The sequence below is a fragment of the Antennarius striatus genome, chromosome 16 (genome assembly GCF_040054535.1).
Source record: "Antennarius striatus isolate MH-2024 chromosome 16, ASM4005453v1, whole genome shotgun sequence".
Lineage (NCBI taxonomy): Eukaryota > Metazoa > Chordata > Actinopteri > Lophiiformes > Antennariidae > Antennarius > Antennarius striatus.
The window spans coordinates 9,160,232-9,270,132 of NC_090791.1; the positions used below are offsets into that span (position 1 = coordinate 9,160,232).

General features: G+C 39.5%; 4 protein-coding genes across 11 annotated transcripts; 3 read left to right on the top strand and 1 right to left on the bottom strand.

The window, feature by feature from the left end:
- The first annotated feature begins 23,864 nt into the window (after positions 1 to 23,864).
- b9d1 (B9 protein domain 1) lies at positions 23,865 to 27,005 on the top strand. 4 transcript variants are annotated; one of them, XM_068336887.1, is made up of 8 exons: positions 23,865 to 24,074; positions 24,233 to 24,301; positions 24,720 to 24,831; positions 24,992 to 25,088; positions 25,244 to 25,306; positions 25,604 to 25,671; positions 26,021 to 26,086; positions 26,548 to 26,687. In XM_068336887.1, exons 1-7 carry the CDS (start codon positions 24,012 to 24,014, stop codon positions 26,041 to 26,043), a joined length of 495 nt encoding a protein of 164 aa, XP_068192988.1. In that variant the 5' UTR covers positions 23,865 to 24,011; the 3' UTR covers positions 26,044 to 26,086; positions 26,548 to 26,687. The 4 variants fall into 4 exon arrangements, with proteins under 4 accessions (XP_068192988.1, XP_068192985.1, XP_068192987.1 ...); XM_068336884.1 differs by lacking the exon at positions 26,021 to 26,086 and having other exon boundaries at positions 26,548 to 27,005; XM_068336886.1 differs by lacking the exon at positions 26,548 to 26,687 and having other exon boundaries at positions 25,920 to 26,037.
- A 102-nt stretch (positions 27,006 to 27,107) lies between these two features.
- On the bottom strand, positions 27,108 to 51,612 carry epn2 (epsin 2). 4 transcript variants are annotated; one of them, XM_068337105.1, is made up of 10 exons: positions 51,555 to 51,612; positions 40,900 to 41,639; positions 38,881 to 39,035; positions 34,960 to 35,072; positions 34,315 to 34,419; positions 33,737 to 33,857; positions 33,118 to 33,270; positions 32,597 to 32,689; positions 30,881 to 31,105; positions 27,108 to 30,292 (listed from the first exon to the last, which is right to left on the bottom strand). In XM_068337105.1, exons 2-10 carry the CDS (start codon positions 41,328 to 41,330, stop codon positions 29,949 to 29,951), a joined length of 1,740 nt encoding a protein of 579 aa, XP_068193206.1. In that variant the 5' UTR covers positions 41,331 to 41,639; positions 51,555 to 51,612; the 3' UTR covers positions 27,108 to 29,948. The 4 variants fall into 4 exon arrangements, with proteins under 4 accessions (XP_068193206.1, XP_068193207.1, XP_068193205.1 ...); XM_068337106.1 differs by lacking the exon at positions 51,555 to 51,612 and adding an exon at positions 51,366 to 51,547 and having other exon boundaries at positions 32,660 to 32,689; XM_068337104.1 differs by lacking the exon at positions 51,555 to 51,612 and adding an exon at positions 51,366 to 51,547.
- A 7,710-nt stretch (positions 51,613 to 59,322) lies between these two features.
- On the top strand, positions 59,323 to 87,140 carry grapa (GRB2 related adaptor protein a). Its single transcript, XM_068337896.1, has 5 exons — positions 59,323 to 59,682; positions 65,813 to 65,910; positions 66,967 to 67,086; positions 75,309 to 75,477; positions 85,709 to 87,140. Exons 1-5 carry the CDS (start codon positions 59,605 to 59,607, stop codon positions 85,892 to 85,894), a joined length of 651 nt encoding a protein of 216 aa, XP_068193997.1. The 5' UTR covers positions 59,323 to 59,604; the 3' UTR covers positions 85,895 to 87,140.
- A 3,669-nt stretch (positions 87,141 to 90,809) lies between these two features.
- LOC137610350 (serine-rich adhesin for platelets-like) lies at positions 90,810 to 103,876 on the top strand. Of its 2 annotated transcripts, XM_068337941.1 has the most exons (5): positions 90,810 to 91,479; positions 92,872 to 93,039; positions 95,811 to 95,935; positions 97,284 to 99,774; positions 100,988 to 103,876. In XM_068337941.1, the coding sequence occupies exons 1-5, from the start codon at positions 91,027 to 91,029 to the stop codon at positions 101,504 to 101,506; spliced, it is 3,756 nt and encodes a 1,251-aa protein (XP_068194042.1). In that variant the 5' UTR covers positions 90,810 to 91,026; the 3' UTR covers positions 101,507 to 103,876. The 2 variants fall into 2 exon arrangements, with proteins under 2 accessions (XP_068194042.1, XP_068194043.1); XM_068337942.1 differs by lacking the exons at positions 90,810 to 91,479; positions 95,811 to 95,935 and having other exon boundaries at positions 92,884 to 93,039.
- The last annotated feature ends 6,025 nt before the right edge of the window (positions 103,877 to 109,901 follow it).

Sequence of the window (109,901 nt, forward strand, 5' to 3'; positions counted from 1 at the left end):
TTTAACCTTACGCTGCGTCTCCCTGTACTCCTGTGTACTACCCTCAGTCCTCTCAGTGTCCTACGTCTTCTTAGCTAACGTCTTTCTCTGTATACACTCCTGTACCCCCTCATTCCACCACCAAGTCTCCTCATCTGCTTTCCTTCCAGATGAAACACCAAGTATTCTCCTACCTGTCTCCCTGATTACATTAGCTGTAGTTGTCCAGTCATCTGGAAGCACCTCCTGACCACCCAGAACCTGTCTTAACTCCCTCCTAAAAGTCACGCAACACTCTTCCTTTTTCAGCTTCCACCATTTCGTCCTCTGCTCTGCCTTTGCCCTCTTCATCTTCCTCACCACCAGAATCATCCTACACACCATCATCCTATGCTGTTGGGCTAAACTCTCACCTATCAGTACTTTGTAGTCAAGATTTCATTCAGATTACACCGTCTACACAAGATATAGTCTACCTGTGTACTCCTACCTCCACTCTTGCAAGTCACCCTATGTTCCTGCCTCTTCTGGAAGAAAGTATTCACTATGGCCGTTTCCATCCTTTTTTTAAAGTCAACCACCATCTGTCCTTCTGCATTCCTCTCCTGGATACCAAACCTGACCATCACCTCCTCATCACCTCTGTTTCCTGCACCAACATTTCCATTGAAGTCTACACCAATGACAACTCTCTCACTTCTAGGCATGCTCTGCATCACTTCATCAAAGTCTAACCAGAATTTCTCCTTCTCCTCCAGCTCACATCCTGCCTGTGGAGCATACCTCCTAACAACACTGACCATCACACCTTCTATTTCTTGCTTCAGACTCTTCCTATCTACGACATGATAGAACAACTTGAACCCTGCTCCTAAACTTCTACCCTTGCTACCTTTCCATCTGGTCTCCTGGACACACAGTATGTCTACCTTCCACCTCTGCAGGGCAAAGAGAAACTGTCACGATCAGCTGCAGAGACAGAGATAGCACTGGAGGACAACTGATGGTCAGGTCCAATTACCAAGAAAAATACTCCTTCAGGCAGATGACTGGGTAAACACTGGTCTCTGACAGGTGTGTGTGTGTGTGTGTGTGTGTGTGTGTGTGTGTGTGTGTGTGTGTGTGTGTGTGTGTGTGTGTGTGTGTGTGTGTGTGTGTGTGTGTGTGTGTGTCTGTGTGTGTGTGTGTGTGTGTGTGTGTGTGTGTGAGTGCGCGTGCGTGCGTGCGTGCGTCTGTTGGCCAATAGGAGAACGAACATTTTGCTCGTGATTTTAATTTATTGCTCATATACTGCCAGTATGGCTTCAAACAGTTAGCATAACACCCTCCAACATATAAATGCTCTCTGTTAAATAAATCATTTGTTATTCAGAACGTAGCTCAAAACTGTTTTTCTCTAGCAGAGAGAGAAGAATAGGGCCGCTGAAGTTGTACCAATCCAACCTCGTCTCTGATGAATTATGTTGGGTTTTTTGCTTTTTGCTCCTGTCAACTATTCAGGCTCACATCTCACTGCCTAGTAGTGGTAAATGTTACACATGTAATTTGAGTGGTAGGTTTGTTTTCCTCAAAGAACAATTTCCTACTGCCAAACATATAAACAGAATCTGTCTTGCTGCTGGCAGTGTTTGCTTATTGTGCGCCTTGGGGTCTTTGCTAAAGAAAAAAAAAAAAAGCAGCATAACTTCACTCTGTCCGTTTCAGCGCAGAGATTCATATGTGACTACCTCAGGGCCACACAACATATCATTTCAGCACAGACATTGCCGTATGCAGAAGAAAGCATGTCATGCAACAAATATTCTTCTGCAGGATATACCGTAATAGGAAACTTGTCAACAAGAGAAGCCTTTTACAACATTATGCTCTCTAATTTGAATAACTTTGATGAAGCTTGTTTTCAATCATTGCCCTAACATAGAATTAAGAAGGAGATATAGTGCTTGGTTTGTTCATCCATCCATCCACAAAAGTTTTTTTTGTTTGCGGGCCAAATGCTCCTACTCTGTGATGTGATAAGCTTCCAATGAGAGAGAGAGGAAATAAGAGAAATGAATGGTTTGCAGTGAGGGAGAAGTTCAGTGGGAAGTCTCCCAGCACCCTGAGTTTATAGCAGCATAACTAGGAGCCAACCTAAGCCAACCTTAACTACAGGTTTTACAGAAAGGGAACATTTCAAACCTTCTGTTAAAAGTAGAGAAGGATCAGACTGAAAGATAGCTCCACAAGAAATGAGCCTCATGACTGATAGGTTCTGGCTCCCACTCCATTTTTGGAAAATCTAGGAACTGCAGCATAACCCCGCATCCTAGAAGCGTAATGTTCTGGTTGGGTAATAGAGTATTATGAGTTCTTGAAGCTGTTATGGCGCCCGATGCTTTTATTGTTGTATCGATTTATCAATTAATCTAATGCCTGATACTTTTATTGCACAATTAAGGGTTGAGGGCACTTAAAAAATGTTTCCATAGTAGCCTTAATTTTAGGACTTCAGAAATCTAGAGAGAAAGATGATTCCTTTGTGCATTTTGTCATATCACTCTTTGATATATACCTATACCATAAGGAGGCCACATCGATCCAATAGCACAGTGATGCTAAATGTGTTAGCCTGCACTATTATCTGTTGTTCTGATTAAGATTCTCTCTGTACCCCCAGCTGCATTGTGTTTGTTCTCTGGTCATGGATGAGTCTTACTTCCTCAGCTTGGAAACATTAATGTAGTATTTATAGAATATCAACGTGCAATTAACCATTTAACTACTGTATCTCTCACTTTACGACTGGTTTTTCCTTCCTTTTTAACGTCCTTCAAAATACAGTGGCAGCTGTCATGGCTACTTCAGGATTTGTTGTGCAAATAGTCACACACACACACACGCGCGCACTCATATGTGTCCAAGAAACAGGGGCTGGTGATGTAATTAGGGTTTCTAGGTGACCTGTCATTGAAACCTAACGCCTCAGCTTAGAGTCGAGCTAGAAAGATGCGGTCACTCAGCTGTCCATAATAGACGATGTGTAACTAATTATGTGTGTTGGTGTGCAAACGGTTTACATATAGTTAAGTGTGTGTGTGTGTGTGTGTGTGTGTGTGTGTGTGGGTGTGTGTGTGTGTGTGTGTGTGTGTGTGTGTGTGTGTGTGTGTGTGTGTGTGTGTGTGTGTGTGTGTGTGTGTGTGTGTGTGTGTGTGTGTGAGTGTGTGTGTGTATGGACCACCAAAAAGAAGAATCAAAGTCTGCGGGAATAATTTTAATAAATAAATATCTTACTGTCCGATAGAATGAGAGGTCAGAAGGGTCATTCATTGATATCTGTGACACAGAATAATTACAGGGATGGGAATGTGTAATCTACTGAGAAAATAGGAGGGATAATCCATCCATTCATGCCATTTTAGACAAGACAACGGCTTGTCTACAGCCACTTATCTGCTTAGCGGGTCACGGTTAAAGAGTGCGCAAAAGAATAAGACTCCATCCATGGCCAATGTATAAGAGGCACAAAACCTGGAAACTGGGAGACAGCTAGTTAGTGCTCATCTAAGATAAGTAACAAGTAAGACCTGATTCATTCATACTCGTAATTCTCCTAAAGCTTTTTGCTTAGCTAACTAAGCTAAGCAACGTCTCCTTGTGACCTGTATGTGATCCCTAACAATGGTGTAATACCAATCACACAAAAACAAGATTAGTATTGATCTTCTCACTTCAGTCTCTGCTATAAAGCAATTAGGCATGCTTTTCAAATGTTGACTAAATAGTTAAAGCATAGTAATCCCACACTACCAGCGTTTAATATAAGGCCAGGCCATGTTGCATTAATTCAGCAGTGACAAAAAGTTAAGCTGACTGTCAGTGAGATGACTGTCATTGTATCACAAATTTTCAGCAACATCAGGAGACATGATTGCTGACTCAGACATAAATATTTATGCAGACTTGGTCTCAAATACAGCAGCTGCTACCCTCTCTGTCTGTGTTGCCTGCTGTGAATTTAACATGCGAATGGCAAGGTCATGAAGAGAGGTCACATCTGAATATAGATTATTAAAGAAGTGATTGGTTCCAGGTTGTTGGGTGGACCTTTTTATCTTATCCATCTTCTAAATGTCATTGGGGTGCAAACACATGAAGATGAAAAGTTAAATTCCTTGAATATTGCAAGTGCAGATAAAATATAGATCTGCTTTGAAATTAAAATCATGCTATAAATATTCAATGAAGTTGCCACCATGCATTCAACGTCTAGGACTGTATTTAGCACAGAGTGAAATCATACTGGATGATGGTGAGAGTCCAACCAATGCTCACATTATGAGACAAGCTGTGATTATTCTATTTTCTATATTTTTAGATGGATGTCTATGTATTTCAGTCATGCATCTCTCATCACAGCTACACATAGCAGCTTCATAACAGTGTGCTCCTGTCAGATTAGGACCCAGCACACTAGGAAATCGGTGCTTTGTTCTCCCTGCTGTCGATGACAGTGATTACATAACTTGCCCTCCCTTACATAAGTGTCATTAATCAGCAGTAAAATTCTGTCAAACTGCTAAACTATTCAAATACAATTATTTCCCTTCTGAAGAGATTGTGAATAGGGTTATGACACAGATCTGTGAATAGGGTTATGACACTTTTTTTGCATGTTAAATTGGAATATGTAGAGTAATTATTAACTAAACACGGAAGTTAATTAAGCTACAGGTAGGTAACAGGTAGAAACACTAAAAAAGCACAACTTTTCAAAACTGAAGGGGACAATTGTCTATCTCGATGCATTCATTCTTCATTGCTTTAAATTTGGTTTGATCTCATTTGCTGAAAATGACAGCAGCGACAATGCGGATCACTCAGACTGAAGGAATCAAATTGTCCAGCCTCACACCACATGTTAATAGCCACTTCTAAGCAATATTGTCAATGTTAGAAATGACCAGCTGGCCTTGAAAACATTATGGACAAAAGTAAACAGCAAAGTCTATTTGGATTTCATTTGCATGTCAAATGACTAAATTTTGCTCCCTAAACTTCAGTAACATTGGAAACATTTTCATTTAAAGCCCTGACACAGTAGACCCTGCAGAAATATGATGTGATAGAGTTATTAACACAGATGGAGTGTAAATTGAATCATCGTTTTTATTAGTTAAATCCTCATTTCTAATATAATGGACTTATTTACACATAAACTATGCTCTTATCTGAATGAAATAAAGCTTTAAAATGCAAATGTAAATATATATTCATAAGTTCAGATAAAAAAAATAAAACTTGACAACTTCAAACAATAAATTTATTATCTATAACTCAGGCCCTGTGGCACAGTGAGTAGCACTGGTGCAAGGAGGTTACAGATTCAATTCAATTTATGGATTTTTTTTGTGTTTGCATGTTCTCACCATGTCTGTGTGGGTTCTCCAGCTTCCTCCAGCTATCAAAAACGTTCAATTCAGGAGAATTGCTCACCTTTTAAATTGTCCTTAGGTGTGAGTATGTGCATGATTGGTTGTCTTCCATGTGGCCCTGAGCTGGCATTTCATCCAGGGTCTACCCCGCCTCTCGCCTACAGTCAGCTGGGATAGACTCCAGCAACACCCATGACCCATCCTTTCAGGCATTTGACAAACTGAAGAATAAACAGTTCTTGATTTGCACCAGCATGTTGCAGTTCTCAGGAGGGAATAAAGGAAAAAGCATCTGTCATGAAATGCTCTCATTAGATTCAGGTTTGGGAGTTTTTAGACTCAATTCTCTGGCAGAAATCCCTTCAGAGAGTCTGTTGCTGTGGGGATTTGTGAATTTGGGACTTTCTCACGATGTCAATCTCTTCCTCCATATATCTTACTTAAAAAAATCCTCTTATCCACTCTTTTTTTTTCTCCTTGCAGCACTCCTCTCTTGCACAACCATAAACTAAGTCCATTTTATCTGGTCCTTTGGTCATCCAAGGTAAGGAACAGTCTTTCACTGTTGATCGATCAACAGATCGATCGATCGATCCCAGTGGTTGGGAGGTGAGATGACACCTCCCACTGTCAGCTCACACTCCGGAGGATATCTTGGTGGGAGCGGAAATCGAACCGCCGATGGCTGGACGTTGTCTGGTCTTCAAGAGGTCTGCTCTACCGCCCCTCAGCAGTGGCTCGACCGAGGTGTGGCTAGATAGATAGACAGACAGACAGACAGACATGGGTATTATTGGTTGTACTGTCCGTCCTTCCACCTCAGAATCCACCTGTAAGCTCTAATCAACGTGTTCATGAAGCTCACTCCCCAGTGCCTCTATGTTAAAATATCTTCAAAGGTGGTCATGGTCTAAATGCCAAAACCCAAACCATTCCATACTTTTTTGTAATAATAAACATTTCAAACAAGCAGAAAAAGGGTTGTGGTGTTCCTTTTAGGTCAAGGTTAAAGAAAAGAAACCTGCAAATCATTTATGTAATCTTGTTGAGACACAAATAAAGCCTTAGTACAGTTTGAACTGAGTTTCATTCAAAATCTGAGAGAGCTAAAGAGTGGCAACTCTCTCATGTAATCAGATGTCTGTACTCTTTGTTACAGAAGTGTAAAGTGCAATCTGCACTTTAAACAACAATTCTGGGGTCGGGGTTGGGGCTCTTTGGGTGCAAGAGGGTTGGAGAAAAATGCATCTGAAACTAATAGAAGGCTAGAGAAAATTGAATGAATACAAAGGTGAAGTGATATCTCTTCTTCTATTTTCAATTTACCGGACAAAATGTTAAACATAACGGCCTGCATGTCCAACTGCATATTGTTTCCAAAGGGAAACAATATGCAGTTGGAAAACTGGAAACCTTTTATTTAAGAAACAAACAAACAAACAAACAGATGAAGGATAGATGTACATGCGTGAGGGACAAGAAATCGAGTCAGGGTGGAAATGTTTTGGAGGGGAAAACAATGTGCTGTTGTCGCTATGGAGAACAGAACATTCTCTTTGGTCTGAAAGGATATCACACACAGAGGAGCAGTGAAATGTGCATCTGTGTGTGTGTGTGTGTGTGCGTGCGTGTGCGTGTGTGTGTGTGTGCGAGAGAGAGAGAGAGAGAGAGAGAGAGGGAGAAGGGGGTCAGTGATAGAGAAAGGGTGAGAGAGAGAGTGTCTGCTCACTTCTGCCATCATGCAAGAATCCTTTGCAATATGGGTCAGCTTAACCCTCCCATAAACCCAGCAGCATGTGACTGTATATTAAATTTCATGGTATTGTGTTTGACTCAAGAAAATAGCTCCACATATGAACTTAAGCAACTTTCCAGAGATTACCATCACCATATTTACACATGACAGCATTAAAGGGTCAACATTTTATGCCCCACGAAAAATACACTGCAGAGTAAATAAAAATGTCCCCTTTAATATGTCTCTCACCTATATTTATCGTATTGTACATATTCCTGCTGTCATACTTTGTAAATTATACATGCACATGAACATATGTCTGCTGGAAGAGTGACTGATGTTTTCCAAGCAAATAGCCAGCTGCTGTATGAAACCTAAACTGCATGCAGTCATTATTTTGGTCATTTTGAAAGGAATGACTGAGAAAAAAACCCCCTAAGGAGCCATATTGTTGGTTTGATGAGGTTAATATGAATTCAGTCTTTTTTTTTTTGTCCTGACATTCCAGTGGTCTTAGGGTTTACAGGTTTCACAGAAGAGTTTTGGGATGCAGAAATGCAGAAATAAATGCAGATTTATGCAGATTTAAACCAGACAAAAAAATTTTTATAGAAAATTGTTCGCACGTGTGAAATGTGTAATATGATTATAAACACTTAAATTTATGACACAGACACAGTTGTTTCACATGTGCAGCATTGATGTAATAGATACTAATCCACACCCACTTGAATTTGTCTGCCCTCAAACCAGTCCTGAATTCTTTTGTCTAACAGCTGCAAATGCTATGATCTCTCACCCGGGGCATGCACACACACACACACACACACACACGCACACACACACACACACACACACGCTACTTATCCAGTCTGGCACTTTTATTCTGAATTATAAAGAAAGACATGTCTGACTGATGTGACAGAAATATTCTTATGAGATCCATTACAATACATGCTAAGTCCTTCAAGATAGAGAAATGTATCGCCTTTCATATCTAATTAGATACACTGGGAACTTACACACACACACACTAGAAGAAGTGAATGATTGTAAGCGTCCTCATCAACAAGAAAAATCGATAGAACAGGCTGTGTAGTAAATCCATTACCAGTTGAGCACTCTAAGAACAATATACATTCTCCTAAGCATATCTTTCTTTAATTCCAATGTTTTGTTGGTAAAGCACAAAATCGAAAATATTAAAATCGTCTATCAGCTTATAAATACACTTTGTACACTCAGACTTCAAATGCAGGGCTGTAAATTTGTATGGAAAATATTAAAATAACACCTGAGTTACTTTCCTTGTCAAGGTATGGTTATGATTAGAAAGGTTCATCAACTAACAGAAGTAATTGGACAAAAGGTTTTATTTGGATATGATGATAATCAATAAAGACACCAAGACAAACAGGCGACCTATTCCTACCACCGTAGCTGAGAAATGACTATTGGCACCCAAGTTTCACTTCTTGGATTCAGTTTAAACCAAATATCAGATAGTTTAAGCAGCTCCAGTATCTAAGGTAATACACTTTACTGTCTTAAACAGCCCTAGTTTGGTCATGTTTAATTCATGAGGCTCCATTAGTGCGTCTGGACTGCACAGCAGTGATGATATGGATCCACACTGCTAAAAACAATCTCTCTGTCTCTCTCTCGCTCTCTGTGTCTCTTTGTCTCTCTCACAGACACACACACACACGCACGCACGCACGCACACACACACACACACACACACACACACACACACACACACACACACACACACACACACAAAAGCAAGCAAAGCTGCAGAAATAAACATTAAGACAACTTTCCTGACCCTGACTGGGCAGATCAAAAGACAGTACAGTATTTGCCTATTGTAGTACTTTTTATTTTATTGTTTAAAAGTTGGTCTGAGACATCAGCATAGTACTCATTAAAGTTTGCTCTGGACATTGACTCTCCAATCCTGCTACTGATTTCATCTCCACTTCTAATACCACTTTGCTCAGGGAATCATGAATACCTGCAGTGATTTAGCACCAGTCTCTTGTTAATGCTCACTCTCCCCCCAACTCTTTTAACGGATAAGACTCCAGGTTGTTGTAGGGTACATGTCATGTCCATATTGTCAGTTGACATGGCATGGCTTTGGGGTTGTCCGTCTTAACAATTGTATCCATTTAAAGAAAATTTTCATCCACTGGGTTGTGCAAAACAGGTAGGCGTGGGTTTGTTCTTTGCAGCATATTAAGTTTCTATTATGCAATGATGAATCATTGATGTGCTCACATCACCTATTAGTGCCTGCTCAGCTTGTAACCTTGATGGAGGTCACACCAAAAAAGTAGATACCAATTAATTTTACCTAATGGAAAACCAAAGATAAGTTGATCTGAAGCAGGAGCATGAGGTGAAAATGCAGTATCAGTGATACTAACTGAGAGAGAGAGACCACTTTTTGCGTTCACATCAGTATAGCAATTACATGATTTTGTAAAAATAAGATGGAATGGGGACCTTGGCCAAACAAAATATATCATAAGTTACGATGCGCTCCATGACAGCAGAAGTCACGCAGTTGTTGACATCGGGGTGAATCCATATCAACACCATTATATAAACATACAGCTTGCGACAACATAACAAGCCAACATTATCACATTTATTTTTCACAAAATCATCTGAAATCATGTCATTATTATCAGATACAGAAGAGCTGTATATTTATATAATGGCGCTGATATGTCTACGATTGCGTCGCTTCCGCTGTCGTGGAGTACATCGTAAATTATGATATATTTTGTTTGGCCAAGGTCCCCATTGATCATGAAAAAATAATAATGCCACCAAAATGTTTGTTTAATTATGTACTTCAAATAATACCCCAGTTTCATTTCAATTTTCCTGTCCCTTTAAATGACAAACACGGGATTTGCTTTCAATAAATGTTAATGTAGAGCTCACAAACATAATAACTTATTTTGTATTTGTATACAGCATAAACAACCATCGACTTCTTGCGATTTATGAGAAGTCCTTTTCATATTCAAGCCAAAATGCCACATAATATTTGACAAATGATTTTTGAAAACTGTAACGCGAAATCACTCCAGACCAAACAGGCCTGTATTTACAGTGCAGTCTGCTTGTGACTTCAGTGACAGCAGGGAGAAAGAGAGAGGCAACCTATCCTGTCAGCAAGGTCAAGGTTGTTTAGTTGTTTAACAGGGATTTAGACACCATAGTGCCCCCCCCCTACTCTAGTTACATCATCCTTACTTCTTTATCTCCTTTATCCTCCACACTGTCGCCTTTACCTTTTTCCTCCTCTAAACTCACTCGCAGCAGAACCAGGGGCCCACCGCCAAGAAAGGCAGACTGGGCGAATGTTTGGGGCTGGCACATTTTTTTCAATGACAGCTATAAACCCACTTAAGTCTCCCATGAAGCGGCCCGCCACCACCCTTAATCCTCCTAAGTGGGGTCTCTCTTACACAGCTGCATGTCATTAGTTTGGACACATCATCAAGTGAACTGTCATACATACAACATGAGTCCAGTGGAGCGAACACACGTGTCTGTTCATCGGTAATGGAAGAGATGCAGGAGGACGGGAAATGACACCAGGTAAACACAACTTAATTACACCAAGGACCAGTCCAGTTTACATTCTGCTCTCTTCTTCTTCTCCTTTCGGCTTTTCCCTTCAGGGGTCGCCACAGCGAATCAGTTGCCTCCATCTAACCCTGTCTTCTGCATCCGCTTCCCTCACACCAACTACCTTCATGTACTCTTTCACTACATCCATAAGCCTCCTCTTTGGTCTTTCCTACATCCATAAACCTCCCATTTGGTCTCCCCCAACCTCTTTGGTCTTCTACATGCTGCTCTATATGCAGGAAAATGCGATTCCGCTAGTTGGGTGGCTATAAGGCACCTTAAATATATTGATCTAATGAGTCTAACGATATCAGCTATGAAAGAGCAAGTCCAAAGTAAACGAACAGCAGACTAGTGAATCACAGTGGACTACAGACTAGTATAGTATAGATGGCTAGCTAAACATTAACCACTACTGTTAAGATGGCGGATGAAATATTTTTAACTCGTGGTTAATTTGTTACACTGTTACACATTTTATATACTGAATGTGTATACATACATATATGTATATATATACACACACACACACACACACACACACACACACACACACACACACACACACACACACACACACACACACACACACACACACACACACACACACACACAATACAGATTAAAATATAAAAAGCAGATTTTGAGAAACAGTGTTGATTTGAAGTCATATCCATGCCCACCTGGGAAACCCTTAGTCCAATATTCAGTGGCTCCTTCCAGCAAGTCCAACAGTTCATTATGCTCACCAGCGTGTTGCTAACACTGTTTGTCAGTGATAATTCTTTGGCACTTCATCACTTTTAGTGACCACTTTCACCTGCAAGCAGTTGTGTTATGAATTACTAATACAGTACTGACAGCAGCAACTCTGATAAATTTTCTTCAACGGATATTAATTGAATATTGTGAGAACTGCATATACAACATGCTTTATGTCAGCATTATCCCTGTGGTAGACCCTGTGGTAGGGAAGGCTGAACATCATACACACAAATAAACAAATAAAATCATGACATCCAAGCTTGTGCAAACATTTGAGTCATTAAAACTGCACCAGCTTTTATTTATTTATTTACTTACTTATTTGTTTGTTAAATGTTAAATTTTATGAGGAGCCTTTTCTTCTGAGGTCCCTGCATTTAACAATGTAGTTGACAATATTAGCAATTCACAATCCTGCTTTACGTTGCCTCCTATGGTAGGATTTAACTTTTATTTGGATCACTGGGTCATAACAAGCTTACTGCTGGCTGCACAGTGAGATACAGCATTACAATCATGTTTCTACAATGCAATCATCCCTTGTTAAATACATAAAATTACACATGAATGCGGTGAATCATTGCTGTTTTGACCAGAGTCTGTGATTGTACCCAGTGTCATAATTACTGTTCAATACAGAGAATATGCCTCTAGGCTGTAAGTATCGCATACATCAATACACAGGAGTACAAGAGACAGTACAACAACTAGGGGGTTAGAGCATTCAACCGGGTTGATACAACTCACTTTTGCGGCATCTGTTATACTGTAACGTGAATCATCTAGTGTACTACTTTAGCTGCAGGCTTGTATGAAGAAGTTGTGCATATATCTGTATCTAGGCCACAGGTTAGACTGCGAGGAAGCAGAGGGCAGATTTGGGCGTGATGAGAAACAAAATTCCCAATTTGTTGTGGAAGTACTGAATGTATTTCTGTTTGTGTGTGAAAGACTGAGGAATAGGCGAAGTAGGGATGAAGGAAGGGATGAGCAGGGCAAGCTTTAAAGCCGTCGTTGTTATTCAGGGTAAAAACATAAATATTCATCTGCAGAATTACCCTGAACTGGATTCACCATCTCTCTCTTTCTCTCTATCAGTGATGCAGAGCTGTGAGGCAGACGACTTCTCTCTTCCTCTTTCATGATGTCGGTACTGTGGAATTACAGATATCAGTAATACATTGCACACACACACATGCACACAAACTGGTGTTGTTTAAGTAAGGTTCTGCACTCTGGTGGCGTGTGTATGTGTGTGACAGTGTTGAAAATGTGTTCTGGTTACACTGTAAGTTCAAATGCACATGAAAAAGACATGAAGAAGAAAAAGAGGAAGAGGAGGAGGGGTGGAAAGGATTGGGGTGAGTTTGTTGCTATGCAACGAGACAGTGCTGAGCACAACCAACCACTCTGCAATGAGTTTATGCATGCTTGCGCTCATACTCATACATACACGTGCATGCTCCCACGCACATGCAGAAACTGTGGCAAACTGCACAGATGCAAACACACAAGCAGTCCCCTGTTGATTCCCACCAAGAGCTCAGACAGATTTACATATTTTTTTATCTATGTGATGCTCACGTCATTCGAGAATCTCTTACTTTCCCCCTCAATTCCACATACATTTTCTGAAACTGGTTTATCAGAGATCAAATCCTTTTATAAATTCAGTCAGAGTAATTCCCTTTTCTTTGGTAATAATAATAACTTCCTTCTAGTGATAATGGTATAGACAAATGACCAAAACATTAGTAAATTCAGTGTCATTCAATTCTAATGTGCTTAAGCTGGTTAAATCATACAAATGCATGAGTGATACTTCGTATTCATTTCTATCCGAACCCACATCCCAAGGTGTTCCTGGCATGGTAAGTACCTTTTGCATGCATTTGCATGTTTCAAGGAATCTCATCTTCAGCGTGAGCATCAACTGTGAGAAGTATATGTGCATATCTAACCCCTTTTTCATTGCTGTCCACTACCTGTTTTACCATCATGAAGCCATTCTTATGGTTTTGTAAGATGACATCATAAATATCTAAATACGGAATAAAGTCACATGTAGGTGCTTGTGAGAATGTTTGAATCACAAACAACTCAAAGCTACGTATTGATGTGGGCTTGTTTTGCTTTCGTGGTCATTTCAGCCTCCACTTCCTGTGGTGGGACTTTCCATGAAGACTTACAAATAGACTGATATCAGCAGGAGCAATTATCTATAATAATGCCACAATACCCAATGGGCTAAGACAATCTCCAGTAGAAAGAGTTTTGTGTTCTCTGGGTGTAAGTTAGAAGTAGATAGCTGTGGGTCAGAAAGATGGGTGTGGCCACTGTAGATGTAGTCAGATATACACTGTATATCTGGAAACTGTCATCTATTTTAAATAGAGACAGTAGAACATATCATACCACTTTAAGCTCCAGTTTATTTAGCAATATTATCGTTTATTATTTCACAGGAGCAAATTTTACATGAGTTCTACGGATTTAAACGTTATGGATCTGGGACACCACTTGACTCCAGATAATACTCTGGTATGTGGTGGATCTTAAGGGTATACTGTCATGTAATTTTAGTCCAAGCTTTGTAAGCCTTATCCATGAAATTAAAATCCAAAATCATGTAAATGAAACTATGGAAGTCAGTCAACCAAAGGCTTAGAGGCTCTATTTGTATCGTAGCGCTTCATTAAACATTGTTATGGATAAAGAGTCAGTGATATATGTGTGAAGTTATCTTTTTTCAAACCCTCTCTGTAATGTAACAAATGCTCAGTGTCAACGGGGTATTTGTAGACAATGACAATGAGAGGAATGCAGATAAGTGAGTCCTAATTTCCATTTAATCTGTCCTGTAATTTGCTGAGCAGCACGGTTTGATGCCAGCTATCATGTGGAGTGTTATTTGCTAGCATAGGCTCTTGCAGTCATGCTTCACCAACACTTGTTCTTGCTGTCTGCATCTGGTGGCTATGATCAGTTTGGATTTTCCCCCGCTCCTCTCTATCATCCTTCTCTTTTTGTTAAATGTGTCACATTTCCCCCAAACCATTTTTTTCCCCTCTCCAGCCCTTGGCCTCTTCTTCCTCTCCTTCATCCATTATCATCCTCGCCCCCGCCCTTCACGTCTCTCCTCCAGCATCTACAAAGTAGCAGATAGAAGTCTACTGCATCTCTGCAGCTCTTGAAATATAGATTGTACTGCCCGTGGGACCCTGCCTGCTGCTTTGTACAGTTCTAAGATGCAGTCAAACAGCATCTTAGCAGTGTGGTGCTACGGACGTGGGATCCCTCACACAGTCACCCATAATGTTACGTTCACCCAGACATGTAATATCATTAATTCTTTGATGTTTTCCATTTAATATGCTTTGCACACTTGGTGTTGTGAATTTGGTGTGACCCAGAGAATTTGCTAATATGTTCATCACCTCCTTGATATGCTTATGTGATCACCGATATCAGTAAGAAACTCTTTAAAAAAAAGAATTCTTGTTGTCTGCAGCATTTATAAATTTATGCAGAATGATAACATTTGGCAAGTAGTAGTCAACATTCTTTTTATAGGTAAGGAGAGGTTAACAGTTTGATAATGGTGACTGTGAGGTTAGAATAAAATGTTCAAGAATCATCAAAGTCAGGAGGATTCAAGCTAGTATTCATTAGCATCTGAGCAAAGTTCCAGAGCAGGCCATGAATTATTTGTTACGATATCAGTCAGAAGGGATGAGCAGAGCCACTGCCTTATCGACCAGAACTAAAAATATTGTAAGGGTACTAACAATTTGCCAATTTAAACAATTAAGCTGAAAAAGTTAGAAATTAATCTCGTAACAAATATGTCACCAAGTCCCACTTACGTTGTCTGGAGGAGGGTGTATTCACATTTGTTTGGAACGTCTAAACGTGCACATGAAAAACGTGTTTTGTTGTGTCTCAACACTTGAGTCTTCTTTTTTCTGACTTTGTTACTTTCTGCATCTGTTTGTCTTTCCAACTGGACTGATTGTCTCGTCCACTTTCCTCTTCTTATTCCATTTTACCAGAGTTACAGTAAATATGATCCAGATCCTGAAAACATCTTAAGCACTTTTCAGTCCATCGGTTTATAATGGAAAAGAAAATCTGCCCACAGAGATGCTTTTTGGGGGAAATGGGCAAGGGTAGCTCCATCGTAACAGTGCTGTATTGGAAGCAGCTCCCATGGGAGGGCTCTCCATCACTCTTCATCCACTCACACTTTCCCTCTTTCACTCATGTGGTCCAGCTCTGTCTTTCATTTCCCATCATACATTCTTTCATTATTGATAATTTCAAAAACCTCTTGAATGCAAAGTGTTGTTTTGCCTGAGTATGTGTGTTTGTATGCTCATGCATGCATTTGTGTGCGGGTGTTCACTCCACCCAAGCGGGGCTTTGAGACCCACTTTACTACATTGACATCAGCGGTGTTCATAACTAGGTTGACCCTGTTTTCTGGGTGGCGGCCATTACGTTGTCACAGAAGCACTCTGGCTAATGGAGGAGTCGTATAAATTATGATGCTCTGTCCCTCCACCCTCTCCCATCTTTTTCACACACACACACACACACACATAAAGATATGCATACATTACTAATGGGCTTCCATAATAAATGGGCTCTTCATATCTCAGACGTCAGTCTTAAATCGATGGTGCTCGTACCTGACCTGTTCTCTTTTATTCAGTTGCCGACACACAGAGAGACAAAATCGAGCAGACGGCGACACAAAGGCTCTGTTTACCTGAGTCATTTCCCCTATAGATTAATTATTGAGGAGGTTTTGGGTTTTTTTATCAGCAAAATAACTGTAGTTTAAATAGGTGTGTCGTGTGACACACATACAGGCACAGAGGAAAGATGGAAATCATCAAGCGTGCTATGATTTTCTGTCTGTCTGGGGAGTCTTGCTGAGGGTATATGCTCACAGGATAAAAATGATTGTACCAGTTTTCACCAGCAGCTACTGTATGTGAGATCCAATTGGATACTTAGATCATAGCTCTCATCACAAACATAAAGATTCACAACAGGTGCTCTCTTGCATTTCATTTCCACAGAGCATTAATGTCATATTTACAGTTCACCAGACAATCAATAAAAAGGTTGTCATTTTATTCTGTGAATGCTTAATATTCTTTTTAAGATTGGAGGCAGTGCTGTACTACAAAAGTTGAGTATTTAAGAGGAGTCACAAAACTGTAGTATCATAACTTGAATCATATCTGGGATATTACACAAATCTTGTGTATAATGGTAGTGGGTAGCACAGCAAGAGGTCCTCTGACTTTTCTGTGTGGGGTTCCTGTGTTCTGTCCATGTGTATAGATTTCTTTTGGGGTATCTGGCTTTCTCTCCACCAGCAAAAGCATGTGGTGTGTTTTCATCACTGTACTATAAATCCAAGGTCAAGATAAAAAAAAATCACAGTTTTCCAACAGTTAAATAAATGTTGAAAGAAACTAAGATACTGGAACACATTTTTGACAGCAGTTTAGTACCAGAGCGTCTACCAGGCACACAAGCTGGGTTATTTATAATTCATCTTGTATAAGGACACAGCTAAACATGTCTTGATTTGATGAGCCGGAACCTGAAAGATGAGAAGCACAGTATAGTGTGATCTTTCTTTATGAACACTTGTGGCATCAAAATTGGAGGAGTAAAGCTAAACCAGCAACAAAATGAAGAGAATAATTTAAAAAGAATGGCTTTTTGTGGAAAGAACATTCCAGAAGCCACCACCTCACCTTCTATCAGTTTTTTTCAAACGAGCAGGATTAAATTTGCTTTCACAACTGATTGAGTAGTTAATGCAATCAACACTATAAAACATAATGCTCCCCGCCATCTATCCTGTTTCATATTGTTTTTAAGGAGAGAGGCATATAATGTCAGGATTATTTTTTAAAATTGTTTTCTTTTTAATCTACTGCAATAGTTACGGAGGGTCATCCTGTTTGCATTCATACAGCTAAAAGTTAATCTTGCCCCAGGCCTCCATTAAAAAAGATACCCTCAACTTACTGCTGGATCTGTGAGTAGCTCTGAGGTGAATTCTGTTTCAATCTGTCCCACATCATGTTGCAAAAAATAAACGGTCTTTCAGTCACACTTTTGAGCTGTTTTTATTGATAGAATCACCTCATTGGCTCTCCATGATAGCTGGGGTTTTCCCTGCCTGTTTTACAAAATTTAATTTCAACCATAGACCTGCATCTTAAATTTTAATTAAATATCACATAATTAAATAATCAAACATTCAGGCAAGAATTTTTCCAAATCTGTTACATTTCAGTGAAATGTACCACTAATTGTGAAACAGTTGTAGCACAGCAAAATTATGAGTGCTGAGTTGGCTTGCTTCCCTCTAACACACACACACACACACACACACGCACGCACGCACACACACACACACACACACACACACACACACATCCAACATTCCCCAGGCTTCTATTGTTAATCAGAATGGGTCCTTTAACAGCTTAAATGAAGGTTAAATATCCCTCAGTGGTCGTCAGGTCCCAGAGCACAGCAGAGAAATCAAATTACACAACAAAAACTAACCAACCTTCATCATTACCTCACCTAGGAGGTCATGTTCTGTCACCGTTTGTTTGTAGGTTTACTCAAAAACTTTTGAGTAGATTTTGATTACATTTACGAATGTAGGGTATGTGCCGTTCTTCTGCTTCAACTATGTTTATTGTCTGGATGGATGGATGGATGGATGGATGGATGGATGGATGGATGGATGGTTGGATGGATAGACAGATGGACATACACACTGTGTGGTCATTTTCAATAATCAATAATAAATCCATCTATTTTCCTATTTTGTAAACGTACTTATGTTAAAGGTCAGGAAAATACCGTTTTTTTAATTTAATAATTTAACCCTTTTTATTATACAGTAGTCAATGTACGCTGGAGCTGAAGATGGAGCTCCTCAGTGACAGCGCTAAAATCTAAAGCCTCCAGCATTTGGAACTCATTTTTGAGCTTGACAAACTTGTTACAGAGCGTCTGAATTTTCTTGCTTTCACTTTTCAATTATTCTCAATTATCATAGCTCCTCGTCATTTTTCAAGTCCCATACAGATTGTGTCTTATCATTGGGAGTTTACCACATTGGAGCTTATGAAAGTTTCAAGCTGGTGTTTCACCTCCTGGTTAGTGATTTTAATGTTCTTGTTGAAAATGAAGAAGCCAGGACCATCTCTGGTCAATCAGGAATCCAGCTATGTTTTTTTAAACTGACATGTTGCAGCACATATTGGAGATAAGGAGGTGTAAATATACATTTTGATTATGGTCCCTCATTAGCCTTCCTGCCCCACCCACCTAATCAAGTGTAATAACTTGCTACGGTTTTCTGCATGTGTGCACTTTTACCACATTCTGGTCGTCACAAGTACACTTCAGTTATTGTCATGTACAGTATTTGACAATGAGAGAGCTAACAAAGCTCAACGAGCACAGGACCAGCCACTGTGTATTGACCCAAGTGAACAAATGGGTTTTTCTTGTGGTTACATCATCATATTTCTTCAAATCACAAACATTTTCACAGTTGTTACTGTTTATAAGCATAAGAATTATGTATTAAAATGGTGATTACAACATCGAAATGCGAAGTTAATGGGGATGCAGTTGCACACCTGACCTTATTATTTTGTCCATTAAAAAGATTTAGAGATCAGTTCTTTTTGAAATTTGTATTTTAGTATAATCAAAAACTACCTGATGTATTTCATGAAATGATGTGGAAGAGTTGGCATTGCCTCATATATATTTAATAATTCTTTTAATGACAAGGTATAAGGACGACCAGATGACTGTTTCAGAAGGAATCCACCAATGGAAATGGGAAAGGCTGACTTTTCTGGATTTGCTGCTTTTCATGGGATAAAAGTTATGAATGCGTCCATATTTGTTTGGCTCTTCTAAAAACACAAGTTGAAAATAAATCGGAATGTAAGTGGTGACAAGAACTTTTTGTTCTGTTTTGCTTTGGGTATGTTTTAGTTGTGCACTGATGCATGTTTTACGCTGGGAAAAACTTTAAACTTTAAAAAACCTTTTTCTTCATCAACTGCAACAGTATTACATTCGTCTTTATTATCTTTACTGTAATAACTCTTGAGTAGAAGTACTGGTAGTGTGAACATTAAAACAAAGTACAGAAAATGATTCTGTCCAACAAAAGGAAAATATAACAAGCTTTCCCTGATAGCTTCAGCTTTTTAACCTGAGACATCAGCTTTGGGACTTATTACTCCACCACTGGGGAGTTCAGATCAGGCTGACCTAAAAGGTCAAACTCCAATGATTTATTTCTAAATAACCTGCACTTTGAGTTGTTCAGAATATCTTCTCACATCCTAGTAATCAGCTTCTCGTTTTTCTCCTGAGCTCATTGCTTAGTCTTTAAAACAACCCTCTTTTTTCCTCCAATATCTTTATACCACTTTTTTTTGTCCCTGTAACCTTCCCTTGTACTGCTTTGTTCCCTCCCCCTCCTCTTGGTCTCTTCATCTCTTCGGCAGTGAAGGACGGTGGAGGTTGAGATTACAGCGTGGTCGCCTGCAGGCAGAGCAGACAGTCCAGAAAACTAAAGATGAAACTGATGCTGCCTGGAAAGCCAGGGTCCTCATTCACCATCTCTGCGGATACTGAGATCTTCATAACTGATTTTATCATCAACTTCATGTTTTCAAGGAAAAGTAAACTGGTCTTGTGGTTTGACAAGGCTCAACTACTCACAAAGCACTCATGACCATAGATGGATTTCCTGTTTACAGTCAAGGCTATGGGCATCAGAGTGGTGCAACACTCATTTAGCTTTCCTGTGGGCTTTCAACAGCCTATTTAGAAGACAGAAAACTTTACTTTAATTCACGTGTGCATACATTTACAAAATATTTCTTCAACTGATTACCACTGTAATATCTAAATATTATGATAATAACAACACAAGCGACTTAAAGTTAGCTATAACAGTACTCTGAAATCAAGTATTAGAGAAAGTCAGACACAAAAATTTGTGAGGGTGCTCTAAAAAGTTCCTTGAAATTTGAACAACCTCTTCTAATATTCAGAATATTATAAAAGAAGCCTTCAACCTTAAAACACTAATTCTGGTGGTCCTTTGAGAGCCAAAAGCACTCATGAAGGGTCAGTAACACAGTTTTGTTTTTGCTGCAGAGTGTACTGGGTTTATTACCTCTTCCCTCACGATGATTTGCAAAGCCATCGATGAGATCTTATCCTGTTGTGTTGAATTTGAAAAGTTTCACTGACATCTATTGCCCTGGCGTAGGCACTGCATGCAGCATTTTCAAGCAGCAATACAGTTGGTAGAGCGGTCGATCAGTGTGGAATTGATGGACCGCTCTCATAAAGTAAAGTTCGCATGCAATACAATGTGCTGTTTCGCAGAATGCCGTTACTGTATGTATGTATGTGATACACATTTCAGACAAAATGACAAAACTGAAAGATTTTGTCATTTTTGGCTAATGGTTTAATGAATTAAGTCAATAAGTCTTACACATGTCCATCCTGCCTCACATGGAAAAACAACTTTATTTTATATTTTCTGGACAGGACAGTAAGTTATCAAGCCACCTCTTAGGCGAATAAAGGGTGAACCAATAGTAAGGAATCGTCACAGGCAGTCTGCGACATTAACTTCATTAAATCTCTCAAATTTAATAAGCCAATTTAGTGTGTGTACCCAATTGAAAATTAGATAAATTATGACTCAATGAAATATGCTCATTTTCTATAGTGTGATCTACCAGTTTGTTGGTCATCTGCAAAGTGTGTATGTGATGAGTCTAAAATAGGAGAACCATCTTTCTCAGTATTTCTTTATGTGCCATTCTCTTCTCTGTTTTCTACAACCAGCAGATTCCTGTGAAGGGCACTTCAGTGAAACATTTTCTCCCAGATGCTGCAGCCTGAGGGCATGAGATCATTGGGTGCTCTGTACCACTAAAATATCTCCATAAGAGAAACATAAAAGAAACATATAGTGTCACTCGCAATCACAAAGGACCTGGAAAGGACAGTTAGTGGTGAATGAAGGATGCTCTCATGTACAATTGCAGGACATAGCAAATTTTGCTGAAAAAATACTTCAGTGATACTATGTGGTATATTGTGTATACTGTACTTGTATGTAGTTTTTGGAAATGAGAACACGAACGTCTTGTGAGATGTAATTTTTCAGAATTTGCAGGAGTTTCAATCTTAAATTAGCCAATCCTATCTATCTAGACTACCCTATTTACCACTCCACAGTGACTTTATGGCTGCCAGTTCTGACTCCAAATCAGAAAGGAGGAAATTTGGCAGAAAGGAGGACTAGAGGGATGAGAGGGAATGAAAATGGGGTCAGAGAAATGGGAGATGAGGAGAAATGGGACAGGTAGCCAATGGGAAGAGGAGAAGAGGGGGAACAAAGGAGTGAGTTGATGAGGGAGGAATGTTACATGTCCAAACAAGAAGTATAAAATTGTGAGGTTGATAAGGGGAAGAGGAAATAGGAAGCACAGACAAGAGATTTTGGCAAGAAAAAAATAAATAAAGCGATGATTGAAGATGAAATGTGGGCAGGGAGATTGCGGGAGGTGGAGAAACAAAAAGTGACAACAAATTGGCAGGTGAAGAGGAAGGAGGGTCAGATAAGTAGTAGATAAAGGGAAGGAAGGATGGAGAGATGATGGGCTAGAGGCAGAAAGTGGGAGTATGCCAGCTGTAAATAAAACAGAAGAAGTGGAGGGGTTTGGTGAGGAAACTAAATAAATAAAGAAGAAAAAGAACAGTGAGTTAAAGGAATTGCTTTTGTGTAAGGTGTTATAGTGTGATGTGGCTACCTGTTAAAAAGAATTTATTTGCATATCTCAGACCTTAGGAGGCGCTCAACAGTGCGATCAAGCAAGAGGAGGAAAACTGGTGCTAGACAGCTCATTGGAAGTATTTTCAGCATGAAAACTAAATCAATCATTTTTTAAACAGCATTAATGTTAGATTTTTTTTATTTGAATACTTCAGAGTCTATGAACTTTTCCAGAAGGACAGACACTGAGGTAGGTGAGGCAGGTGAGGTCCTTTTATATTAGGATTCTACATAGAGAGCAGCTGGAGGTCCTGTCCCACCATAAAGGTTTTCACTCAAGTAAAACAGAAGCAGATACACAGAATAGGAATCCACAAGCAGAGGGCAAGGCAGAGTCTGTAAATTTGAGCTCAAATGCTGCGTTTAAATTATTTATAATTCTTGAAGAAGTAACTTTCCAAGCCATTGGTTCTTTGAGTTCAGCCCAGTTTAAGTCCAGCTGGAAACATACCTTGCAAAAATGAAATGAGATAGTCTTACGACTTTATATAGAATATAACTAATAACTAATTTCTACCATGATGCCATTATCCAACTAATTCCTCCCTTGTTTAAATAACCCGTCCAAGTATGAAGGCATGAATCACAATGAGGGCAAAGAGATGGTACTTCTCAACGTTCAACCACAAGCAACTGAGGATTGTAAGTTCTGAACAAAGTAGCCCTCTTGAAAGAGAGGTGACGCATCTTCTGACCTTAAAAAGTACAGCCACTTGTGATGGAGTCATTTGCATGCTGGAAGCAGTTCTGACCCCAGACTAAAGACTGTGGGATGTCTTCAATGGGAAGCAACTTAAGGTGCTTTGACTGAAGAGTGGGCACACATGATGAAATGTGGAATCTGTGTCAGTCCATGAGGACAAAGTATAAAATGGTGAGGAAAATGGTTGGAATATATGTTGGTTTAAAAAAAATACAAGGAAAAACAAACAAGTTGACGTCATTTTACTTATCACTAGAAAACCGTTAAAAGCACATATTATTTTACTGTACAATAAATAAGAAAAACCCCCAAAATGTATTAAATTAACACGGACGTTCCCAGGTTGTCTCGGATTCAGATTAGTTTACACACTGTTAGATTTTACTGCTTATAATTTAATCCTTGAGCAACAGTCGTATAGAAAGAAAGAGAGGACAAAGTTGTACGAAATCCTTTACAACAAACACATACTTGTTGAAAGTAAAACACACACACACGGTTTATAAAAGATTAGCTCTAGTGGGGAGATAAGAAGATCCAGTTAAGATATTTGATTGACCCCGGGTGGGCTCTGCGTGTTACACGATCGCCCTCCTGTGGACAATCTAGTTTTGTTTAGCGCTGTTTTCGCGTTTCTATTAATTTTGACCTTGCACGTAGCCGTAGGGAGGAGCATATGTCGCCTCAGCAACGGCGACATCACAGACTAGCGCAATCTCAAAGGTTTTCAAAGCGTTTTCCTGTAAAATGAAAAACCTACTTTCCCATCTGCATGAATGAAAGTCTCTACACGAGTACATTCCATCAGCCGGTACCGTGATGGCTGCGAGCAATCCGTCTGTGTTCCTTCTTACCGTCAACGGGCAAATTGAGGGAGCTAACGTGCGTAGTCTTATGGAGTTTTAGCCTAGCTTAGAGGCTATATTCGGCTAGTACTAGCTCCCCTGCTAACTGTTAGCTAATCCATTGCATGCATTTGTCAACATTCTGAGTGTGCAATGGATTCCTGGTATAAACGTGACATTTTCGTTCTATTTCAGTTTCCAGAGTTTGACAACTTGTACTTTAAATATTGTTTTGTCTACGGCCACGACTGGGCTCCTACTTCGGTGAGATGCTGGCTCCGAAATTCTTGTTTTAATGCTGTGGTCTGCTTCATGTACAGTGGATGTATTCTGGTGCTTGGTTTGAATGAAGTATTGCGTCATTTCTGGCATGAAGAAACATTAAAACAGAACTACATTTATTCGACCGCGATGGGAAATAATCGATAATGTGACGTTCGCTAAGCTTTTGATTTTGTTTGAGCAAAGATGACTTCATTCGGATTTGACATGTTCATTTCGCACTTCTGTGAAAAGCCAACATAATTTGTTAAAAACTGTGGACAACGTTTTGACAATAAATTGACGGAGATGTGATACCACTTCACGAAAGCTTCATTTGTTAACATGTTATTATTAATAGTTTTATCCCAATCTGTTGACAACGCAAACACTTCTTGGGTTTATTTTTCTCTCTTTCTAGGGGTTGGAGGAAGGTATAAGTCAAATAGCTTGTAAAAGCAGACATTCCACACACAAACTGATATGGAACTTCCCCCTGGAGACAACGTTTAAGAGTACTAACCCCTCTGGATGTGAGTGTTGTGTCCTCAAACACCATGAGTTGTGTGGCAGATGTTGCCTTTATTGATATACAGTACTGCGAAACATCAATGAAGTTCCAGTGAGGCCGTTTGAAATCAATCTACACAGAAAATACACATTTGAACCCACAAAATATGACTTTTCTTCCAGGGCCTCAGCTTGTGGTCAGTGTGTACGGTCCAGATGTGTTTGGCAATGATGTGGTCAGGGGTTATGGAGCAACACACATCCCTTTTACACCGGGACGGTACGTAATACTTTGTTTGCATTTCTACGAAATGCCTACCTAGTTCATGTTCGTGACCACTCAGTTAAAAAAAAGCAATCTCAGCCTAACATAATGGCTTCTTTTTCTGAGGTTTGATCTGGTTTTGGTTGACATTTCTTCCTTGTCCTTCACAGACACACACGTACCATTCCTATGTTTGTTCCTGAGCCCACATGGAGACTTCAAAAGTTCACAAGGTGAGATGTGGGAGCTGTCGTGTGTCTGTATTCAAGTCCCACTGTTGCTTGGTTTTGGCCTCTTCTTTGAAATGTGAAAGTTTTACAAACAACTGAAGGTGACATTTACTTGGCACGTCACTCCTTTTTATTTGATTGGTTAAATTTTCCAAGTGGTCAAAGTGTGTCTAAAAAAAATATGTATTTTTATTAAAAAATAAAATCTGAGAGAATTTTTACGATACTCTGTATAAAAGCTCACTTCTCTTGCATGTCATGATTGCCATTAGTGTCCCAACTTTTTACTCCTCTATTTAGCTGGCTGTTGGGACGGCGGCCTGAATACACAGACCCTAAAGTTGTGGCCCAGGGTGAAGGCAGAGAAGGTCTGTAAATATTCGCTTCTTTATTTTCTGTTCACATATTCAACACTACAACCTTAGCTGTTCCTCTCTTTTAACCAAAACAGATTTTAGTTTCCCGAAATATAAGAAAGGTGATCCGGAGATTAACAAGATAAACATTTAAAATTATTAATTATGTCCTGCAAAGCGGTGATGTATTGCAATTGTCAATGTTTGTGTGTTCGTCCGACCGGCTGTTCATCCAACGAATATCTTCACAACCATTGCAGATAGAAAGATGAAACAAAAAGCAAAGGGGATGAAAATGAGATGACCTTGACCTTGAGAAAACCAGGTCAAGGTCAAATTTCAACTTTTGTACTCATCGCAGATTTTTGGAAGGCAGTCACGTGATACCGTACGTGTATTCTATTGGCTGACAGCATCCGGAAGTGCGGTACGTTCTGAGTGAGTGTCGGACTTCTGTGAGACACATAAGTACTTTAGACAGTCAATAAGAGAGTGGGAAAAGGTAATACAGATAGGTGGTTTAATATCAGTATGGGGAGGGTTCATAAACACTTAAATTACCGTAAATAAGATTGTTTTTCGCTCTATCGCGGAATTTGTTAATCGTGTGTGGATCATGAAACGCGTTAACCGAGAGGAACGATGGTACACATCTCTTAAACCTGATGAGATATGATCACAAAACAAAAAGCATCGTTTTTAGGAGGTCAGAGCCACAAAAAATGTGTAGGTTAGGGTAAAATGTTGAATTCAGGGGTGTCGCGGGATGTTGCAGTCCGACTGCCTTATTCAGATTGTAAAATCATTTGTCACAATTACACATGTAAAGTACTTTCTAATTCTCAAATGTCTGGAAGTGTGACATGTCCTATATTTTTTACACTGCAGTGACTCGTGTTCGTTCCCAAGGGTTTGTCACTGCCTCCTTCCAAATCATGACTAAAGACATGAAGAAACTGGGCTACGACACAGGACTAGACACGCAGTCTGCCTCAAACTGGTCAACAGACGAACAGCTGTAAATGTAATAAAATAAAATAAGTCAAACGGCATTTCACGCATTCAAGGACATTGGAAACCCAGAGCAGCAAAAGCCCAACTCTCACCCTAACAGTTAATCGAATGGTTCAGCGATACTGGTACCAGTGTGACTTTATGCAGTGGCAGGAAAGCATACACACATTCCTGTGCAGAGGTTTTTAAGTGTGAAACAGTTGCTATTTTATTATTCATGCAGTTTCAGATGCTTTTGTATGTACTGGGTTGTGTCCCAATTTGAACTCAGAATTGTGTTTCATGGAATTTTCTACATATATATATATTTTAATAAACGGATGTGACCTAAACTGCTGATTTTTCCATTTGTTCTTATGAAGTGAAACATGAGATAACTTTTACTCATTTCTGGAAATTTGGTGAGAAAAAAACCAAGAACAGACTTCCAGACCTGAAGTGATACACATTTTATTTTGAACCAATGCAGCTACAGTTGAGCTCATCCAACGGGGTGCGGCCCGCTGCTTTTGTTTAGATGCTGTTAAAATACCACGGTGACTTTTCCTACAAAAAAAACCCATGACACAGAATAATAAGGTATACAGAGGAACAGTATGTTACAATAATACAAATGATAAATTATATTATACAGTTATAATGCCAACAGGTTGAGCACATATCCAATAAAAAAAGCAGCCTGCTCCCAGTACTATAGGAAGGGTAAATAAACAGACATGGAAAAGATTAAAGATGGCTGTTTATGGATATAATAACAGGTCATAAAGTCAGTTAGTCCTCTTGATAAAAGCAAAGTAAATACATAGCAATGCGCATCTCACTACACACAGGCCGTATTTTCACTGCACCATAGCCACGACTGTGAAACTGCTGCCAGCGATTAAAACAAGTGTCATCTAACTGTTGGGAGTACTGAATGACTTGGAGACTGTCGTCTTTTTCAATGCATCAATAAAAGAAACTTTACCACAATCACTGGAGTGAAGTTTAAGGTCAGGCGGCAGTGAAATCAAGGCCAGTGACAAAGTGACATTTACTAGTATATCACTGTAGCATTTCAAATAGCAATACTTTATTACAAAATCTAACTTTGCAAAACACATCAAGCGTTAAGTCTTTTTTTTTTAAAAACTCCATTGTTTGCATATCTTTAACTGAGATTAAAAATGTTTGCTGGTCTCTGCAAGTTAGTTTCTCATCCATTCATCAAGGACCTCTAGCATAAAAATCATCTCAACCACCCTCTGCATCAAAATCATACACACCATTGGAGCTGCCCCTCCTTTTGCCTGAGAGAAATGAAGGTCTGAGGTCCTGCGGTGTTCCGTCCTACCATAAGCAGACCATGAGAGGGCAGCAATTCACACAAAACTTACAAAAAAGAACCCATCCACAGTAACATTGGCAGTGATAACAGAACTGAAAGAAGGGATTACGGTGACCAAGAGACAGGAAGGGTCTACATACCATCGGCTGGATTTCAAACCACTCTACTCAGAAATGAGATAAACTCTCAGCTTGTTCTCTGTAAATATGCCAATATTCAGCCAACACTTTCTTGCACAAACACTGCACATAGAGCTCTGAAATATAAAAACAAATATATAATGGAGTCGCTCGCATCGTGACCATCCATCCAAACAAAAAATCATGTCATTGAAGTGTGACCCTACTGTTCGAAATACTCAAAGTACAATATCTTCAGAAATCACAGTCGCTATGACTTTGGTAACAGTTGTGCTTCTAAGAGAAGAGAAATACATAGCCTACCCATAGGGTGAAAAATCTAGGAGGACAGAAAAGTGTCTTAAAAAAAAAAAAAAAAAGATGGTGATAAATGCTAGAACACAGCTCCAAAACTGTGAAAGGCTTGGCTATGAAGTTCCAACTAATGAGCAAGTAAAAATGTCATGTCATGTAAACAACCGCTTGTTTACATGACATGTTTCACTGTTGCTGTGGGATTCCCTGTACTATTATTGGGCTGATTCTGGAACCATCCCATTTGCATGTGTGTGTCCACCAGGTAATGTTCTTGTACACAGATTAGCCACAGCAAATCCAGTCGGAGGTAAACGCTTCACAATGCTAATTGGCCAACATTCAAACCCAGTGCCATCTTTGTAACCCTGTAGATGTGAATGATGCGTACACAATACATGCACTTCAGAAAATAGCTTTATCAATCAGTCACTTCCACTCAAAAATGAAAAGACCGGCTCATTAAAGTACACTTGAAGGCTTAACGCATCTCTCTTACACTCACCACCCATCCTCTTCCCTTTGAACCTAGAAAAAAAACAAAAGAATGGGTGGGGGGGGGCTGTCCCATGATGCCTCACTGCATCCATATGTTGATAGCAAAAAACCGATGCCATCACAGTCATGTCTTAACACACAGCAGAGGAGATTCATTCAGTGACAAACACACCTGCATGTGGCTGTTAGTATCCAAGTATTAACAATACACCTGTACACGAGCACACGCCAACAAAAATAGAATTTGCACATCTTTTCAACCCTTACGACGAGGGATTCATCACCTTTTATAAATGTTCATCATTTATCGTGACCCTCTGGAGGTCATCGGGTCATGTGGTGGATTTAAAAAATGGTCCGATTTCAGAGGAAGTAAGCTGAGGGGCATCATGAATGGGTGGTACCGAGAGCCGCAGCAGTGTGTGTGTGTTGCTTAGGGGCAAGCTTCCCTCCCTTTCACTATAGTGTAACAGTGAGACCAACAGTCGCCGAAAGACAAGGTTGTACAAAATCCTCTGCAACAAACAGTGTGTGTAGAAAATAAAACCCACACACTCTCACACACACGGCTTATAAAAGATTAGCTCTAGTAAGGAGATAAAGATCCTGGTGTTAGTATATTCAGACTCTCCTGTCACTCCACCACAGGAAAGAGGAGCAACCCTAAAGGAAGCCGAGGAGAGGAGGTGAGTGAATGAGGAGGAGTCCTGCCCTGCCTCAGTGGAGAAAGACTGTAAACGCCGCTGGTACTCTAGTCTGTAAAGATGCAAACTCTTTGTGGTTACCACTATGATCAGATTGTTATGGATCACACAGGATGAGGCAGCTTGTAGCGCTGAGAGAAAGAGGAGGGGGAGTGAGTTGGGGTAGAAAGCCAAGCCAACACTACGACCTGGCTGGGAGTTGGTTATGAAGGGGTAAACGGAATAAGACATCTCTTTGTTCATTTTGAAGCTTCTTAAGGAGCCAAAGTGAAGGAGGAGCAAAGGAGAGAGTATGGGGGGAGGTCACTCCCCTCACAAAAGAAAGGGGTTGGTGGTTCCAGTGGGTTGGGTCCCAGCTTGGGGTGGCATACTCATCAGGGGCTGGGGCATGGACATGGAGGCCGGCATCCCCGCACTCATCACCGTGTTTGGCGCCCCACCCCCGACCGCCATTCCAGGCATCACATGGCCCATGGAAGCCATACCAGCCAGGGGGACCATGGTGATGGGCTGAGCAGGCAAGGAAGAGAGGGGCATGGACTCAGACATGCTGCCAAAGCCAGCAGGCATGGGGCTGATCCGCATCTGGTTGAGGGTGGGGGGCGCTGGCTGGGTCACTTGGAAGGGGTTGACATGGGCTGCTGCAGTGGCACCACCTACAGGACAGGTGGAGGAACAAAATGGCAGAATATTAGAATGCAGCGCAGCATAACTAGAACTCTAAAATGGACTGTTTTTGTGAAAGAATTAACTCATTGGCTGACAGCGTTTTTGTACCAACTGATGGCCTTACTCCAAAACTCCAGACATTTATCTTTTTTCCTTTCTGTTCTTGGCTGATTGCAAGGTGTTTTTTTCTCTGAGCGACACCATGTTCGCTCGCGACTGCGCACCAACATACGCAAACTTTGTTGCATCGTATGCTGTCACAACTTCTCCATCTACCCTGTGATTTGCCATCCTCTGTGTCCCTAAATGGATCGGTCGCCATTATGCTAAATCCCATGATTGGACGCCTGATTTTCAGGTACGCCAGACCGTCTCCAGCCCTCTCCGTTGAAAAACGTAATTGATGTTTATAGACATCATTGGCAGCCAGTGAGTTTTAAATGTTGATAGTTTTGTTATATTTCTGACATTCCAGTTATGTTGCTGAGCTTCATTAGAGATTTATCTCAATTTTTTGAATGAACATATGATAATTTTGACATTGACATGTTAAAATCCCATCTTTCTCTCCTCACCTGTTGAAGCTAAGAACGGGTTAACAGCTGGAGCAGGCTGGGCTGGTTTGGTCACAAGAGAATCCAGATTGACCAAGGCAGCATTGGGACCCAGGAAAGACTCTGGAGTCTTTCTAGTTGGGTATGTGGAAGATGTAGTAGTAGGGAGGGGATCGAATAGGTCCAGGCTGCTGCTGCTCGCGAGACTGGCTTGAGAGGGGATAGAGGATGCTACGCCCCCATCACCTGGGGAACAAAGACCATTTGTATTCCACTGCTGAAAAGCTAGATCTCTGAATGTGTCACTGAGATAACGAAACATAACTAATTACAGAAATCCTGAAAACAGGAAGAAAATACAAACAACTTAGCCCACAGGATCAAGTAAAAAATAAATTATAAGATTCACATCTAACCGTTGCTTGCTATGATTCTAAACATATAGAAAGTGTGTTTGTATCTGTGTCGAGTACTCACATTTTAAAATAAAATACAAATTTTAAACAGTCATATTGAAGGTGAACACTTGCATTTGGATTTCCTGAGAACAAGAATGGAGTCGATGCAATAAAATAACCAATAGAAAGTTTTATGAAAGGACAGGAGAGGCAGAAAATCTGGCTAGTCCAGACAGTAGCAACGGATATCTTCATTAATGGACAAACAGCATTCCAAGTGGTGCATACAGGCACAAGGAAATTGTGCCAAGGATTTTTTTTTCTTCCGATTTCTGGTTTTAAAGTTTTAAACTCTTTTAAATGGGTAGCACGGTGGCGCGTCAGGTTCGATTCCAAAACGGAAAAGCAACTATAGACGAGATGATTACAGTAATCTCGTCTACAAGAAAATAGAAGGATGGTTTTAAATGAGGAGAATTTGAACTTGAATTCTGACAAAACAAAGCAGGAATATGACTTTGGGTTATCTTAGCATTTTTCTACCATTTCCTATATTATCTTTAAAGTGATTAATTTGAAAATAAATGCCACATTCATCAATAAGTCAAAATAATCCCTCTCGATACTGCACTGTTAACCCTGTTACACTTTGTCCAGCAGGGGGCTGCCTCCTTAACACTGCTGAGATGAGTGACCTCTACACATAATATGGAGATAAGGAGGGTGAATGAGCTTTTCCTTTTAAACGCCAGTGTTTGAGTACTTTATCAGTGACCTGTTGATGGAAAGTCAGATACCACCATCACCTTCCCACACTCAGACACTGCCAAAACACATGACCTGAGCCAATCTGTTCACTGGACCTCTCAATCCCAACTGAATGGAGCCGTCAGTGGGTGTAGTCAGACTTCTTGGGATATTTGTAGTTGTAGCATAGTACAGATCAAAAGGTAATTTTGTAAAGTATCACAGCAAATACTTAAAAGGTTTCCATTAACAGGATGGCCAAGGTCTAAGAATGAAATTTTGCGATAAACACATAAAAGCAGCATCAGATTACACCACACTGATATGGGCCCAGACGAGAGCAAGCGGCTGGGGTTTTTTTCCCCACTGTTTAATCTTATTGCTGCAACATTTGATTGAATTTGTGCTGATAAAACAACAGCTTAAAATAAAATATGACTCCAGTGGTTCAAACAGCATCTTTGCTCAAGTCTAGAGATATATAGACAAGGACGTGCACATGTCCATCTTCAGACAGACAGTAATTTCAGACATGGAAGGAAAAACAACACAGACTCCGTGTCAACAGAGAGACAAAGACATGGGTGAGTACCAGTGGGGACAGAGGAGGAAGAGCGTAGGTTGTCAAACTCTGAGAAGTCCTCTTTGGACGTACCGTTGGATGCATTGAACAGGTCAAAGTTACCTGAAAGGGGACAATGCAGACACATAATGGACACACACACACACACACACACACACACACACACACACACACACACACACACACACACACACACACACACACACACACACACACACACACACACACACACACACACACACACACACACACACACACACACACACACACACACACACACAGCAACAGACAACACAAATATGAATGAGTATGGATATTTGGTCAAACTGAGAGACAAATGAACAAAATAAGCACATGGAAGCAAGAGGTGTGCAGAAGTGTTACTTTGTGGCAAAGCTGGTAGCTGTTAAGTCTTTGAGGCATTAGCCAACCCGTGATCAGATGTTTTCATTTGATAAAGAAAATGTTTTGAAAAGAACTTATGCTGCCCGTGAAAAAAATTTCAAAATCACATTCTTCCTTTTGTTCACCTGTGTTGGATGTCTTAGGGCGGGCAGCTGAGGAACTCCAGGGGTCAGAGACAGCAGGAGTGTTTGATGCCCACGGATCATTGCTCTTTAGGGGTGGGACAGAAGGTGGAGCACCCCATGGGTCCACTGGTGCTGCCGGTTTAGGGGCAGGCCCTGGGGACAGGGGGAGCACTTGAGCTTTAAGACGACAAAGGAATTGGATTAAGCTTGCAAAATGTAATGGTAAACTGATAAAGAAGAGGAGGGACTGATGAACAGAGCCAGAGAAAGGTAGAAAGAAACAGGTGGGTGAAAATGATGAAGACCCATTCAAAAGTACAGCTCATCTGTTTAAAAGCTCATCTTATTCCTCTCAGCCTCCCTCCCTGGCTCGCCCATCTATCCGCACTCCATTCCTTCACATTATCTTCCTTGAACACCCTTCCTCCTACCCTCCCCTGCTATGTAATGCTGCAGAGCCAGTGGAGCAGCATTCCTACTGAACAAAGAGTCTCAGTCCGAGGAGATGCAGGTGGAGAGCAGAGAGAGAATCATTTCCTCTGAACTCAAATACTTCTCGACAACAGTAAATGTGTAGCTTTCATCGAATGTCAGCACTTCTTGAGAAGAAAATGCATACCATAAGAGTGCCAAGGGTCTTCTGGTACGGCCCCTGCCTTGGCCACAGCTCCCGTGCCCCAGGGGTCACTAGTGGCGCCAGGTTCTGGTACATCCATCAAATCCATCAAAGTTGATTGGGGCTGGTAATAAACAGAGAAAGTGGGTTAGACAATCCCAGTGAAGGGAAAGGTATGGAACAAAAATGCAGATAAAGGAGAACAAATGAAATGAGTCAAAAGGAGGAAGAACATCAGAAAAAAAATAACATCTGTCGCTCCGCCATAACCTTCTAAATAAGGAAGGTCATTCAAACACACTAAAAGTAGTTATGTCATTTTCTAAGGAGACAAAATATGAGCCACAGTCATGCAGTCGCTCTTCATCACAACTCGACCTCAAACTTCACTTGCTGACTGATGAAGCACAACAATGCAAAGTAAACCAGATAGCGTGCAGCCAGTTAGTGGTTTTAACAGTGTTAATGTAGTAGTAGACAGATTAAGACAAAGGATGAGAAGAGACAGGACTATTTTAGGAACAACGTCATATAGGAAGAGACTTGAGTTGTTCTAATCTCCATATTTCTGCGGATATTACCTCTCTCTTTTTCTTGGGCAGTTTTGCCGAGTCTGGACCTTCTTTCTTGCTCTCCTCCAAGGCCATCTGTAGTCTCAGGTCATCCCCTCTGCGTATGCGCTCTTCCTAAACACACACACACACACCGAGAGCAGATATATTAAAACCCCTCATGTGCAACATATGCAACATAAACAAACTAGTGGATTGTTCTGCTGTTGCACAATACATATTTGCAAAATTATTCAGCTATGGAAAAAAGATTATGAATTATAGGATCTATAACATATCCATATTAATTATGTTGATTAGTGGCTGTCACATAATGGACTGGGCACTTGTTTAGATTGTAAACTAAGAATGAGGTGCTTAAAGTTCTGTTTATCTTGGGTTTATTTCAATATTTTGTTTTGGGATTTATAGATCGTGTTATTTTAAGCTTCTCATCTTTTTCATGAAAACTAACCCAAGGCAAATATCTGAGCTGAAGTACCCGGCTAACAGATGTACAACACTGGACTTATGTGAGAGTCCACAATTGTTTATGCAATGAAAAAACTCAATCTACTTTTTAAGTTCAGGGACATAAAAGAAACTATTCCAAAAAGTCACTCTGGCTAGCAAGAATTCACTGTGGTATTCCAGCACGCTTGTGTGTTTGTGTACCTGCTCTGCAGCCTCTCGGCTCATGGCCAAAGCAAGTTGCAGCTGTAGTTCCTCCTCTCCACTGGTCTGAGGTCTGGCCTGCTCCAGTTCTGAACCCGCATTGGGGGACGTGGCTACAGAACACATTCAGAACATATGTAAAAATCCTCAGTGGACCAGACTTCTGTTGTATCCTGTATATGATATACTATGACTCCATTAAGTACAGAGTCTCTGGGCCAGAGAAATATGAGTATCAATCCTACAAGAGCAATTACCCTGAATTATAACAATAGGAGTATACTTATCACTCAGCATAAATAAGTCAAATTTGAATGACATCTGAGCTGCTTAGAAAACACTGTGTAATTAGAGGTTTCTTCATCGCCTCTGTAAGGCACAACAGTCCAATCATCTTATTGGATTAGAACAGACAATGTGGCAGCACAATAAACAGACACCAGCAAACACACACACAATTATATATACATCTAGCCAGAACTAAGAAGTCTCTACGCCAGAACCAATTGATGAGTTTAGCCTACAATGTCTAAATCATAATGTCACTGTATTTCCATGGGACACACGGTGTGGAAGCAAAACCAGCAGAACAATATGAGTTCGGAGAGGCGCTGTGAGAACATTTACATCAGCAAACATAAGAGTAGGGTCTGAAACGAACGCACATAGTGTTTCAGGGTTCAAGTTAGCGATCCATCTTAAACTGTAATCAACGTTAACAGCTCACAGTGCTTTTCATATTCACCTTTTACACTATAGTTATTGTTGTTTGCCACTATGGTTTGTATTCACTCAAAAACTCTCTCCTTTCACAATGCTTCAGAGCATACCTCAAACCACCACACTGATATAAAATCAGCTGATCTTCTCTGACCCATTAGCATCACAGCTGTTCATGCTAACCCTGCTTGCTAATGGAATGAAGATGGAATAAGTTGTGTAAAGTTACACATGCATGTCATGAAACAAGTCATTTCATAAAGACTGCCCATTATCAGTCTTTATGAAATGACTTGTTTCATGACATGCATGTGTAACTTTACACAACTTACGCACAACATCCACTTACCTTATGTTTAAACAATATCACTCTTATTTGCTGATCTGCAGGCTGACTAAAAACATTTAGTAGTTGCCAACACATGGGTTACTGTTTTTGCTAGATGGATCCCACTCAAATTTCAACATCGACATGAGATACAGTAATTTTCTTTATTCGACAAAACACATCGTATGACTGATGTGTAAGTCATGTAATACTTGTTTCCATCTATCAAAACTGAGCACAGTGACTTCATCCATCACAATTGTAGACTGTTCTACAAATCATGCCTCAAAACTTTTTTTTTCATATTCAACGCAACAAATTATATCTTTAAATGTTGGCAGGACCTTAAAAGACACAATTTCTCTCAGGCTTACCAGTAAACTTAAATCAGGTGTCTCTGTGCTTACATCTGCTATATTGTATGTCTTTTTAAATCTCTGTTCCTAACATCAGTCAATAGTCATTACATGATCTCCTCCTGATGTGGACACACAGACACACATACACAGATATAGACTATACCACAATGATCTTACACATTTCTTGACAGCTATTCTGTATAAAATGTATGGCAAAGACAGATTTCAGATACGTAGACATCTTTGAAATCTTGCCCTGTAAAGACATTTATAAGAAGGATATGTCACATCAGCAGGTTTATTACAAAGAAATTACAGGAAATTTGCCACGTCAGATCTTTTCATAAAAGTTAATGTTGCAATACTTTTGTTTAAAGGAAATCTGACATTTCACAAGAGTTAAACACTCACCCACACCCAGGATGAAGGAAATTAATGTCATCCTAAAAATCACAACAATAATACAGCGATATACCTGCATGATAAGAACTGATGGGAGTCTATTATGTGCTAATGAAATAGCTGGATTGCAGTCACATGACTAATTGACTTTCACTGGAACTGAAATATGATTCCAAACCAGAAACAAATCCATAAAGCAAAGTTCTGCTTATCACTTCATAAACATAGGCTACATATCTGATCCACAAGGACATGGATATTTGCCATAAACTCTGAGTGTTTTGTACCAATTCAAGCAGTGTGACTTTATTTAAACATCAGTTTTCATGCTAAAGGGATAACAGCATAAGAATGCAAAGGTCAACAATTTAAATACTGCCCCACCTTCTTAATAAACATCTACAAGTCTGCGTTAAAGTGAACACAGAACACTACAACTCTGAAAAATATTCAGAGTTGTAGTGCATTCATCATCTTAACGGATGATTTTTGCTGAGCTCTTCTCCTAACAGCAACTGCCAAGTGACCAGTTTGAGAAGAAAACAAACAAATTCAAAGCATCGCTACATTCTTGCCTACCACTATGGGAATTTTTCCATATATGGGTATTCCCATTTTCTTGGGATTTCTCCCAGACAGCATACTGCTTGTGTATGTCACAGTTAAAAAGAACAATTTTCATTCAAGATTCTTCAATTGAACTTCTGATCGTGTTAGCTGTTCAGTCCAGTTGTTTCTTATTGAGCTTTTTTTTGGTGAAACATTCAGTTACAGTGGAAATAAACACAAACTTCCAACTTAGAAAACCTTTCAATGAAGTGAATACAACCAGTGTAGCATGGAATTCAAAGCAGTGTCTTCGGAGACACTGATGACCACCACAGTCATCTACAGCCGATTTATGAGGTCTTGGTAAGAAAAAGTTTTCTATTCAAGGGTGTCACCCATACAACTACTGTCATTCGATCTATTTAAACAAGAATCATCTGGTGATGAAATATTTCTGGAAATGCATTGATATACAACAATGACATATGATGGTGATATTTATCTCCGTGCCCTGCAAATGTGCTTTAAATGATTACCATCACATTTTATATTTTACTATATCATTAAACTAGTAAACACAGCGACCCCAATCCCAACCTGACCCCAGGCACTCTTTCAGGGTTCTCCATTGATGAGTCAGCTGCTTCAGCTCCCACCTCTGAGGGAAACCTACTCAAACATATCTCATATAAAGGAATGTGGGACACTGAGCAAAAGATGCACAGCTCCATGCATGCACAAGCACACACACACCCTGGTGTGTACACAGAACTGGGACGTCAAAGGATGAAAGGAAAAGAGGCCGAAGTTCATTCTTTAATTTTTCCTTCCCCATTCTTCCCCCTGAACTTCACTTAGTAACCCCATTTCCTGACTGGGATGTCTGGCTCTTCTCAACTCTACCCCTCCCGTATGCCATCTTTCTTTCAATCCATTCACTTTTATGTAAAATCTCTTATAGCTCGTCCTCCACTTCAACAACTGAACAAAAAAGGGCTCAGATTCAACTACAGAAAAACATGATGGAAAGATTAATTATAATCATATTTGTATGAAGAGCCCTTACATTGCTTCTTAAAAAGGAATACATGGGTGTTATTTCTATCTTGGTATGACTATTTTCTGACGATCAGATTAGCTGGTAGTGGCAGTAGTGTGCATTTGAATTATTGTATATCTTTGTATATTCATCTATGCACGTGTCTCTTTGCCACTGTGTTTCTTTATCTTTCCTTCACTGCGTCTCTGGAGGAGAGTACCACTGCAAAGACGAGCAGATTCCTCTGTCATGTGGATGATAGAGGCTGGGGGAGGGGGGAGAGGCTGGGGGAGTCTGCTTCCTCGTCTGTGTGTATGAGTGCGTGCTCAGGAATGCGGTCCTACTCTGAGACTGGAAGCCATAGACAGAAGGGGGGAGGGGCATGTTTCAGGATGTAGGCCAAAGTTACACTAACTGGGACACAATATAATTAAAGCAATATTATGTGTTATGTGTGCTGCTTCAACATACAGAGTGAGTGTTTTAAGTGTGTGTGTCTATACATTTTGTGTATTAATACTCACAGCCATGGTAGGAGGCAGGTGAGCCCTCTGACCTGCCATACTCCTCACTGTAAGAAGTGGAGAGATTGGGCTGAGATGAGCCTCGGCCAAACCCCATCTGACTGCTCCCTGTGGACACTTGAGCCATTCGCTCTTTGGTCTTCAAGGCTTGAGACCTACGGGGGGGGGGGGGGTTAATTGGTTAATTCAAAATCAGAATTCATTCAATTTGTCACATGAAATTCAAAAGAGCAAAATCACTTTTTAAAAAAACCACACACATTAAGTGCAAATCCATCCTGATAAGACTTAAAAGGTATCAGCTCTATAATGCCACAGCTAAATGATGAAAATAAAACAAATAATAAAACAGACCTTTAGGCAAATTGTATAATGGTGGAGATCCATTAGTGCCCTAAATAAATGGGAGGTATAAGCTCACCCCCCTAGCACTACTGAGGCGCCCCTGAGCAAGGCACCGCCCCCCACAGGCTACTCATTTGGAGCACACTTCTAATTCGTTGTCCGTCACTCTGCCTCCCACTGTATTAATTTGCATGCTTACAGGCCCATGGTGTGTGTGTGTTTCAGGGCCCTTACATATATAATTAAGAGTGTAAAGATAATTACATCTCGCTTCTTGTCAGTGTTCGTCAGTCATTCGTTAGTCCACCAAATATCTTTGCAACCATTGCAGATAGAAAGATGAAACAAAAAGCACATTACAAAGGGGTTGAAAACCAGATGATGACCTTAAGAAAACTAGCTCAAGGTCAAATTTAAACTTTACACTCAGGAACCGGATGAGATAGAATGACAAAGGAGAAGGCCAGTGTGAGTAAGGCCATAGATAAAAGCACTAGCTTTGATATTTGACCTATGCAAGTAGGTCAGGGTAAAATTTTGTATTCAGGGGTGTCGCAGGATGTTGCAGTATGTGACTGTCTTTATTCTATTCTAACCTGAGGTATTTTTGCACATATCTCAGGAACTGGATAACATAGAAAGACTAAACAAAAGGCGTTATATTCAGGGAGGCAAGGGGATGAAAGGTAAATCTTGAAAAACTAGGTCAAGGTCAGATTTTCACTTTTATACCATCTTAAGTACACATCTCTGAAACTTCATGATAAATAGAATGCAACAGTTACATGTTGGATCATGGGTCTTTTATTACATGACCCTGACCTATGAAAGTAGGTCAGGGTCAAATTTTGAATTCAGGGGTGTAGCGGGATGTTGCAGTTTCTGACTGCCTTGTTTCCCCATGGAATTACATTTCTTCTTCTTCATCATCTTTCACATGGTTTGAAATCTTACATAAACAATAAACCCAGCAATGCTCTGTGTTAAACTTACAGGTGTGAAAATCAAGATCCACAAGCACCATGCAGACTTGAGCGTTGAAGTTAAATGCTTCAACCAGTAAAATGTAATCTTAACCACTGATGATACCCAGGAGAGTCAGGCATAATTCTTACAGCGCATTGAAAATGTCTGACAGCATTATAAATCAATCCTAAATTCACTTCCCTTAAAAATAACACAAAACAACTTCAAAGTGCATCCCCCGAAGTCAAAGATCTTTTTAACTGTTCTTCCTAGAGCTGAATGTCTCAACTTCACCAGGGAGACAGACACACACATGCAGGGTTTGACAGCAGAATGCTGCTTTTGCTGATGGTGCACATTTTCTCTGAACTGACAAGCAGACTTAAAAGGTTGGGTCTTTGTGCAAGATTCATGGCAACAAAAATAGTTTGGAAGCCAGTTCTGGTCCAATAGTCAGAATGCACAAGTGTGATGTCAAAACTTCAGGCCATGCCTATCAACAGGGGATTTTACAAGTAGGGACATACTGTAGCATAGTTCAATTTGTCAAGTAAAATATTAGCAGACAGGGGGTAGACAGAATCTCTGCTTTCGAGCAAAATATGGCAAAAGAGTTTTTTTCCGCAAAAACCTCATCAGATAGGCGTTATGCTTTTCAATACATGTCTAAAGATTTGCATGGTTTAAATCTTTATGATGACTCATTACCTCTCTCCTTTGAGGCGGTCCTCATCTTTCAGGAGAACCACCAGCTGTTTGCTCTTCTCTCTAACATTGATGCCCTGGTCTTTGCCATCTCTGTCAATGTACTGGAAGTCCTTCAAAGTCTGGATAGCGAAGATGTTCTCTTTACATTGCAGTGCCACTCGCTCTGAGCCCGTCTTGATCAGGTAGTCGAGCAGGGTGAGGGCCTTGTAGACATGGCGCCAGTTCTTGCCATGATCATTGAGCCGTTTCCATATCATACTCATAATCTCACTGAAAGCAGCCACATTATAAGTAAGGTCTGCAATCTCAGACATGAGGGACGACGATGGGCCCCACGGGTCATTGGAAGTGGCCTCTCTGACTTTCTTCTCAGCATCAGAATAGTTGTTCACCATGTTTTTCATCTGCCGACGGAGGACGGAGCTTGGCATGGTGACGGTGAGATGGGGCAGAAATATACAAAACGAAATACAATGTACTCTCTCACAAGAGAGGAGATGGGACAAGACCTGCTTTAGTATAAGAAGCTAACCTGCACAAAGAAATGTGTGCTACAGTTGAAGATGGTTTGTGTCTGCGCACTTGTGTCCTTTCTCAAGGCACGGCAGAAAGGTGTGTGTGTGTGTGTATTTATGAGGTTTCTCCAGGCCAATGCAGTGTTCCTGAGTCCTCCAGAACAGTGTCTGTTAAAATCATCTTCATACATGCAGTGATGTCGGCAAACATGTCCACGCCATCACCTGGGACAGAGAGACATACCGTGAGTTAATGGGAGAAACAGAAGAGCACATTTTAAAAAAGAAACATAATGAGATATTTGAAAAAATGAAATATTTCTTTTCAATCTGCTTCTGTTTACCTGCCATATCTGACTGTGCCAATAGTTGTGTGTGAGTACGATAACAAAGGTGTAATGCAATGAATCAACTTTTTTTCTTTAGTGGGAAAAAACAAAAACTACAGATTCAAGACTCTTGAAATCATTGGTGCAATTACACAAATGATTTTCAGATTTCAGCAATAATATATATACAAATTGCACTTTTGGTATAACTGTAGTGCGTTGTAGCTTCAAACTGATTAGAACAACAATTAGATAAGTGATTTTCATGCACTTGCGTAAAGCCTGCCTACTGTTGTGCAAGCCCATTCATTTTAATAGATTTGTTTCCCTTTTTCTGACTTTTCTTGAGGTTACAAGATAAAATAAGATATTGAAAACTAATGATGTATGGACATGGATGTCTTCAGGCCATGACTTTTATCCAACACATGAAGTTCAGAGACTCCAAATGTCAAGTCAAATGGGTTCTCAAAACTGTCAACTTCCTGTAGGGTTCAGGCTAAGACTCCAAGGACTTATTGGTAGATCTTCACACGATACATTCATTCATTCATTTATCTTTAAAACCACTTCATCTGCCGTCACGGGTTGTGGGGTGCTGGAGCCTATAATAACTGACTGGGGGTGTGAGGCAAGGTACACTCCTGGCACAATGCCAGTGCACTGCAGTCACGTGATACAACTTGTTAAAAAAGACTCAGACATGTTGGGTTTTTCTTTGACTTTATTGAGGGAGCACTGTGAAACCATCCTGTCAGATGTGGTTTTGTAACGCGTATCAGCTCAGAATAATTTACGCCTTTGATTGGTTAATCAGTTTTGATAAATTTCCATTCTCAGTCTAACAGCAACTCCCTGTTTTATTGCTGAATCAACAGTTGCGACACTGCTTCTTGATGAAACCTCAACTGTCATATAGAGCTTTATCAAGAAATTGTCTTTTCTGGTCCAATTTGTAATCAATGTGGTTGATGCAAAAAGTACATCAATTTTTGAAAGAGCCTTTTTGCCACATTTCTCCAACTGACAGATGAATGGTCTGCAGTTTTTTTCACATCATTTTTTACTGGATCAGCATACAGGGAAACTCAGGGGTAACAAAAAGAATAATAAGGATGGGCTTGTACAACAGTTACTGTTACCGTCTAACACTGGAAACAGAATCCGTGTTTGTCATGTCCTTCACCTCAGAAATTGGTCATAGTCAGGAGTAAGAGTTACCTTGTCTGATGTGACAAGCTTGACATTAAGCTCCTTGTCCACATATTATTCAATGTTAGGTGTAGAAGCTGTACAATGACCCTCAACCACACTAATTGGAATTGTCCAATTCAGTCGGACTGGTGGACATTATGTTTTGTCCTTATTCTCTTTGCTCACAATAACCTTTCTGCTTAAGTGGTGTTTGTATTACAGCAGTTTTGTTCATTTTATTCAGTACACCCTCACTGCCAAGAAGACCGGAGCACAATGCACATTGTCTGTGGCATTTGAAATTTGTGCTTCAATTGCGGGGAGCAGATAACCCTCCCCGTCTCCCAGTGATTCAGTTTAAAACCAACTATTTGAAAAGATCTGTTAAGTTGTAATTAATTCATGTTATGAATATAGACAGTTGCACAGTTTGTGCAGTTTGTCAATACTATATCATTGCAGGGTTTTGGAATTCATTGCTGACTTTGGGTTCTCATCCCTAAGCACAAATGCTATGCACCACATTCATAAAGCTGCAGCTATTTCATTTAACCAAAAACCCAACCAAATCCAATTTAAATAACTTGAGCAAAAAGCAACAAGTCACTGGAAATATCTTCATGCTCACTCTTCCACTGATTAACATCTCAGGACATCCATGATGTCTTAATCCTATTCAGTAATGTGATCCCTGCACCATGCATGCTCTGACATGTCATGCAAGTAAACAAAAGAACAGCATAAAAAACTTAATCCACTGTCAATGACTGCTGTATTCAACATTTAGTGTTTAAAGTAGCAAGTGGCTGAGTACACATTTACACATGTATATTTGTCTCAGCGACCTTCCTTTCTAGCAATGCCATGGAAAGACAGCTGGGGGAGATGAGTGTGAGGAAATGGAGAGTGCGATTGTGGGTGTTTGGGGGTGGGGGGTGTAAGAAAACAACTTGGCACATCCCGTAAATTCACTCAACACCAATGAAATGTGATTCCTGTGGGGCATGCCCCCTCCCTAAATGTTCCCTCCTCACTCTTGCATATGCATGAATAAAGCTCAGACCTAATGACGCATCTGCTGCTATAATCACCTATTCACCCATAGCAGACAGGAGGAAGAGAGAGGAGAGTCTGTCTTGACCATTCCACCCCCTACACCCCGGAACAACAACCCCCACCACAAAAGACCACTGGCCTGCCTTCCTTTGGAGATCACTTCAGCTCCACAAGAGATGGCACACAGAATTTGTGTGTGTGTGTGTGTGTGTGTGTGTGTGTGTGTGTGTGTGTGTGTGTGTGTAGACGAGGGAATACTCCTAAGGAGTCCATGATAGTCTGATATATAAATTATAATTCATAATTCAATATCAATTTATACTACAGATCGCTGATCCAGCAATGGATTTTGAACCTTAGGGCAGTGGAGATACTATACAAAGCAGAAGAGATGCATCTGTTTGCTCGTGCCTGTAATATTGAACTTACATTAGTTTACATTTAGCATTCTACATTTTCTCCATCATACCCCACTTAAATAGTAAGTGTCTTAATATAAGCAGGATCGACTCATCTGGGTGTCTTCTTTTTAACCAAGCTGTCAAATTCATATAGATATTTCTGAATATAAATACACAGAGATTTGACACAACTGTAGCATCAGCATAAAAGGGACAGCTCCTCGCAGCTCCCAAATAGGCCACAAGCATATTGCTTGTCACCAGAAGTTGGACTAACTCCAGAGTGATCCAGACAGCATTTGAAGGAGCCAGTAAATCTGTCCCTATCCTTATACAGTGGGCTAAAACAAATATTTCATGTTATATTTAAATAAAATTCTGTGGTTTAATTACAGACAAGTGTTGAGTCAGAAATTCTTATCTCAATTTAGTATGACATAAGGCGTTTTCTAAGTGCACACAAGGGGATGAAATCCTTCATTCATCACTCCAACAATCTCTATCACACTATCCAGAGTGTTTCCTCTGGAAACTTTGGAACTCTTTGCTATCAGACATAAAAACCATCTCAGACATTAAAATGTTCCCCACAAGAACCAAAACCTGATTAAAGACAAAACACAACTGCTCTTATCCGTAATACTGTGTTCGTTGTGTGGGAGAGGGAATTAGTGAACATGGCTCATACAATACAGGGCTCATATAAATGCAGCACTTGATTATTGATTTGTGTGGTCTGACCATATTAAATGATGCATAATGTAGATTTTATCATACTAAATATAATATAGAATTATATGATACAATTGTTCTTAAATTATGTATATTTAGATTGTACTGCAACATTGTGGAAGAGTCGAACCAGGGACTGGAGATGAGAGGCTTAGCACTTGCTATAAAATCTAAATGCATCACCTCAGCAAGCTTGTAACCATGTTTGACTCCTCTGTCCCTTTCAAATAAATGAATGAATAAATGAATTAATGATTAATTTAAAAAGAACTCTTTCAGAGCAGGCGGAAGTTTGTTTACGAAAGAAATAGAAGTTTCTTTGCAAGCTGAGGGCCTGAAAAGCCCACAAGGTAGGAATGTACTTCCCCAGTATGTGCTGAAACATCTTTGAGAATTTTTGTTTTTTTAATTGGGAGTATAGTCTGTTGATGATCAATAAAAGCATCTAAGGAAAAATATGTTTCATGTATTTCACACTGACACATTTATGTAAGAACCTTTTTTTTATTTGCAAAGCAGTTGGTGACAGTAGTTATGTCCCACCATCTGTTGCTTTTCTTGTCATAAGGGTCTTTATTTGCAGATGGTTTGCCAAGTGTTTGGGTTGATTCCTTAGCTGGTCTGAACCTGTCATGGGACAGCCAACTCCCAAAGATTTTCCCCACAGTTTAATCAGATACAGACAAATAGTGGTCGTAGAGTTTTCTTTGATATAACAACTGATATTGAAACAATATCTGCCTTTCTAAATTCAAATGACCTCAACATGTGCAAGGATTACCATTATAATAGTGTCTGTATTTTGTGTCCATACACATTGTTAAGGTAATGTGATATGCTGTATACTGAATACATTAAAAAAAAATTTAGAAGTACAATTTTTGCAAAGACATCTTTATTCCACTAGTCAACTCAAGCATTCCATTTGTCTAATACACATCACAAGCACTCAAAACGTGCTCACACATATCATTTAAATATTTTATTAAATATTATACACCAGCCCCTGAAGTCAAATACGGTTAAAATCAGTGATATTTTATTGATCCTTAAGGAAATTGGGACAAGTAATTAGGTATTAGCTAATCCAGCAGATGTAGTTTTAAAATATACATTGTTGCCATTGCTCTTTTAGATCCTGTGTTTTCAATCTTAAGCAGTAAAGTTAAAAAAAAAAAGAAGAGGCACAGCATTTGGGAATGGACTCATGGCTAAGTTTGGGAATTGCAACCCTCTTCCAAACTACAGTGATACCTCTGTACTCGACCGCCTCTATACTCGACCAAATCGGTGCTCGACCAAAAAATTCGAGTAGAAAATGTATCAGACCCCGAACCGATTTTCGGTGCTCGACTAGCCGAGTCGACCCGAACGCGCTCCTCGGCTGCGTTCCTCGGCCAGCGGGTAAGCGTCAGTTCGACTCAGACCGCCAGCGTAGTAACACCTACGCAAATTACGTACGCAAATTACGTACGGAAATTATAGCAAAATATGAAAGTGGTGGTCGAGTGTCCGACCTCGCGTCGCAGTACGAAATGGCAAAGTCAACCATTTCCACTATCTTAAAGCAGAAGCAACTGACAATGGACAGGTTCCTTCTTAAAGAATAGAGGAAGGCTACTGCCCAGCCAGATTCACCTCCACGGAAGAGAGAGAGAAGGGAGAAAACCCCTGGAGGCGCGTTACCTAGCGTCATCATGGAAGGGATTCCCCTTCCATGATGACGCTAGTGCCATCAACCGCTCTCTAAATTATACAAAATGGTTTATAATGCTTTATCTTTATCATGTACTGCTTGTGCACATTTACGTATTCATTGTTGTTTAGATACACGTTCTTATAATATTTTAGGTATTTTTCTAAATGGTAAGAACGGATTAAAATACTTTCCATTATTTCTTATGGGAAAATTGGTTTCGGTGGTCGAACAAATCGGTGCTCAACCACCACCTCAGAACGGATTATGGTCGAGTACAGAGGTATCACTGTAGTTCTAAACCTCTGATTTCATAGGGATCTTTAAGACTTTGTTATTTTGATTCTGTTTATGGGTTCTGTAATAAATGTAACGTAGCTATAGGTTTCTGATTGACAGGCCAAATGACCACAGCAGAAAGTGCTCAAAAGTGTCTTATGTTTGCCATGAATAAAGCAAAGTCAGAAAAATTGCAACAGCTGTGCCGATATCATTTCTTAACAAGGAATGATAAACACCTAAAATGACTACTAAACACCGTAATTTGCACCGTTCAAATTGGTGAGTGATGTGGTCTAATGTCCTCCACCAATGTCCTTTGTCTCTCACCATCTTTCTCAGTCAGCACAGAGCTAACAGTCAGCTTCACCTACCGTAATCATAATCAATTAGGTTAAAAGCAAACAACTTTGGTCTTATTCTCAACAGTGGGAAAGAAAAAAAGTCATTTTCTACTGAATTGTGATGAACTGTGCCACATTCAAATACTGACATATAATTTCCGACAAATCTAGCGATGGTGATCTCATTGCATGATTCAAATGAACCAATCTATACATCTTCACAGCAATTCAGACAACAAGCTGCATTAACAATGGGCACTTACTGCTTGAATGGGCATAGCATCCACACCTCAGTGAAACCATGAGAAATATATTTGTGGGTGCACTTAATGTACATAAATCAATACATGGCATGCAAATAGTAAAACAAACTGCACATGGCGCAAACCTAAAACAGAAGTAATCCTAGAGGTGATTTACCTAATTGTCTGCATGGTACGTATCAGCTTCAAGACATTAATAAGTGACATCTAATAGCAGGGCTTAATACAAGACACAATGTTTCATCGAGCCTTAGCAGTTTCAATGACTAAAACAATATTGGCTTTCCCACTGAGGTTGCCCCTTTACTGAGGAAACATGTTCCATATTGCATTTTAATAATGACAAAATCTGAATTACTGTACATCAAATCAGCATCAACTTTTTATTAAATATATTATTAATATACACATTTTTTTCAATATATGTACTTCTGTATAATAAATGCTCAGATTTTAGCTTTAGGAGAATTTTTTTCAAGCAAGGCTGTCAAAGTAATATTGACAACTTTTTGAATCACAACTAATTTTACATCCATATTCAGTTCAATCCCTTCATATTGTCTGCATTAGTGCTTCATGTTTTACTAATTACTCTAAAACAAGTTAATTAAAATGGTTTGTTTTAGTTTTCTGTCAATTTTAACTGCTTCCCTGCATTTTTCTGCCAGACTAGAACACTATTCATAGTTCAAGCTTGCATTCAAACATCTGAGAAATTAAAGTTAGGTAGTACACTTAAAAGAAGGCACACTAGATGGTTAATTCATGTCTTAATTGTGATCTGACAAAAATTCAATGTTTCAAAGTCAGTTTAAAAACTAGAGGCCATCTTATTCAAGTAATATAAATGTGTTCATGGAAATACAACAAATGCATTTTTCTTGGTACAGATTTGAATTAAATGTGCTGGGGAAATAAGATACATGCAACTTGCGAATGATAAAACACCATTACGGTTAGAGAAAGTTAAACCCCATACATAAGTAAACTGACTGATATAAAACCAAAACACCTCAAACATATCCCATGTTAACAACAGCAGTGTCTGGGTGTGGCTCATCAAACTCCAGGTAAACTGATAAGCTTTTAGAGCTGAGGAGCAGTATATTGAGAACAGGTCCACCTTGCCAGGTCTAGAGTAAAGCTGATCTGGAGATAACAGGCTTGCACAACTTATACAGGCTTGGACAAACTATACATGTGCAAGGGTGTGTGACTGTTTTCTTGAGTGTTTTGAGAAAGAAGGTGAGGTGGAACCAGTGTGACAAAGTCATTTTTTTCCGCCATTCATTAACGTAATTCCAGTCCATAAAAATATGCAGAAGTAAACAATCTTTATGATTGGTACCGGTTCAAATCCCAATCCATCACACCCATCCACTACCAAATTCATCCTCACATCTGCAGCTTCACGAATCATTCACACTCACATCCCAACGGGTATTGTGTGTAGCACTGCATTAGTATTTTCTTTTTTGCAAATGGTAGTTGTCAATACCATGTGAGAGATGCTCAGTGTGCCTCTCCTTGAAAAGGTTTTTACCCGAGTTTGTCAATGTCCCTGGAAATAAACCTGTCAAGAGTCATCCAGGAGGAGTTCCACAGGATTGCAGGTGAATGATGTAGACATCTGATAAATTATTTTAAAATAATACTCCCTTGACGACATTGTGCTGCAACCTCAGAATTTGATTAGCAACTTTAATTTCTTTTCGGATGTCCCAAAGTCAGTGGCTGCATAGATGGCACCCACATTCCCATCAAGGCTCCCTCACATAATGAAGCTGATGATGTGAATAAAAAGTCCATTCACAACATATTTGTGCAGGCACATGTAGATTGACTACTGTTTCAACATGTTAAAGACTGCATTATAGATAAATGAACATCTGTCCAGATCATGTGTGATGCTGCAGACTACATTTCTGATGTGAAGGCAAAGAGGTCTGGGTCATTCCTGACTCAAGGACGTATAGTCTTACCTGAACAATAGAATGTAACGCGTTAGGTAGTGTAAAGGTTTGCAATAACTGACTTATCTCCATCCACTCTAATATGTCAACTATACCTCACAGGAGGCTGTTGGCTTTTATCTGGAGAACAGGGGTGAACTCGCCCTGGGTTGGTAAAACTAACCTTGAGCAGCTTTTGTGAAACCTAGTCAACACAGAGTCACAGGTTTTACTCTGGGTTTGCTAACCCTGCTTCGTGAAACGGACCCATTGTCAAACACAAAGACAATCTACTACCATATGTTACATACACCCATAACTGACAGTGATTACGTCAGGTGTATAATGCATGAAGGGAAAGGGGGTGGATACAGGAAGATACTCAATGATTGGAATGTCACACAATCTTAGTCCTGCCTGGCTGGCTGAGAAACAATGTCAAGTCAGGGAAGGGAGGAGGACAGTGATGATGCATCTGTCACCCACTGTGACCGACTGATGACACTGACAATAGTCAGAGCATCGTTTCTCTTTTACGGACACGTTCATGTGAGCGGCTCTGACTAAAAACTGAAAATGGAAACACCAGCACCCCCGACTGCCCCACAAAACAAAGTCAGGCAAAGTGTAGACTCGATCAGCAAAAGACGATCTGACATGTCAACCAACAGTACGTTTAGCCGATTGCAAACACAGAGAGGACAGAGACAGCGCCCATATCCTCAAGAATTTTGTTACCCGAAAATCTCCAGTAACGCTGTGTAGACGTCAAGTATTCCATTGCGCTGTCTCAATGATATCAGCGAGCATTCATTTAATTATACGTAAAGCGCATGGTTACACTGGGGAACGTAAAAAACAACGGACCCGGACGCTCTTTCAAAAATCGCAACAAAATCACAGCGTTGTCCTGAACCGATGTGATTGATAGCTCTCAGGCTAAAGTAGCTTTACGTAAACTGAACGGTATTTTCAAATACTCGGCTGAAGGCTGATCGTATTATTGAATTACGAAACAGTGTTGAATGCAACGAAAATATGTACTTGTAGAAAGTCATTTCCTGGTAGAAAAGCAAGTCAATTTGCTAAAAAACAACAAAAACGTTGCAGCTAACGTTAGCAAGTTTAGCACAAACTTGCGTCAAGTACTTAGCTAGCTAGATAAGCTAGGGTACGACGTTAGCGGTAACTTGCTCATGTAAATTAAGTTGAGGCAGATAATCTGATTTAAATTATATTTACGTATAGTTTACCGTTTTAATTTTGCACTGGCCGCTTTTTGCGCTCTATGATGCAACCACTGGCTGTTAGTTTTTAGGAAGTGATCAAAACTTGACCGAAAAAAAAGTTGGCTCAAGCTATGAAATTTTAGGTTAGGCTAGCCAACCATAGAACTTCTCTCTGTCGTGGGTAAAGATTCAATAGCTGACCACTCAACACCCCAAAATACCGGACTAGATATTGAATTCCTAATGTAAAATATTATCTGACACCACACACGTATGGTTTGGATACACACACCATTCCTCCCAGCTCCTCAACCTATTTTCTGTGGCAAAACCTCATCTAGCCTGCTAATCTTGTTAGCAATCATTCGAGCTAGTAGCCAAGACGGGTGCTCGGTGGAGACATCACCAGAGCGAACTGGATTACAGAATACCCTATAAAAACAAGTCGACTGTCTTCAAAGTGGACGCTGACTTACCATATCTTTAAAGCTAAGTCAGTTTCTATCGGTGTTCCAGGGATGCAAACCCATAAAGAAGTTAGAAAAATTCCAATGAAAAAAAAAAATCAGGATATAGCACTTATTTCGGCGTTCAGGGTGCTTGTTGCGCCTCCGCTAAGCTATGTGTTGCTAATGCTATACCAGCTAGAGACAGGCTACACGTACCTCCTCCTCCAGAGTATGGCGGGCAGAGTGGGAGGAGGGGGCGGGCAGGGTGTGACCGAGGAGGCTCTGCTTGTTAGGGCCACAGGAAGTCCCTTCAGGCTGCTTTTTGAAATTTAGTCGGGTCTCGCCGGAGAATTATAAGTGTAACATGAGAACACCTAGGACTTCATATTTGACAGTCTCATGTTGAAACAGTGGTTACCATTCATATACCTAATATTAATTCGAGGAAATGAAATGCAATAAAGTCGGTTTCATGGTTATGAGTATTAATTAATAAGGAATATACGTGCTTCTTAACAAAATCCGGCACAAAAGTGTATGTTTCCGGGTTTATGTTGCTTTCAAACAAATCCATGGCTTTTATTTTATTTGTTCGGTGATAGACGAGTAAATCCAGTTCTTTTCTCATCATGAAACTAATCATATGTTTCCTCCCTTATAAATGTTGTTCCGTGTGTCATGGGAAATCAAATACGCAGGCTTATTACGCAAATCTTTTGACGGGCTTTGGGTAGCTTGGGTTTGCGTGCGCGTTTGTGCGTTATAGGTGTGTCGGTACAAGCCACTGACAATGCAGGACTGCATTCCAAGACAGGCAACCGTTTGGTCGGTAGGATGTTTTAGGTCGAGGGAGGGACGCGGCCCGGACGCGTTAGAACAACAACACTCATTACATATTTTACTGTATTCTAATACGGTTCAGTGAATAGACGAGAGAGGTGAAAAGAGTACAGCGAGCTAAGAATAGCCAGATACACATGTAGATGGAGTGTGTTGTTTAAAAATAGTTTTGCTAAGCTGTCACTGATTCACACGCCTGCCTCATACAATATTCAACAAATGAACTACAGTACAATATGTGGTGGACCACATATTGTGCAGTTCTTGAGGTACTTTTTACAGTGGTGATGTATTGTAATTGTCATTTTTTTGTGTACAAATTTCAAGTTATCCGGATAGGATAGAAAGACGAGGGAGAAGGCCAGTTTGAGTAAGACCATAGATGAAAACTACTGCTTTGATCAATGACACTAGGTGAGAGCACAAGCTTTGATCTTTGATCTATACAAGTAGATCAGGGTAACATTTTGAATTCATTTTGAATTCAACATTTGCAAGCCAGGGTGTATTACAAATAATAACATGAGTTACCTTTAAAGAGTAACATGAACAAATAAAACTGTGTGTGTCTGCCTAAAGAAGATAATTTGTCACTCGTTTTCCATAAAGGGATGCTGATGTTCAGTTTTTTGTAGCACATCAGATCCGATCAATTCAAAACTTCAACTAGGAAAGAGTTGTCTGTCCATTTTTTCTAACAAACCAAACTAAATTTATACTCTACTCTGTTATACTCTACTCTAAACGTCGCTCCACACCTGTGATGGCAGAAGAATGTTATATCTATTGCCAATATATATTTCTATAAAACACAACAATCAAATACAAAAAGAAAACATCTGGAATTGCTCAAACAAGTGTCAATATTTTTTTCTCTTTTGCCAGTATGTTATCAAAGATAACTCCTAACATGAAGTTCAAGGAAAGGTGAGGGCATATTTCTGGCTCTAAACATTATTTGACAAACACCAAAAACAAAAGCAACGTCCCAGAATTTCACCTTGACCTGTATGACCCTTTTACCAGTGCTTGCTATCACCTTTTTTACTGCTAATGCTCCCTTATCATATCTGCTTGAGTGCTATCATGTTTGTCTTAGTATATTATGGTAGCAGTGGAAACTAGCCCAGACTGTACTACTCCTTAATCTTTAGTTAACGAGTGTACTAAAGGTGAAACACACACAGAGGGTTTTCCTAAAAGGTCACGTCATTCCCCCTGCGGGCCCAATTCCAACCACTAGAGGCCAGGAGTGCTCCAGTTTTGAGATCAGAAGGCGTTAGTGGACTGTGAAGGTTCTTCAGACTACCCTTTCAGGTTGTATTCTTTAATATCTATGACCTTCAATTTTGTTTAATCCATCAATGCTACTTAACATTAAAAAAGCCATTAATAGTTAATGTCTCCGCCTGTCTGTGATCAAATAATTATACAATACAGTATTCATTCACAAGAGTCATACCCTATTGATGACTCTTTGGGTCCCCGGTTTCTTTCTGCTGTGATCAGGTCAGATGCTGGTCAGGCTGACGTGAACGATTGAGCTGAGGAGCACAGTCTTATTTTCTTAAAAACCAGTCGAGTAAAGTAAATTCTAGATATGTAGGTATTTTAGTTATTGTCTACTGTAGCACATATGCTTCCAAATTGTCATTTCACACTATGACCAGATTTGATTCACAAGTACGGCAAACCAAATTGCCTATTTTGCCATATATTCTTATTGTTCATCACAACTCCTTTGAACTTCAATGGCTTGATATGTTCCAAATAACAGCAACACAGGAGAATATTGTAACTGTACATTGAATAACAATCTAGAGAAATATGTTCAATGAGAAGGGATATACAGTATATCACATCTACATTATATAACTGAGCATTGCTTGTCACACACCAGCCCCTGCAGAACATCACAGTTTCAAAGGAAGTGACACATGAGTCATATTAATTAGAAAATATTTCTGTATGTATGAATCTCATGAATCTAAAAGAAGAACTTATGCTTAACTTAAAATCCAGCAGTTACTTAACATAGAAAAGAAGACTGCAGCAAGATGAGTCTATGGCGTAAAGTGGAAAATATGAATCCAGACAGGATGAAAATCAACAGAAAAGCCAAAGATGACAGAAAGCATGACACAGGTTGATGTGTAAAACCTGCAACCCTTGCCAGATTATTAGCTAAAGCTTTTCACACATCCAAATGGTATTATGCTTTCTGAGGACTGGTGTAAATTCAACCTGGAGAAGATGAGAAAATAAAAGCAAAAAATATTTAGGAAATGTGGAAAACATGGTAAACACATTGAATAAACTATAAATTTACTTCTGTGAGTTAAACATCAGTGACACAGTTCTGATAGTTATTTGTAGTCTTATAACTCACATTTGAAAACATGTATTAAAACTATTCAGGTACTCTCAGGGAGTCAGCTTTTTACTTTTCAGACTTTTGTTTGATTGTAGATTGAAACTCATCTCTGTTGTAATTGGAATCTGTTGTAGTTACCCTATGTCTGTCATAGTCTGCCTTTTTCCTGCATATCTTAATGGAAAGTTGTATTTTTAAAATATTTGCTTCATCGTAATTCATAAAACAATTTTACATGTAATTGTTTTTATTTGCATGGCTTCAGTGCCACTGACACTGATACCAACACTTCAGTACGAACAGAAGTTTAAAATGATGGCTTTGCACATTTAATTTTATATAATTTCAGTATTTTATTTCTTTAGAATAAACCACCCATTTTTTCAGTCAAACAAACAAGCAAACAAACAAACCTTTCTAAACAAGGGATTCTTGTTTAAGCTGTACAATGACGTCATAATGCTGCTGCGGTGTATGACTTTAAATAAAGAGCAGCATCTTAAAAACAAAAGAGGCGTTTGTGTATGGATTGACATCTTCGATGGTATTTTATATATGTGCATGTGGTCCCTTATTTGGCTTTGTCTTCAAGATGATCTGGGACTGTTTTACCATATCTACACAGTTATTTCTTGGTTGTGGCGCCTCTTTTAAAATATTCCATCCTGTCACCTGAGTTCTCCCCTGCTGCCATCTGTTACTGTATTAATAAGAGTGTGTCGGAGGTAGACATGGATGTTTTGGATAAAAATGTTCTGACAGAAAGGAAGTGAAGTTGAGAAGAAAAGGAGTCATGGGGTCAATATGACATAAGGGGAAGAGAATAAGACAGGCATTTTTTTAATGTGTTAACAGAAAATAAGGAAAGAAAAATAAAGGAAATGTAACTAACTAGCTTCAGACTGCACATGTATTGATAGTAACACAAATACAAACAACAAAATGCAATGGCAGTACAATGTGAGGAAGAGATTTCTGATAATACTGGACCTAATTTTAAAACAGATATTGAAAAAAAAATCCTTCACATTGTCATCAGTGATAATAGACCCACTTCAAGAGTGTGGGAATATTTTCTAGCTGGAGATCAGCACAAAAAGTGATGTAATTACACCAACAGAGAGAAGTGAACAGAAGAAAGGCTATGAACAATGAACACCAGCGTGGCTGAACAGAGAACAGAACCACCCACAGCAGATCCAACCTGACGAAGTTACATGGTGAAATTAAACAAATTATTCCTGTTAGATGCTCATCTGAGTTTGAATTGAATTTCATATTCCCAGAGACTGGGCTTATTGAAGCCCAGTTGTATTCACAGTTTTTTCTTTTTATCTAATATGTTCAAGTTAATTATTTCATCATTTGAAGATAACATTTATTTTCTTGTGATAACCAGGTAATTTGGGACTGCTTGTATCTATATATTATGTCTTGACACTACTTTTCATCTCCTTCGCCTTCTTCTCCTTTCGGCTTGTCCTTTTAGGAGTCTCCACAGCATGTCAGCCTATCTTCTGTATTCTCCTCTCTATCAAAAACTGCCTTCATGTCTTCTCTCACTACATCCATCCACCTTTTCTTTGGGTTTCCTCTTGCTAGTTATCAATCTAATCACGACCTCTCCTCTAGACGTGTCCAAAGGTCTTCATTCTAGCTGAGACTCTCCTGTCACCTAAGACACCTGACACTTTCCTCCACACTTTCCAGCCTGCTTGGATCCATTTCTTCAACTCCTTACCACACTCACTGTTGCTCTGGACTATTGACCCGAAGTGTCCACCTTCACTGTTTCTTCTCACTCTAGCCTCACTCTTCCTTCTTCACTCTTCTCATTTATGCACAAATATTCTTTTTTACTTCAGGTAATCTTCATTCCTCTCTTCTCCAACGCATGCCACCACTTTTCTAAATGTTCCTCCACTTCCTCCCTGCTTTCACTGCAGATCACAATGTCATCCAAGACCATTAAGGTCCATGGAGATCACAAGTCATCTAATTTTTCTAATTTAAAACAACTAAATTCCCTAATTTTTAATCCATATCTTAATATTTATTAATATCAACTATCATGTAAACTGAGTTTTGCTGATTGATGAGTTTTGCTGTTTACTTTTTTTTTACAGCAATTACTTATATGAGAGATAATTTGAGCAGAAGTCTTCATTTTTATCTAGTCCTTGAAATGTGTCACTCAGTATCAGTGTTTGTTTCTTCTTTATTACGAAATAGAAATAAAGAATTATCTCTTAACAACAATCACATATTCAGCTCCACATTTGAGGATTTTGATATTCTTTTATTGTCTGCAGGATGTCATCAATTTGATGACATCCTGCAGGATAACAGAGACTAAATTAACTGAGAATACTATCTTTAAAATCTTAATCTCAGAAAGAGTGTTGCCACAAGTGCCATAATATTTTTTTTATTGTTATTGTCTGGATAAATCAACTTGTTGTTTGTTACAACTCCTAACATATTCATGATGCTTGAAACATCATATTCATCTCTTTTCTTGTAACAGAAATTGTCATTGAAAAAATTACAACAACAGAAATGGTAAGAAACTCAGAGAGCGACGCATTTTTATCGGTTTGTACAGTTGTTTTTATGGAACTCTCTTGGAATTGTCAAATATAAGGTAAAAAAGCAGCAAAGATAACTGTGCTGTAACCTGGCAGTGAGTTCCTTTTTCTCCTTCCTTCTCTCTATTCTATTTTTTGCTCAGACTCATTCAGCAGTCTGCTCTTCCTCCTGTAGCTTCTCTTCTCATGGCTGAGTCAAGTGACTGGGGATTTCCTGGGCAGGTTATGCCATTAAAACCACAGCCCTAGGCTCAGTTCTAGTTCAGTTCCTGTTGTTCTTCCATTTCTATTCTACACATGAAACAAGACCACTATTTTAACTAAAATAAAATCAAAGTAAATTCATCATTAAATGGTTTTGTTTGTACTGCACAACTAATTTCACAAAAGAATAATAAAAAACCCCGCACATTATTAAGGTCTGTGAACAGCTTCAGTACATTAAAATACAGAATGTTTTCTGGTATATAATGCCATAAAACAATGAATACTTTGGTATAAATCTGAGTTTTACAAAATGTAGACGTCATAAATATGAGCTGAGGACTGTTAGTCAGACAAAAACTGACCTCGTAAAGTATTACACTTTATGAGTGCTGACTCACTCTGTGAAATAGTCAGTGAGTTTTTATGCTACTTCACATCATCTGAGAAAAACATCACACTAAAATGAAATTTATGGATTGAGGCAAGGACTTAACAGTTTCTCTGTAGGGAGGTATATTTTGATCCAGAGTTTAGCAATACATTTTTCCTGTTAAGGGATAGACGGAGGACACCTCAGCAGTAATAAATGCGTAGTTATCACTCTATCATCCATTATTTACATGGTCATGATGAGCAACTTTTTTTACTGAAACAAGCATCTCTCTCTCAGAAGAAACAATTCTCCTCACTGTCTCTGAGGACAAGATTCTGTTAACATAAATCTCATTTTCAAATATGAAGACTAGAATTGGCTTTTGTTTTACCCACAGCGTGGTTTCCTCTCGTCTTGAGTGTGTTCCTCTAATATTGAAATGAGAAGAAACTTTTTTTTGTAATCATCCACTGTTTCTAACTTCACCTCAGGGCACTTTTTTTTAAAAATAAATCTGGGTTCAACTCAGTCAATGACACACAGCAATTTGGGATGAGCTACTTGCTGTTTTTTTGTTGTTGTTGTTTTTGTTGTAGTTGTTTTGCCAGGCTCAGCCGCTATGATGAATCATTCATCCTCTACTCTTTATTTTCTTGAATTCCATTTCTCAATCTTGTGTACACATTTGTGACACCTCGTTTCTCTTACTGTTCCGGATGACAACCCGGATACCTTGCAAATCTTGAGTGCAATCAAAACTGCAAAGCTGCAAGGAAGATATGCATAAAGATAAAGAGATAAACAAGGCAGTCACAGACTGCAACATCCCACGACACCCTTGAATTCAAAATTTTACCTTGACCTACTTTCATTGGTCAGGGTAAATCAAAGCTAGTGCATGGGTAGAGCAAAGCACTAGCTTTGATCTAGGGTCTTACTCTGGCCTTCTCCCTCGTCTTTCTATCTTATTTGTTTCCTGAGTGTACAAAAGTTGAAAGTTGACCTTGACCCAGTTTTTTCAAGGTCAAGGTCATCATCTCATTTTCATTCCCTTTGCTGTAATGTGCTTTTTGTTTCATCTTTCTATCTGCAACGGTTGCGAAGATATTTAGTGGACTAACAGACAGATGGATGGACGAACACACAAACACTGACAATTACAATACAACCCCTTCACGGGATATAACAAGGGACATTGCCTATTTAACAAACAGAGATTCAAATATTTGTAGTAACTTCAGGGCACCTCATGAAGGCCAATAAATATTATGAATATTTTCTTTCATAGTCTTAGTGTGAACTATCTGAAATGACAATCATGAACATGTTGTTACTGGGAGGTGTGAAATTACAAGAGACCTGCACAACAGCAGAGAAGTAATGACAAACCGCACGGAGACACAAGCACATGTACTGACAAAACAACTCACATTCACCGAATCCACAGAAGTCACCTAACTGTGTGAGGCAAATATGTGCACAGGAAGTGCCTCCCACTCCCTTGCCCCTACTTACTCTCTCTCTCTCTCTCTCTGAGCGTTACTCATGGTCGTGTTGCTGAGCAGCAGCCAGTCGTGTTTTTCCTCTCACACCGAGCTCACTCTCTCTCATCCTCCGCTCTGACTCTCATTCACGCTCTCCGGTTCAGTGGACAGGCGAGGCCTCTCCTCTGCTCTTCATCTCGTACCATCTGTTATCTCATAGTATCCTCTTCTTTTCTTTTCTTTTTTTTCTTTTTTTTTTTTAGCATTTCTCTCTCTGACTCCAGACATACTCTCCCATGTCAGGGGAATAAGTGGGGGTCCCATTGTGTAAGTGTGTGTGCATGGTGTGTGTGTGAGAGTGTGTGAGAGAGTGTGTGAGTGTCTGTATAGAGGGTTCAGCATGGAAGCGGTGGCACTTTATACCTTTCGCGCCACAGAAAGCGATGAACTCAGTTTCAACAAGGGAGACATGCTAAAGGTAAGATATCTATCTATCTATCTATCTATCTATCTATCTATCTATCTATCTATCTATCTATCTATCTATCTATCTATCTATCTATCTATCTATCTATCTATCTATCTATCTATCTATCTATCTATCTATCTATCTATCTATCTATTTATCTATCTATCTATCTCTCTCTCTATCTATCTATCTATCTATCTATCTATCTATCTATCTATCTATCTATCTATCTATCTATCTATCTATCTATCTATCTATCTATCTATCTATCTATCTGTCTGTCTGTCTGTCTGTCTGTCTGTCTGTCTGTCTGTCTGTCTGTCTGTCTGCTTCACCTGTTTTTGAATGTTACAAACAAAACCTTACCTATTGATTAAGTCATATTTTGCCTGAAAACACATTACAACTTCAAAAACTTAATTAATACTCTTTATTTATAAAATCAGACAAGGAAAATTAAGATGATGATGATGATGATGATGATGATGATTGTTGTTATTGTTGTTGTTGTTGTTATTTGACTGATCTGAGCATTTGCATATTTTACATGTCATATGCAGCCAAATAACCCTAACCCGAGCTTAAAGACTGGTATTAAAGCTAAGCTAGCAAAGATCAGCTAAGATGTCTAAAGATCTTTGGTTATATAATTACATCCCGCTTCAAAGCGGTGATGTATTGTAATTGTCAGCGGTGGTCCGTTCGTCTGTCCGTCCGTCCATCCGTCCGTCCATCCGTTAATTTGTCCACCAAATATCTTTTTCGCAACTATTACTGATTGAAAGATGAAACAAAAAGTACATTACTCGGGGGGCAAAGGGGATGAAAATGAGATGACCTTGACCATGAAAAAACTAGGTCAAGGTCAAGTTTTAACTTTTGTACACGCAGGACCCGGCTTAGATAGAAAGATGAGGGAGAAGGCCAGTGTCAGTAAGACCGTAGATCACAGCTAGTGCTTTGATCAATGACAGTAGGTCAGAGAACTAGCTTTGATCTTTGACCTATGCAAGTAGGTCAGGGTAAAATTTTAATTCTGGGTGTCGCGGGATGCTGCAGTCTGACTGCATTGGTTCTTGTTATTGTTAAATTTGTACAGCAACTACTGCAAGAAGCAGTAGCAGAAATGTTTCAACTTATAAAACCATAAACTCAAACTTGCATCTTTATATTTCTAGTAGACAACATTTATTCAGTGCTAAGCATAATATCCAAAAGTGCATTAAAATAAGGTTCTTTTTTCTCCCAAATATTCTGCACTATTAATATTGTCTTAAAGGTACAGCTGTGGTGCTTCTGTGACAGATAGCAAAACAAGGGTATCTCTGAGTTCCTGCACGGCTGGCGGTTATTGTAGGAGAAATCTGTCCCAATGAATCATGAGCAGTTAACCTCAGATTACAATCAAAGTGAAGGATATGTGACTGGTTTTATCCGCCGTTAGTTTTTGAAAAGGATTCTGGGAAATGTTCAAAATCACTTGAGGTAGAACCAGATGAAGCTGCTGGAGGAAACACCTAATTACAAAATAACCCTTGACACCTATTTGATTATATCGAATAGCAGGGGCTCACCCTTCAATTATACACAGGGGACCAGTGCATTACCTATTGCCCCATTCAGGTAACAAAGACACACAAATTAAGCAGATTCTCAATTCTTTTATCTGCAAAGTCAATGTCTTCAAGTGAGATGCAGATAAAATAAAAACGTGTTTAGTTTTACAGCTCTTTCAGTGTGATGTGGCAGTAAATACTGTAACTCTGAATCTCCATTCCTTGCATTGGCGTTTTTAGCTTGTTGAAGCTTTGTAAATTATCTGTAAATCACTGTGTGATCAGTTGTGGGCTTTAGTCAGCAAAATGTGACAGGAATGTTGATGGTGAGATCAACAGTGGGATAAGTAATGCTTTATGGGAACTGTGATTAATTTCCTTAAAACACTGTTCAGTTTATGTGATATTGTTTTGTTTTGCTCAGCGGAATCATCTCCAGTCCAGACCTGCATGGGTCAAACAGTAGTTTTGAATGATTCCTTTCAGCACCAGATGTCCTACACTGAGCAAATATAGCTGCATACAAAAGTCCACCAATTTTTAAAAAAAAGTAGATTTATTGTTGGATCATTTCCTGTCACACTGTTTCATTTATTGTTCTCTCTTCCTGGCTGCAGCAGCAAACATCACACGCAGTAGTCATGTATATTAGGTTTTAAACATCTCACATCAGCAGGATCAGTTTTCATTCTTCCCTGCCATGTAAACATGTAACTTTATTAAATGAAATTATGTAATATTTCAGTCAAATAACAGCAGCAAATAAAAATATTTGGGTTACTTGGTTAAAAAAGACCAGCTGAAAAAGAGCTTGTCTTGCTGTTTGAGAGCTTCAGGTTAGAGACATCACCTGACCTTATTTACAGTCTGATGAAGATGTTCGTGTGAACAGCCTTGATTAATTTTGGTCCTATACATCTGTTATTTTAAGGATTAATTACATGATTGTTAATTTTATTTATATGGGCATCACAGCTAAATCAGTAGTGTCAGAGTGGTCATGGATAAACTTGACAATCACATGTGGAGGGAAGAAATAAATGATTAATGGTTTCCTCTGAGCTGAGACAAATTTAGAATTTGTTTTTCCCCCCAAAAGCAAAACATGATCAAAAGCAGATTATCTTGGAATGGTATCTGTAATGCGGGACACTGCCAAAGTTGTATCCTTCTTTGACTATAATTTTTTGTTTCTAATAAACGGTGAAGGGCCTTCAGACATTATGACAATGCCATTCCTCTCTGCTTCTGCCGCATGGCAGCATTTCACCACGCCGAGCAAAGCAGCACATGCCGCCCAGCGATTCTGCACCCAAAGTTCAATGTGGTTGACTGCCTTGAACCCAGCGGCAAGCACAAGCTCAAATCCTATTGTGTCTGATAGACCCTTAAGGCAATGATGATGCCGTGTCTTGTCTGCAAATAGTAAAGGAGAAGTAGAGAAGCTGATTGTAGTGCACATTCTAGAGCTGAAAATGTATTTGTAGCATCTAGAGTGTGTGCATGCCATAAAATCAACACGCAAAATAAGATGCAATGGTCCAAAGGTGTCTTAGTTAGGCATAGGCATGTGATAACAGGATTTACACCACACAAAGTACCATCCAAAAAGTACTCTTTTGTGCCTGAGGGACAGGAAGACGGTCCTTGGACTTCTTCCTATTCTCTGTCCCACCATCTCCCTTTAATGGCATGTGAGGAAATGTACCCATATTTAACTGAGGAGGAGGAGAGATGCATCTCATTGCTGTGTAAAACACCTTGTGATGCACACAGCCCACATTCCACAGATGAAACAAGCTGGGACTGAAGAATTATTCTGATTAATAGCAGATTGGATGTGGATGGGAGAAATAATACAGCTTTAATGAGGGAACCATAAATGACTTTACCTGCAGCAACCCTCCTGCAGCAGAAATGATAAGTGCATCTCTCCATTAAAGGAGAATGTTGTTAATGTCCTGTCCAATCCGCTTCATGAGAACCTGGGCATTTTATGCAAAATGAACATTGTACTTCTCAACAATTTTCATGCACAGAGCTCCTTTGCTGACAGACATCAGTCGAACCACATTGTCTCAATTACATAATTTATTAGATTCTGATTTTATCCGCCTCCGCAGACACAAAGAATTGGAAGCAGATCAAAAGACCGTGATGCTGATCCAATGAAGTGCCGTCAAATCAGGAGAAAACACAGGTCAAACTGATGGGGGTGCTGATCAGAGTCAAAAGTCTACTGACATGCTGCCTATTTGTTGCCTAAAATGTGATCAGAAAGATATTTTAGTGCAGTTTAACTGTAAACAAGTGGGTTACTGAACAGGAAGTAGCCTACATGTTTCCTGTACTGTCAATACAAAAACTTTAAAATGAGAAAGAGCATCGATCCTGATTTGTTACTTAAGACATATTTTATTGTATTGTTTGGCTTTAATATGCAACCAGCTGGGTACCATCTCAAGCCAGTCTTATGGTAGATGAGCTAAAATCAAGCACCACCAATCCTGCAGTATTTCACTCACTAGCAGCTAGTGACCAGCTAGAGTATTTATTGATGCAGTGCCTCTGGGCTGTTATGACTTTTTAACTTTTTGTGCAACAGACAACATTTTCCTCGTATTATTGTCTGATCACATCGCACAAATTTGAGAAATATTTATGCACGATCACAGCACAGACAGTGTGAAAAATGTCTTTGAAAAACACAATGTGTGTATCCACTCACCAGGCCATGCAACTTAAGCTCATTTATTATTCAAACCCTAACAACACATTAGAAACGTCACATTATCTGTCAGCATCTCACTTTAAATGTATTATTTTATGTTCTACACAACTTAAGTTCCCATTCATATACCAGATACAGTCGTAGGGTTTGGAATAACACAGCTATTGATACTCCTGCATGTACTTCAAAAATTAAAGTTTAATCTTGTTTCCTGAGGAAAGTTCTACTGTCTTGTCAGGTTTATAGCTACAGCTCTTAGTTTTGCCGCTTCAGTGTCTCATGATGTTTGCTGCAGTGACTTCAATGAGCCACTGGAAAGATTATAATTTCTGAATACAGTTCATTTCATCAGTATTGGAAAAGGCTCATACATCTTACTTTCATGTGGCAGATCAAAATGCACATGCATTTTGATCTGCTACAGATTGATTGGGCTCTGACACATAAGGTGTCAGAGCCCAATATTAAGTATTCTATTGCCTCGATAATGCATACTTTAAATAGCAGGAAAAATGTTGTGCTTTGACTTGAGACCAGTTTTTTTTGTTGGTCAGTAGCAGAATGCAGTTTTTTGCTGGCTCAAGGTAGCAATGCAGCAATAATGCGCTGACCACACCTCAGTTTAAGTGTTTCTTCTTATTCTAATAGTTTGTCTAACGTCAAAAATTACTTAATGGACAGTTAATTGGTACAAATATGACTGAAAGATAAGTGAAGCCATGAACATTCTGCACCTAACAACGCATGATGAAACGGAGTTAGAAATGAACAATGCAACCAATGAAACAATTTGTACATGAACTAAAAGCAGATAGAAGGCAGGACAGCTGTTTTGAACATTGGCAGCATTTCCTGTTTGGGTTTGTTTTCATCACGTATGACAGATCTCTAACTAACTACATGTCACTCACACTTTTCACTCCAGCTTAACTGGTAACTGGGATTTGAAATAAAAAAAGAACACCACCAAGCAATGACCTTCAGATTTGGGGATAAAGATAAACAAAATATGTTTCTTATAAAATGTGTCACTGCAAACCAAGCATACCAAACATATTGCTATCTTGAAATATCAGAATGACAAGGCATGTCATTGACAGATTAGATCCCTGAATGAATGAGATATGAGAACAGTGACCAGAGTAGAAAAAGGAAAAGGGGTAAAATACATAAATATTAAAGCTGTTGAAGTAGACCGCATTGGGAGACAGGGAACAGATCTGTCCTCCTCTGCCTGCATCACCCCAGGGTTTCTAAAAACACTCCATCAGAGAGAGAATTTTTCATCCCCAGTTCTACCTTTCTTCAGTGATTCTGCTCTATTATGTCCACATCCTCACTCATAAATGGACAGGATTTAGTGCTATCTAGAATGCAACCAACCGCACATCCTATCTTGCTATCCCATACAGTGGACATTAAAAATGCAACACACATGAAAGAATAATTTTAGAGCCATTATTTATCTTTGGTTTGTCCATTCTGGGGTTCCTTACCATCGCATTTGGGGAGAAGAACTTCCTGTGGGTGCAAAAATCTCAACCTTAAGAAAATAACAAATATTTCTTCATTATGTACTGATGACAACCTAAATACAAAGTACTGTATTATATTAGATATCTGCTACAAACCTCCCTAAATTTTACACCTTGACCTTTATTTTGTCGTTGCTGGTGCTCATGTGTGTAATCATCCTCACTCACAGTCCTCATTCAATAATTAAACTACTACTCTGGGAAACAGAAGAAGAGAGGCCTGGTGAGGACACTGACAAACAAGCTGTCACCCAGTAGTAACATCCTCATCATCAGCATCATCATCACGGGTAATGTTTCATTTGCATGTCTCCTAGATCACCAACATGGAGGATGATCCTAACTGGTACACAGCTGAGCTCCACAACAGAAAAGGCTTTGTGCCGAAGAACTACATCAACCTGCGGCCACACGCGTAAGTACACACACACACACGCACACAAACACACGTGCGCGCACGTACACACGCACACACACATGCACACACATACGCTACTTATCTGTAAAGCACATAAGTTCCACACATTCAGCACTGGTATGTGGAAGCAGCTCATCAGTGATTTTGTGAAGCTCGGGGTGTTTTCTGCTCCGCTCTGGACATCTGCAGTCCAACATGAGGCAGCCTACCCAAAGGGACACACTGACTTTCTCACCTTACATAACCACACATGATACAGCTGTGTGTGTTTGTGTTTACAGTGGAAGGACTGGTACACCCTGTATCTCTGTCAGATGGTCATACACCAGCTGGGTTGTACTTTTTCCACTGTGACAGAACTGTGAACTGCCACTCCTGCAGCTTCAGCTCATTAATGAACTCTGATGTTCTGTCCGGCTGAAGCTGCCTTGTTAAGTTTGTGTTGGCTGTAGTGTGTGTCTCACGCTGCTTTTTCCTCTTCCAGCTTCCTTCAAAGAACTGTAGAATAAAACCCAAGCTGATCACACACAGGCCTATAATGTCACCATGTCTTTCATATATAGCTCATCAGCCCAACTGTCACTGCAGAACACACATTCATGAAAGCAAGGTGTCATTTCCGTAAACTGTGGTTGCAGACAAACTGCTCTACTTAACAAGACTAATGAGCGCAAAAAAGAAATTACAAATGACACTCACCCTCCACAGCTGACAGCTGAAATTCAGCATTGCATCTTTAGCAGCATGGTTAAAAATAACTTCACAAATGTGCTACTTTTACTTTTCTCCCTCTACCTTCCACTGCTGTGCTTTTATTTCTTTGTCAGCATTGATCTTTATTTTGTGAGCCATGATTACAATCTCATCATTCCCACTGGAAATGGAAATACAACCATCACAGGCTAGACTCCACAGAATACACACACACACACACACACACACACACACACACACACACACACACACACACACACACACACACACACACACACACACACACACACACACACAATGTTGATGCTTTCTTTTTTCCTGTTTTCTTTCTTTCTCCAGCTGGTTTGCCGGTCGTATATCTCGTGGAGTGGCAGAAAGTCGACTCAGACACAGGGAGTGTGGAGCTTTTCTGGTCAGAGAAAGCGAGAGCGCTCCAGGAGAGTTCTCTATGTCTGTCAGGTGGGGGAGAAACTATTATTCAAGGAGCTACATTTATCACCTTTTTTAGCATCTCTTTGTTCCGTGTCTGCTAAACACATTCCTCCTCTCCATGTGTCTTCTTGTTACTAAACAGACCCGTCTCTTCACAGGAATCGTTAAAGTTTTATTTCATGTCCTCTAAGGCAAACTAATTTGATTAGCATGTCTACGTAATCATTTCCTGTATGCACAGATGCACACATCCCCACACATCAACATATCTGCCCCGTTGTTTATTATTTAGTCAAATTCTGAGTGAATTTGCATGAATGTGTGTATGCACACATGTTTGGTGGCAGGGGATCAGAGGAACAGGCGGAGGGTGAGGGTAAAGAGGATAAGGCGTGGGGTGGAACGAGGGAGGATCTGCATCCCCTCTGGTCTGATGTGAGCTAATCCTGTCTGGCACACAGTCCTATCTAGAGCCGCTGATGGGCCCCAATTGGTCCACTCGTCTGAGGTTGACGGTCAGGGATGCAGCTGAGGCTTGGTGCTGTGTTTCTGGATGTTACGAGGATATTGGAGGTTGTTTAGGGACCTGGAATCTGAATTTTGGTACTCGTGGCCAGACTCGGAACGAGGACTTTAAGACAAACAGGCTTAGGTCAAAACACCACAATGAATTTGTGGTTTGTTTTTGGAGGTGGTGACATTGTCCAAGCATTACATCTCTCACACTTAAGTTAAACTTTTGGAGAAGGGAAAGAGAAAATTTGAAGGAGGGAAGAGAAGAGAGGTGCTGTGTGTAAAACAGGTCTGCAAAGAAGGGGGAAGGATTTTAATGATCCATGGGTTTTTACGTTTTTTTGGACTGTTTCTGGCTCTGATAGTTGTTGCTGTGTATTGTGGCAGCTTGAAAATTGGGTCAGGTGTTTTTGTGAGGGGGCTCCTTGCAGTGCTGGCAGCTCTCTCGTCAGAGGATACATCCTGACAGCAGTAACACTGAGAACTTCAGTCACAGCTTTGTCCGACTTTGACGTCAGCTCTTGAAAATCTGCTTTTGCAGTCATGAATCGATCGAAAAGGGGGTCATAGTCCTTTATGTACAGGAAAACTGTTGGCAAAGGTTCAAAATCAAATCAAAATTTGCTACTTGAATCACATTGTATGCTTCTCTGCTAGTGTAATGTGACAGTACATTCAATACAATACATTCAGGGTCTGTTTCATTTCAAGCTATTATTACATGGATATTTATAATCTGTCGCTTAATCCTCAAGGAAAAGCACCATGATTCACTGACATAAATGTAGCTGAACATCAAGATGTTAGAGTTGTTACATGTTACATAACTACTGTATGTGTGTCAGGTTTTTTTTTTAAATGGTTCTATTATAGATAGATATACGTTATTGATCCCAAACTGGAATATTCACACAAAAGTTCACTAAAAAAATTCACATTTCTACAAAACCATTTGTCCCAAAACTCAACCTTATCACCTTTTTCATTCATTCTGGTGTCACATTTGCTTTTTCAATCATTTATTTTATTTTCCTCCATTTTTCCAAAACCGCAAAATACAATAAAAAATAACAACTACCCATCAGAAAGCAGTTGCCACGGTATGACACATTCATGTTTGCCATTCCAATGCACTAAAATTGTGAAACACACCAGGGTTGGGGTTTCAGAAAGTTTTTGTTCAGATTACTTTTTGAAAGGTGGCTCCAAAGAGAGAATATATGGCAGAAGACTAGATTCCGACAGTGCCAGTGAATCTATCCCACTGGGTTATTTAGGAGTTTATTTTTGGAAAATGGAAGTTTATGCCAAGAAATAAACTTCTATAGAGACAAATAACTAATTCTTTTTTTCCTAGCTGGGTTTTCACAGCATTTTCTGACTCAGATTCATTCAAAGGATTTGTTTTCCTGAGGTTTCTTGAGGTCTGAATCCATATCAGTGCCTGGGGCATCATGGGTTCTCTAGCTTCCTCCCATTCCCAAAACAGTGAAAAATATCTGAATTGGTGTCCCTATAATGCGTTTGAATGTGAGTTTGAATTTCTGTAAGTGGCCCTGTTGTGAACTGGTGTTCAGACTTTTTTTTTTGGTTCAGTATTCAGTGTTCAGTATTTACCTTGCATTTCGCCCACCTCAGCTGGGATAGACTCCAGCTCCACTGTGACCCTGCATAAGATAAACAATGACAGAATATGGATGTAATGCCTTTGTCAAAAGACAGCAGGTTATATTCCTGGTCTCTTTCTTGGTGCTTCTGATGTCTCACAGCTGAAATATCAAGTGAAAAGCAGCACCTTTTCGATTTTTCACCACTCTCCCAATCCACCTGGTCAACATCCTTCTATAATGTCTGGACCTGTTATGCCTGCAGAATCCCAGCTCTGACAGATTTTCATGACATATCTTCATGCAAATTTCTCAAACCAGGTAATCTTTTCATCTTGTGCAAAAATGTGAATAACATTAGCAATTTTCCCTGTGACTTGTGACAAATTTGCATGCATTAGATATTCTACATTTGTGTTATGTGAGATAACTGTGTGCTGCTGTTTCATGCTTAAGGTTTCTGATAATTTCACATCTGAAAATATTGCATTATATGTAATATCAGCTTTTTATTTTGTTTTATTTTCAGAACTTCTACCCTTGGAACCAAATCAAAAGTGCAACAATCTTCTTCCAATTGTCTTTATACCTTGAATTCTGAAGTGCAGTGACCAAAGTGTGATCAACATAATGAGATTTGGGAAGAAACAGACATAAGTACAGAGGGAAATAGAGAGAAGCTAGAAAAAAGGAGAAATGATGAGATACAGAGAAAAAGGTCAAGCAGAAAATGTCAATCAGGCAGAATGACGGTGCTGGATGCATGATTTAACTTTATATTTCTCTGTATTCTCATGTTGACACTGGAAATGAAATAAGACCAGCCAGTCTTCTGAGAAATAAACCCAGAGGGTCTCGTCCTTTACTTTCTCCATTGGTTTTTATTCAGTTCTATTCAATGGAGCCATCACTCACCTATACCTTTTCTTTTTATCCTTCTTTTGTCTCGATTTAGTGGTGTGGATAGAAAAAAGTTTTGTACTGTATGCAAAAGTTTGACTTCGTACGGCACATAGTACTTTTTATTTCAAGTATATTTCCTACCAGAAGCTAGTTTGTTTGTTATAACGCTAACACTTAGGAACATATCTGGCTCTGCACAAAGAAAAAAACACCAAGCTACATACACCTCACCCTTTTCATGTAAAAAAAAGTGTTTTTTTGAAAGGAGTCACTTCATTTCTATTTTTGAACATGCTGAACCCTCCTGAGCCTCAAAGCGTTGCTGGTGGGTGTTTTTTGTTGCCTTTGAACAAAGCCAAAGTAGTTCTTTCCCTTACTTCTAGTTGTGTTAAGCTAAGCTTCACCCTTAAACTGTCAAGCTATTCCTTTAACAAGTCAAATCAAGGCGTAAACGCTGTTTTTACAGGGTAAGGTTGATACCAAATATTAAATATGCCAGTATTTGTTGGGCTAGCTGGCATTCTATAGTGGGTATTCCTGATTTAGGTAGTCTGAACTTGTACAGCCAGTTGGACTAGCTAAGTAAGGCAGAAGAGTTCATCAGTAAGCTGAATTTAAATGTGTTTTTTGTCCAAGTTTATAGTAAACATTTACCTGCGAAGCTTCACACTACCTGAAGGGTTTGTTAATCTACATTTACTTAGCTAGAAAACCTGTGGCACTTTGGCTGAAGATATAGCTACATGGATTATAACATTTCCTCCATGAAAATCTTTAGTTTTTGCAGTCAAAACTCTGTTACATCTGTTAGCCCTTATTTCTTGGATTCCATGCTTTAAATTCAGGAGCTGAAACTAGAAGCTGTGTGTGGAAGTTCTCTTTTATTTCTGCTTTTAACATTCAATACAATCAATATTTTCTGTTTATGATCAGCTGACTTGAGAGGACGCTGTTTTTTCTCATCTCGTATCCGTCCAACATTTTACAGACACGCACACACACACACGCACAAACACACGCACTCCTAATCCATCTATCGAAACAGGTGGAGGTGATGCTTTATTGATGCTGCAGGAGGGGCTTAACTCTCACGGCTTACATGCTTGGTTGACACGCATGCACACACTCATTACCACTGTGCTCAGATTGTGACACACAAACCAAAAACCCATACCAACAGACACACACTGAACCGAGCATGTAAAGTCTGATGCAATCTGTGATTTGCAGGATGGGAATGACGCACACTCTGATAGCTCCTCGACACGGCCGTCAGTTACTGACGCACTCACAGTTTGCTGAGTTAAATTGACAGCTTGAGGTGACTACGAACTATTCCAAACATCTGCAGTGGTTTAGAAAACCAACAGCAGATTACAGAAGGGGGAGTTGGCAGGATGAGAGACAGAGCAAGGGATAAAAATGGAGAGAAAGATGCTCAGATGACACTGATGCAACTTGAATTGTGCTGGTGCAGATTAAAATTTTTAAAAATAACTTCTCTCTTCATTTGAGGTGAATCTCTCTCCCTCTCTCTCTTCTCTCTCTCTCTCTCTCTCTCTCTCTCTGGTCAAGTCAAGTCATCTTTATTGTCAAATGTACCTTGTACAGTATGCACGACATACAGCAGTCATATTGCAGTCAAGTACAACACAGGCAGTACAACTCAGGCAGTGCAGCACAAAATAAAAGATGAGACACAAAGGGACAGTAAACACTTCTATAAACTCTCTAATCCTGTCGGGGAAGTGACATGTGCACAGTCCCCCGAGTTGACGTAGGAGAGAGAGAGGTAGTTAGGTGCTGGGGGGCAGGGCAGGGTGAGGGTAGGGTTCAAGGCTGTGGCAAGGGGCAGAGCGGAGAGGGAGTTGAGCCTCCTGACCACCTGGTGAAAGAAACTGTCCTTGAGCCTGCTGGTTTTGACCTGCAGACTCTGCCGTCTCCTACCTGATGGCAGCAGCTGAAAAGGCTGTGAGAGGGGTGGGTGGGATCACCCACCTCACCTGCATAGCTGATGGCTTTGCGGGTGAGGCGGGTTTAATAAATGTCTGTGAGGGAAGGGAGAGAGACACCAGTGATCTTTTCAGCTGCTCTCACGATGCACTGCAGGGTCTTGCGGCACGAAACGGTGCAGGCGCCGTACCACACGGTGATGCAGCTGGTCAGGATGCTCTCGATGGTGCCTCTGTAGAAGGTGAGCATGATGGGGTGTGAGGCTCTTGCTCTCCTTGGTTTGTGGAGGAAGTAGAGCTGCTGTTGGGCTTTTTTGGCCAGTTATACGGTGTTGTGGCCCCAGGACAGGTCCTCGGATATGTACACACCCAGGAACTTGGTGCTAATGACCCTTTCCACTGCACCCTCATCGATGGTTAGTGGAGCATGCTGGGTGCGTGCTCTCCGGAAGTCCACAACAATCCCCTTTGTCCTCTCCACATTCAAATGGAGATTGCTGTCCTTGCACCACATAGCCAGGCGGCTCACCTCATTTCTGTAGGCTGTCTCATCGTTGTTGTTGATGAGACCCACCCCAGTCATGTCGATGTTATCTCTACATCTGTATGATTTTCTCTCTCAATCTGTCTTACTCTCATTATCTTTTAATCTCTCTTTCTCTCTCTCTCTCTCATTCCCTATTACTTGGAAAACGAAAATAATCTCTCCATCGCTGTGGGCCTTAATTACATGGGATCAAGGAGATGAGAGGGCAAGAGGAAACTGAGGTCTCTCTCTCTCTCTCTCTCTCTCTCTCTCTCTCTCTCTCTCTGTCTCTGTCTCTGTCTCTCTCTCTCTCTCTCTCTCTCTCTCTCTCTCTCTCTCTCTCTCTCTCTGTGTGTGCATGTGTGTGTGTTGTGTGTGATGAAGTGAAGACAGATGCTGTCTGTGTCTGTAATAATAAGAGTAATAATTAATATGGAACATCATGACATCACCTCATACTGATAGCTACAGCTGTTTTGTTTCCTCTTCTGTGTGAGGAAATGTCAAATATAGATCATAGAAGTACAGTCTCTTTATTCCACTCTTCTTATGACCCAGAAGACAAGTGAATTAGCTTTGCTTGTTTTTTCTTTATCTCTATGTATGCAAGGGTTTTGCATCACAGAGCAAATCTGCAATAAAAATGTAATGAGATTCCGTCGTTTCCCCAACTAATTGGAGATACTTTGGTGACATATTCGAGTAGATTTATTCACAGTTGGATGAATCTCAACATATTCAATTACACTGCAAAATTCAAGATGAAATGTTTTTCTTTTTTTTTCTTTTTACATGAAATCATGTAAAAAGTATTTGCGGGTAATAGTATCGAGGATATGGCAGAAGTTTTTCATCTGAAGGTTTTACTTTTTTCCTTGTATGTCTTGCATGATCAAGGCTTATCACATCTAGTAGTGTATAATCACGAGCCTTTCAATGCGGTTTCTTCATGTATTGAAAGGAATTTGTTTGTCAAAACATACTGTTTGAGTAGTGTGTAGAAAATTCCTAACTGTCCTTTAAAAAAACAATATTCCATAAAGCAGCATTCTGTTGTGTGTTGTTTATGCCAACATTGTGTATGTGCATTTTTGACCTTATCCTCTGCTTGAACAAAGAGCAGGTATTTTTAGGTGTAGTAAAACTACTTTTTCTTTTTTAGATTGGGGGACTGGTGCTGCCTCACAACTGGTGGCAGTAGCACAGCCCAACCACCAGGGTGCAGCAGAGGGCATCACTAACCAGGGTTACTGGTGGGGCTGATAGAGATCAGTTGTTTTGTGTGTGTGTGTGTGGGTGTGTGTGTGTGTGTGTGTGTGTGTGTGTGTGCGTGCGTGCGTGCGTGCGTGCGTGCGTGCGTGTGTGTTCTGAATGGATAGGGCTGAATCAAGAGAAATGATGGAAACATAGCGGAGCAGATAAGAAGAATTGAGAAGGGGAGAGAAAGTAAGGAAGAGGGCAGATAATAGTGGAAAGTAATAGAGGCCCAAAGCAAACGGAAAAAAAGGCAGATAGCACTACAGACAGAATGTGTTCATTTATAAAGGCTTCAAAAGCACAATTATATAGTCAAATATACTTAAAATTTGGATGATTTAAAAAAAAAAGCACCCTTAACTTCTCACACTTCTTTGAAGTTGCATCATGTTTAGGAGAGTGAGTGAGATGAGAAATTAGGACACGCAGGGGAAAATGGAGAAGGAAAAGAAAGAAGAAAGCAATGAAGGTGCAGCTGAATGCCATCCAGTCATCAGGGAGTCAGTCCTTCTTGTTCATGGAGCTCAATAGAGAAAGGGATTCTGGCTGAGAGAAACTGGAGCTCATTTACTTTCCTGAGATCAGACCAGTGGTCACACTAAGGCTGAAGCCCAAATGCTACAGGAAAGGCTTTTTAAATGAAGAATCAAACATACCAGAATAATACACCTACATCTGTATGATGTGTTTAGAAATATGGGGGAGATGGATTGACTTCCGCTGCATATTAGATGCAGTTATATAACAGCACAATCATGGTGAGATGTCCAGATTTCTAAAGATAAGCTGGCAAGTTACTAAGCAACCACCACAGAGCAGGACGGCAAATAGCAGGATGCTGGCCAAACTCTTCTAATCATAACAACAAGGGATGTACTCGAACACTGTGGTTATTTTAGTTGGTGCTGTTCATGCTTCAATTTTTAAATTGATTTTTCACCTGAACTCAAATACTTACGTCACTCATTATATTTTGGTAGAGACTGTGCAAGCCTGTATTCAGCTAAATCTGACTCAAAATGTTGCAAAATCAACAGTAAAACAATTTCTGCAACCACAAATCTGTATAACACGATTCATTTTCTATCCTTCCATGATTTTCTTTCAGAGTAACAGACATATGCACTACAGTAATTTAACTGACAATCAGATTTGCATGTTTGTGTGTACAACTGTCCGTTTTTTATTTCAAATGATCATCGTTGAATTGTTGGTCACAATTCTTCAAATTAGTGACTAAATGAGCATGTTCATGTATACTTCTGCTGTTGCTATGTCTTTGTATCATCTCCATTTTCCAGGTTCTTCACTATACGTGCTGTGTTAGTTCATTATACACATATTCATTATACACACTCTAGTTTCAACTGGACTGAATTTATTACAGTGGTTAAAAAGCTTATATTTAAAATCAATGACTGGCATTAATTCATATTAATCCAACCAGATTTTTTTAAAACTTTATTTAAACTTCTGTCTGTTTGTTTACAGTTATGGGGACCATGTCCAGCATTTCAAAGTGCTGCAGGATCGCTGTGGACAGTACTACGTGTGGGACGAGCTGTTCTCCTCGCTGAATGAGCTGGTGGAGTTCTACCACTGTAACAGCATCGCAAAGGAGAGAACTGTCTTTCTGAGGGACCCCGAGCACTTTGCCAGGGTGAGCATCTAACACCCCAGTTTGTTTCTGACATCCAACAATAATCCTAAAATAAGAGGCACAAGAATCTCATTCATGGACAATTTTATTGGGAAAAAAAGTACCTTTTATAAAAAATTTGTATTATTTTTTTGTGTGTGTAATTATAGTAAAACAAATAAAAAACAACTACAATTAGCTAGAGATCACAGAATGATAGAACTGCGGAAACAGTTATAATTCTCACTTAGACTTCAGTAAATCTTTGAATCGAGATAAAAAGTTATTCTTATTTTTTTTTTTTTTACATTTTCAACTCTCATCTAAACTCCTCACATCCATGTAGTTCTATTTCTCTTGCAATGTCAATTTCAATATCCTTTTTAAAACCTTTAAAACAAATCTGCTCCTGATACCACTTTTTTGTCTTCTATCTCAGCAACCAGGGATTTATAAATTATCAGGAAGCAGATACATTGAAGAATCACTTCCCTTTTTTTTTTTTTTTTAAACAAACACACAGTACCCAGGTGTACGGATTTCACACTGCTGCAACTGGAGGCATCAACAGTTTTTTTGAATGGTGCTGACAGCTAAGGGGAGACTTCATATGCGGGTTACTGCACCAGCAGGGTTTGATGTAGGAACAGATTGTAATAAAAGATGACGGAACTGCCACCGGTTTGAAGAAGAAACCAATCAGTCTTCTTCGGCACCCAGCCAGAGGGAGTGTAATGGATTCAATGGGTTGATGGTTTCACTCCCATCTATGTCATTCATTTATCGCCTTTTAAGTTTCAACTCTTTCCAAAGGGAAAAAGGGCACTTGAATTGCACCAAGTCAATTTGTTGAAGATATTAACATGTAGATTTATGAAGCAAACACAGCTGAAATTACATTTAGTGTAACAAGGTGTTTTAGCGTAAAAGACTGGTATGATTATGGTGTCACAGTGGGAGTAGCTCTTGTTGCTACTGTGAGGTTAGACAGGATCACATTGCATGCTAAGTATTTCTGGGAGTGGCAAGTGAGCCATAGAGGACTGATGTGAACTACAGCAATCCTGATACGACAGTATGTTCGTTCCACTTGAACACCAGTCAACTGCTAATACCCATCACTTCCTATTCACTTCTAGAGCAGGGAACCTGAGAGCAGACCGCCGTCCATTAGGGAGCAGAGCAGAGCATCCAGCACGAGATTAAGTCAAGATAAGAGAAAGTTAGTGAGATATTTTTGGGTGGGATATTTTGTTTGCAGTTGGCAGCTTTTACATTAAGTAGTTTGCATTTGTTGTCGTTTTTTTGTCATTTCTTTATGTACTGTGTGACTGGTAGGATTGAATAAAAGCTGGGTGAAGCTAGAGGATAAAGGACAAAATAATTTAGATCTAAATCTGTACAACTTGGTGGATCCAAGGTATTTTTCAATCTTAATTCTAATTACCCCAAAACCACTCAGCTAATTACATTATACTTGGTGGAGGGTCGAGGCATGAGCCATACCGAACAGATGTGTGTTTGGGGGTTGCACAGGTGTGCACACGACTGTGAGGGATTCATGTTCAGCATACAATAGAGAATTTTGCTACAGGAATACACTGACATAACCATTTCAGAAAATATATAATGTCAAGGAGCTTACTTACAAGGAGAAACGACTCTGACTTTAATTTGTCCAAGACAGACATTAATTACCTGAATGGTGTATCCAAGAATATCATCAACCAGTTGTTATACAATATTAAATTTGTTCATTAATGAAAATATTCCATGTCATATGGCACTTTGCTTTTATATGCTTCTATGTATTTTCAAGTTAGTTCTCCATACGGATGCATGAGTCTCCTCCGTTTTTGGGTATTTGGTTCACACACTCACGGGTTTTCTGGGAGACCAGTTCATGAAGGAACACGTTTGCTTGCTTGCTTTCCCAAGTAATCTCACTATTACGTCGGTCCTTGCTCTATGACCATGTCATCTCAGTATTTTTGATATTATTAAATATTAAATGGAGAAAGAATGTGACCTTCAATTAGGAATAAATCTTTATTATTTATTTATGTTTTGTTAGATTGTTCAACAGTAGGTTTATTGATTGGCTTTATTGATTTTATTGCTCCACTTAATTCACATGAGTATTTTTTATTCATTCTTTTATTTGATTGATTGATTAATCTAAATGTGGGGGGTTTTTTGCATATTGGTAGGTCTTTAAGCAAATAAGAATGAATCTTTAACATATTTAAGATTCTATGTTTAGATGCTGCTTTTGGCCCACTGGTACCAGTTCCGACTTGTCTGACTCAGCTCATGTTAAAACTAACAGATGATGGTATGTGGCATCGTGCTGAGCTGATAGCCCTACACTGCAGCTCTGGGCTATTTCTGAGGTGATCAGTAGGGAAATGAATTCAGTGCCCAATGAGTCAGTGCTGTTAATAGAGCTAAACTGAGGAAGGAAATAACACACATTCACATCCATTCTACTGTGTCCAAAAGTTGTTTTTAAAGCATTTTCAAGCAAATGCTGTTTTTTTTCTTATTCTGAACTCATATGAATAGACCCAAAAATCACTCACCATTAAAGATAAATATACATTAGCTGATATTTTCTCATGCATTTTAATGTGTATGTGAAATAAATTCATTACTAAAATTAACTGTGTTGACTTTATAAGCCTGTGAGAATCTCCTTTGAAGAGACATTGACTGATTTTTTGTGAGCTTCAGATGCCGTCAGCTCTTCTCACCCTCTGTCCTCATGTACATGCAGTTGTGTAATGGATTACTTTCGTCAACTTCTCTTTCCTGCAATGTGATTCATCAATCAGATGGATATCTTTATTTATTTGGACAATCTTTGCTGAACAGTCATCCAGTTGCTGCAGGATTTCACCTGGTGGAGCATCAAATCTGATGAGGATGACAGGCACAGATCCTAAAAATAAGTTTTCCTTTTACACAAATTGTTCTTGCTGTGTGACAACCTGCCCCACACTGTAACAGTTTTATGCATGTTCTGAAATCACAGGGGAAGATGCACATTATGTTCAGTCCTCTCAACAAACGCAGCTGGTGTAGGTTCGCATTAAGAATTTAGCCTCAGGGTTTTGGAATGCTGATTAAAAGTGAGATAGCAGTCCCGTGGTAGATAGAAGATCATATGACCTAAATACTGTCACACTAAATCACCTTAATGCGACTAACGTGTGAAAACACCAGATCTCTGTTAGTGATTCAGTTTTATGAGAGCCTCCTTTTCTAGGATTGATAAACTGGTTGACATAGCTGCACCACCAACATCTGGTGACCTCGGCAGTTATAGTAGAACAATGACTGTTGAAATGATCAGTCATGACTGTCATCCTAAACATGGTCTCCTCTACTGTCACTAGGTAGATGTACTGTACTCATCTGCTGTTAATGCTGGAGTAGTCAAGATGAATAAAAATTTTAACACTGAAACACACACAATTCAAACAGATGCTCCATTCTTTTTCCTGCTCTATTAATTACTTTTGTAAAACACATCAATGAAACAACAGACGGTTTATGCTTCTTCAACTTTAGAACTATTTCTCGTCAGTTTAGAGTGATGATCTATTTATTTAAAACATATTTTTTAGCATAACTGTTTGGACATTATTTGATCAACTTTAATTCTCTCAGCTTCCTCCACCAACATCCTCACAGCTGCTGCAGACATTAATCCAGGGTTTATGTATTCATCTGCATTTAACCTTTGTCTGATTTCATATTTCAGCTGTAACAATCACAGCTAAATGTGCAAGAAGCTTTTTATGTTGTTTTAAAATGTATTGATTTGAAATGTAATTTTAAAAAAAAGATTGTCAGAACAAGTCACATAAAGTTAATGAAACATATTTGACTAATTAAAAAATGAAGTACACAAAACAATCCCAGAATTCATGTTGCAGTAATAGCCCAGATATAGCAGCCAGTTCTGTACCTTTAGCTAGACCAATAGTCATAGTCAGCTTTATTGTCAAATGTACCATATATGCACGATATACAGCACAGATGAAATTACAATCTTCTCAGACCCACAGGCAACTTTCTAAATATATAAAAGAACACATTTATGATAAGTATTTAATTCTATTTCCAACTTTTATCTTATTTGATATTTTTCATCACATCCTCCAGGTCAGAACTGATGCTGTCTCATGAGGAATGTGTTTATTGGAGCAATATATGGTAATCTATGCAATTCTGCCCCAGGTCTGAAAAATGTGGTTGGAGGTTACTTTGCTTCTCTGAACTGATGTCAAGGTTTAATAAGGGTTGTGTGCAAGGCGACTCCTGTTTCCATACGGCCATTCAATCATAAATATGTTTTATGACTGAAAACAGCAATATTTCCATTGCCAGGCTGAAAATATTAAACTTTGGAACCAGTCAATCAACTAAAACGGACGATTGACAAAAAGATGCTTTTACGTAATTCAAACTTGTCATTGGGCTGTGACCTTTCTTATAGGTCACTGTATTGCTCTGTGCTTGTACTTAAACTACTATTTATCTGCAATATAACCCACCACACAGGAAAGGCTGGTGAGTTTGGCATGTCATGAAAGGTCAGAGAGGCTTCACCACAATTAAATATTTGTAGCCTTGTTCACTGCTTCCATGTGGTTGTTATGGCCTAAATTGTACATGTCCTGTTGTCTTTTCCAAAGATACCAATATTTAATGATTCAGCAACAAGGGAGGATCTGAAGCACTGTGCAAACAGCTCAATGAAAACCTTCTCTTCATGTGTAAGAAGTTGTATTTGATTATGTCACAAGATCACACTACAAGTTAAGATTCACATTTTGATATCTACAACTGTGTCAATGACTATCACCAGCTCATTTCCATTTTGAATTTACTCAGTTTTTTAATGATAGGCGAGCGTTGTTTCTGTGCGTTACAATTTATTTAAAAGCTCAAATAATGCATTTTAATTTATTTGTATTCTTTTTTTTTGTATTTTTCTTCATCCACAGAGCAAAGAGTCAAGATCACGTGGTCGCCGTTCTTCCTTTTTGTCATTAAATTTGTTTTTCATCTGCAGCTCATTTGATCAGACTTAGACTGTTAGCGTTCGCCAGGTTGAAGTTAGAAGCAAAGGAGAAATATAAAATTTTAAATTTTTCGCTTTGGTCAAAACTGTCCTTTTTGTCACTTTATATTTACACACGGTCACCTGGTCTTTGTACCCTGGGGGGGACTTTGTCTGGCCTCCAGCATAAACACAGCCTCATTCTATTTTCACAACCATAAGACTCAGTCTTAACTCCGTTAAGGTTTCACTTTCTAAAAAGAAGTCATCAGAGATAACAAGACAATATAATTGCAAGTTGCAACAACCCTTTCCCTGTCTTGTGAACTGTACCTAAATTGCTGCCTTTGTAACCGTGTTGTGTATGCTCCATGCACATCTAAAATATTAATTGTGCACCCACTTCTTCAGTTACCAGCACTCCATTTTGTATTCTCCTGTCACAGAAGTGCAAAGCAGAGACACTAAAAGCACAAATGCACAAGGAAAAACTAGTTCTCTGTTGTTGTCTTTTGACCCTTAGATTATTAAATGAATGCATGAAAACATCCTGGGAGAGACATCATGTTAACTATAATCTATACACTCTAAATGTTTCATGTGAAATAATGTAAGCTTGGTACTCACTGGTAACTCTGTCATTAATTTCCCGACTTTTTCTGACACCACTGCATGATCATTGTTTCCCCTTGTTTTTGATTATATAGAGATTATTTCCACAGATGTAATGTTAAATCTGTCCAGGACCAGCTTAATCTGTTCGTGCATCAGCTCATTACACAGCCCTCAATTGCAGCTTATCTCGCCAAAGCAGGATGGAAAGATTTTTTTCCGAGGTCTTCTCCTCATCAGATCCCTCATGTCATTGTATCTGGAAGCTTTCACCTCAAATTCAAGGCTTGTTAATGCAAAAAATATATACATTTTTGATAAACTGCAATTTGTAAACAATATGTATACGTCTAGTATAAAGTTGTCCATTTATGATGCTAAATCATTGTCCCCATGTCAGTCCTGGAGAGGCTGACAACAACTGGGCTGCAGAGTGCAACAGACAGGGGGGTGGACTATATATACAAATCGTTGATTAATGGGGGGGGGGGGGTTGGGTGTCCTTGTGCCATCACACACTGAAACAGAAAAATGTAGGCGATGCAAGACTGCACTTGCATGCTCACTGGATAATCAGAGGCTGGCATCAATACGCTCCCTAACACTCTACCTAACACTCATAAAATACAGGCAGGATGTACAAACATGATAACTAAGGAAGTCTAGACGAGATCAGTGAAACAATGAAATTGTTGCCTTGGTGTTGTTTCATTCATCTCCCCCTCCCTCAACTCATTAGTGTCCCCAGAACCTCTGACAACAAGTTTGTTCTTGACATTTATCCATATAGTCTCTATGGAGTTTGGGTCCACTGACTGGCCAGATCAAAACATCTTCTAAAAAAATGTGTTACCATCTGTGCTTGACTTTGTCTTGTCAGAAAAATGCGCACTCGTCATTTCTACAGATAACACAACTTGTTCAGGCTTAGGAGCCTGAACCCTTTTTGTGAGCTCTTTTGGTTCTCCTTTGCATGAATAGAGTTTTCACCCTGCCCCAGTTCACCAACACTGAATGCACAAAACTGTGTGTCAGTGGGTTGAATTTTTTTTACCTCTGTGGTGCACCGGCGTCGCATCCAGAATGCACCCTGCCTGGGTCCGCTGGGATAGGCTCCAGCAACACCATGACCCGCGGCAGTGGCTCACACAAATGTGTGCTGTGTTTTACTTTTTCCAGTTGTACTCTCAAAACAGCTGTAAACAGAAACATCCGTTCATGCATTCATTTTCTTGTAGACGAGAGGACCATAACAGTCTCATCAAGGTCAAAAGTATTGCTGGAGTGAGAAGTGGAGTACATCCCAAACACATCGCCAGCGCATCATGGGGCCACACATATCCAAACAACGAATCACGCACACACTCACACCAATGGACAATTTAAAATAAACAATTCACCTCTGAAAGTTTCTGGAGTTGGGAGGAAGCCAGGAATCCCGAAGTAAACCCATGTTGACTTGGGGAGAACATGGAAACTCCACACAGAAAGGAATTGAACAAAAGATCTTTTTTGTGAGATGACAGTGCTACCCTCTGTGCCACTGTGCTGTCCTTACACAGAAACATGTTTTTGTAATTTTATTGTCACACATTTTGGCTCCAAAAAAGTTTAAGTACACCAAATATGATAAAAAGACATTTTTTTCTTGTCCTGAGGATTTGACAGATTAATGAGAATGAGAGATCTTAATCCCTAAACTGTCTGTCTAGTACAGGCTTGTCTGTGATCCAGTCTCTCCCTGGATGCCACTAAGTCCAAGTCTTGGTCCAAATATTTCAAAGCTCAGAGTTGCAACACACACACACGCGCGTACGCACGCACGTACGCGCACACACACACACACACACACACACACACACACACACACACACACACACACACACACACACACACACACACACACACACACACACACACACACACACACACAATAACAATATTGTTATTCCTTCCAGTTTCTCTGTTCCCTCCCAGTTTATATCATTTTACTTTTTTCTGTGGGAATGCAGCTGACGGATAAAAGAGGTTAGGCAAGTTCAAGATGCTGGCCTTAAAATAGCCTCTTCTATTCTACCGCCCTTAAAGTACTTTTACTTGAACAGTCAACAGAGATCAGACGAGGTCAGCTATCAGGCATAGAGAAGAACGCTACTTTTGTGCACTCAAAGAAAAACACAGTGAGACAGAGAAAACAGAAAATCTTTCATGAGTCCCTATCAAACATTCTGATTTTACAACTTGTTGTTTTTAGTTGGTGTGAATGTGTGTATAGATCTTCACTTTTATCTCGATCTCACACACATCAGTCTGAACTTTCCTGTCTCCCTGTCATACTCTATTTATTGACTTCCACAAAAGCATTTTTGAAATTTATTTGGTTTCATCCATCTTTCATGTTTTGTTTCCGTAGTACTGTATAACTCAATAACTGCAAAAATATTTTTTCCACATAGCTTTCAGCATAGAACCAAGTACTAAAGTGACTCCATTTGTTGCGAGGAAACTTTTATTACATCTTTTTTTTGTTTGTTTCTATGGTTACACGATGAATTTCAGTATGTGGGAAGTGAATTTATGATTTTTAATGGATTTTTATTTGAGGATATGCCTTTAAAATAAGAGTTTCTTTCTTGAACTGTTTCTCCACTGAAATTTGTACATGCACTTGGGCCGCGTCGAATGACATCACAGTCAAAACTGTCCATCTGTCCAAATGTGATTTGAAACTACCTCTCGAAAGTTGTTTCAATCTGTCTTGCAAAAATTGGATTTTATGTGGTTGTGGTTTTATGTGGCTGTTCAGACTACAAAAGAGTGCTCTGACAGTCTCAGTCACTACTGTACGTATCATTATCTTCACATATTTAACTGGACTCAAATTAATGATCCAAGACATAATCTCACAACAAAAGTATAAGACAGTCATTATGTGAATGTAAACACTTTATTTAAAGTCCACATTGAAAGTAAGTCAAACTTTTAGATGCACCCTCCCAAATGCACATCAACCTGACTTATTTGTCTATCAACCTGTTTGTCTAGTCTGTCTGTCAGCTCACATGTTCAGACATCACTTTCTGCAGGTGATGTCACTTTAGATTATAGAGGAGCTTCAGATGAGAACATTGATATCCCTCTCTTGTCTCAAAAGACAAGAAAAAGAACCTGCAGCTACTTTTATTAAGATCAGCATAGAGACTGCAAACAGGGAGAAACATACAAATTAAAAAAGGTATGAATATAATTGTGAAAATTAAATGTTAAGGCATGTAGCTTATGTTATTCAGACAACATGTAGACTGTAGGCAGTAGTTTTTCATTTAATGTTTAATTGTTATCATTGTTTGCTTGGTCAGAAGGTAAAGTCCAGAAAAAGAAAATATTCCTTTAAATCAGTCTGAGTGAGATCAACAAAGCAAAAGCAAATTCTGTCCATTGGACTTCATGTAACATTGCGAGACAGAGCAAACTGAAATGATCCAGATAAAACTGCAGTCTGTTCTAGGTCACTATCAATTTTTTTTGTTTTGAGTTTATATTATTCAGTTTATACACTGTTGTCTGGATCAGACCTGCCTTAATCTGGTTCAACGTATGTAAAACTAATAACTATACAGTAAATATATTTAAAAATCTATCTAGGATTATTAGAGCTGCCTTTAAAGTCTAAATCTAGAAATTTTACACTTCAAACATAATAAACACAATACACACAGAACTTCAAATCTCCAAAAAAAATGTTATCTTGTAGATGTGTGCAGGGTAGTAAGAGAGGTGTATCTGTTGGAAGTAAGTTTGTACCTCAAACATATTAAAGCCGATCTAACGTGATATTTGTTGAAATTAAGTCACAGGTTTTACCTACAGTATGTGCTGTAGTCTCTTTATTCCATGAGGAAGGAGTCATCTGGTTGTTTGGATAATGGTTGCATAACTGTGCGAAGCAAACAACACAACTATCAGTAACTGTCATGTTGACTTAACAATCAACCACTCAAAAAATACCTGGAACTTTCAACCAAGTGTTTAGAAATGAAGAAGCTTCCTAGATGAGATGCAAAATGTCTTTAAACTGTTCCTACAAGTACAGTTGATTTAATTCAACACAGAGGATATGTATAACAAGCACATTAAAGTTGAATGAATGTGAGAAAATGAAATAAAACTGATTTAAGTTACTTTTTCAATTTAGATGAAACAGATTAAATGTTTATTTTCACTTTCAGAGCTGTTTCAACATTAAAAAAAAAGGATTTTCTTTTTGCATGAGACTTAGATGAGAAGATCGATAACAGAGTGGATATCTGTCCAGTAAATATGAATCTAAAGCAAATGGGTGGTTAGCTTAGCTGGAAACCTGATAGTTCGACTCTGTTTGAAATGATCTCAGCCACTTGTGTTTGTGAAGAACTAGGCTAACCGCCAGAAGCTGTACTTATATTTTCTGTATGTCTTTTTTGTATTTGCACTTCCTGTAGCCTTTACCTGTAGCCGTAAATCCGTCAAATGTTGTGAAGCAAAGTCTGACTTACTCCATCCTTCTGTCCTTCATTCTTCCCATCACAGCGTCCCCACCATGCCCACGCTCTCTTCGACTTCACCCCTCACCACCCCACCCAGCTACGTTTCCTGCGTGGTGATGTCATTGAACTCCTCGACTGCTCTGACTCACTCCGTTGGAGGGGCCGTTGCCATGGACATGTGGGATACTTCCCCCCTGAGTACGTCCAGCCTATTTACCATTGCCAGTGACCTGATACGTAAACACACAACTCCACAGGCTCACCACTGAGCCGTCTTAACCCCATCTTCACGCTGCTCCTCTGCTTTGCACTTGCCCATTTATTTTTGGAGACGATAACGGATGAGCTGCAGGTGAAGTGCTCATTATGCTACAGACTCCTCCCATTTCCCTTCCCACTTGCTTATGACAAGTTCTGTCCAATCAATTGCTAAAGGCACATCAATTACTTCCACCTGAACCTTGAATTAAACTTCCCTTTAAACATGTACAAAATCTATGAAGATATGGACCTACACACTGGAAACACACATTCATACTTGCACACACAAACACACTCCCAATCTTAACTGTTTATTACAGAATACCTGCACCAGTTCAGGGTGAACAAAAGCAGTATACACACTAATCTGAAAGCAAAAAAAACAACAAAACAGACTGCGTGAAGCCCAAGAGGCTTTTGATGAAGGGCAAGCTTTTCTGTGTTGCAGATGAGTCAAGATTTGCTCACTAATTTTTGCACAGTTCTGATGACGACATTAAGCGAGGAGAGCAGAGACATGACTGTGTGGTCAGTGTTCAGGTCAGACAAGCGGCTGACACAGGAGATTATCTCTGGGGCAGGTGGGTGTCTGCAGGGGTTTATTTGTAAAATGTTTGTCTGACCACATGTAGACCTGTAAATTTTATGTGTATGCTGTATACAAGTATGTTTGTATTAGTAAGGAAGTGGTGTGTGCGTGTGTGTGTGTGTGTGTGTGTGTGTGTGTGTGTGTGTGTGTGTGTGTGTGTGTGTGTGTGTGTGTGTGTGTGTGTGTGTGTGTGTGTGTGTGTGTGTGTGTGTGTGTGTGTGTGTGTGAAAGAGGAACATACGGTAGATATGGTTGCATACAAGAACGCTCTGGGAAACCCATCAGCTGTGTGTGTTGTCAACCCCTTCCTCTGAGGTCCAGTGAAGGAGAGTTGTGTTAAAGCAGCCAGCAACGCTGCCCGGACGACGCTTTGTTTAAAATGCACAGCTTAAAATGTAATACTGTACGTTAAATTCAATTTATAGATTTGTTTGTTTCTATGTATTTATTGTTCCTCATTTGAAATCTTCAAATGCATATATTTACAAGAACAATTTTAAAAATGTCTTTAAAAGATTCTGGGATTTTTTTCAACTGAGTTTGAAAAACCACACTTTATGTGATCAATAGTAAAAAATTGGTCTTCCTGAACCTGTAATGACAAATCATTTAAATAAAGTGATGCATTTAACCTCTTTGAACTCAAGGCTTGGATATTATTGCTCAATTGCTTTTGAACATTTTTGTCTGACATGGTACACAAATTGAAGAGCACTTAAGCTGTAAGAGATATATTAGGCTTGAAACAGTGACACAAAGATGAATTATTCAAGGCTTTATTCAAAAATGCGGTGTATCCACACTTTCAAGTTTTAACACTGTTCTGTATTACAGATGCAAATTGTCTTCTAAGACCTGTTGATCTTACTTTTAAGTTATGTACTAAAAATGACTATATCAGCTTATTCTGTAAATAAGTAACTGTTTACAGCAGCCCCGAATACACAATCGGTATTAATATTGGAGTCTGTCTAAATTACTGATTTTGTTGTCAGATTTTAACTGTTCTCTCATCCTGGTGAGATCTTATTTGTGTGTAACCTTTGTCACAAAGAGCACTGAAGGCTGTTTGAGACTTTGTGAGTGTGCAACCAAACAGGACCTGAGCTGGTGATGGATTCACTCATGATGCAGACACCAGTGTTGTGATGCTATGTGAGGAATGCTGCACTGCTTCCTTCATGGGATGTGATGTTTATCATGACATCATGAAGGCTACATTCTTCAAATCCTATGGAATGAATCACTTCCTTTGTCTGTAATTTTGTGAAGAAACTTTTTTGTTTGTTCCTACTAACAAGAGTTGCCTCTGGCTTGCAAATGACAAGTTGTGTATAAACCACTGTCATCCAACTGAGGAGTAGGAGGGTATCAGTTAAAGGTGTACCAGAAATAGTACCGCTGTTTTACCATTTTTTAGTCCTTTTTGTCACTTTGACAAAATTAAGAATGTGTGACAGGTAAAGGGGTGTCTGTGTGTGTTAGTGTGTGTGTGTGTGTGTGTGTGTGTGTGTGTGTGTGTGTGTGTGTGTGTGTGTGTGTGTGTGTGTGTGTGTGTGTGTGTGTGTGTGTGTGTGTGTGTGTGTGTGTGTGTGTGTGTGTGTGTGTGTGTGTGTGTCTGTCTGTCTGTCTGTCTGTCTGTCTGTCTGTCTGTCTGTCTATTTGTGGCCGTGTAATGCGCTGATACACCCCTGACTTCGTCATTGCCTCTTGCCTGTATCCAGCTAAGATTGCAGACCTGTGACCAAAGTGGTTAAGTGGCTGAAAAAGATGGATGGACGGATGGATGGATGGATGGATGGATGGATGGATGGATGGATTGAGTTATGATATATCTGTTTTTAAATATAAAATTAAAAAGGAGAAAACGTGACATTTTCAAAGTAGGCTTCAGGAGAGGGTTTGTGAATTGTGATATCCGTGATAGTCTTAAAAGGTCATACAACTAAACTGTTGAACCAGTTTTGAGGGGGCTGAATAGCCTATGACCATAAGGCTTTGCCTGCAAGCAGGAGTAACAATTCATCAGCTGTCTGTCTGTCTGTCTGTCTGTCTGTCTGTCTGTCTGTCTGTCTGTCTGTCTGTCTGTCTGTCTGTCTGTCTGTCTGTCTGTCTGTCTGTCTGTCTGTCTTTCTGTCTGTCTGTCTATCTATCTATCTATCTATCTATCTATCTATCTATCTATCTATCTATCTATCTATCTATCTATCTATCTATCTATCTATCTATCTATCTATCTATCTATCTATCTATCTATCTATCTATCTATCTATCTATCTATCTATATATCTAGCCACCCATCCATCCATCCATCCATCTATCTAACTGTTATTTTGGACAGTATTCATGCAAAATTAAGACATACTGCGTATTTACAAAAAAATATAATTCAATAAAATATTACAACAGCAGTTTAGGAGAACATTCTTTACAATAATCTACCACATTAAACTTGACTGTAAATAGGAGAGAAACTTGGGAAGAGAAATTAAATGTATGGGAACAAATTTAGCAGACATGCTACAACCTGCTCAGCCTTTGTACAATGATGCCTAGAGCTATACTGATGAGACAACCTCCACCTGGTAATATGAAATCGCATTTAACCAGCTGATATCAACAGCATGATTGGCAGCCACAGATATCACCGCAGTAATTTAAGACTGACAGATGTGAAAAATAGACTTTGATATGAAAAATCTCTCTGGCTTAAATTTCACTTGCAGTTTACCATTTTAGTAATACTGAGACAATAATGTCATTTTTTTCCTAATAACATACAGGATACTTAATGATAGATATGTGAAAAACGCACTAAATATATGAGGAAATGGTGGTGAGCTTATATAAAATGCTTTGCATGAAAAGCCACTGAAAATCTGTGAGGATGGCCAATCTGCTACCAGTTAATTACTGTACTGTAAATATACAATGCAAAGCTTCATCGTGCAGTGAACCGCTTACTCGACTGACGTCAAGATACAAGAAGCCACAGCATCAGTCACAATAAATTACAGGCTATCTAGAATGCATTTAGTTTGCTGTGACGCAAATTACATGCTTGAGCTCTCTTACCTGCCCAGCAGGTAAGCAGATAATGTAACCGCAATTAAAATAAGCAGTAATCTCAGTATCCTTTATAAAAAAGTCTCTTCTGCTTGCAGAAATCAATAACATTTTTTAAAATAACATGTTAGACTGTTTTCTTTGCTGTATTATTGTGTAATCTTTGTGTATAGAGCCCTGCCACCATGTGTTCTATCTGTCTAAAGTGGGTAGCTGCCAACTTTAGCAACTGTTTGAACTCACCCATCCATACATCAATCCATTCATGTTTCTATCTATCTATCTATCTATCTATCTATCTATCTATCTATCTATCTATCTATCTATCTATCTATCTATCTATCTATCTATCTATCTATCCATCCATCCATCCATCCATCCATCCATCCATCCATCCATCCATCCATCCATCCATCCATCCATCCATCCATTCCATTTTTCTTTTAGATGAGACACAATCATAATCATCTCATCTACAGTCGATTGTCCACCTTGTGGGTCACGGGTCTGCTGGAGCGTATCTTAGATGGCTATGGGCAAGAGATGGGGTACACCCCGGATGAGATGCTAGCTCAGTGCAGGGGGGGTTAACTTGATTGTTTGATTCTAATTGTCAGATGATATTGGAAGCAATTATTATTTGCCATTAATGTGTAAACTGTGACTTATGAATGCCTCACAATTGTTTGATGACACACCTACAGTATATCCCACAGAAACACAGGGATCTTAGCAGCTGTATCATGTCACAGTAATTTGCTTGTAATTAAGGTTGTAATGTGTTGTGCTTTCATTTTAGAAGTTCAGAGGAGGGTAAGCATGAAGCACAGGGGAAGCGGGGGAAGATGGATGGATGGACGGACAAACACCCATCCCTCCAGCTGGATCCCATGATTCCCATCCTAATCTCTTCCTGTCTAGCTTTTGATTTTACTAAACCTGTGCTTCAGTTTACCTTTCAGAAAGATGACTAAGCAGCTAAAGCTGCGCCGCATTGTTAGGTAGAGTATGTTTCCGGTTTTCTGCTGATAAGTCATCGTCAAGCGGCAGCGGCACGCGCAGTCTACGTCACGTGGTCAAGGTGTGCTCGTTCCTGAGTGTGGGCGGGTGTTCTGCTTGACAGTCAGTCACACCTGTCCGGGGGGTAGGGGGGTGGGGGGTTGCGGCTGCAGTTCATACACACTCTCTCTCTCACACTTTAGTCAGCAACAATGACCTGGAGTGAAGGTAGAGCGCCGTGACCGGTTAACCAGGTCAAAGAATAGTAACATGAAGCAAAGTCTGGACCGACATTGTTTTGCTGTTTGAGGCACAAGAGGGGGATTTAAACACCGTAAATCGACTTTTTTTTCTTCTTTTTTTACTCAAAGTTTGGGGGAGTTCAGAAGGGTGACCTCTTCATTGATCTTGGTGGATTCGTTAAGCCTCTCTTCCAGCGCTTGAACATGGCTCTGTCCCAGTTACAGTGTCTGGACGACAACCACGTGAACCCGCGGACTCACGAGTCCAAACCGGAATTCCTGTACTGTGAAGACCAGCGGCTCGCGCTGGAGGCTCTCCTCCGGGATGGTCGCGAGGCGTTCCTGAAGTACCTGGAGTCTCGCAGCCTACGGGGTTTCCTGTCGGACCCGGAGGTAGAGGCTCTCACCGGCTCGGTGGAACCCTACGACCCCGACGCGGAGCTCTTCCAGGAGAATGTCGGTGAAGACGAGCCGCCGCTGTCGCTGCACTACTGGCCCGACCTGTCAGACACGTCCACCCCGCAGATGGACCTGGGCTGGCCGGACAGCGAGTCTTACCGGGGGGTCACTCGGACCACCGTTTACTCCCAGCCGCCACTGGACGGTCAGGCGCATATCAAAGAGGTTGTTAGGAAAATGATTGCGCAGGCGTTAAAGGTATGTCGGGCAAACGTTAGCAGTATGATATAAATTGAGGAATGTTTAAATGCATGTTTACCCATGGATAAAAAAAAAGATAAAGTTTTTATCTCCTTCTCTCTATTCTCATTGAAAGTCATGAGAAGTTTCTTCTATCGTAGAAGTTTCTTTGAGCTCCTCGGGAAAGTTGTCTGGCAGCATTCTGCCCGGAGACTATTATAACAAACAACCAAAAATAACACCGTGCAGCTCAAATGATGCGACCAAAGCCTCATTGAAGTACAAACACTTAAAAATCCATGACACTATATACTTAATACCCTTCCGTGAAGATGAAATCATATGTGGCCTCTAAGCTACAAGTAGTCCAGTGTCACTCCATAAGCCTGCAAACAAGACATCACTGCATACCTGTGTTGAGCTGGGAACTGCTCATGTATGCATGTCAACCTCATTGGAATACTAGAAGGCTTGAAAATTCTTTTTTTTATACCTACGTTGTCATCATTCATCTGTACAATAAGCCAGCCTGTATGACATGAGTCATGTGACTAAAATTAGGCTGTTTATAGTTTTGACAATGCATGTGGCAATTAAATTTCAAAAGCTGAAAATCCATTAATGGTTTCTACTAGACTTGGCATGTATGCTAAATTTGACAATAGAACTAAATTGGACTTGATTTTTCAATTCGACATGCAAATATATACTGTAATAAACTTCAGCTACGGTTTAATGAAAACATTAATTTCTGCTTAACAAAAAATCTTCAACCCATTTTAAGAGGATAGACGTGACGTTGACAAACTGCAATTGTGGCCCTCTGTAAATATGAGGTCAGAGTACAGACGGCTGACTAAAAGAGATAATCAAGAGTAAAGTGCAAATTGACTGGCCTGTTTTATCAGGGAAAACAAATGTTGCACACTGTTGCTTTTGTAGAAATATGGGGGCATGTTATGTTTAATATTTGCATGTGTGTGTTTGTGAGCATTCCTACAAACCAGTATCATTACACATCATGCACTTGACTTATGTGAAGGTCCAAGATGAACAGTTTCGCTCTGACAGTGGGAGTCTTATTTGCTGGAATCATTTTATGTTATATTAGTCATATACTGGGAACTAAATGGAGAGTGGTGATAATCTCTGACAGTAACTGTCCACAGGTTTTTCTTGTGAACATCTAAACTTGTGTGATCATTCACTCAAACCTGTTGAACAACTTAAAAGTTATTTGTTTTGAAAAAAAAGAGGAAGGCTGTCTTAATATTTGCAAGTACTGACTTCAAGCTTTCTTTTATGCTCGTTTGTTAAACGTATTAATTTACATACATTTACATTATGTACATCCATTTGTGGAAGAGTTTTAACCTGCCAGTAGTGTAAGTTGTGTTTGTTTGCCTCCAGGTAATAGCAGTGGCGATGGATATCTTCACAGACATTGATATCTTTAAAGACCTGCTAGACGCTGGTTTCAAGAGGAAGATCTCTGTCTATATCCTGTTAGAACGTACCGCACTACCTCACTTCCTGTCTATGTGTCAGAGGGCCAACATGCATGCTGGACACCTCAAGGTGAGACCGTTTATTTTTTTGTTCATTTTTTACAGTGGGCTAATGTTAAGTATAATGGCTGTGCCTTAATGGTATTGATTATTTTTATATTTGTTTTTTGTGGCAGCAAATGTTTTGACCTGGCGGCTGAAAAGATTAACATTTATGACTGTTTCTCTGGGCTGTAGTTACAAAAATAATATATCCTTATTGACCTTCCAGTTTCAACCAAGATAGGTCACGACAACCAGATTAAGTAGAAGACAATTGTAGTTCATTATCGGTTAGGACAAAATGTTCTATCCTAGTCAGGAAAGGTTTCACTAGATTGAGTCTTTGACCTTCTGATAGTGTTTCTAGATGTTCCAAATTGCAAAACTGTGCACCAGATTTTGATACGTGTGATACCTCTCTAAGTTAGTGTTGTATAACCCGTTAATTGGACATTATTTCGGTTAGTTACCAAAACACGATCTGTCAGTCTTTAATCAAGTTGGAACATTTAAATGACAGGAAAAACAACTGTAGAACCAGTGCATTGTTTTGAGGCACATCCTACTGTCACCCTGCCAAACCTGGTTATTCTCAGCTGGTGTGAATACGCCATGTGAACCTTAATGGTTTTGTAGCTAAAGTTGCATCATTTTGTGAGGGGAAATCAGACATTGATGGAAGTGAAATCCCAACCTACTGAGGTGTTAATGAGACTGTACACAGCTTAGCTGAAGTACCGTTCGCAGTTTGATTGAAGTCTGTTGCTGTTATAACTATGTCACACTTCAGCTAATGTTGGCACAGTCATGCCAGTGACAGTTATGGTCAGTATTATTGGTGATTAGCTAAGTAAAAGCTGTGAATAGTCAATTTGGGAGACAAACCTACTGAATCAAGTAAAGAGAGAGAGGAATGGAAGACACATGTAACAGCTTGATGAAAGCTTGAGGGTTTTTTTTTCTTCTGTAAACCGCATGACAAAAGGAAGGAGGTTGGGTGTAGAAGTGGATAGACAGGATAGGAGGAGGGTAGTGAGATCATAGACAAGAGTTACCAGATTCCTCTTATCTGTGGCTTGTTTAGGGAGTTTCTGGACAAGGTAGAACTATACACTGACCTCAGATGGGGAACTGAATGTTTGTGTAAAGCAAACAAGTGTGCAAATCTACATTGTCCATGATAGCTGGGATCTTACTCTCAGGAGAAGTTAAATTTGGTTTGGTAACATTTTGAGGTAAAGCATTTTGTGGGACAGCTCTTCTACTCAGTTTGTAGTTGATTCACCAGACAAATACTTTCTGTGTTTACTTTATCTAATCAGCCAGTCAAATGAAAGCACTGATGGAAAGAGAAATTTAAGGGTGGTGCAGAAAAGGAACGGGAAACAAATGTTTTACTGTAAGACAGACACATTGCTGGGACAGGACAAGCCTAAACTATCAAAGGAAATGAATTAATTAAAACAATGGTGTGTTAATTCAAGGAGGACGCTAGTAGATGAACATGATTGGTTACAAACCAGCTACATTTTGATTTATTAATTCTTCTTTATAAATTCTTCGTAATATTACTTGTTGAATGTTTTGCAGTTCCACATTTCTCATAAATGCCATCTAAACTTACAGTTTAGATGGTTATGAGTTATATGTGTTATAACTTATGAGTAATACAAACTGAACACCAAGTAAACAACTGCAACATGTAATATTTGCTGACTATGTTTACCACATAGACACCACAGATAAAGAGTGAACAAGCTACTGATTACGAAAGGCCTTTATGCCTGAATGAAATTTGAAATGTGGTCTTCGGAGAATTCAGCTCCAATATTATGATGCAGGTTTTGTATTGTTGAAGTTCATTGGTAAGCGTGGTAAATAAAGGAAGGAACCAGGATGTGACAAGTAATAACAAAACAATAATAAAAATTCTGATGATAGAGGCTCATGTTAAAAACAGAATTTTTCTGACTTTGACTTATCGTCAAGAATGCTAGGTATGTTCACACTGCAGTTCATTGAATTTATTGCTGTTCAGCTGCACAGTCACCGCCTCTGGGCCAGTCGGAGGGGTTGTATGTGCTCAGTATCACAAAACAAACACAAACACTTAATTTCTTCATTATGTGATCCCTGTGGGACATAGGATTTAATTTCATTTAACCCTGATACAGATACAAACAAAGATGAGCAAAATGGAATCAAACAAAGGTAGTTAAGATGACTGTTAAGAGTAATGTGATCCATACTACAGAATTTAAATCAAGGAAATACAGAGATAAAGATGGAGATAAATCAGAATCCAAACATGATACTGGTTATAGTATGAGAAAGAACTCAGAAGCCATTTTAATTGTTTAACAATCTCCTTAAGGGCAGAACGTATTTAGGCTGTATGTTTTTTATTAAATCTCTAATTAAAAAAAACTTTTATTCTTTTATTGTGCTCTCGATTAGCTGTGGATTTCATCTAAAATGTTTTTAATTTAAATTAATAAAAATACCTTGCACAAAAAAATTATATATTTAAACTATTTTATACTGTTAGATATGAACTTTAAAGTCACATCCTACATTAGTTATATTAGATATTAGTTTTGAGTACTGTTTCTGGTTAAGTTCTCTTTAAGTTGTGTTACAACTTAATGTCATGCAAATTATATATATATATATATATATATATATATATATATATATATATATATATATATATATCATTATTTTATATATATATCATAATTAATAAAGCTAACTATAATTAAGGAGAGGTATGACGTCTGTGCTGTTTGTGTTTCGCAGCACCTTCGTGTACGTTACACAGGAGGAACAGAATTTTATACCCGGTCCTCCACCAAGGTCAGAGGACGAATGGGACACAGATTCATGTTCATTGATGGAGATAAGGCTGTTTCAGGTTCATACAGGTCAGTTCAGTGCATTTTTATACAAAATGTCAATTAGAGCTCGAGAAAGAGATAAAGACTGTGAAAGAGTGCGAGCGCCAGTCTTTGTTTCTATGAGCATGACATTCAGAGACATGAATGAAGAATGCTCTGTGTCTATCTATTTTTTGTTGTGTTCACTGCACTCCAAACAAATAGGTTGAAAATGGAACTTATATAGAGAGAAAGAACCCATGAGTGTGATCTGACATTAATATTGTTCAGCGTGATCCCATCACAAGTGCACTTCTTTGCCACATATGGCAAAAAAGTGGCGGAAATGCGTGAAAGCAATTGCTCTACCTCCTCAGCTCACACTCCGGGTGGCCGGGCGGGAGCAGGAATCAAACCGCTGATTTTGTTATTATCAGACGACCCGCTCTACCGCTGAGCCCCAATTGTAACTGCAATCTCCCTGAAAAAAAGTAATTGTAAAAGATATGTGAAACTGTTTTGGCATATTCCTAATCATTTCATCTTCTATATTCTGGATTAAATGGAAAGAACTACACTGAGTTTTGACCAACTTTCTAAATGTTGTCAATTTAACATGGCGGTACCAGCCTGACCACCTTGAAGTGGTTTTCATTGTGCAAATTTGGCAGATCTTGCACATTAAATCGTTTCTTTATGTCTGTTCATAACAGACATAAAGAAACAACTTTATGTCTGTACATAAAGTTGTTTCTTTATTGATGTAGAGTATGTGATTATTTACATGCTGAGCGAGTGAGAGCAGTTTACCAAGGACCTCTTTATACCCAGATGACGATTTATTTTCCGACAGGATGTCGTAACTTTGGATGTTAATACCTGGATCCATTACAAGATAGGCGGCTCAATTCCCGCTCCCGCCCAGCCACCCAGAGTGTGAGCTGACAGTGGGAGGTGTCAACTCACTTCCTGAGCACTGCCGAGGTGCCCTTGAGCATGGCACCGTCCCCTTTACAAGTTTCTCATTAAAGCACACCAAGAAGGAGCTTCCCGCCACTTTACCTACCACTGCATGCTTACAGGCCCCTTGTGTGTGTGTGTGTTCAGGGCCTGTACACACTAATATATATGCAGGCAATTGATTACTACAGTGTGCTACTAATTGCCCTTTGGGGGTTATGACAGTATGTAAAATTATTAAATAAATAAATAAAAACACACACAATAAAAACAGGCGGCACAGACATATATCCAATATTTTTATAACGTAACGCCATATATTTTACCACTATTCGGTAAAAGAAAGATTGATTGCACTATTTAAGAAACAGGTCATCTCTTTTTTCCAATGACGTTAAAGGAGTATAACTTTGTTTTTTTCTTTTTTTTGGTGCAGTTTTACTTGGATGTCATCACGGCTGGACAGAAATTTCATTACTGTGATCACAGGCCAGGCAGTCGATGCCTTTGACCAGCTGTTTTGCAGACTCTACATGACCTCTAGGCCTACTGACCTTCAACACATCGCCATGGACCCTGAACCTCAACCAGAGCCCCTCCCACAACCAGTCTTAGTGGTTCCTGCATCTGCTACTTTAGCAAGGAAACTGTATAACCCAAAATATGCCCTGGCTTTAGGCGATCCCAGCTCCAACCCCAGCCTCACCCTATCTGATAACCACAACAGCCCCAAAAATACAGGAAGTCCAGAGAACACCACGGTCACAGATAGAAAGATGAGGAAACATAGGAGGGCTAGTAAAGAAGCCATACAAGAAACTGTGCCCATCCACCCAGGACTTATCAATCTGGAGAAAGCATGCTTAATAGCATACCTGCCCACCTGGCCAGAGCCCGATCCCCCCAGTGATGTCATTGGGTTCATTAACATTCGTGATTCCAGCAAACCAACTCAGGTCCATCTACAGAGATCTGAGATGTTTGAAAAGAGCCAAGCAATCAGGTTTAGCAGTCCAATCAGTCTACCAAAGGAAACCCTGTCAGAGGTGGCTACACCCAGACAGGTGACAGTTAAACATGAGGAAATTAATAAACTCCAACTCGCCGAAGATGAAACTAAGCTCAAAGGGCCATTGCCAGACAGCTTGCAGCCAACACAACGCAATACACAGCCTTGTCAAATCAAAAGTAAAGCAGAGGCACTTGAACACAACTCACCAGCATCCAAACCAAAGCATGATTCTAACACTGCTACAGCTCTCACTATTGATAATGGCCTCCAATCACATCCCATTCTAGATGCTGGCTACAACACCACACCTTGCCATTCACTTCCCCATTCCAACAACAAAGCATCCACTGTTAACAAAATTAAGCCTTCTCACGCAACACGAGCTGTTACCACAAATGGTCCAGAGCTCAAATCCCTCCCTAGAACCAACATGAAAAAAGACATTACAAGATCAAACACACAAACTGCTGCCAGGAACAGGACACACACTTCACAAAGTGACTTAAACATAGGACAACAAATAACGGCAGTGCTACCACATACATGTTTACACACACAACCACATGACTTCTCTGATAGTAGCCATAACATCCAAATTGCCACCGTCACAACCCCCCTGACCCCCACGTCTACCTCTACTCTGTGTATGACTACTACCACTTCTCTGTCCTCCATCAAACCACTTCTTAACTCTTCCTCTGCTGTAAGTCCCCCAGTTTCTTCTTCCTCACCATTTTCATTTCTTACATCAACTCCTCCCATTCCAAAACCGCGTACCATCCAACTACTTATAAAAGATGGCACCAGCAGTCATGGTGAGAAACCTCCAGACTACTGCGTCATCAAAACTCATGCAGCCAGCACAGAACCGCAGGCGGTTCACAATGATTCAGGTGTAGCAATGGTGCTAATGAAAAAAATACCAGAAAAAGAAACAGAGCCTGTGCCAGAACTGCAGAACAACAGTAGAACCAAAGTAGCACAAAAGGCTGCAGATTTTAATGTAAGTATTGGAGAAGCTTCACAGCAGAGGAAACGTGAGACATTTTCCATGCCTGCACACTCTATGGACAGTTTGTCAAGGACAGAAAAACCCAACACACATCCCACCCTACAAGAACTAACTCCTAAAGCAAGGGAAAACACACACACACCCGAAAACCCCTTGCGTTTGCATTTCTTGGACACACCTATGCCAGACACACGTTCACCAACATCTGAGACTCTTGAACGTACTCCTGACCCTCGGATACCTAAATCTGACCGCAGCGACGGATACCTCTCGTCAAGAACGGACTCTACTCTGTCCACAGCATCAGACGAGTATTACGAATGCAGTGACTCTCCTTTCCACGAGTCTATTTTATTACAAGCAGTTTACCACAGCCACTTGTTGACTGATGATTGTATTAGGTCTAATAGTTCTGACGCTACATCCCAATCCACTAGCTCTTCATACATAAATTATAACACAAATGATGCTACATCCCTCCCTACTAACAGCAGTGATTCTAGCAGTGAATCACAGCGTTGTTCATTGTCTACTAGTATTTCCTCTTCTTTAAATGAGATGGTGAGCATGGGGGAAGAGGAAAAAAATGAAAAAACTGAGAGTGAAGTGGATGACAAGAAGAAGAAATCGGTTGTGGCAAAGAGGAGGGCGGTGCAAAAATCTCAGGGGTCACAAAGGAGTAGCAGCAAGGAAGCAAAGAGACCAGCAGATCATCCTAAACAAGAGAGACCAGACCCAGTAACTAAATACAAGGGGTCCCCAGTACAAGTCCCCAAGAGGAAGCAAGGACTAAACCAACCAGCAGCAGAGAGATTGTTTGATGGAAGAGCGGCTTCAGAAGAATTATCCAATCAGAAGGCAGAGCCAAAGCAAGCATCCACAGGAGGTTCTAAACCAGCTGAGGTTCGAGACAAAGAAAAGGCTGGGTTACCGTTAGCATGCAATGGTCTAGAGCTGAGAAGGCGAAATTAATTGAGCACAGAAGGCCTCCTTTTATAAATAAATAATACGCTTGTATTTAGTTTAAATTTCACCCTTTTGAAGTTACTTTTTAAATCATAGGTTTTGCTTTATTGCAATAACCTAAATTGCTTCACTATATTGAAAAGACTAAATTAACATGATGTCTGAAGGTTTTTAGTGTAAAATTAGGAGACCTGAAGCACAAATTTATCGGTTGAGATATTATGGTCAGTAACTCAGATCAGTCAACCATAAAACAGGTGTGATCAGTTGCCTGGTTTGGATAGGTTGTCAAATATTTGTCAGTATGTGTTTAAATGTGCACGAAATCACAGTTGATACAGATGAAAATGTAGATAGACACAGATACGTATAAAGCTGTGCGTGTGTGTGTGTGTCAGCAGAGCGTCACTGAGTTGAAAAACACGACACTTGTTCATTATTGAACAAGGAGACTGTGAATTAAAGTGACATACTCTTAATGAAGTTCCGTGCACGCTCACTCTGCTTGCAGTATTAATGAACTGGTAAATGATTGATGGTTTCACGATCATTGGCAAAGTTGAATTCATTCACCGTTGGCCTCAGTTGATGCTTTTTGTCTGACGCCATCTATTAATGCAGTGATGTGTTGGCACATTTTAACATTGTCCTGTCAAATACTATTCGAGATAAAACAAACTTCACTTATATGTACATCTCCCCACTTGCAACAAAGCTTCAATGTGTGTCAGCTTTGCATTTATGAGTGTGTAAATGTTATACTATATTGTAAATACACATTAATATAATACAATATGAGAAACCGGTGCCTGTCGAAGTGTTTTAAAAGCCTGACACCCTCAGACAAAACTTGTGAGAAGATGAATGCTTAGCTTTATTCTCTTCCTGTCTGCCTATGGCACGGTGATAATGCAATTTTATCTCATAGATGCTCAATAATTGATATTGCTGTTTGATATACTTTGCAGTACATCAAATTAGAAGGTCTGCTGTTCGTTTCTAACCCTGGGATAGTAGGGAAAAACGTAAAATTCCCTTAAACTACTGGATTTTTGAACTGTTTCTTCATCCAAAGCTCGTAGCCTATTCTACATGATGTTTTATAACATCTATAAATACTAAATTCATATTTTCTCCCTCTTCTCTTCAGGATAGCAGAGTGTCTTTACCTCTCCTACCATCCAGACCTTCTCATCCCCTGTCAGGGGTTCATCCCAATGGAGCCAAGGTGCCCCAAAGCAGTTCCGAGGATAAGGCCTCACCTCCAAAGAGACCTCCCACCAGAGCACCCTCTCCAGCGGTAGCAGGGGCTGCTGGGTCTTCATCTGGCCGGAAAAAGTCTGAGTCCTCCAGCAGCCCGCAGCTACCACGACAGCCTCTAGTGGTACAGGGCAGGGTGAAAACAGGAAAGTCTATGAACCCAAGACCCCACACCTCCTTTCTCCACACACACTCCAACTTATTGCAGCAGATCCATCCTCATTCCAACAACCAAACTGCATCTGCATGTGTCACACATAGCCAGGAAGAAGGAAAGGTTCCACCTAGCTTCTCTTTTACCAAGCTGTACAATTTTAAGACCTTGAAGGACAAGATGAGCAAGCTGCCAGGACAGACCAAGAGAGAAAGCACCAGTCTCCAAGGACAAGGACAGAAGAGCACAGGCTAGTCTGGTGACATCGAACTCAGCTCAGGACTGCTTCTTGGTGACACTTTAAATGAATGTCTGACCTTTTAACCACTTATCATTCCTTGTGCTTTGTGTGGCGAGGGAACAACTTAAAGTATGTTTTTTTCCAGTGTTTTGAAACTACCCCAAAATGGGTGTTTAGTTTGCTCTTATGGTTTTGTCATTTGTTGACAGGATTTTTAAATATATTGCTGCTTCTCAGACATTTGTCCTTTCACGCTGAAAATCCAAATGGCTGGTGTTTGGCGATGAGCAGGTCACAAACATGAATGCTTTAAATTCTTAGTTGCCTTTTTAATTTTTTTTATTTTTTTGCTTTATTTCGGGGTGTGGAATGATTTCTTTCACTCAGTAATTATTGGATAATATTTTTTGTTTTTTTGTATCAAAATTAAATTAAAAATTAGGGTGAGTTTTTGATTGTCGCACATGACAATAGATAGTCTTGCTTTGTGCTGCATGAACTGTGCAGACAATCACGCACGCGCACACACACACACACACACACACACACACACACACACACACACACACTCACTGGAATTAACTGTGTTGCATTTTATTTAAATATTTTACGTTTATTGAGCAGCACTAAAAATTACCTCAGTTTTTACTTTTAATTGTTTTTTTTCATAATGACTCTTCTGCCGTTCCATCCAGAAATAATTCTTGGAACGTCCTCTTTTTTTCTGGAACTAATTTTGACATTTTGCGATGGTATGATGTTACTGTGCAGACATTATTCTGTGATTCCAATAACACTGAACCATAACTGTCAACACAATAATTTGAAGAATTTACATTACTGCTTACTCATGTTTTTAATCATGAAACTGTGCTGTAATTTGTGTTATCATTGACTGCCTCTCCCAACATAGTGTTAAAAAAGATTTACTATTGTCTTTCACTGTCTTCTATTCTATCAGCAGAAAAAGATTTTAAGTGGTTGACCAGCTGTCATCTTCTGACCATTCAGAAAGTAATTACAGTATATGCTTATCTGAATGCTTAAACCACTGATGGAGATTCATATTACTTATCATGTAAAGTGAAATACTTAAAAGTGAGCTTAGTGATTATTTTCTTTATTTGCACTAAATCGTCTTTACATTCAAAAACCTTTTTGACAAGAAGACAATTGGGACAGTGAGGGTACCTGAGCTTTCTGTAGAGGCAGCAAACACCCACAGGACAAGAGACAGTGCTCCTGTAGGTTTGCTGATGGAAAATGTAAATATGCACAACAATTGTGCTCATTGATGACAAAAAGTTCAAATCATTCATAAGAGAAAAGATTGCTCAAAAAGCTTCAGTCATACAATGGTAATCATGCATTTAGTTAGAAATTGTTTGTGTCAGTAGTCTCTTTTAATTACTTGTACAGTATTTTTCTTTTGCTAAAACTAGACCCCATACTCTGAACTATATTCAGAATGTGAAAGTTAATCCTTCATTCATTCATTCAAAACTATGCAGGTATCTTGACACAACTTGCAAAACTTAGCTGGTCTGTTTTGATTAAAAAACACATTGTACATCATGTTTCACGGGTTGCAAAATTTTAAAACCTGACAGTATAATGTTAACATGACCCAGAACAACTCACAAGTGAAGACATGTGTTTCTGAGGATGTTATCAGACCAGTTGTACAGGATAAACATCAGATCAGAGTGCACAAGCAGCACATATGCATCCATCTATCTTGGACAGAAGCATACAAGAAGGCAAAGGAGAAAGAGTTCATGTGAGAGGTGGTGGATGTAGAGGAAGAGGATGAGGGCAAGAAAACAAGAATAACTATTCATGATGAAATCTGAGCAACTATTGTAAACTATGTAATTTTCTGTGGGCTGACAGTGAGGGAAGCGGGACAAATATTTCAACTGAATTTGACCCAACTCTCTGTGGCTTATCTCCAACTTAGACTTAGCATCAACAGCTGTATAGAGACGACTATCTGAGCACAACTCTGCAAGAGTAAAGGATCTGAAGTGGTGGCAGTGTAACTGTAACAGTCACTGTGGCTTTCTCTGCCATCATGCAAACCTGGGGCCATCAACACTAAACATCTTGTATTTCTGGGTGGTCATCAGGATATTATGGTTGCGTGTGAACAGCTGGACTAGTGAACAATGCAGCTACAGCCCTACACCAGGGAAACTGTATTAGAGGTAATGGAATGGGCCGGAGTCTTGTTGGGATTAGGGTTGGTCCTCATTGACTGGAAAGGGAAAATATTGTCTGTGACATGAATGAAATCCTCTGGCCGGACTTCATTTGCTTTTTTGAATGTAAATATAAGTGAAAATGATATTTTTTCCCAAATGTATTTAGAATAAACATTTTGTCTTGCTTTCTGCTGTGGCTACTTATTTTATGTAGGGTCTAATGAATGCTCTGTGGCAAATGTATTTGTGTGTGTTTGTGTGCATGTGTGTGGATGCATGCGCGTGTGTGTGTGTGTGTTTGATTTTGACATTAAAAGTCGGGAGTTTTTCGAAGTGTAGTTTGAATATAATTTAATTTTTTAAAATACAAATTGGGTTTAAGGTTGTGACAAAATAGGTGGAGGTTTTGAGAAATGTTCTATGAATCAGGAAACACCCATGTCACTGTTTTCCTCTGTGTTCTTGTGTGAATTTTGTTTACCATTGACAGTGAGGTATCCAGATTTCCTCCCAGTGCAAACCATGACTGAAAATATAGATTATAAATCACAGATGGCTGCCCTTCTAAGCTGTGAAGTTCTGGTCTGCATGTTGATTGAGACACTTCAAATTTCACAGAAGTGCAGAGGAAGAGTAGATGTGTGAAACATCTGATTTATCTCCACACGTCTGCTGGCTTCAATCAGAAGTAAGCTAAGGGTTTCTTTTCACAACCCCAAAATTCTTGTTTTGGGAAGCGGGAGTAATCTTTCGTAACTGTGCTAACATTATTTGGCATCCATGTCAGATACAGTAGTGAGTTTTGACATCGACTGCACACAAACATATTCCTCCTGAAAGAAACGATGTGTGTGAGCTGCTTGAAAATCTGAAGGGGAAGTTTTAGTCTCACAGTAGAAGCTCTGAGCTAAATTTCACACATGGGTTGTCAGAAGTTGTTCCACTGTGCTATAAAATCTGATGAAGGTGTGATTAGCATCTCTAAGTAATGAGGAAGAGACACGTTACTGTAAGTAGTGTGGTGTGCACTGACCCACAAAATGCACATGTTCAGACATATCCATATCTCATCTGTATTTGCAACAATAATGAAATCCTGATCCATCCCATAATAATCTCATTAGCATGTACAGTACAATTCCTATTTTACGCAATGGGTTCAACTAATGTTGGAGAGGAACAGTGATTCTTTAGATTCGTTGCTCAGAGCCAGTACTCCAGCACATAACAACCCTCATAAATATGCTAAATAGCATAATTTTTACAGTTTGGTTTTCGTGCAGATTTGACAACTACCTTTAGACGTAGTTTGGTTTGCTGTTTTCTTTTTGGACTGCTAGCTGCCATCCCATCCAGACCATGTCTCAGTATTCTAATTGTATCAAATCCTAAAATGTGATGATGGGATTTTGTTTCCTTAAAACACAAAAGTGAGCAATGGTGTTAGAAAACTAAATTCATAGATTCTCACGTGGGTGGAAATATGCAATTCCGCATCAAACAGTTTTCTGGGTCAGACAATCAGATCCAAAATCAGTCCGGCATGTAGAATAAACCCAAAACCCAGAGAGAAACAGGCAGCCATGAAACAGCCACCTGATGTGTCACCAGTTCTTGCTTCTATTCTGAGGAGAATCAAGTTAGACACCGTCAGTGTTCAACCTCACGTCTCACCTCAAACACCATGCAAATGTCTTCACCAGGAGTGAAACACGCTCCACCAACACACACACACACACACACACACACACACACACACACACACACACACACACACACACACACACACACACACACACACACACACACACACACACACACACACAACGCTCAGACACACGCTTGTGGATAATCACAACATACATCTATTTGACTGAGCCCTCTAAACTCAGCTCTGAGCTGATAATTCAACTCAGCCTAAAGGCCTGCAGTACAGAAATGGGTGACACAATGGGCAACACACACACACAAACCCACACGCACAATTACATGCACGCGCACACACAAAGCTGTGACTCAGCCCTTCTTTTTGGACTCTTGCTTTGCCTTTGGGTCCTTCAGCCGCCAAAAGTTGTGTGTGTGTGTGTGTGTGTGTGTGTGTGTGTGTGTGTGTGTGTGTGTGTGTGTGTGTGAGGGGGGGGGGGGTGTTATGTAGAAAGGTGTAGATGGATCAGTCCTCCGATGCTACTAATTTCAGTCACAGTCCTCTGGTGGAACTTGTGTTTGATCCCTCACAGACTTCCCAGTAGTGTAGAATTCCTCATAATGGATTTTGGAGTCAACCCAGGTCAAAGGACAAATTCATTTGTTTCATGTCTTTTGAAAATGTGAAAACCGAACCCGTCTAGCATTTTTAGAATTACAAACTAAATTATGTGACACAGTTTCCTCAAACTTTGCGGAAGAGTTGCTTAATCTGAAGAGTTTCTGAAATAATATAGTTAACAGTATCTGAAATAACATGGTTGGATACTAACATTTTGGACACTTGCAACAAAGCAATGTTTTCATACGAAAATGTTAAAAATGTTTCATCTTGATGTAAATATATAATTGTTTTATGTAGTTTTCTCCCTGTGTCTGTTTGGTCTGACCCTAAAAAGGACCAACAAAGAAAAAAAATGAATGAATAATGCAGTTTTGATAATGTATTTAATTTTTTAAGACAATCCACATACAGATAGAATCTGAGTTTTGGAAAAAAAATGCTGACTCTAGTCGTGACAGACCAGCTTGGAAATGGACATTAAATTAATCATATCAGTGATATATTGATGACATCAGTGGAGTCACATCTGTTATTGTTACTTGGTGCGATCTGGTGGGAGAGAACATGGAGCGTTTAGTCGTAACATTAAAACTGTCAGACGATACTAAAATCTGTTGTGGCAGCTTTCAGAGGCTCACCCTGTCTCATAATTGTTGTAGCTTCACAATAGCATTGTCAACCACCTGTTGGCACAATTTGCGTGCTTTCCTTAGGGAACAACAAGCACAAAGCAAGATGTGACCAGATTTCGTGTGATCATCTCTCACAGTTTCAGCTACTCCGGAGGTTAGGCTTAGAATACCAGCTTCCAGGGCCTCATATTGATCCTAAGCGAGGAAACATATATGACACGGGATCAGGCTTCCTACTTGTGTACAAAACAATAATTAAAACAGAAAGCTACCACGAAGCACACCTTGCCCGAAGAATGACGTGTCTGGATCTGCATGGAGGAAGAGTGTGAAAGCTGGTTCACATATTTCAGAGAGCAGTCAGGTGCATAGGCGTGTTGGAAGCCTGTTAAAGGTCAGTGGCTAGTGCCGTTTGTTGTTTTGATTGAAATGTCACACCCAATGCCTTTTATTTGGTCGTTACAGTTGGTATTTGATGCCAGGAGGAGCATTCGTGATGTAACAGAAAGTGTTAAATGAATGTGACTAAAAATGTTTTTGTTAGATATTCAGAAAATCCTACTGAATTCACTAATTTTACATTCACATTCTAGTGGAAATCGGTCACATGGCAATAGAATCACTTCCTTTAAAGGAAAAAAAGTCACAAAGTGCAGAAAACATGTCCCACTTAACTCAAGACAAATTTATAATTAAAAAATGGGTTTATAGTTTATGATGTTAATATGATGATGTTTTTCCATTAGTGAATTATGTTTAATAGTGTTGAAAATAACAAAATCTTTGAAAACAAGCATGTAAAACACACATCTGTAAACTTGATGACTTGGCAAATGATGTAAAGGTGAAAACTTTTCCCACATATGTGGTTTTGCACAGGTGAGCTTGTTGGGACATGATGTTGTCTTCCATTCCTTACATTCTATGTCATTATGGACAGACTGATTCCAGGGCAGGCCCCTGGCCTTCAGGGGACCTGCTTCAGGATTTTTTTTCCACTTCCAGACTGCAGAAATCTCTCTTTTCTTGTTAAAGTCAACGATTGTTTACTGCAGGATGATATTTTTTAAGATATCATCAAGCACTAAACCGACAATTATCTTTCATCGTGCTAACCTCAGTGCTAACTTCAGGACACTATTTTCCCTAATGGGCCCTCATTATAATGTTTTGTTACAATCCAGATACCAATGAAGCTCACAGGTCCTGACAAGCTTGCTCTTTAAACCAATTAGACATAAAGCATGTATGCACGCACACACACAAACATATAAAGACACACACACACACACACACGCACACAGACATAATATTTATCGGCCTGCACCCTTGTTTGGCACGTAATGTAGGTCACTGTAGGACACTGGAGTGTCATTTCATTTAATCCTCATTTAATCCTCCCTTTAAAGACTAAGAAAAAGAAACACGGGTAAGAGAAAACAGAGCCTTTACAAAGTGTTTCATTTCAGTTTCAGCATCTCAAAGACATATGAAACATACCTGAACAATGTTCCTGATAAAGAAGAAAAAGGCTTTTTAAAACTGCAAACCATACCTTTCATAATGTTTGTTTCACTGACATATTTTTGGTCATGCAATTATTGCTCAAAGGTCACTCAAACCTGCACACTTTTAAAAGTCCACCCAACAGTCTCAACATCACTGATGAATCTCTGTCCCCAAAAACTTCACCAAAGACCAGAGGTATCGCATAACTGATCAACTTTTGCACTTGCATGATTTACATAAATTGGTGTTAAGCATAATAACACATTTTCCCGTCACTCAGTGAACTAAAACTAGACATATGAATGAAAGAGGAACACTACAGCTGTACCACAAAACATTATTGCTTATTTTCATAGTGTTTATCCTGCTAAGATAGTCTATATATTTAAATGTGGTTTTCTCTGTGATGCCATCATTCTGTTTGAATGTCTTCAATGGCTTTGAAAACTGTGCTGTAAAAAAAACACAAGTAAAACTGTATAGTAAAATTTACGCGCTGGAGCATAAATAAAAAAATATTAGAAAGATTATTTAAAAAGGTTTCCAATTCATGCTTTTTGTCTGAAATGTGGTTTACAGTTTGGTTCACATAGACTCTGTGTCTGCAGTTTAAAATGATAAAAACAGCTAAATTGACTGTAGGATTCTTGCAACTTGCTATATTTTCATTCTGGGTACCTTCATTGTATGATCTTCATTGAAATTCAAACCCATCTGCTGAAAGTCAGTTGCATATTCTCCTATTGTAGCCCTCATTCAGCCTTTAAGCAAGGTATTCAAGCCTTGTAGGAGAAGCCTTGATGTAAGTGTGTGTTGAAGAAGTTACAATTGTGACTGCTTCTCATAAGGTCATAATTATCTAATCATGATCTGAGCTTTCTGTCCTCTGGAAGTAATTTCCCAAAAAGTCTTTAGTGAAGTTTAACAATGTTCTGCACTTGTATCGTCTTGCACATTGATAGCTTCATCTGAAGTTGAGCCAAAGATGTTAAGACATTAAATTAGAATTGGGATGTAATACCTCAGATCTAATAATCCAGCTCCTTCCTCTCTTTTGTGAAAATGAGACATTATTGAAGTCCATTACCTTGTGATTGCATGAGAAAAAAATGTGCAGGATGTGGTAGCAATTGGTAAATGTTGTAAATAATAAGATTTTATTTAAGGTTTATTATTATTACAGTTTATTATTGTCTTTAATTTGTTGTCTTATGTGCAGCTGCAGTTCAGAGGTGATCTCAAGTCCCTCCTCTGCCTCACTCACACTGAAATCTTCGAAGGTGCTTAGACAATGTTGCCATCTGCAGGTCGTCAAGTTGTTGGATTCTCAGGCCAGTTTATAAGCTTCTACTTAAATGAATAAAGTCAAATCGAACAGCTGAACATTAAATCCTCAACTCATGAGGGTTTCAAGTCCATCGATTGTTGAAACTATACCTGAGTGGTGTTGGTTCAACTTTATGATGAATCTGAACAGCATCTTTAAAACATAACATCAAGAAATCATGATGTATGTATTAGAGATGATGACACCCGTACTTGGTAATACAGTACTAAATGATTTCAGACTTGATCTATGTTTGTCTAGTGATCATTACACCATAATGATCACAGGATGCACATCCTGTTTACGTACAGATACATGGTCACGGCTGTAAACTGCCTTAACCTTTGTAAATCAATAAATAACACCCATCTGAAGTCTCTGATGGTGACATATTACAGATGCTGCATTCCACCAATCATCCACAATATAGTACTTTGTCCTTTCTTAATTAATAAATTCTATGTGCTT

Coding starts and splice junctions, on each gene's coding strand:
- b9d1 (XM_068336884.1), top strand. CDS start 24,012: ATGGCTGCGAGCAATCCGTCTGTGTTCCTTCTTACCGTCAACGGGCAA. Junction 24,302..24,719: donor ACGACTGGGCTCCTACTTCG/GTGAGATGCTGG, acceptor CTCTCTTTCTAG/GGGTTGGAGGAAGGTATAAG. Junction 25,089..25,243: donor ATCCCTTTTACACCGGGACG/GTACGTAATACT, acceptor TGTCCTTCACAG/ACACACACGTACCATTCCTA.
- epn2 (XM_068337105.1), bottom strand. CDS start 41,330: ATGCCAAGCTCCGTCCTCCGTCGGCAGATGAAAAACATGGTGAACAAC. Junction 32,690..33,117: donor CCCTAAGACATCCAACACAG/GTGAACAAAAGG, acceptor GTCCCCTTTCAG/GTAACTTTGACCTGTTCAAT. Junction 31,106..32,596: donor TTCCTCCTCTGTCCCCACTG/GTACTCACCCAT, acceptor TTTGTTCCCCAG/GTGATGGGGGCGTAGCATCC.
- grapa (XM_068337896.1), top strand. CDS start 59,605: ATGGAAGCGGTGGCACTTTATACCTTTCGCGCCACAGAAAGCGATGAA. Junction 67,087..75,308: donor GAGTTCTCTATGTCTGTCAG/GTGGGGGAGAAA, acceptor GTTTGTTTACAG/TTATGGGGACCATGTCCAGC. Junction 75,478..85,708: donor ACCCCGAGCACTTTGCCAGG/GTGAGCATCTAA, acceptor TTCCCATCACAG/CGTCCCCACCATGCCCACGC.
- LOC137610350 (XM_068337941.1), top strand. CDS start 91,027: ATGGCTCTGTCCCAGTTACAGTGTCTGGACGACAACCACGTGAACCCG. Junction 93,040..95,810: donor TGCATGCTGGACACCTCAAG/GTGAGACCGTTT, acceptor TGTGTTTCGCAG/CACCTTCGTGTACGTTACAC. Junction 99,775..100,987: donor GAGGTTCTAAACCAGCTGAG/GTTCGAGACAAA, acceptor TCTTCTCTTCAG/GATAGCAGAGTGTCTTTACC.